The 126,998-nt window shown below is 41.8% G+C and overlaps 10 protein-coding genes across 10 annotated transcripts; 7 read left to right on the forward strand and 3 right to left on the reverse strand.

The window, feature by feature from the left end:
* Nucleotides 1–6,977: 6,977 nt before the first annotated feature.
* Nucleotides 6,978–13,608, reverse strand: bin2a (bridging integrator 2a). Its single transcript, XM_046396510.1, has 13 exons — nt 13,013–13,608; nt 10,907–11,014; nt 10,730–10,810; nt 10,425–10,479; nt 10,241–10,335; nt 9,955–10,050; nt 9,698–9,805; nt 9,504–9,589; nt 9,339–9,414; nt 9,186–9,268; nt 8,210–8,810; nt 8,044–8,114; nt 6,978–7,930 (listed from the first exon to the last, which is right to left on the reverse strand). Exons 2-12 carry the CDS (start codon nt 10,988–10,990, stop codon nt 8,061–8,063), a joined length of 1,419 nt encoding a protein of 472 aa, XP_046252466.1. The 5' UTR covers nt 10,991–11,014; nt 13,013–13,608; the 3' UTR covers nt 6,978–7,930; nt 8,044–8,060.
* Nucleotides 11,750–14,643, forward strand: si:ch211-210c8.6. The gene is made up of 5 exons (XM_046396511.1): nt 11,750–11,970; nt 13,269–13,374; nt 13,601–13,707; nt 13,910–14,082; nt 14,183–14,643. The coding sequence occupies exons 1-5, from the start codon at nt 11,814–11,816 to the stop codon at nt 14,459–14,461; spliced, it is 822 nt and encodes a 273-aa protein (XP_046252467.1). The 5' UTR covers nt 11,750–11,813; the 3' UTR covers nt 14,462–14,643.
* A 756-nt stretch (nt 14,644–15,399) lies between these two features.
* racgap1 (Rac GTPase activating protein 1) lies at nt 15,400–23,151 on the reverse strand. Its single transcript, XM_046396509.1, has 17 exons — nt 22,977–23,151; nt 22,477–22,587; nt 22,159–22,361; nt 21,897–22,039; nt 21,444–21,513; nt 21,268–21,321; nt 21,096–21,173; nt 20,764–20,881; nt 20,419–20,561; nt 19,886–20,050; nt 19,675–19,770; nt 18,775–18,973; nt 18,290–18,395; nt 17,804–17,936; nt 17,019–17,145; nt 16,816–16,915; nt 15,400–16,524 (listed from the first exon to the last, which is right to left on the reverse strand). The coding sequence occupies exons 2-17, from the start codon at nt 22,559–22,561 to the stop codon at nt 16,449–16,451; spliced, it is 1,896 nt and encodes a 631-aa protein (XP_046252465.1). The 5' UTR covers nt 22,562–22,587; nt 22,977–23,151; the 3' UTR covers nt 15,400–16,448.
* A 4,063-nt stretch (nt 23,152–27,214) lies between these two features.
* Nucleotides 27,215–45,958, forward strand: LOC124063960 (inactive dipeptidyl peptidase 10). The gene is made up of 25 exons (XM_046398128.1): nt 27,215–27,220; nt 29,833–29,947; nt 30,519–30,614; nt 30,807–30,901; nt 31,623–31,694; nt 35,672–35,724; nt 36,332–36,413; nt 36,896–37,016; nt 37,154–37,308; nt 37,749–37,846; nt 38,027–38,150; nt 38,556–38,597; nt 38,684–38,788; nt 39,373–39,464; nt 40,312–40,359; nt 41,768–41,886; nt 41,989–42,036; nt 42,330–42,428; nt 42,762–42,828; nt 42,985–43,179; nt 43,279–43,333; nt 43,428–43,527; nt 43,642–43,700; nt 44,049–44,121; nt 44,238–45,958. Exons 1-25 carry the CDS (start codon nt 27,215–27,217, stop codon nt 44,453–44,455), a joined length of 2,337 nt encoding a protein of 778 aa, XP_046254084.1. The 3' UTR covers nt 44,456–45,958.
* Nucleotides 45,959–46,335: 377 nt separating this feature from the next.
* On the forward strand, nt 46,336–56,981 carry cs (citrate synthase). The gene is made up of 11 exons (XM_046396333.1): nt 46,336–46,499; nt 49,153–49,203; nt 49,516–49,623; nt 50,324–50,389; nt 50,728–50,859; nt 51,677–51,865; nt 52,141–52,340; nt 52,993–53,122; nt 54,109–54,210; nt 54,534–54,743; nt 54,847–56,981. The coding sequence occupies exons 1-11, from the start codon at nt 46,449–46,451 to the stop codon at nt 55,015–55,017; spliced, it is 1,410 nt and encodes a 469-aa protein (XP_046252289.1). The 5' UTR covers nt 46,336–46,448; the 3' UTR covers nt 55,018–56,981.
* Nucleotides 56,644–63,650, reverse strand: coq10a (coenzyme Q10A). The gene is made up of 5 exons (XM_046396334.1): nt 62,988–63,650; nt 61,568–61,717; nt 61,280–61,472; nt 60,948–61,049; nt 56,644–60,161 (listed from the first exon to the last, which is right to left on the reverse strand). Exons 1-5 carry the CDS (start codon nt 63,122–63,124, stop codon nt 59,994–59,996), a joined length of 750 nt encoding a protein of 249 aa, XP_046252290.1. The 5' UTR covers nt 63,125–63,650; the 3' UTR covers nt 56,644–59,993.
* Nucleotides 63,651–64,127: 477 nt separating this feature from the next.
* Nucleotides 64,128–84,312, forward strand: ankrd52a (ankyrin repeat domain 52a). Its single transcript, XM_046395730.1, has 28 exons — nt 64,128–64,354; nt 64,920–65,003; nt 65,125–65,203; nt 65,972–66,042; nt 66,226–66,426; nt 66,523–66,610; nt 66,844–66,986; nt 67,073–67,285; nt 68,384–68,462; nt 68,561–68,675; nt 69,196–69,278; nt 69,381–69,498; nt 69,603–69,671; nt 69,800–69,940; nt 70,363–70,425; nt 70,612–70,723; nt 71,102–71,173; nt 71,280–71,481; nt 71,587–71,674; nt 71,819–71,936; nt 72,328–72,547; nt 72,645–72,732; nt 72,872–72,955; nt 73,187–73,332; nt 73,493–73,575; nt 73,785–73,867; nt 74,200–74,291; nt 74,405–84,312. Exons 1-28 carry the CDS (start codon nt 64,328–64,330, stop codon nt 74,674–74,676), a joined length of 3,234 nt encoding a protein of 1,077 aa, XP_046251686.1. The 5' UTR covers nt 64,128–64,327; the 3' UTR covers nt 74,677–84,312.
* Nucleotides 84,313–84,860: 548 nt separating this feature from the next.
* On the forward strand, nt 84,861–89,562 carry rnf41 (ring finger protein 41). The gene is made up of 7 exons (XM_046395731.1): nt 84,861–85,014; nt 85,906–86,011; nt 86,115–86,230; nt 86,319–86,590; nt 86,823–86,958; nt 87,799–87,902; nt 87,999–89,562. The coding sequence occupies exons 3-7, from the start codon at nt 86,141–86,143 to the stop codon at nt 88,351–88,353; spliced, it is 957 nt and encodes a 318-aa protein (XP_046251687.1). The 5' UTR covers nt 84,861–85,014; nt 85,906–86,011; nt 86,115–86,140; the 3' UTR covers nt 88,354–89,562.
* Nucleotides 89,563–91,767: 2,205 nt separating this feature from the next.
* Nucleotides 91,768–108,186, forward strand: dgkaa (diacylglycerol kinase, alpha a). The gene is made up of 24 exons (XM_046396277.1): nt 91,768–91,989; nt 98,513–98,616; nt 98,918–98,994; nt 100,250–100,379; nt 100,573–100,647; nt 100,734–100,783; nt 100,959–101,033; nt 101,572–101,688; nt 102,660–102,777; nt 102,906–102,994; nt 103,113–103,232; nt 103,484–103,582; nt 103,796–103,882; nt 104,015–104,088; nt 104,171–104,245; nt 104,383–104,468; nt 104,575–104,664; nt 104,831–104,991; nt 105,084–105,148; nt 105,446–105,536; nt 105,688–105,874; nt 106,707–106,824; nt 107,046–107,106; nt 107,217–108,186. The coding sequence occupies exons 2-24, from the start codon at nt 98,541–98,543 to the stop codon at nt 107,295–107,297; spliced, it is 2,202 nt and encodes a 733-aa protein (XP_046252233.1). The 5' UTR covers nt 91,768–91,989; nt 98,513–98,540; the 3' UTR covers nt 107,298–108,186.
* A 1,493-nt stretch (nt 108,187–109,679) lies between these two features.
* tamalin (trafficking regulator and scaffold protein tamalin) lies at nt 109,680–119,502 on the forward strand. The gene is made up of 8 exons (XM_046396278.1): nt 109,680–110,059; nt 112,159–112,211; nt 113,285–113,339; nt 114,927–115,029; nt 116,143–116,236; nt 117,370–117,436; nt 118,161–118,227; nt 118,563–119,502. Exons 1-8 carry the CDS (start codon nt 109,862–109,864, stop codon nt 119,045–119,047), a joined length of 1,122 nt encoding a protein of 373 aa, XP_046252234.1. The 5' UTR covers nt 109,680–109,861; the 3' UTR covers nt 119,048–119,502.
* Nucleotides 119,503–126,998: the final 7,496 nt, after the last annotated feature.

Raw genomic sequence — 126,998 nt, forward strand, 5'->3', positions numbered from 1 at the left:
ATTTTTTCATTTGGAGATTGTGATCTGAGATAACATCTGGGTTTGGGTTTATTATGTTGAGATTTTTCCACTGTATGGACAAAAGTATTAGGACACCTGACCGTTACACCAAAGGGTACTTTAATGATGTTGCATTCTAAATACACAGACAGCTTTGCAGCTATCACAGCTTCCACTCTTCTGGGAAGACTTTACACAAGATGTTGGAAGGTTTTTGTGGAAATATTTTTAACTGACGTTGGACCAAAAGACCTGGCTCGCAATCTCTGTTCCAGTTCATCCCAAAGGTGTTGGATGGGGTTGAGGTCAGAACTCTGTGTGGGCCAGTCAAGTTCTTCCACACCAAACTCATCCAACCATGTCTTTATGGAGCTTTGCTTTGTGCACTGGGGCACAGTCATGCTGGAATGGAAAAGAACCTTCCCCAAACTGTTGCCACAAAGTTGGAAGCATAGCATTGTCCAAAATGTCTTGGTATGCTGAAGCTGGAAGTCAGGGGCCAAGCCCAAACCCTGAAAATATGCATACCACACCTGAATTCGATTATAAAGAGGTGTGTCTGAATACTTTTGTCTATATAGTGTAGCTGAATGTTGGCTTATCCTGGCTGGACCACATCATGGGTAACTGACTGAGCAGATGCTTTTACTTGCTTAGCTTTCATGGCGATATCACTATTTATTTATTTTTGTGAGAACTATCGTTATTTTGGTGTAACAGGTATCAGATATGGATCTGTCATCGAGCATTTCACTGAGTTACCAGTTTATTGTGTAAAAAGATGTGCACGTGTAAGTATGTGAAACACTAGGTGCTGGACAGAGGGACAAGGTTGAAAAAAATACAAAAACCAGAGTCCAAATACATCAATGAACATTTATTACCTGATGTGACATTTTGGGCCCAAGCTCTTCTTCACACAGTTTGAGCATGAGCATAGCATTTCAAAGGACAGTGAGCACCACCGTAAGCTGTCAAGCTGTACGCTAACATCAGTCCAAAAACAAGTTTTATTGTCTTCCATATTTACCTCAAACAGGGAAGTCATCAGTAACCGTGTCTAGCAAAAACCAGGTACAACCGAAACAATAATGTTTAGCTGTCCAGAATTTTAAGAAGGCTGCCATTGTTTCTGACCAGCTTATAAAAGAATTGCATAGATAAACAATTTAAAAAGCAAATCAATAGAAGATGCATCTCATCCAAGGTTTGTTTGCGGACAAATACAGTATGAACGAATGAAATAACATTACAAATACTAAAAGAGAAAAACGGAAACATGGCTAATAAATAGTGTCGCAGACAAGCTAAGTTTCCAGTTTGATTGTCACCAAATATTCACTGATCACATAGCTGCGGGATTTTAAAATCCCACCAGCTGTTTCACGCCCAGCTCGGCTAATCTGAACGCACCTGTCGTCTTGTCACCTGCTCCTCATCCATCAACATTCAATCTTACTGTAACAATCTTATCTTTGGTATTGCTTCTGCTCCTCTGCGTTTTCCACAAGGTTCTCCTCCACCCACGTGTGCGCCAAGTAGCGGCCTTCCCTCAAAACACGAATACAGTTTTCCACAGACACCTCCCACCCCCTCTTTTCTTAAGCCCCACTCGTTCCCTGTAAGTCTTCGCTGGGTTCATATGAAGTATTCCTTCTTTTCGCTCGTAGCCTGGTTGCTGTAGTCCTCGTCGGGGTCTTCTCCTGGAGCCAGCTCCCCCGTCGTCCTGTAGTCTCCTTTATTGTGGCAGAGATAGCGGTAGAGCAGGACAGCCAAAGCAACTACCGTCAACAGGATGAGAACAATAACCACTGGGAGGAAAAAAAATAAGGCAAAATATGTTTGTTTGGTTTTTCACATAAAAAAGAATGAGACATTTTGATTTCACAGCAGTCACAAAAAAGTGCAGAATAAAGTGCGAGCTCTTACCTGCAACAACTGCAGAGTCTGAACTTGCGGGGGCTGCTGTTGTTACCACTGAAGGAAGTAAATAAAAAAATAAGTTTTTTTTTTCCTAAACACTGGTGTCAGGTAACATATTGTTCAACTGTACAGTATCTGAGAGGAAGTAAACTGTGCCATGTTTCACAACTGTGTGGGACCAGTTTGTTTGCCAGTAGTAGAAAAAATAAAAAATGTAGGAGTTACCGTGAATCATGGTGGTGTCTGCTTGCGTGGGAAGTGATGTTAAAAGTCCTGTGTGTGTTGCTGAACAAAACACAAGCAAGACTTGTGTTGATAAAACAGCACAAAATATAAAGCTATGATATCAGGATACTTGTTGGTAGCAAATCCGCTTCAGAGCGAATACACTGGTAGGAAAATATAAAGCGTACTCACTCATTGTCACGTTTGTGTCTGCATATGAGGAAGATGTTATCAGAGGCTCCGTGTCTGAATCGGCAAGATAAAAAAAGCATGTTAAATATGCTGCACGGCTCTATGTTCAGTACACACTCTGCTGGAGTCTTGTGTAACCACATAGCTGCTGGCCCAGGAGGGAATATTAGGTGTTGTGACACATTAATCTGATTATTAACAGCCGGGACCGAAACCAACCTGTCGACCTTATTTATTTCTGAATCCTCTGCGGGGTAATGACTTAATCAGAGAACATACCACTGGTAGAGGGAAAAACTGAGATCTTGAGTAAAAGCAGCAATGCTACACTATAAAAAAAACACTCCATTACAAGCAGCAGCCCTGCATTTTACACTTTTACAAAAGTACAAGTAGGAAAGTGTTGTCAGCAATAGAGCAGTGACGATTAGCTGATCAAATAAATCAACAGGAAATGTGTCTTTTACTATTCTCAGTGAAAATTTTAAGCTAAAATGGCTCTCAAAAGTGAGATCAAATATGTTGGTCAGAAATTATTACAAATATGTTTCATTTTTATATATATTTGTATTTTGTTGTCCCACAAAACAGGATATTTGATGTCAATCTGGGTTCTAGCACAGCGTAATGATGACATTTTTATTGTATTTTTATTGTTTTCTTCTGTTTTATAGACCAAATAATTAAATGAGAAAGTAGTATGAAGTAATAATAGGTGGCAGAATGAGTGTTTTATTGTTTTCATTACGGATTCATGTATTTTTGCATCGGGCACTGGTAGAGTTAACTTTAAATATTTTACATAAATGGGTCATTTATAACAACACACTATATTTTATATGACTACCAACTGTTCTGTACTAATTTTTCAACTAATCGATTAGTCTTTAAAACAGCCAATAAATAAAATGAAACATATCCATTTCAGTACCCTAAAGCACAAGGTGATGTGTGGAAGACTAAGAAAAGAATGTGATGGATGCCATGAAATTAAAATATAGTTTTTCTCTATGTGCAGCACTCCAGTGAATGGACATATTGTTTACTGTAAACAAAACACTGTTTTTTTTAAATAACTAAGTTGCAAGAATGTGTTATAATAGTGCCAGGAAAAAGCTGAAAGACATTTTCCAATACAACAAATAAGCATTTTATGAAAACTGATGAAAGGTGGACTTACTATTCATGGTTGATGGTGGCTGACTCACCGGCTAATGCAGGCCTGCCGGTGAGAAACACACGAACATCAGTAAACAAACCCACATTTCTCACCGACATTTCCGCAATCACGTTTCCTAACCAAGGCCTTAATGTTCAGGGCAGGCTTTAACGTTACTAAACCGCACAACACCTTTCCCACCACTGCTGCCCCGCTGACTTTCTTTGTTCTCTTAGTGAACTCCTGAGCCAGAACTCTTCATGGAAACAAAAACTCCTCCACCGTCATTAAGTTAGCTAGCTAGCACCACCGAGGGAAAGAAACGAAGAAGAAGAAGACCGCGTCTGGGCTAAACTTTCAGGTGAAGTCTGAGTGACTGTCACACACTTAACCTTAACAATCAGACATTGTTCATCACAGCTGTTGTGTGAGCTTACCTGGGCGCAGGGGAGCGTGTCGCAAACCAAGCTGTGCTAAAAAAAAATAAAATAAAATAAAAACTATTTCCCAAGTTAGTCTGGGGCGAGGAAAACGAGCGGACGCTGCTAGCTTAAAGTTTGAAACTGAAGCTAGTGAAGTATGCGAGACTCTTGAGGCGTCTGAAACTGCGTCCGTGAAACACAGTAAGCAGACATCTACTTTTTCCTCCCAGCACTCGTGAGTCATGCAGCGCACGCTCTCGATTTCCGCCCCTCCCTTTCCCCCCGGTCTAGGCGTCAAAGATTGTCTATCAGCTGGAAGTACCACTCCCCAGTTAAAAATGTGGAACAGCTGCAAGGTTTTACTCGTGCTGACGCTTTAAAATCTTTTTTCTTGTACGTCAAGACTACAAATTAATTAAATGAAATGATTGAGAAAATGAATAAATCACGATTTATTCATTTTCTCAATCATTTGGTCTGTAAAATAGTTTTTAAAAAAATTCCCTATTGCTTGTTTAATCTCACTAATTGTCCAAAATCCCACAAATCTTAAGTCATTTTAGTTAATGCTAGAGACGGGCGAATTCAAATATTCACATGAGCTCGAACTAATGAATATTTAGCATTTTAGATTTAAAAAAAAAATGATGAAACCATTATTTTGATTAATCATTTTGGTTTGGTTCATTGCACTTTATTGAGAAGTTAATATCTTGAAAATCACATTCTTCTTCTAAAAATTAAGTTGTATTAAAACTGACCCTAAGTACAGAAGCCGAGAATGGCCATGTAGGCACAATTGTTCTTTCAGTGTGTCATGTCAGTTATTACAGTATGTCGGGGTAACAAAGCTTGTTTTCTTGTAATAAGAACATAATTTATCTTATTTATCTAATTTATCCACAGGAACTTTTGATGGGCTTATCCCATTTGTTGCAAGAATGTTTTCTTTCGTGATTTGTAATGAGGGCATTTACATCATGGCTGACAGTGTTTGTTATGCCATGTGTAAAGATGTAACAGATTTAATAAGCAGCTGAGAATGCTTTAATGCTGTAGATTGTGTCGATTCAGGCCAGAATGAAGCAGCAGGCTTACATACAGTACATCAGCCTAATGACTGTTCAGAAGGCTACAGCCAAAAGAACTAGATAGATAGATAGATAGATAGATAGATACTTTATTGATCCCAAGGGATCACTGCTATAGAGAAAACCAGCACAGTCCGATGCGTTGATCAATACTGGGCACTGAGCGATCTGACTTTTTCAGCCTTTATCAGCTGCTGCAGCTGTCGAGGCGCCGTCAGTGCATACTGCCCCAGCACTGCTGATCTCTGATAACCATTAGCACTAAGTGATAAGCAGAAATAGCCTTTTGTTTTCTCGTGATAACGGGGCGATTGTGTTGTTAGAATGACAAAATGAGCTTCGTTATTTTGAGATAACTGCATTAAAAAATTATTTGACCACTGGCCTTTCTTGTCTCCTGTACATAATGACTAAAGAGTGACACATTTTTTAAAAAAATTAAAAAATAAAAGAAAAGTTTGGTCAAAGTGTGTGCAGCAGAGGCTTAAATACTGACTTGTAGTTCCCAGTTTAGATCAAGCATTCAGTTTAATCAAAGCAACTTGAAGGCATCTTTCATTTTGTTGGCTTCCTGCGTGGATGGATAATGTAACTGCAGCAAAGTTATTGGACACACAACTATGAAATGCCTGGATATGCGGTATACACTGACATTGCCCAAACATAACATGATGCAGCCCTCTTCACTTTCTGTTTCTAAAAAATATTTTCAAGTCAGTGACAGTTTATAAAAGAAAAGGATTCAAGTTTCACATTCAAGTTTGCTTAAACCTGCAATGTTTTCTTGAATGCTGTCATTTAAAATGTCTGTAGGTTCCTCTTGTGCTTTACTTTTGTCAAAGCTCACATTTCATAGAGCTGTGGATACTTCACTGTCACCTATAAAATCAAAAAGTTTAGTAATTAGTGTCTGTGTTCCCATTTTGATTATCACAATAACAAGCCTTGTAGTTACAGCTGAGTAAGGGAGAGACATTGACACAACACATTTCTGGAGGCTCACATGTAATGCCATAAGCAAACACACCTTTCCTGTAATGAAGGACCTTTTTGGGGTGGGTTGGTGCGGGGGTCCTTTTCATTCGTTCTTCATCCTATACTGCTTATTCCTCAGGATTGTAACTGACTACGGGCGAGAGGCGGGGTTCACCCTGGACTGGTCGCCAGTCAATCGCAGGGCCGACACACAAAGACAGAGAACCACACACTCACACCTAGGGGCAATACAGAGTAGCCAGTTAACCTAATGTGCATGTTTTTGGGACTGTGGGAGGAGTCCCAGAGAAAACCCACGCGGGGAGAACATGCAAACTCCACACAGAAGGGCCCAGGCCGGGATTTGAACCTGGAACCCTCTTGCTATGAGGTGACAGTGCTAACCACTGCACCACCGTGCATGTATAAGTGTTGAAAATGAATTACCAAGACCCTTAGCTTTTTTATGAAGTTGTGCTGGGCTTATACTGATTTTATCTGAGAAATCTGTTCCGAGTGAGGGCTCATTGTTTTTGGGCCTATCATTGTAAACCTCCAATGGCTGAGAAGCAGCCACAGCTATTGACACAATATTTTGAGTTAAATGTTTGGTTAAAATACCCACCAAACTTGACTGCACAGCTGTGGGAATGAATAGTGTAATGGTAAATTATTCAAACTAAACAAAGTGATGCCAAAATAAACAAAGTGATATTGTTTTAGCCACCTGTGGCAGAAGGTCATGGAGGGCAGCCAGGATCCCGGTGTTGATTTTTAGCCCTGCTCTCTGGCTCCTGTATAGGCTAAAAGGAAATGAGAAGTGGGAAGTAGGCCCAGTGGTTAAAGGTGGCTCTCACTACAATGAGGAGGGAGGAAATGGACGCTGGGTAACAACCCTACATGCTCTAAATGGTTTCCAGCCCCACCAGAAACTTTCTTCTTATCAAAGACTGATACACAAATGGATGCGTAATTTAAAACCACGCCTACAGTGTTTTCCTGGTGGGTTGGTGCTATGATTATGGGATGGGAGAAAACAGTTTAATTTTAAGATCTTCACAGTCTTTTTTATATTTCTACACGTGTGTATGTTTCTTCTGCTGTGTTTTTATTTTATTTTTTTTTACCTTTTTTTAATGATTTTTCCAGCACTTGTACTTGCTGTCATGTTTTTAGTTTTTATTCATTTCTTTGTGTGTTTTTTTATGTCTATCCGTCGCATTAGACTGCCTTTTTGGATGTCTGTGAACGAAATGATGAAAAGTACAACTGAAAAAACATTTTTATTATTATTATTATTGTAGACTCCATTCTTCCATCCTTAAACAAATAATTAAAATCAAGCAAATTAGCGTAAACGTGACCCAAAAACGTATTCAGAATTACACAATGAAGTATCTTCTTAGTGAACATCCAATTAACAAATTCCACTAACAGATTTGAGAGTGAAAAAGATGAGACATACCTACATTTATTTCAAACTAAAACAGAAGTTGAAAAAAGTGAATCCCTAAATGTCTTTAAAAACAAAAGGAAATAAAATCAAATTTTAAAACTTGTGTGCAGTTCACTCGTTTGGTCTGTGGCAACACGAGAGCAGAGTTTAGCTCCACTGCAGTAGTCAACCAGACTGTTTTCACTGGGAACATTTTCTCATAATGTAAAGTGCATTAACGTTTGCTAACATTTGGCAGATAAGATAACTAATCTGATTTTAATCTGAATCTGTGGGGTAACAGTATAACAGATGAAACATGGCTTTACCCTTCAGCTTTGCTTTGACTGCATACCGTACATACAACTGATTTCAATACAAGATAAATAAGGAAACTAACACCAACAAGTAAATGCACACTACATCATGGGACCACAGTTGGACACTTCAGGGTCTCCACATTCTTTTCTCCTGTGCAGCTGTTGTCTTCAGTCTTCTCTGTGTTTCTCTGTTGAAATCAACCGAGGACAGACACAGATTTGTGAAAAGCTCAGTTGGACACAGAGACAAAACAGAAAGTAACGAGAAGATTGATGTGCAAGGAAAACATACAAGCCTTACATTAAAGTCTCAATACTTTAAACCATTGTGCTTTTTGAGTCCACAGATGTCTGGTTTTCCACAGGAGTTTCCTAGATGGCACACAAAGATCAGAGGACAGTCATGTATGGCAGAAAACAACAGTAAGCACACAAAGTGGGACTGTGCTGCTAATCAAATGACAGACCTTGTGATGGATGCTCAGGTCCTTCAGCCCAGAAACTTCACCATTCTCCAGTCCGTTTGGTTTCGGAGGTTTGAGGTCTACTGAGCCGTCTTCTCCGTCCTCTTCGATGCGCAGCGGGCTGTCATCTGCTGCAGACAGCTGGAGATCCAAGCTCTCAGAATCACAGGAGTCGTTCAGTTCAGAGCTGCTGTCACTTGGAGGAGCTTTGTCACCGTCTCCCTTATGATCAGACTCTGCAGGAAGCTTAGGCTCAGACCCCTCTTCCTCCACATCCTTCTTCTCTTCCACCTGATTCCTGTCTTCTCCCAAATCTTTTCCAGCCGTCCCCGCCGCAGCGTCTCCTTCATAGGTTGAACTGTGGATCTCGCTGTGGCTCGATCCTGTGTCCAGGTCCTCAGAGGTGGGGCTCTCCAGGACAGACGACTGCGAGGAGACTGTGCGGGAGCTGCCCTCCCTGGACAGAGTGCTGTGGCGAGGCTTCTCTGGGGACCTGAAACTAAACCTCTGGCCAGCTTTAGGACTATAGCTCCTGTGAAACTCAGAAAAACTGGCTTTCCAGGCCTTAGGGGACATCAGAGTCCGTCTCTTCAGGGAGCCATACCTGAAATATTTTTCAAGAGTAACATCAGATAGGGAGCTAGAAACTTAATTGAATTTGTTGGTTTTATCCCAAAACAGAGATATCAGTTTATTAAAATGATTAATCCCAAAATGATAGAAGGTTTGTCAGAGAGCAGCACTCTTTTTCAGTACCGCATCCATGACAGTGAGTGAGGAAAATATAACAAACAATATACCGGTAGTTAATACTGGAGCTCTGGTAGCATCAGTACCTTAGGATTAGGCTGTCAGGACATTTTTCAATTTAGGTTTTGTGATCTATAAAATTTAGCAGAACTGTCATGAGCAGATGATATCATTTTGTGGCTCTCATTTCTTTTGAGCTGCTGACCATTAAAACAAATGAAAAACCTACCGCTGCATTCCCTTGACAGCGAACATCTTGTCGGGATGCTGAGCCTGCAGCTCCTTTATCACATTCTGTAGGTCTTGATTGAGCTGAAAGAAGAGAGGACGGCTCAACATATATTGCATGCCAGCTGACTTAAGATGCTCAGCCACCACATACCGTGCTCATTTCCTTATAGAAGATGACTCGTAAGTTTGATACAGCTGAGAAGACTGAAACGTAGCATCCAATACGGCTAAAAATGAAAAATATCAACATCATGTAAAAACTGTGCAAAGGCCCTCACGTATTACATGACACTAATAAGAAAATAGTCTGTCAAACCTGTCATAAAGTGCAGGCAGCTCCTCTTTTAGTTCGTTGTTGATGCCTTGATAGACCCTTTTGGCAGCATTCATCTCTTCTTCTGCCTGCATTGTGAAATATTGAACTCATCTCAAAGCTCATTTAAGAACAAATGCAGGCTGTAATACACAGTAAAAAAGAAAAAAAAAGCTATTTATGTCATTATTAATCACCTTCTGTATCTTGACATCATCTCTCTTCTTAGCAGCCTGCAGTGCCTCCAGGTGGTGAAGGGAAGAGTCGTAGTCGACCAGTTTTCTTCCCCTTTTGCCTATTTTCTCCTACAGATTGAATATGTGTTATGATATATGGTGTGTGCATGTGCGTGTGTGTGTGAACTACTTGTGTGTCTTTGTAGGTTTTTGTGCGTTTTGTACTCAGGCCTTTTGTCTGTCTGTGTATTCTGTTTGCTTGTTTCTTCTTGTCTTACCCTGACGTCTGGGAACTGGCTCACATAGGTCTCCATGGTGCGTACGGCCTGGTCTAATAGCTTCACCTCGTAGTCATTCCACAGGAGGTCTTCCCCCTTATTAAAAGGCGCAGCATAAAAATTGCATTAATTATGTATAAGGAGAGGGAGGGGGAAAGGGTTTCGGTCCCCCGGCAATGTGTGAATCTTGCTGCTTTTGTACTTTCACAACAAAAAGAATGTGCTACAGTGGAGCTGTAGCAGCTCAGGGTTTTGGGGTTTTTTTACCACCGATGATCGCACCGACCTCTACAATGGCTCCCAAATCTTCCTCTGCAGCCCAGTCAGTTTCATAAGAATCAAACAGAGACTGTGAAAGGCGTCTTGAAGCTTCACGCATGTCTGCAAAAGGCAGAATCGTCTACATGAGACCTGCAGAGGACAGAAACCTATTGTTTTTCTCCGAGTTAAAAAACAAAAACCATTCTTACCTCTCACTGCGTTAATGTAGTTCCTCAGGTCCTTGTATATTCGGTTCCCATCAGCCTGCAAATAGGCAAGAAGTTTGAATGAATGGTAACCTGGAGATTTATTACTTTTATGATGTCTGATTCACTGAGTATATTCAATAAATCATCCCAGTGTTTACATACAATCAAGACAGTGGTGGGAGTTTATCTCAAACTTAAGAATTCAAGCATTTAAACCTATTTTATTGTCCACAATAAACACAACAAAAAGGAAATGGATGCTTAGTTCTCATTAACCAGGGGGGGGGTGGTGGTGGGAGGATTACCTGCTGGTCATTATACTGTCTGAGACAGTTTTCAAATTGATCATCTCTGCTCTCCACGGTCTTTCCCAGCTTTTGAAGTACCTGCAGAAACATCGCATACCTCAAAGCAACAGCAACTAAATGGTAACAAGTTTTTTCTCTTGCTAATGTGGGAAACAAAAACATGCACACCCTTACCTTCTCTTTGCCTCTGCTCAGTCGTCTTTGGACTTTTTTGGTAAAGTCACCAGAGCTGCCTTTGGGACTCGTGCTCTCAGCCATACTTTGTCCTGACTGTGTTTGTTCCTGATGAAGAAGGGAAGGAAAGGACACATTAAAACAATGTCTCAAGACTATGGAGCGTTTGGACGTCTCTCAGCAGTAATGCAAGAAGTACACAGATATTTGTCTCAGTGTGTGTAAAAGTCATGCACTCAAAGGTTCACAAAATATACTTAAAGTTAAAGTACAACAAAGTATTATTGTAGCTGGTGGAGATGAAGTTATACTTTGTATATTTAGCAATATCCTTTATCGAGTCATGTTTTATGAATTGCCACAGGAGGAGTCAGAAGTCACACACATTTAATGTTGGTTTTTGGACTTTTCATTAAATCATGTGATGATATTATGTATCGTAGACACTGAAATCCCTAAATTCCTTGCTGGCATGCATTGAGGAACGTCGTTCTTACGCTGCCGGACTATTTGGCGATGAATTTTTTCACAAAGTGGTGAACCTCTCTCATCCTTGCTTGTGGGCGACAAGCCTGTTGAGGACACCCAATCATGATGCTGTCACCTGGTGCCAGTTTACCTGTCCAGCCTTCCACAACTTTCCCAGTCTTTTCAAACGTGTTGCAGCCATCAAATTCAGAATGAGTATGCAAAAAGCAATAAAGTTTCGTCTGAAGATGAAATATTTTTATTCACTTTCTGTATGTATTTCTGGCCTTGTCCTGTTGCAACAAGTGGATTTTTGTAATTTGTTAGAAACTACGATACCCAGCGTGCCATGCGGTCAAGCCACGCCCAGGTGTAGTATGGCAGCTGTGAACTTTAACCATATTGTTGCTACTTCTTCGGGTGTAGGAGGAGTGGCCCCATGACAAACTATCAGATTTCTGTGCAGCTCGCCGACCTGCAGGACCTGATCATGGGGAGCACTTTGATCAAATGTGCCGCCACGGACGTGGGCATCCAGTGGGCCGGCTGGGCTCTGGCTGCAGCCTTCAAAACCGAGAAGTTTTATGATTTGGCAGGTAAAGTGGAAAACCGACGAACGTTTCCCTTCGCGGGTATTGATTTGCGGGCCATGATGTGCTGACTGTTTTTCTTTTTATTTCCCAGCCTGACTTGTTATTCACCACAATTAATTGGAGTAAACTCGACAGAAAATCGAAAGTCACATTTAAGTGGGGAAAAACAGAATGTAGAAGGACTACTTATCCATAATTCAACTGTTATTTAATTTGAAAATAGCGTGCTTTTATACGCCGCACTCTTGTTCAACTGTCATTCTTATAAAACCGGTGTTATCTAAAAGAGCTTTGTTGTGAAACGAGCAGAGCTCCTCCTTCAGCTTAGGAAGCGGCGCACAGATCCAATCAGCTTAAGCCAATGGGCCCGAGTCAGCAGGGGCGCACCGAGGAATCCCGGGACCCTCTTTTTAAACGTGAAAGGGGGCTTTTTGTGGGCCCCAATCAAGAGTTAACACAACCTGTGCTGCTTCCCAGTAACAAAGTTTTTCCTCCGTGGAGGAAAATTACTGTATTTTCTGGTTCTATTCATTTTTTATTACTGTTTCCTAGCACCGAAACAATTAATAATTGATTAAGTAGTGGACAGTAACTGCAACTATTTTGATAGTATATGTTATGCATGCATGCATGCATGTATGTATGTTTAAGCCAGTATGACCTGCCATTCCCCAGTTCCATCTACGTAACTGTGAGAGCTTTCAGCTTTTGCTTTTGTAAACTTGATATCTTTGAGTTTTGGACCAAAAAAAAGCAATGGTTGGGTGTCACCCTGGGCAGGTGATCAACATTTTTCACCATTTGTTTAGAATATTAAATCATATTAAAATAATCATTAGTATAATGTTTAGTTGCAGCCCTGGTAATCTCACTTTTTACCCAGTCGGACTGAGTTTTAATAAAGTGATTTACGTTTGGGATTAAGCATTAAAAGTTAAGCATACAACCGAAGATAAAGTCAAAGAAAGAATTCAAATTATCAGGTGCCTGCAGGCTTCAATGAAATCATCAAGTCATTTGTTATATGTAGAACAGTGCATCTTACCTGTCAACACCAGTGTCTGATTTCTTTAAAATTTCACAAATGAAACACCTTGACACTTCTTTTTACTTGTCCTCTTCTGGTTCTCCCCTGTGCGCTGTGCTTCTGGATATTTTACCCTTGAACTTTGGAACCAATTGTCTACAGTATCCTGGGTAAAAGATTTATTGGACACGCCTTACCCTGGAACAACTAGAGCCACCCGCCTTATCCATATCCCAACCACCCTGAGTGTATAGCCTCTCTCTCTTCTTACCAGGATCTGGCACATTTATACTACTTGCCCACCTGAGTCGGATCTGGGGAGGAGCCAGTCACGTCCGTCAGAAGGTGCAGACTGGGTTGGTGACAACATGGGGAGTCAGGTAAGTATGGCAGCATGGATCCCCATTGTTATAAACTCAGTGTGTAGTTGAGCAAAACTCCCACAGAGGAATGAAGATTATATCCCCTGGCTTTCAAACCAGCAGAGTTTATGGAGGGTCCTTGGCAAGGTCAGAAGAGGAACTGATGAATGTGGAACCTTAAAGTCAGGTTAATGAATAATGCTCCAGTTAATGTGAATGGATGTTAACTGTGCTCTCCCTGCAGGCTGGGCACATTCCTCTTCATGCGGATCTTGAAGGAAGGTCATGATCGCAGGTTCAACAATGTCAGAGACAGCCCAGGGACTTTCTTTGTATATTGGACAATTCAAGGTACTCGGAAGCGATGTAAATGCCTTCCTCTCATTGCCGTAGTCCTTGACCAGCTCAGCACTAAACTTAAGGGAGGGTCGCGTTGTATAAATCACTGTCTAGTTTTAGCCCTTTGTATATGTATTTATTCTACATAGGAGCTCTTGGTTACAGTAAGTTAGATGTGTGGTTGGAAATGATTAATTTTTCCTGTTTCTCTCAGCTGTGTGGATATTTATGACCCTCCTGCCCACCCTCATGCTGAACAGTGAGAAGCGAGATGTGCCTCTAGGAACGAGGGACTATATTGGCTGGACTGTATGGGGCCTTGGCTTTGCTGCTGAGGCTATTGCTGACCAGCAGAAATGGCTTTTCAAGCGTGACCCAGATAATGCTGTAAGTTAACAGACGTCACGTTATGCAACCCTGAACTGCATTAATGCCCCGTTTGCTGAATGTAATAACTGTGTTGTCCAAATTGCTTTTGTGCCTCCAGGGGAAGTTCATCCAGAGTGGACTATGGGCCTACAGCAGACACCCAAACTACTTTGGAGAGATCCTGCAGTGGGCGGGTCTCTGGCTCTCGGCCTCGTCGGTGATGAAGGGTCCCCAGTACTTGAGCGTGGTGTCGCCCCTCTTCGTCTGGTTCTTGTTACGTTATGTCAGTGGCATCCCCATCCTGGAGAAGCAGGCCATGAAGAAGTGGGGGACTGACCCCACCTTCCAGGCCTACATTAAGAACACTCCCCTTCTCTGGCCGTGGCCCAAATTTTGATGTTACATGTCTGTTGTTTGAATGTTGCCTCAAATGTTGTACCAGTTAATTGCTTCCACACAAAGAACAAAATACACATTCAAGTCAACTTCTGAGAAGAATACTTTGAAAGGACTGTGTAGTTATAGTATTTTTCTGTCACTTTTATACTCACCATGTAAAATAAATTCCAGTTCATCATTCCTAGTCTTTATGTAAGATCTTTGACATGATTCTGAGCAAGAACATCTGCACCAGAGACACTGAAGCTTTCAATGTGCTTCACCAAAAGCCATGTCCAGCAATTAATGATACCTTATTGATTCCAAAGGAAAATTTGAAATTATCTGAAATCAACAATCTGACATTCATTCCCACTTTACTCAGTGATTGGCCAGTTGTGTGGAGCTGAGAAAGAACTTTACTCTCAATTTTACCCACCCCCACCCCTTTTTTCTTGTCACTTCATATGCACAAAGGGTACTTTCACCCCACCTTCAAATGTGAACTGTTCAGAACAGCTATTAACTTTTCAGCCTACCTTAAATCACCCTATAACTCTTACAGTGCTATCCTCAACAACCCTTTGTGGCAGTTTACGACTCCTTCACACAACAACTAGGTGCACTGGTGACCGAGATATGACCTCAGCTGTACTCAAGGTGTGAACTAAATCTACAGAAGTTAAATGCCTAGCACTGCCATCAGTCGGATTAGAAGAGATTTGAATACAAAATAAAAAAATGTAAAAAAATAATGAAAAACCAGTCTGGCTGCCTTTGTATTTCCAGATCTGTTTTTAGGTTATAAATTACAAAACGATACAGTGCAGAGGTCAAAGCAGAACCGACTACGACAGGACGTTTAATTATGCGTTAATCTGGATCATAGATTCTCATAACATTAATATTCAAGAAGCTAGAAAACAGCATTAAACAAAGAAGACAAGACATTTTTGCAAAGGTTAGAAATGTATTTTATAAGTTACATGAATTTCAGTTTGTGTATTTGTGTACAGAAGTTGTCCTAAAAGTTTAACAATGCCACAGCAACTGAACTGGCCAATCGCACAAAGTAATTACCATTTGCATCAGATTTCTCATAAGTCACCTCCCACAGAACAAACATTACACAGAGCAATAAACACTGGAGCAAAAAATGATCAGACAAAGATTACAACCCATCACAAATCAGTGAACAATGTTCTACTGGCAGTGCAGGATCTACCGGAAAACACAACAGCACTAAAGATTCTCAAAAAGAATCGTCCACTTTTTCAAGTGATTAATGCCAGTCACCAAAAGCGTCACACTCAGTCATGTTTGCAAGTGACGACTGAGAAGATCTGGCCAATGAGAAAGATGGGATCTGAGGTCTTAGCACCACTGTCTGTAGTTACAGTAGGAAAAAGACAGGACAGTGTGAGAGCTTAACATTTACTGCACAATTCACTGGGGGATGAAGACAATCAAAACTTGATAGAAATGAAATACAAACACTGAAACTAAAAAATAATGTCACACATCCAATTACATCCTAGAATGAAATGCCTAAGAATCAGTTTTTTCAACCTCTGAGTGACACATGAGCTGAAAAACTGCCAAAAGAAATGATTAAAACACAATAGCAGGTCACTATAAAACTGCATATTCCTGTACAAATGTTCACCTAGGCACACTTTTTTTTTTAATATGAAGGAGTAAATATGCAGCACATTTTCATGTGTTACGAGGTGAATGAGAAGGTTTTGTTAAACAGACAAGTGTGCATAGATAGAAAAACCTACCATTTGATTACAAAAATAATCATTTTACAAACACATAAAAATAATCAAAATACAACTCTAACCATGGTGAAATATTAAAACGATAATACGTAAGAAGACTTAAGATGGAGCAATTTGTAGCTAATATCAAAGCAGTACCATGTTATGTGTTAAGCACAAAATGCAAAAATGTATTGGCTGTTACTGCAGTATTAGCAAAAGGTTAAATTTAGCTGCTTTGGATTATTTGAGGAGTGGCGAAGCAAAGAATTTTCCTTGGCGAGAAAAGTCGACCACGGATTTGCTCTTGCTTCCAAATCTGCAACAAAAGAGTGTGCATAATGACATTTAGTGGAATTAGGAGTCAAAGTCAATAAAGCAGAGTCCACTGAAGGATAATGAGATACTGTACAGAAGATTAACTTCTATGAAAGACGCGCAAATGAAATCAGCTTTTCTTTAAAATCGGACTGAAATATACTCATAGCTCTCCTGAACATTTGAATCAGCAGCACGCAGCACTCACTCTAGAGGCAATTAATCACGAGTTCATCGATTGTAAAAACAGATTTAAAGCAGTGCAGGCGGAGGACGGTGCTTGTGTGTTTACCTGGGTGTCAAGGTGGACTTCATGCGCTGAGACAAGGAGCTGGAGGAGGGGGTTTTATTGAGCTGGTGCTCCGGAGTGGTCAGAGGTCCCAGCATACTCACTGCAACAGCACAAACATTAAGATGAAACATCAAATAGCAAAGAGCTGTGCCGACACTCATAAACGCTGCCCGGGCTAAACGCAAAGTTTAGAAAGCTCGTACTTCTCTCGGGGGTGGCATAGCAGTTTGCGTTCTCGATGATCAGGTGATTCAAGTTCGGCTGCTCATTTCCTGCCATCACAAACTGGCCCCAGTAATCTGCAGGCAGAGCCAACAGGCGCTCCACGACCTGAACAGACAAGAATTAGTAAAAGTGCAAAAGATCGGGGTACATATTTCACCACGTTGCCTCATCCTATCCCAGCAGTGCCGAGCCGGTTATGTAGATGCCTCGGGCGAGACAGCAGGGAATTTGAAAAAAGTCTATGGTATTCTTTGAAGTGCACTGTTATTATTTAGTATGTAACTTTTTTTGTGGTTTCCATATGTTTTAGTAGGTTGGTCTCTCATACTATTCTAGAGTTAGAAAATTAATATAAAATATAGGATGGCTTTCATTGTGAAGCAGCCACAGGAAATGCAATAAAATGATAACCATCAGAAATGCATCTGCAAGCAAACGACACAGCAATTTTTGGCCTCGTTTGATAGTAAATCAGCTTGAAATATTGCATGTGAAGGAGCGAGGGAGTGCAGCCACAGCGAGCTGTTAGATGAAGAGCTGCAGGCGACAGGCTGCACGTACACATCAGAAAAGGTTATTCACCCGCTTCTTTATCAAAACAACACAAGCTCACTGCTCCTCCGTTTTATTTCTGACAAAGTTGCTGCTCAACAAGTTTGCTGCCCCCAGAAAGAAACACTTACTGTTACCACCGGTTACTTTATATAACAAAACATTGAAGAAACATAACATGCTGTAAACCTGATGAATTGTTCAGGCCTACCTTAGGCTGTCGTTTGGTGTCCTGTAGGATTGTCATAGGGTCAGGGTTGGCAACTGCATGGCCCACAATAGTCGGACCAAACACTCGAGCCAGATTACTGATGTCCATCCGAGTGTCCACACTGCCAGCAACTCTAAAAATGTTTATGAGACTGAATTATGTCTCTATATATGTGAAATATCATATAACACTGTTTAAAAGTATATTTCTCCTTAAATAAACTGAAAATCAGTAAATGTGGTACACTTGAGGTCTGAGCACATGTTTGCCTTAAGCAATTTAATTCAATTAAATTTAGAAGATACAGCAAAATTCAAAAACATAAGTTACAGAGAGACTTCCGTGAATATCAGCAAATCCCAACACTGAATTTGTAGCAGGGATATACAAAGCATTAAAGTCAATGCTTTTTAATCAGCTACACTGGGATATGCAAAACCAAAACAGGAATACTGGTAACATATTTAGAAGAGAGTGGCTTCTCACCTCTGAAGATGCAGGACTAAGAATGCCAGCGTGTCTCTGTTTGGCTGTGGCAGGTCACTGATGGTTTGGTACATCAGAGCTATGCTGTTGTCGTCGTCTGAAACCTCTGAAAGGGAACAAAGAAAACAGTTTTGTCAGCAGAGAGCGAGAAATGGGAGCTTGAGTGGATTTATTGACAGGCTGAAAAGAAAATGCATTTAGCTCCAGTGACAAATAAATACTAGAGAAACAAAGTGAGAGTTCCAGGCAATCTCCCGCCTGCAGTTTCCATCACTGCTCAGCACAAATTGCAAAGACAACATAGAAACATGTATTTAACAAGACAGTTAAACTAAGAGGTTGCCCAAACTTTCAATACCTACCATAAATTGCTTTTATTTAGTGTGCCATTAGTTTTCTCTCTATTTTTGTTTTTTAATTGGAGCCATCCACATTTTAAAACAGCTACCAACCACACAGGCATCATGTTCCAGTCGCAGACATACCGGCTGCCTCCATGAAAGGACGGTTGAGGCCAAAGGTGAGCAGAGGCTCCTTGAGGTTCCTCAGGAAGTCCTTGAGGAGGCCAGTGATGGCGTGGATATCGTCCACCTTGCTGAGCACGGGAACAGTTTTGCCTCGGAGAAACTTCTCCTTCAACTCCTTCACCGTGCGATCAGCGCCGGACAGACGGTACAGTCCAGCCTGAGAGGGAAGAAATGCAGATACTTATCATTTACCATTTAATTTTCTTCAGTGATCTCCTGCATGTAACTCCCTGTAAAACCACAACTTATTGTGGTTATATTTATATTTGTGTACAAATTAAACAAGATGTGTGTTATTTACAGAGATGTGGTGGTGATAAATGGTGTAACTGTAGACAGAGCTAGGCTAGTTAGCCCTGTCTTTATGCTAAGTTAATTGTCTGCTGGCTCTCGCTTCATATTTGTAAACTTGTGGGATTTTTTTTGTGTCAAAAAATTAATTCAAGTCCAACCTTTAGCTAGATAGAGATAGATAGATAGATAGATAGATAGAGAGAGAGAGAGAGAGAGAGAGAGAGAGAGAGACAGAGAGAGAGAGAGTGAGTGAGAGATAGAGATAGAGAGAGAGAAACCCCTAAAATTTTCTCTGCTGATGTTTAAAGCTGAAGGATGACATTAATGCCCTCAGGCTTCAGGAGATAAAGAAAGTGAAATAGGATCAAAACAGAAAACAAAAAGAAGGAAGGGACAGCAGGACAGTCAGAGAAATCTATAGATTTGGAGGCCTTCCAAAGTCCAAAAACTCAGGAACAGATTGTAAAATCTTAGTTGCAGCTCTGTCTCAGTTTAAGGGAAACACAACTACTGGGATACAACGCTTTGCCACCTTTCATATTTCTGCAGGAAAACACCACCCACCTCATGCAGGCCCCTTTGCTCGATCTCGCTGATACAGTGGACTACAAGAGACGGAATCATGGGCGCTGTGTCAGGGACATAGTCTGCAAGCACACCCTGTAAACATGTGAGACATGAAGTGAACTGTTAGCACCCTGATAACTGGAAAACTGCATCCGTGTACCTGCACATCAACAGAGGAGTCAGTAATGAAAAATGTTCTCACACACACCTCCCCGATTTTGACCGGTGTGCCACACAGGTTGGGGATGCACGGCAGAGGGCAACGCTCGCGACATTCGGGGTGCGAGACCACCCTGCAGTCGCGGCACTTCAGTGAAATCTTGCCAAACTTGATCCTCTTTCCGCAGGGTACGCACGATTCAGGCTTAATGACCTATAAAGAACATTCAACTTGAGGATTTGGGAAGATGGTCAAAACTGTGGCTCAGCAGTTACATAAATGTTCAGCTAAACCAAGAATCGACACTTTGTTTATGGCAGTGCATAAATAGGGCCGCCCTACATGAGGAGCAAAAGTCTTCCAATATAAAAGAAAAAAGTTTCATAACAGAAAAAAAACATAGAAATAGATGACATACAAGGAAACTTCAGTGCCAAGACTGATGAACTTAATGGTCTAATAGCAAAAAAAACATTAAGTTGAAGACAACAGACCTGCCCTTCAATCCTCCCCCCAAAATGCTTTTCTAGCCAGATTAATTCACTTTGCAATTCTCTCACAGAAACTCTTTTCACTCTTACAGTTTTGGAGACAAACTCATGATGACGGACACCCCCTTGGCTCTGCGGTGTGCTGGGTTGCATTTTCATCTCCCCCTCAGGGTTGCCAGGCTGCTTGAAGACATCCTCAGACTTGACAGATTCAGAGTCCCAGTCCATGGCAGCTGAACGGGAGATACCAGCATGTCACACAGCATTCTCCAGTTATGAAAAAATATTCTGTCAAACCACTGCTAATGCGTACTCAGACTCAATAACAGGCAGTCTCTTTGAAATTATGTTTTGATTTTTTTTATTTTGAATGCATCACAATAGGGCCCAGTGTACCACCCACGGTCTAATACTGCACCGTAACAAAAGTCTTACCAGTCTTTCTCCTGCTGCGAGTCCAGTAAGGCACAGTCTCAATGGTGGAAACTGCCTCAACAGGTCCTCCATTCACTGGGACTGTCACGGTGGTCTTTGTCACGAGGGTCTCATTTCCCTGTTCAAATAGATTAAAAAGAAAACTTTCAGAGCAGCAACATACACCAAACTAAGTCGTACGAGTTGGTCACACGCTTGCAATAATGTCACCAGCTTTGGTTCACTTATTTTTATTGTTTATATATGAAGACATCGTGGTCATGTGTAATATCAACACATAGACTAGTAATGAAAAGGCAGCAATGGTATCCAGACTTGAGCGAAAACCCTACCGCCTCTGAAGTTCTGCCTGTTGATCGAGACCGCTTGGCAGTGAGTGGAGGACCATCAACGTGATTTCTCGAGGAGCGCTGAAACCAAGATGGCAGACATGAGATCCACACCTCCACCTGAACGTGGAGTCCTTTGTCCAAAGACCATAAGGTGCACATGTACTTAACTTACCCGTTTTTCTCGCTTCTTCAGCCGCACCGTCCTCACGGTGGAGGAGTCCCAGTCCTGTCATGGATCAAATACACCAGCAGAAGATTTCAAAATTGAACAGGAGATGCAGACATGCAGATTTTACTGCATGTGATGTTAATTTAACTCTACATTAGACTGAAAAGGTAAGCACTTACAAGTGAGTCATCAGTTTTGTCATAGCTGATATCTGACAAGATGGAAGCAGACTCATCTATCGTCGTCAGTCTGTCAGGAGGGACAGAATGTGTTAAACCACTCAGAAGCATTTTCCATATAAAGAATTTATTAACATTTTCTTTCATCCAGAACATTTTTTTCCAAACTGTGTTATTTGTCATCTCATCCTTTAGAAAAACCTAAATAGCAAGTAAACTTCTGAGGTGCATTCATGCGATAAATAGATTGAAATGGGAATGGATGTGGAAATTTACTTCCACAAGTCAGCTTGTGAATACAATTCTGGATTACATCAAGTGTGAGATGTTCCCCACATGCAAATGAAGCCCCACCTCCCCCCCTAAGAAACTCTGCATGGTCAGGAACCAGAACTATAAATGAACTATAAAACATGTCTATACTATAAATCGCTGCATGCATGACTTTATTACCTTCGGCTGGTATTCAGGTTGGCTGCTGCCTGCGAGTTTGTGCTCAGGAAGGCCAAAGCTGAGCGCTGCTCTGCACTCAGCTGGATGCTGTTTGTGGATGCCTCACTGGTCAAGAGGTCCCGGATCAACTGAATCTGACGGTCCTGTATTATAGAAATGCAAGCAGAGCACAGCTGAGAAACTCCTTGAACCAGATAAAATAACAGTGGATGAAAATAAAAAATACATCCACAAACAAGGGTCTACATTTGCCCTAACATACCAGCTTCTCACAGTCAGCCTCAGCCTTTTGTCTGCGCCGGATCTCCACGTCTACCTGGTTGCGGGCATGTTTCAGTTTGACTTCCAAGGCTCCCCTCTCCGTCTCTGTTTTGGTGAGGGCCTCTTTGCAGGATCCCAGTTCCTGCTCAGTCCATAGCCATTTACGACGACATTCATCAAAGTTTTGTGCCATCTGGATGAAGTCTGGGAAACAGGATGCACATGCAGTAAACATGTGACATGCATCTGTACAGGACACTACGGAATACAGTGTCTCAAATGTTAATAAAGATAACGCCAAGAACCATAAACTACTCACTGGGTTCAATGTTCTCATTGAGGAGGTCAACTTGCATCCTCAGCTTATCATATAAGCTCTGGAGGCTCAGCACAGCCGTCTCCATTGTGTTATGTTCTATACCAAGACACCCTTAAAATAGATACAGCGATAAATTACATTTAACTCATACGATAAGAGCGACTGAAGACACCTGGTAAACAATAAATCCGCATATCCCTACGTTTAATGGAAAAGACAAGAATGCATAAAAATATCCATTAGCCCCGTTATAACCACAAACTCGCCTAAACGTCTAGGTTAACGTTGTCCTTCATTTGTCACATCGTTTGGTTCATCTTCTGGCTAGTTACTACAACTGCATGGAAACTCACTAACTTACACTCTACAGTCTATTTAGTCAACTCAACTGTATGACTGAAAAAAATAACATGGCGGTTGCGACAGGTCTGGCTTTAGATCCAAACGTTAACTTCTGTTACTCCCAAGCTAGCAAATATTACCGGGCAACAGTTACCTACCGTTTCAGTAGCGAAAGAAGACAGCAAAAACCTTGCGGTGATGTTTAGCGCTGTGCTTTTTTCCCCTTTACTTTCTTTAGAGAGCAGTTTGTCGTATCTTTGTCCACATCCTTCCGCAGCCACACAGCTGCAATGAGCGCCTAGCATTTCAAATTTCGCCGCTAGCCAATGAGGGAAGAACACCCCGCTGGTGTCAGGACAGAGGGAAGAAAGCAACTTCCGAGTAGGGTTTTTCAAAATAAAACAATCCTAACGGTTGGCGGTCGTTTCAGTGGCTACAGCACGGGTACACACAGGCAGAAACCTGAATGAAATACGAACGATAAACGTGCGCTTAAAATTATATTGTTACTAATGCTAACAATCAAAGAAACAAACAAATACGGAGCCAAAATCGGCACACAAGGAGAAGAAAAGGGTTAAACTTCCGGTCACGACTTTCAAAATAAATACTGCAAAAGGAAGTTTTTTTTAGGAGTGTGTAAGCTAAATGGAAAAATAACGGCTACGGAGAGCCTGTGAGGTAGTACATGAAGTTTAACCGACAACGTCCGCGTTCTACGGCTGGGGGATATTAAGGTGTCTTGCATCTGAAGGAGAGCTTGGAATGAACATCAGAAACCTTTATTTATCACCAGCTACACTACTTTTGATTTTGACCAAGTCATTCACCCCAGTTATTTTCTTTTAAAGGGGTTCTTTCGTAATTATTCAGCAATTTTATAATACATGGAGAAGTATGGTGTAAAATGTCCCCAGCATGTCTCGAAGGTCCTTTGAAACTGTAGCATTGCTATAAGAAGTATAACTGCATTATAACGTGCACAGCTAGATGATGAGTTTACAATTATTGTGAAGCAATAGAACTAATTATATCAGTACTCAATCATAGCAACAAAAAACATACAGAAACTAGGGATAATAATTAATTATGGATAATTATTAATTCACTCCGTTTTGAATGCTGAAACAACTGAAGCCGCCTGGTAAAGCTATATGCCCATCCTCCTGTCATGATTAATGTTGAGTCAATCGATATAAGCACATTGGAAATAGGAGAATGAATGGGAGAGGAAAAAGGGAGAGAGGGAGGGAGGAAGGGAGGGAGGGAGAGAGCACCAGCCTGCTGAGGACAAACTTGAAAGGAGCAGAGCATGCAGAAAAAGCTCCGCAAGACAACAGTGCAGCTGCTGCTCGGCGGGTTTTGAAGCTACGAGAGGCAGCACAGCTTCTTGGGGATTACAATGATTGCCACAACTCAACAAAACATGACCACGGAGCTGGTATGTGTGTGTTTTTATGTTTCTTTTTAAAAAAAAATATATATAAATATATACTTAGTTTTCCTCAGATTCACATCAGTGAGTGAGCGTGTGTTTATGTGTGGTCCATATGAGGAGACTGTGTGAGTCCTGTGGTGTGCAGTGGGGGAATTCCTCATGTATGACCACAGTACGATGACTATCGATTAGTGCTACAGCCATTTCGCTCATTCACTTTTTTTTCCTGCCCCCCTGTCAATATTCATCCCCTGGACATGCTTGGCTCCGTGCACTGCGGTGCAGGCTGGTAATGGTAACACGACGTCCACTCATAGTGTCTTTCTGTCCCATGCAGACTTTTATGGCACAATATCTGCAGTGTAATGTTAAGATGTAAGACTTTGTCCCAGCAGTCTGTCCCCTCCAGCTTGGACCTGCACAGTGACAAAGGGGCTCCAACCTTCAGCCCGCAATGTGTGATTGATTATCCCTCTGCTGTGTAGGTGTGTTGTCAATGAGCAAAAACTATGAACCAACATGTTTTTTCCTCACGCTGTTAACACATGGCACATGAAATATTCTGAACGCTCACACATTCTACTGTAAGGTCAGCTCCAGAGTGACTTTTTCTGGTTCATTTAAAAGCCTCTGTTTATCCGTGAGAGCCGAGTTATGAGTTTCTAAAATATATTACAATTGTGTTATGCTCTAGGTAGGCCAATTCATGCCTTTGATGACTCAAAGCATATTAAATTGTTTTAGAGTTTTGAATACTGTAAATGTTTGCACGGGATTACTCATCACACTTGTTTTACACTTTAATTTCAATGGGATTTGCATGACTAATATCTGCGCAAAACTAATATGCATTGTCTCCTTCTTTGAATAAAACTTTCTCATGCTGCATCGGCTGCCGTCCAAAAAATTTTGGGTGATTCTGTTTCTCTACAGTGCAGTGCAACTATGCAAACCCCTGCCAAGTCAACTAATTAACAGGACTCATCAAACTGTCGCCTTTCGCAGAAAAGAGCTCCAATCATGAGATCATTAGTACACAGAAAATGCTATAGAGCGAGGAGCAGTTACATTATTAGTTCAATCATGCCTAATTGGTGTGATATGAACATAGTGATGTCTGACTTTAAATGATGCACCAACCTTTACTTCTTGTTCTTGTGATCACGCTTGCTATAATGTGATCAAACCTGTCTGTGGTGTCTGTGTAATAATCCTGCAGCATTATTGTCTCCTTGAGCGGGCCACACAAGGCTGATAGATATAGATAATCCATTACCTGTAAATGTCGCAACATCTCTTGTCACGGTCTCCAGTCAATGGCTGTAAAGCAATTAATGAGGCAAGCCTGAGTTACGGATTGTCTGCTGGTGAGAAGATTCAATTGAACTGGGGGGGTAATGTGGGTTGATAATATTAGACACCATGATACCATCATACCATCATGATACAGTCGGAGCAAAGAGTATCCAGGAGTCCATCACATGCTTTTTGTTGTATCCACATAAGAAAGCAATATCTCAATTTTGTGACAGAAAAAACAGAATGATTTGATTCTGGCTCAGTTAATCTCTGGAAAATGGCAGAGATTATATATAGATAATATATAAATAATTAGTTTTTTGAAAGGCAGTATTGTTTTCTCAGTTCATGATGACTGATGCTGTGGCGTTATGACACAGTGAATTCCTGTGGTGTATACCCTGAGCATGTTATTTGCTGATAGAGTATTTCTGTCTATGCCTGGTGAAAAATGACAAAATGTTCTTTCTAATATTTTACTGGAACTCTATATCATGTCACCCCGCAGCTCTCCTGCATGTGTTTTACTGCTGTTGTTCGTTTCCTAAGGCAGGAACTCGGTCACCGTGAGTGGATGGACATGCTGAGGAAAAGCTCCCTCTCATGCAGGACCCTTTTGTACACTCATTTTCTTATGCGTGATGGGGAGCATGAAAAGAATAAGACAGTAGGACAGCCTTGCAGCAGTGGAGGCTAAAGCAGCATGTCTTTCATTTCGCAAACACTTGTGCTGCATTGTCTGGCAATAGCCTCGAGGGCAAAAAATCTGCCCAGTTAGTCCCATATGGTGTCTGCACCACCTACTGTTTTTTTTTTTTTTTAAGATAAGAAACTCAAAGGGAGAAATTGTGGCGCTCTGGGTAGAAGCACTGAAATTCCTCTGTGTGTGATGAAAGATAGCCTAGATATGAATCAATACTGGGCTGTAGTATCTCATTACTGCTGCAGGTTGGTTACCATGTATTACAACCACACTAAAGTTACAGGCTGCCCTAACGACGACCTTCATTTTAAATGAGGCAGTGAGAGATATTGACAGGGTAATACATGCGTGGGTTACTTGCTAATCTACAGCTTTCCCTTGTGAGCAATGACAATGAATCTTTAAAATCAGGATCATATAGTTTCTACTGAATGCTGTTCTGTCATGGAATCCCCCCCTCTTCTGTGGTGGTGGTTATTTCACTGATGTCTCTGCCAGTGTCATGTGCGTAATAAACACCATTGCCTGGTGTCAAAACGGGGTTTAGATGTATGCAAATCCAGAACCAGAATCCCGAAACAGTCTGCACTGGTTCCCTCATTCCTCCGAGTGTAATTTATTGTCAGATTCTCCGTGCCTCAAAGACACAGAAGATGGAGTTAAGGAGGTCTCCTGAGCCTAATTTATGAATTCTTAGCACCGCCTGGGTTCTGCGCAACCTAGTTGTGCTGCGTGCTGCACAGAGTGAGTAACTGTGTTTAGTGTGGCTTGCTTTTTTAGAGTACAAACTCAATCAATACAGTTGCAATTGTTTGATTTTGTGTACTGTGCCCTGAGATTAAGGAGCCAGTTAGCTGGAATCTCTCTGTGTGCACTTTCACAAACGGTTCCAGTCTGATAAGTATGATTCTTAGCTTGAGATGGTGGAAAGGTCAGAAAAGGTCTTGGTGTTCCACATGGAGGTACCATACAGGAGGACTCAGCAGAGGGCATCTATCTAAAAGCCTCCTTTTAGGCTGTATTCCTGCTATTAATTGTTTCCCTCTGGACCTGGTACAACTGTGTACCTTATTGATTCTCTCATTTGGTTGACTGAAAATCTCCGAGCTCTGCTGGAAAACGTAAGAGCTCTCTCTTCTCTAATGCAATTCTGCAGAGTCTGCCAAAAAAAAAAACAACACCTCTCAGGGGGATCCCCTCAGGAGAGTTATTCATAAACATGAAGACCGTTGGTTAGCATTTTCGCACCCTTTGGTGTTTGACTGACGCCTCATCTGGGCTTCCTCTCCAACTCCTATGGGATCACACAGTCTGAATAAAATTGATGGCCCACTTAGAAGGTTTATGTGTGATTCATTTTTGATCCAGCTCAGCAGAAAGCCTGTTCCGTGATGTATTTGCTTGTCCACGAGGGTGCACACAGACAGAAATGAGTTCGGTCCATCACACAGCGGAACTCCTCATCTGTTCACCGGTGCCAGCAGTTTGTGCTGCATTCAATTCCCTTGTGCATTGTGACCAGCAGCCAGTCAACACCAGTGGTGTTACCACTGTTGACTCCGGGGATTCTGCTCATCACATCTGTGCCTCATTTACAAAGGCGACAAAACTCCCCATTTGCCCAAATGTGGGATTCTCTCTGTCTGTCTCAATAACGATACAACCTTAATTATATGGTCTTGTGTCTGGACTCAGGGGAATGATAGGAGAATGTGCATCCCATTAGGAGGATGTTTCAGCTCTCACGTTGCACACAGTAATTAGAGGGAGGACTTGGAAATGAAAACACTGTGTGATGGATTCAGTCAAGTGGAGGAATTTAATTTAAAATGTCCATTTCTACTGTGAGCTCCCAATCTTCACTGTAAAGCTTCATAATATGTAGGTATGGTACTTATAGACTGGAATTTTATACAACTTATACCCAGTTTGTTACGTTAAGGAGGTGCAGTCTTCAGTTTTATAACAGTTCGGTTAAAGAGAAAGTGCTGAAGATGCAGTATTATCCAATACTGACTGTATAGCCCCAAAGCCTTCATGGACACTGTAGGTTTATTTATCTGATGGAAGGATAATAGTGGTTCACTGAGATATTGTGTGCCAAGAGGGCAGGAGAAAGAGATAAAACAGTATGTAAGAAAGGCCAGTAGATACAGAGTCTGGGACATCAGTCACCTAGGTCTGGCCTGCACTGAGAGTTCAAACATCACTAAAAAGTTGTCTCTGCAGACGCAACCGGTAGTGGTTTTAATTTGAACACGTTATGATGCTGTAGCCAAAGAGATCTATTAAAAATGAGACCTTGGCAGGAGTTCTGTGCTGGCAACCAGCCAAGATAACGCTTGTGTGTTCTTCCATTCATCTCAGGTACAAGAAAACCTGCTTCCTTACAATAAGAGGAAAAAACCTACAAAATAAACTGCTTAAAGATAATGAAAAAAAGTGTGTATTGAGGGTTTTTATTTCAACGAGTAAGTGCTTCTGGTTCAGCTGTACTGACCTTCTATCAGTTCCTGCAGAATTCACTGTGTCTCACATTTTGAACCCAGCTATATAAATATATTGTCGGTTTTCAGCATTTCAGCACACCACGTGGCAGGGGCAGATGGTCAGTGGACGTAAAAGAAATGTATGTTTGTGGAGAGGAAGTGCTGGGTGGGCACTGACTCAGGGACGGCTGGTGTCTCCCAGGGAGCACAGAGGAGTTGACCGGCGTGCTGTGTAGATGCCCTCTTTTGGTTGCCCGCCTGCCCACGCCCTGGAGGAAAGGGATCGGGACAGGCGAGGCTGAAAGGTTTAAGCGATGGGGGTGGCCAGCCATAAAGAAGGCTGAATTTTATAGCCGTTCTATGATTGAGCTCTCACACTCCAGCAGTCATGTGGCTCCAGCAGTGCCAGCCACTCATTATGTAGGAGTGGAGCGCAGCTTGGGAATGGCATGCAATTGTGTTTAATTGTGACTGATAACTGATGCCGGCTCATTCCATCAGTTCCCCCTGATTGCATACAGAGGGTATACAAGGACTTGAGCATAAACTTGAAGTTTTGCTCTCTTGGTAACTGAAGCTTTATCTATAAAATTTTCACTATATTGATATACAGTCCCACCTACCTCCCCGTGTTGTTATTTCCTCATTAAGCTGTTGAATAAGTCCCAATCCACCAAAAGAGATGAATTAGGTAAGATTTTTTTTATAACAGCACACTGGAATTTCTGGCACCACTCATTTAATGGTAACTTCACCCATGCCCTCTCTGTTTTAATGAATTACGTGACCCATCAGGCTCATAATGGGTAAAATGAGGCAATGGTAAAACAAAATGATGGTGTGGCCAAAACCGGTCTCTCAATGCAGCAATTTTATTCAGTTCTCTAGTGGAAAATTAGTGTCATTTGGAAGGTCTTTGTGATGCTGGTGACTCGTCTCAATTCCCCTGAGGCTTACTGCACTAATATGCCTGTTGGGAAGAAATTTCTGTGAGACTATGGAAATGAAGCAGCACTAATGTCCTCCTGCTAGGCTGTGCTTGTGTTTGTTTGTGAGTATGTGTGTGTTTGCTGTTTTTATGTCAGGACCTGGGGAGTTCAGACGGTCCACCGCGGAACTGGAAGGGCATAGGAATTGCCATGGTGGTGATCCTGGCTGTTATGTCTCTGGTTATTCTCTCCGTCGTCCTCCTCACACCTGGTAAGAAGAGCTGTTTGGAAGAGTAAACAACAAAGCAAAGAGAGGAGAAATAATGTGAGAAATTAAAGGAGTGGTTTGACTTTTTGGGAAGTCCTTCTATCAGCACCTCTAAAGTCCACTAATTAATGTTATGTCCAAATTTCATTATTCTCTTATTTTTAGTTTTATCTGTACAAACACCACATTGTAGGCTGATTTTAGTGTCGTGGACCATAGATATTCTATCTGTTTCCCTCCTCTGTTTGCCTCCAGTCTTTATGCTAAGCTAAGCTAAATTGTTGCTCGCTGTAGCCTTATATTGAATACACAGCTGTAACAGTGCTATCCATTAGTATTATCTAACTCACTCCCAGAAAGTGAATAAGCATATTTTCCAAGGAGTCTTCTGTATTTTTTACATACACACTTACAGTATTTTTTCAAATGCTGCAAATGTGTATAACAAACAGAGACATTTAACATGGCCGAAGCCAAAATATAGACAAGGCTCAAATACACAAAGGCTTTGCTTTTACACAAACAGTACATATTTCTTGATGAACTAATTAACTCTGTCTCTTTGCTTCTGAAGATGAATCTCACTTGTTACTCCGTTCCCATCTCACTATGGAGGATCTTGAGAGTGAAGAGTTCAAGGTTCATGACCCCTGTGTGGCATGGTTGAGTGGTAAGGATCAGTGGTGTGTCTCACAAACAAACTGACCGACAAAGTGCTCGTGACAGCATAAAACCACTTTAATGATCTCACCTGAAACGGAGCCGTTGGTTTGCAGACCTTGCAATGCTCTCTGCCTCTGTGGATTCAAATTGTCACTAATAACACAGGATCCTCTTCCCTGAACTGTCTTAACCTTTTCAGAAAGCGAACTGGCCCTCCGCACCAGAGAAGGGCACGTCCTATCGCTCAGCCTCAACAGCAATCTAACTACGACTCTCCTGGACAACAGCTCCCTGGTGAGTTATAGCAACACAGCTTATGAGGAGAGAGGACAGATTTCAGTATTGATTTGCTCATAACCACAGACAGCTGGACAAATTGACCAGCCAACAGAGAGGGAATGCTTCCAGATTGATAGAGAGAAGGAGAGGGAGAGAGATGCTGTACAGCCCCACTGTTTCACATCCCACAGTTGAGACCAGAAAAAGATCTGGCAGAGTGACAGTATCCGCTCATTTCCCCCCAATCTGGCTGCTCTGTGAGCCCTCAACATGCGCCTTCAAAGAGAATCTTCCAAGCAAGGGTATCATTTTGAACACCGCCTCTGCACGACACTGACAGACTTATATGGGTCATCACCGAGGAGCTTAAAGCAGGGTTGTGTTGTCAGGTTGAGAAGAAGTCTCTCCTTGGTGTTGTGATATGGCTTTGTTATCTCCGCTGCTGTTGCTAGAAAAAGATATTTTCATGTACGAGCACCAAGGCGCACATGGGGTTTCCCTGAATATATTAATTGCTGAGGCAATTTTAGCAAAATATAAGTCAAACTTTGGGATTAAAATTAAAAAAGCATAACCTGGACCTGTTAAGAACCCATAAGGTCTTGGTACTTGGTTCTACATCATTTAACACTAGGCTGTATAACCCACTCATACTGTACATGGTGGAGCCAAATTGTTAAACAAACACCTTAGCAAATGGAAGCTGCTGCTGATGTGCTGATATTTTTCTCTACAGGACCTGACGACTTCTAAATTCCAAGTGTCTGCAGACAAGAGGTTTGTCCTCTTGGCTTATAACATTAGACCGGTAAGTTTTCTCTGAATGTCAAGCTGATTCGGTTTTATTCCAGAAAGTCCCGTCTGGCTTTGTACCCTTTGAAAACATTCAGGGCCATAAATTATCCACAGATATCAAAGACAAGCTGTTGCCTCTCACACACCTTCACACGTCTGACAGGCCATTGGGGGCTGTGAAACAACGACGGCATGCATCCTAATCAGAGCCCACAGGAAACAACAGAGGAGAGATGGACGAGAAGGGTTTTTGTGTGCGTGTGTGTGTGTGTGTGTGTGTGCGTGCCCTGATTCTGTTGCTGCAGTAGTCTTCATTTCTGTAACACCACCCGCCAAATGGCTGGGATAACATATGTGAGGTTGAATATTTAAACTGGCTGATGGTGGAAGGTGCAGGGGGTTGACGAAAGCTTAGGTGAGTGATCAGTGTGAAGTGGATGGCGGGGTGCGGAGGAGAGTACATCAAGGAGATGTGGAGGTAAAGTTGGAGCTGCAGTAATGAAATCGCCCCGCTCGTTCGGTGGGGAATTTTAATGAGAAGCTGACGAGAATCACAATCGCAGGTGGTTTCAGATAAGCGTTGGAGTCGATGCAAAACACAGATCTTTTGCGCCTCTGTTTAAGCACCACAGGGCGCAGCGCCTCCACATACACCCCCCCCTCTCCCCCCGCCACCACCATCACCACCAGCCATCTCACTCTGCAAATACCCGCACCACTAATAAATAGTTGAGCCATTCCTCAAAGGGCAGGCAAGTTGTGTAATGCGCAAGTAATCGGCGAGGGAAGTAAACAGAATTAGGATGAAATAGAAGCCCTCAGCACATTTTACCCACATTTTTATTAAAAATCGGAGAACAGCTATTGCCGCACTCTCGCACTCTCAATTCTCAGTCGCTCTATCTCTCTGGATTTCTTGAGAGATCTGCTTTTGCTTTAATCACTCCGTATCATATTTTCCATGTCTGTGTGTGTGTGTGTGTGTTTGGGGGTGTGTTATTGAGTATTTGAGTGTTTGTCACAAACACAGTGCATCCATTGTAACTGAATTATTGAGCAGTTAACACACATCCAATCAGTTCTCAGATATCTCTGGGGCTCAGATCTTCGCCCAGTTTGTGTGCTGCTTTGGCTGATCCATCCATTAGCATACTTCCTTTGATGTCAGCAGAAACTGTCTGTTCTCATCTGTATGCTCGGTGTGTATTCACACTCGAAGAAACCAGGGACGGTGGGCACGCCACCTGGAGTCATCTGTATGTTTAGAAATGGACATGTGTGTATTTGTACAGATGGTTATTCCTCTATTCTCCCCTTCTTTCTAGCTCCCTCCTTCTTTCTCCTGCTTCATCTTCCTCACTCTCACTCACTTTTTTTCTGTCTGTCTCTGGGGGTTGAGGGAGGGGGGCTGTGCTGACTGAAGCAGTTTGCGCCAGGCACCAGCTTTGCTGTTTGGAAGAGGAGCAGCTTGCTGCTGAGAGTGGCAGAGAACGACAGAGAAAAAACAGAGAGAGAGAGAGCAAGAGGGAGAGCCACATGCAATGGGGGGTTTGGGGGTTGGGTTAGACACTATTTGGCCTTAGATGCACTGCCCAGTTGAAATCAATCAGAATGGTTATCAAAGAATGGCAGAGATGCTAAAAGGAGAAAGCTGCAGAAGAGAGAAATGGATGAGCAGGCTGTGGGTAAAGTTAAAAGGCTTCTCTGGATTTTGTATGAGATCTGGAGGCTTTAGGGAGGGTTTTGTGCAGGGTGGGTGAAAATAAATGGATTTTGATAAGAGGGTATACATAGAAGTGAGTTAGGGATTTGGCCACAGAGGAACAAGAGAAAGCAGATTTCCTACAGGGAAATGTGATTCCTCAAAGCCTGTTTGAATTAAGCAGGCTTGTGTGCTAGAGGAGAACAGGAGAGAGAGAAGAATGATGGTGATCAGGTTTAGAGGAGATACAGGTTTCTGGGATTGATGAGCAGAGGCAAAGGGACCAGTACCTGCCAAGACAGTGCAGTTTAAGGACAAATAACACGCCAAGAGAGTCGTGTCTGCACTCTGCACCAAACACTGATGGTTGCTTTTATCAAAGGCAGTGCATTGTGGGACTGAGATGGAGAATGCTATTATCTCTAAAGTGTATCTTGGACTGTGCAACAGATCCCAGTATCTGTACTCAATCTGTGCTCATGCGAGGGGCGTTGTAATCTTGATGTTTCCTTTGTCACATTATCCCATGGCATCTTGTGAGTGTTTAATCTGTGCGCTGTTCCTTCACCCCCCGTACTGGCGATGTCGACAGGGGAGGGGGTGGGTAGTGGGGGTTGTAGGAGGATTTATGATACTTTACTGACAGCCACATTAGAATTCACTCTGCCTCTCGCAGACAGATGCTCTCACTCTCAACGTCTGTTTGTCACACAGACACACAATAACATACAGCCCCTGCCAGAAGCTTCATAATGTTAAATCATGAGCAGAATCTCTGTGTTCCTTAACAAATCATAAACAGCTGATTGAACATGGCGCTCATGGCAATGCTGCCCCCTTTGGTCCTGAAGCCTGAACTCAAGACCGGTCCTCATTGTGTGTCAAGGACCTGTCGACTCTGGCTGTCAGTCGCTGCCCCTCCCCTTTCTGCATCCTTTCCTCCCTTCCTGTCTTTGTTTCTTTCACTCTGTCTCCCTCCCACACTTTTTCCTTTAGCGTTTGACCAATTCATGCCTTCCTCTTCCTGCGCTTGCGGTTATTTTCTGTTGTAACACAGCTGTTTTCCTGTACACCCTGTTACCCCTCGTACTCAGACTTTACACCGCAACCAGATTTCAGTTTCATTTAGATAGCTTTAGAATTTATTTCCCCTCCTTTATCCCTGCTGCCCTACTCTTATGTCAGCATGCCCATGAATTCTAACAACAGACAAACAACACAGAGGAGAAATCCAATTTCACTGCTAAGTGTGCTGTATAGAGAATGTGACATTTAATTTCTTTAGGGACTGTTTTTCCAGGAGGCTCTGGCTTTCAGAGGCCAGAGGGCAAATGGCCTGCTTCCAACCCTTTTGCTTGAGGAAAAAAAGAATGGCACAAATCAATATATTACCTAGAATTCATCAGGTAATGTTGTGATCAATTGTGGTTAGCGCACACTTATTGATTCTGGTTCCTTAGTCTTCTTTAGCATGTTAATTTAATTAATCATCGAGCTTCTTGTGTCAGGGTTGGGACAGTTCGGAGTGGGGTTTCCAGCCACAATAGACCTCAGTGGGAAGCATATTAGCTGTAATGATGCTATTTAATAAGAATGTCTGTCTTAGCTTTCTACTTTTTCTTTTCACATTTCATGCCTTTTATGTTGCCTCTTGTATTCAGGCTTAAGGGTAACCATGATTCATATTCCTCTTTTTCAGACATGATCACAATAATCAAAATCAAAGTCAAGTCAAAGTTAACTTTATTTTTGGTTCTGCTATATATATTGGATGTATAGAGGACTGAAACTGAGTAGGACGAGGTCCCACCCAGATAATAATGATGTAAGATGGATGAAATGGCTGTTTAATGACTCAAATAAATTAAGTGGATAATATTAATATGTGGTTAGCCTGGTGACAAGTATTATATTATAATATTATCTATTGAAATGACCTTGTACAGATATTACAGTATACGGTATGAGACACTTGCTATTTTATTAAAACCGTTATTGATAAAATAATTTAGCTTCCATTTCCCTTTCTAATTTTGTAATGTAATGATGTGTTGCTGCCCTTTTATGAAAGCCATAAGCCACTCGATGCAGTGCTTTGCAGTGATTTCAGACGATATTAGAGAATGCAAACACAACTTCCTGGCCTCAGCAGTGTCCTTCAAAACTTCTGTTTCATTTGCATTTAACTTTCTTTATACATGTGTATGGCCGTATGAGCACTAAAATATATGTATATTGTCATCTAAGTGCGGCACACCTGTGTGCATGATATCCTCTACCTCTTTCAGGTGTTCTCTCAGTCCTTCACAGCCTCCTATGCTATCTACAATGTGGCTAATGGGTAGGTGGAATCATGAATGCTAATGCATGGGCTGCACTGGGCATGAGTGTTACCAATGCAAGCAGACCTGCGGATTGAAAAACTTTCCCCAGAGTATGTCTCATCAAATCAGAGCCTCATGTTTCTGTCAGACATGCATTCATTCGTCCGTATTCTTTCCAGGTTCCATGTTCCAGCGTAAGGTTTGTACCGTACTTCAGATTTCACTGCCTGAGATCCATATTCAGCATCATATCAGTGGACAAACTCAGTGGTAGCTTTGGATGTGCCCTGGAACTTCTGAGAAATGGTTCTGAAAAGGATTTCAGGAGGACGTGCAGTACAGATCTTTGCCTGAGTATGCCTTGGAGGAAAATGTTTGCCTGCCCTGAGGAACAAAATAAGTGCTCCTGGAAAATATGGAAAAAGAAGTGTTGCACTCTTGCATGAACCAATCCCCGTTCTCTGTTTTGTTTTCCTTCACTGCATCTTGCTCTTTTGCCTTCACAGTACAATATCTCTCTCAACCAAAGCTCAAGGCCAGGGCATGGATGGACCTCAGAGGGATTTAAAGAGGACACTCGTCCCCAACGGAGAGCTTATGTCTGAGCTTTTGTGTGTGTTTCAGGGATCTGCTGGAGCTTAGCCCCCCAGAGAGGGAGAAGGCAGTGCTACAATATGCTTCCTGGGGTCCGCAAGGGAACCAGCTGGTAAGCCGGATGCTTACCCATTTTCTATCATCGCTGTGTTGCCTTTATCATCTGCACCAACTATACCTGTGAAAAGAAGATTAGACACTCTATAATAACACAGCCTGTGCATGAACGGAGCATAATTTTCATAAGGATAACATCAGTGGCATCACGTCTTTGTCATTATGAGATGAACCCCAGCTTAGAGGTTACTGCAGTGACTGTGTTGCTATAATGGGGTTGTTTTACACTCATAATATAATTCATCTACCTTCCCTGTAATATAATTGGCTTTTGCTGTGATGTCGGTGCTCATCTGCAGCATATTAACTGGCAAGTAAAGATGCATTGGCTCTCACTTGTGTGTGTACGTGCTAGCCAATGATTCATTCACTCTTGGATGGCAGCCGACGCTCAATTCAGGCAGCCAGAGATGACGCCTGCAGCCATACTGTCTTTGATAACGGACTGGCACTGTCTGTCTCTGCTGCTCATGCCAGGCCTATGTGTTCGACGGAGATATCTACTACAAACAGAGTGTGACCAGCAAACCTTTGCGTCTCACAACCACTGATCAGGAGCAGAACATAGTGAACGGGCTCTCTGACTGGACTTATGAAGGTGGGATGCATTCCAGCTTCACCAGAAATGTTTCAATTGCAAACTACAAAGCGAAAAGCCAAGCTGACAACAATAATGAGCAACAGGTGTATGGCTTTGAATTTGACAGTAACAACTTCCACTGTCTTTTGAAACAGAGGAAGTGCTCTTGACATACGTTGCCCACTGGTGGTCTATGGACGGGGCTCGGCTGGCGTACCTAACCATCAACAACTCTGCCACACCTGTGATGGAAATACCTCATTTCTTAGGAGGTCTCTACCCGTCCAATGTAATCTTCCCCTACCCAAAGGTAAAAAAAAATGTATTCAAAAAGGACTAAAGTCTCCAGCCACACCACCAGCTCTCTGATGCTCTGATTTGAATGTGTTCACATGCTAACATTTGCATAATAATGCAAAAGAATTGACATTAGTTTTGGTATTAAACCAAAGTTTTGGACATGTTAAAAGACCAGATGATGGCACAAGATGACAAGCTAATGGATCGGCAACGTTATTATAGTTCAACCAAAAAGGGAACATGAATGTCTGTTTTAAATGTCATGGCAATCCATCCACTAGTAGAGATATTTCACTCACCAGTTAACATAATTATCACGTGTGTCACTTATGTTAACATAAGTGAAAGTTTGACCGTCTAATGGAGCTGGCAGTAAAGTCACAGGAGCACATAAGTTAATGAGCACATGAGTTAATTTGACAATTCTTTTTCCTTTTTTTGTGCTCACAGGCTGGCTCAAGTATCCCATCAGTCAGCCTGCTTGTGGTGAATCTATATGGTCCAGCTCACACTCTGGAGATGATGCCTCCTGACTCCCTCAGGGCCAGGTAGTACATCTTTGTGACCGTAAAGACAGAATAGACTTCAAGAAGAAGAAGACTTCAGACATCACCTGTCAGAAAAGATTACACAACCACTTTCCTCTCCACTTCACTGCATTTTCCCCCTTCCTTTGCATCACTTTCCAAACATTTCCCTGTGTATCATTTTCTGCATCGCCACTTCAGAGACAGCTACATCTCCATGGTGACTTGGATCAGCAGCACCCGCCTGGCGGTTCGTTGGCTGAATCGTGTCCAGAACCAATCAGTGCTCTGTGTGTGTGAGGCCACCACAGGGGCATGCTCAGAGGTGAGTGGTCATCAGTCGTTCCACATTAGTAATCCAAACAGCCCCGGCTACGATATACAGCTCTAATAGAATTTTTGCTTCCCTTACTCTGTGTTGGGAGTCAGGATTGATTTCCTTAAGCTCTCAAATGTCCACTGGCTGGATTAATTTTTAAGGTCATTTTCTGCATGAGAAGAATTTTCAGTAATGTACTGCAGTATTTTATTGCTTGTTTCCTTTTTGTAAATCCTCACAGATTCCAGTTACCCATTGTCAGTGTTTATTGTTGCTGTATTTAACAATTAATACACTTAAGAAGCTTAATTTATGCTGTGCTACTTAAATGAGCTTTGGAAGTCGATGTGGGTGCATTGTAAATGGCGTGACTAATAAACCTCTGTATGCTGTGTGATTTTAAATCAATAGAAACATAAAATGACCATGGACATAATGCAGAACCAACGGCAGGTGTGTATTGCTCATGTTTCATAAAGTCTGTTGACGCCTATTTGTCACTTTCGTCTTCATGTTGACTCGATACTCTCCTTCAACAGGACGTGCCGTTGTTTTCAGCAGACGGCTCTGTGTTTTATACAATCCTGCCAGCAAAACAGGGCGCCCGTGGAGAATTTCACCACATCGCCAGTCTGTCGGCCCAGGTCAGTTAATTTTCACTCCCTCGTGTTGTCCTTGAATAATTTCGGACAGAACTGGTCATTAATATTTAAGCATGGGTCACAGAGACCAGCGTGACTGCACAGATGCTTAAGTCTTGTTTGTTTACAATGTCCTCCTTTATTATAATTGAAGCTTATTATTACTGTTTTCTCCCCATCTACTTAAACAGTCATTCCACTCATTAATAGTTTAATAGTGCTTTGCCCTTTACATTACTGAAGGAATTCATTGCAGTTTGTTTCACTTTAACAAGCTATTCATCCTCAGCAGGGCAATTAAAAAATGTGTTTAATGATGCTTTTTTTGGAAACATTTTCTGTACAGAGGGGATTGACATTGTGGTTCTTTTTTTTCCTTAATTCTTTATAAAGAATTAAAGGCATTTGGCCTTTAAAAGGTTTTTTATAGCAGACTATTAGTGGCTTAGGATCAAATACAAAGTTTTCTCTCCTGTATGCTCAACCCCAGTGTCAAGATAGTTAGCTGTAGTGCTGCAGCTATTTTTATTCTGTATATCTGCCTACTGCTACATTCCTCTTCATCTCTGCTTCTCTGTGTGATGCAGCCTGCCATCCCCTCCGTCCCCCCTCGCTTCTTGACATCAGGGAGCTGGGACGTCACCTTGCTCTGCACCCTAGACGAGAAGGCTGGAAAAATGTATGTGAGAGTCACACTGTGTCGGGCCAAGTTGAATCACCCTTCAGTGCCTTTAACAGCTCGCAGCTCCTTGCTATTAATGTACAAGTGTCAAGGGGTATAGAGCAGAACAGTGGGCATCATTAAAATGATCATTTCTCGCTGTAAACTGAGAGAAAATTCGAGGCATGTCGGCTGTCGGACAGCAAATTGATTCGCTAGGTCAGATTCTGGGTGAATGGTACACCTAAGACTGTGCATTTAAAGATAAATAGAAGAGCCATTTTAACGCGTAGCATTGATCTTGGTTAAAAGGGCAAATGAAATGGCTTTGACCCTGACTATGCTTGTGGCAATGTGTTGCCACTGAAGAGGACAACGTATTGTTTACAGTTGACCAGAGTGGATCATTGCTTAAATCTGTCTTTATCCTGCTGGGGGCAGAAACCCCTCATGGACTGATTGACTCTGTGAGGTGTGAGCATCACAGAGAATCGAGGAAGGTCAATTGTAGATCTCGTTGTTTGTTTACAGTGAATCCAGGGGTTGGTGCTGCTCTTTGCCTCAGAGCGAGTCATTCTGTCTCATAAGTGTCTTTTTCTATTAATGTACAACACAGAAGTGGGCAGCATACTGTAGTCTACATTGACTCCTCAGATGTTTTAAATAATCATTAATGTTGCTTTGCAAATTAAATGTCATTTACTGATTTCATTACCATGCTGATTTATGTAAATAAGTGTAGATAGATTTTTGCCATGAATAATTGATATCCTGAATAATGTGAAGATATCCAAATGTGATCTACAATTCTTCGGCAGTGATGAGTGATTTTCTGCGTCTATGGTTGAATTTGTCCCCTCATCAGCTATTTCCTGAGCACAGAGGAATCCAGACAGAGCAGACACCTTTACAGGTGAGCATGACCTTAACCAAAAACAGATTCTCTACACTGCTACAAACACAAACAATATTGATAATATCCCAAAAATACAACGTCTTGTGAACTGGTTGCTCGTTGAGTTTTCGTTTTAGATTCATTTTTGAGAGCTGCTTCTCATTGAGTGCAAGTTTATTCTAAATACTCGTAATGTCTGGGTTAGCATGGAACTATGCTAGCACATAGCTATGCATGTAGCATATCTTGCTAACGTAAAATTAGAGTCTACAGTGAAATAATTGTTTGATATGATCATTTTTACCATAAAATATGGCCCAATGTACCTTCGTATTTTCACTATCCATTGTCATTCAGTTACTATTCAATCGGAAATTGTTGAAATGATGATAATTGGTCCGATTCCCTACATATATATGATTTGCCTGTAACACAGCAGTAAGACATTTGAGGTTCCCACTCAAAACATGAAGTCAGAGGAAAATGGCCACCTTGTGAATAGGGTCTGCAAGGCCGGTGCAGGAAGCAGGTGTATCGTGTAGATGGTGTGTCCTGTAAATCAGCAGGTGGACCTACATGTATGTGAACTGTATGGTTTCCAATTTAACAGACTTATTTTAATGTGTGCCTGTCTGATAATTAACACTAAACATAGTTGCTGAGTCTGATTAGAATGGCGCTACTTTTGCTGGATTTCTTTCTTTCATTTTATTCAAAACCACAAAGCTAACAGCGACAAAACAGGCGGGATTACCAAAGTCATTAGGGTTCATCGTCTGGGAACCAGTGCAACCTCTCAGTTCGGACCAAAGTGGTGAACTGACTAACCAGCATTGCCATTGCTGCTGCCACTCAGCAAACTTGGCTAAAAAAGCATTCAGAAGAGTTACCGCACTGATGATATGTGAATCCTTATTCTTGTGTGCCGGAGAAGCTCGAGGCCAAGAGTGGAATTGAGACATTAATAACAGTAAAAGAAAACACTCAGTGGACGAGGACCTTCTGTGCTGCCAAGTCACTGAGACATATGCTCTCCTCTGTGAAAAACATGTTCCTTCATCAGCCTCCTAGGTTTTATATCTTTTTGTGAGCTTATAGCTTTTGGCTTCACAATATTATGGAGGAGAGCCAATGACTTGCTTAAACGTGGTCAGTGATTAATAATGTATGAAGCAGTGGGGAGCAGAGGGGCATTTAGAGACTCGACACCACATAACAAAGTGATTTGTATAGCAGCTTTTATGTCTTGCCTTATTGAACTCTATTTGTTTCTGAAAAGTCAACTGGCTGAATAGTTTGTCTCAAGACACTGACACTTTTCCTTAATGTCCTAGGAATCAATTGACCCTCTCCTGGAGCAAATCAAACCACCACCATTCTTATTATTCTCTAGTGTGGTCAATAACCCCTTTCTCTTGTTTCCAAGTGTGGTCCTGGATGGGGTGTTTCAGCGCCGGTGCATCTCCTGTGACCTCATAGATGGATGTCGCTTCTTTAAAGCTGAATTCAGCCCCAATCAAACCCATTTCACTCTCTACTGCTTAGGTAAGACACACTCACTCACACACACTCACTCGCAAGGAATATGGAAGATTTCCGCTGCTCAGACAGTTTGTTTATAATGTTGTCTTTTGTAAAATTCCCCAGGCCCAGGAATCCCTAAAGTGACAGTTCACAGTACAAAGGACCCCTCCAGTGAGTGTTACATCTGCTTGTCTGTGTAATAGTATAATCACACACACACACACACGCAGCACATACTCACATGCAGGCTGCCTGCAGTTCCCAGCAACAACCTGCAGGAGATGGCATATTCATGCGCACCAGAATATAGATTCATTGATTTCATGCTTGTGAACACTGCCCTCTGTCTGTGGCTCTCAGTTCAGCTCTCAGTTCTCAGTTGGCCCACAACCTGAGGGGCTACTGTGTCTGTCTTGATGTTTAGGATTAAAAAATCTTTCACACTGGTGTTTGATCTCCTGTAGAATATGTCGTCTTGGAGGATAACAGCCCTCTATCTAAAGCTCTGGAGGACAAGAGGCTTCCTGAGACCCTGTTCAGGACAATCCCAGCAGACAACCATGGTACGAAAGCAAAATATTTGTCAAACCATTAAATGTGTCTATATTTTGTGGCTGAGATGGCAGACATTGGCCGCAAAAACAGTTATTAGCAAACAGGCTAGGTTAAGCAGTAAGAATGGAGAACTGGCTGCAAGTATCTCAGCCTAGAAAGCACAGAAATAGTTAAACAGTGTTGTATCACCAGGTATCTATTCTTTACGGCAGTGGTTGTGCATGTTTGTTCATGTTTTAAGATTTAGGGTGACTTTAATGTGCTTCAGATATTAGAGCGTATTTCAGACAGCAGTTCTAACGTGACAATGGACAGTTGACTTTGTTCAACCCTTTTTTCAGATCTACACCTGAAATTATCTCTACCTCAGGGTTATGAGGCCAACCTGCACCCTCTCCTCATCATTGTGTAAGTTTTATTGAACAAGCTTGCTAAATTACAGCGAACGGCTATTTTGTGTTACCTGTTTTGCAAGTCATGACCCCCCCCCCCCCCTTTTCCTTGTTCCTCCACACATGAGAACAGTCACAGTTTTTAGCTGATCCTGTTCATCTTGTTGCTCAGGGATGGCGTTCCAGGCAGTCAGTCAGTGACAGAGGAATTTGCCCTCGACTGGCCTCAGGTCCTCTCCGGCACACATAACGTGGCCTTGGCCTGGGTGGATGGTAGGAGTGGGGTTGGCCGTGGACAGAAGACCACCGCTGTAGATGCACGCAAGCTTGGCTCACTTCGAGTCAAAGATTATCTGGGAGTTGTAGAGTCAGTACAGTTATGCAACAACATAAGGCTATATAATGGACATGTTAGAATGATTCCTGTGAATTAGTAAACTAATGGGATTTTATGATATCTCCACAGGTTGTTGATGCAACTGCCTTACATTGATGACCGTCGGATGGTTCTCTATGGGAAGGTTGTCGGGTTGTTTAAATTTGGAATGTCAGTACAGCTAGCAAAGCTATCATATGCTTTGTTTGTTCAAGCACTTTTTCTGTCTCTCCCTTCAGGCATTTGGTGGTTATTTAACTCTCAAGATGTTAGCTACAACAGATAAACTGTTTCAGTGCACGGCTGCTGTGGCACCGATAACTGACTTCAGGCTTTATAGTGAGTTGAGATCATGTCATTAGTCTTTTAAACCATGAGGCCCCGGAAATAGTTATAATCAGAGACACAGTCCATTATCTGAATTATTGTACTTCATGTTTCACTATTCCACAGGTGCAGCTTTCTCAGAGAGGTATCTAGGCCTTCCAGCAAAGGAGGAGCATGCTTACTCGGTGAGGCTACGAAGCTGCTTGCTATACAGGTGTAAATGGCTTTGATGAGTTAAAAATGATAATGGTGGTAGATATACACGCAGATGCAAGTTTATAAGCCCAAAATAATGCAATCTAACCAGCAGCCCATCAATAAATCCAACGTCCATGATGGTTTAAATGGCTCCTGTTTTTATTTCTTGTTTTATGTTAGTGATGTGTTGATTCAGTTGATTTAATCAACATTTCCCTAAAGCAGCTTCAGCTAAAACTGAGCAATTAAACTTTTATGAAGGTGGAATTTATTATTTAATATGTTGTGTTAGACTACTTTATTTTCAGCTACGTATATCTGTCATATCTTTCCAGACTGCCTCTTTGCTGGAGGAGGTTAATAAGCTGAAAGATGAGAACTTCCTTATTCTACATGGAACTGCAGATGGTGAGACTTTGTTCAACTTCATACTGAGTTTATGAGTTTATTTTTGCTTTTATTTTTTCACCTCTAATTTCAATATATGTATGTGTGTGTGTGTGTGTGTGTGTTCTTGGCCAAAGCGAGGGTGCACTTCCAGCACAGCGCTGAGCTCCTGAGCCGACTGGTGAAGGTGGAAGCCAACTACTCCCTACAGCTGTACCCAGATGAGGGCCACATCCTGAGAGATCCACGCAGCATCCAGCACTTCCAGCGGACAGTGGTGAACTACCTCCAAACCTGCTTGAAGCACAGCATTCTCCTAGATCCTATAGAGGATGACGAGGAAGATGATGACTGAGCCCAGAGCCCCCTGCCTTCTTCTTGAAGGACTCTCCCAGGACTGTGTGCCATCTTATGCATTACGTTGAAGTTGGATTACCAGATAAAAGAGCACAGGAGTGGGGACCAAGCACATCTGATCACCTCCTACAACTTCTAGAAAAATTGATGTATGGTATACCTTGTTGCACACAATTATTTCTGCTGTTATATTGTATGTTTGAGGCCCTGTTTGTTTACAGAACTCTCTTGAGATGATGTGGACTAAAAGGCTACTGATTCTGCCAAAAGTTTACAAAGATTTTAAAACATGCATGTCATAATGGCTGCATGATGTGGGTTAGTTTACATTGCATCTTCTTTTGCAGGTCTAAATCTCACCCATCAGGGTTAAAAGTGCAAAATCTGCCAACAGCTGGGAGCACACTAAAAGACTTAAAAAATCCTTATTGATGATATAAGAAAACTGCATTAAAATGCCTGAGGTTTTGCTTACAGACTTCAGAATAAATGAGCTCAGACTAGGGGATCATATTCAGATAAATGCAAATTCCTGGTCACAACAATTTAAAGACTTGGGACAGCTCTAAACGAAGAGACTTGAATTTTGACCTGTAAGACAACAAATTGGCCTTACTGACCTGGACAGACTCCTCAAGATCTTTAAGATTTGTTATTTTAGGTCTTTTGTACAGTGTGTTCCCAACTTACATAAAGTTATATGAAGCATATGGATCATTCTAAATGTGCCAAATACATTTTGTGGACTTTATCCACTGGTTTTATTAGCGTTAGTTGCATTGTGTGATTAAGAATGAGTATGCAACCAAGACTATTTATTCAAGAATGACTGCAAGAACGTCTGTAGGTCTGTCTATGTACTGTATTTGGAGGAATAGTTTCTGTTTTGATACATCTTGGCATTTGAATCATTCCTTGTGTATTGCAGAATTTAATTATTTCTTTGGACAAACTGCTGAGCCATTATATTATCATCCAAAAGGGTAGTGGACAGTGGGCTTGACCATCAGACTACCAACTAAATCATACTGGTAAACTGCATGCAGTTGGTTTAGAAATTAATGCCCTTGACTATAAACAACTGACTACTCCTTTTTTTCAACAGATCCTGACAATAAAGTTTGAACTTTTTGTTTTACAGCAAAAATCTACATTTACTGTGTTCTACTGCTTTTGCTTATTCATTAGTCATCAAGGGTATAGTCTAACAAAGTCACTTTAATGGATAATTATGATTATGAAAGGAAAATGACCTATCAGTAAATACTGACTTTGATCTCTGCAAAATCACTGCTGCAGCATTCACATAAAATCCTTATCTGCTATTACTGTTGTAAATGACTACAAAGATCATGGCCACTGATATTAGTTTTTTAAAAGCAGGTCTGAAAGAAATCCATTTATAGTGTCTGCCAACACTTGCTGATTGTGTCTTGTCTTCATTTCAATGTCCCTCATTCATCTTGATATCACATTTTGATAAAGTGTAAGCCTCAGCCCATTTTACTGGAAACACATGCAAGATGTCCTTTAACTGCACCCGTGAAGAGGGCACACGTGTATTTAAACCTAGTAAATAAAAATAAATGTAGAGGAAAATCCATGTTAGATTATCCAGACAAGGGAAAGTTAGAATTCATCCACCGTTATCTACATCGTCAGTCATTTCTGCTCCAATTGAATAAAATAGTGGAGAGATTTTACACAGCTTGTTCTTGAACGGATCCTGATCTTCAGTTGTCGTCACAATCAGCGTGTGGGTCTGTATCCAATCAGCATACATCCATCGGCCCTCCAGCCAATGAAATGCATATACGACATTATACCGAGCCAGCCAATCGTCCAATCAGCATCACTGCTACTTGAGGGCCAGAATCCCTCTTCAACCTTCTGCCTTCTGGAGGGGCACCTTCAACCAACTCCGCGGTGCACTGGCAGCGGCTTCCTTAGTTTTAAAGAATAAGTGGAAATACCTCTTTTACATAGACACTATGTCCTTTCTGACGGTCAGCAGGCTAGCACCAAAACTGCTCAATTCAAAGGTAAGACAGCTAGTAACGGCATTGATGCCACTTTATCAAAACTGTGGACCTTACCGTGGAAGCTAACTTTAGGTTAGCCGGCTAACGACGTAATGGCAAGCTAGTTAACGCTTGCTAGCTTAGCATTCTGAACCAAATGCTATTGATCAAGAGCATGACAATTAATTGCTAAAACAGTGTAAAATGTTTTAAGAGTAATCTTTATTGCTTGCTTATTTAATATATGAATCGTGAAACCTGTTAGTGGTACTGTTTGTGAACTTGTGTCTTCCTAGCTAACGTTAGCATAGGAAACGTTGCTCTTTTTGTTGGCCTTGGTATTGTCACCGCCTGGACATGTTCTTTAACCAATAGTAATACACCTTGTTAACTCGGTTTTACGGTGGGAACTCGCATGTCTCGTTTTTTTTCGTTATGAGTAAAACGCACATATTTTGCTTTGTTACATACATGTTCTTTAAAACTCAGCTTCAAATTTGTGTTTCTTCACTACCTAGGTTGACCTTCACTTTACGGTTTCATCCAAATGTCTAATGTCCCCTCATTTGATGAACTCCTGAAACTATTTTGTATGCTGTTCAGAATTTAAAAGTTATAACACTGTGGAAACAAGTGTTTTGTGTGTGTGTTTTTCTGTGTATTCAGATACCTAACGTCAGTTTTCAATATGTAATTCCTGTTAGCAGATCTTAACATTTTGGTGTGCGATTGAAAGTGGGGATTGCTTAATAGGTAACCTAGTGTGTCTTAATTTCACCACCTGGTTTAGTTTTTTTTGGCCACATCGACTGTCAGTGATGAAGTAAGTTCCCCTCTGCTGACTGCAATCTTCCAATGACTGTAATCTACTGTGTTACTCCACTGACCTCTTAGCCCAGACTACTCACTCTTCATGACCCTCACATTGTGTCGTCTACTACAGAAGAATTTTTAATAACCTACAAGCCCCCCCTCGAACAAGTCATCAGTGACAAAATGGTTTCCTCCCTTGAACTCTGTACAGACTGGGACGGGGGGACGAGGGAGGGGGGTATTGTGTCCCTGACTGTTATCAGTATTGTAATTGGGAGTCTGTAGGGTTAACCTGTGTCACTTTCACCCTTTTCTCTCTTATCATGTGTATCTTTACCTTTTTGCGGTTTCATTCTTTGATCCAAGAGATATTTCCCCAGAGCTATGACTGAAACTCACATGATAGAGGACAAAGACAAAATACATGTGATGGTCTCATAATAGTTTCTTGCTTAAGGCAATTTAAAGTTTTAAGAAGAGAAAGTTGACTTTCATGTATCTTTTAGATTTTTTTTGTGGTCAAACCTTGAAATGCCAAAAATACTACTGCTACCGCTTGAGAATGAGAAGAATGAAAATTTTGATTAAACAAATGTGTAATATATTTTTTTTCCTCATGGTTCAGAGATTGATTAATGCAGTAGCAGTTACACTAACAGATACACACTACACACTAACAGATTTGAGAGATGTGTGTTTCCTTCCTTTTCTTTGATAAATTATTAAAATGTTTAGTCAGTCATAAATCAATTATTTCATGTAATTTTTTTTAACCACATTCTTGGTGTTAACTCTATACCATATTGTCCAGTATAGTTACTTTTCTTCCAGATAGGAAGCTGGGTTGTGACTGAGTGAAACTGAGGCTCTATATTTAAGACCCTGAGCTGTTACATAATCTCTCAGCTGTGTAGAGTGTGTGTGTGGTGATGCAAGAGCCTACCTTTTGTTTCATTGAGCCTTGTTGGTCCTTTATCCACCCTCACCAGTTGGATTATGGGTAGGGTATCCCATTGGGAACAGAGCCAGCTGTCCACTGTCCCCCGCACTCCTCTCCATTGACAGTTTTAATGAACTGCCAAGAGGAGTCTTGTTTCAGCGGTGAGCAGTAGGCTCAACTTCTCACTACTGTCACTGAGCTTCCAACAGGATTACCAGCCTCCAAACACTTTAATAATCAGGGCTAGTAGTTTTTTAATCTCTCCTACATCTCCTAGTCTTGTCTTGGTTTCATTGCAGGGTTTAAAACCCAAGAACTATTAATTATAGGGAAATGTCTGTCAGTGTAATGTGTGTGTGTTTTGTTTTTTTTCCTTTTCTATTATATTGAATATTTGTCAACCTCCTGTGACTGGTTAGGCTTACTCAACCAATATTTAATTGGTTTGAGTACAGAATGGAAAAATAAAGCCTTGAATGTATCAATAGATTTCTTCAGTTGAAGTAGCCCTCACCGGTATTTGCTTAATGCAGCTATTTGTAATGACCTACTCTGTCAAGTTATACCGAGGGGAGAAATTAAATGCTTGTCAATTTAAGTAAGGAAGTATGGATAAATAATTTAGATTCTTGAGTACGTGCTAGTACTTTGCCAATCGTGTACTGCAGGTTAAAAACCTGGGGCCTAACTGTAATGCCAAGCACAGCAAAATGTTTTGGTCTGCAGATGTTTTCTGACTACTCGGGGGGGTACTTAAGGATGATTGACCATCAACAAACGCCCTGCAGTTCTCTGTGACCCAAAGCTAACAGGAAGTCATTCAGTGTACAAAATATTTTGAGATGCTGCTGTGTCCTTAAGTTTTTCATTCTGGTTTGTGGTTGTGCCATAAATGATCAGTCTATTTTGTCTTTGTTATAGAATGCCACCTACTTCCTCGTGGCTGCTAGAAATGCCAGCGCGTCATCAACAGTAAGCAAACTGTACACCCCAATGTTGTCTGCTTGCTTCATACTGAAAGTTTGAAGCAGTGGTAATCTGTGTGGAACATTTGAAAAAGTCACCGGGTTTGGCTGTGTGTTATCACAACTATTAATAGAACATGCTGACCGTTGTGGATCTACAGATCAATTTCTTTCATAAAATGTTTACATAGAGTCTGTTTAATTAACCGCAGTTCACTTTGGAGAAATGTGTTGTAATTTAAGACATGATGTCTGATCAAGGGCATGACTGACCTTAAATGGTTTTTTTGTTTGTTTGTTTGTTTTTTTTTTTTTACAGAGTCTGAAGGATGTTCTGGCAGACCTTATCCCTAAAGAGCAGACCAGGATCAAGAACTTTAAACAACAGTATGGCAAAACCAACATAGGGCAGGTTACTGTTGATATGGTGAGTGAGTGAACGGTGGATCAGAGTAAAATGAGAAACAAAGCTACTATATTAATTTCGGGCGCAGCATGTAGACCTTCAACCTTGATTTAGACGAGGCACATTGGCTTCACCTAATCCACACAGGCCTGCCTAGCCGTATTTCCTGTGTCCGGTATCACTGTCCGGTCGTCTCCCTCTGAGGTGACAATATGAGACTGCTGCGTTTCTTGCCAGCTGAGACTTTTTTATAGCTGAGTCACCCATTGCGCTTCTGTAAACTGCCGACTCGTGCAACCAGTTCAACAACCATGTCATCACCCGCACATTTTTGACCACTGGCTAGTTGCCATAGGAACTCTTAGGCCCTAACATGGACCTGTTTCAATAGCATTCAGTTGTGATCTTTCTACGTTATGTAATTCTATTTAATATCGATATTCAAGTGCATTATCTTGTTCCACTGCATGATATTGCTAAGCATTTAATAGGATTTAGGTTATTTCTTCCAATCTTTCTTAAAGACTTAAAGTAATGTAGCTTCCATAAGTCCTTAAGATAACCAGAAATTGGCTTCAGTCAGTAGATTTTGACTTTAAAGGTCCCTGTATTAGAAAACGGTTGTCATTTCAAACACTCAACTTTATATATTGTGTTAACAAGGCAGTTTTTAGTATATAATGTCTTTCTTTGTCTTTCTTGCTTGTGTTTTCATCCACAGGTCTATGGAGGTATGAGGGGGATGAAGGGTCTGGTGTATGAGACCTCTGTGTTGGATCCTGATGAGGTCAGTATGCCTCAAAAGTGGCACAAAATATTACGATTGTTAAAGTGGTTTTATTAAGTGGTTTAATTCAAACACCCCTGGCCTTTCAGAGACTAACCTGCGTCAAAAGGCACTTACCCTGATTGCTTTCTTAATGAAGCTGAGAGCTTTTAGTGCCAGAATGGGATTATGGTTGTATATCTTGTTATAAGGCCACCGCACAAAATAAGATATTGAATCATTCACTGGTAGAGCTGTAGTTCATATTGGCAGATTCACAACACACGTCAGGGGGCACTTCAGGATAGCTTTGAATGTGCATATTCACGTTTGCATCCCTTCGCCTCTCCTTTATCCAGGGCATTCGTTTTAGGGGCTACAGCATTCCAGAGTGTCAGAAGTTGCTGCCTAAAGCTCCAGGAGGTGAGGAGCCGCTGCCCGAGGGCCTCTTCTGGCTGCTGGTCACAGGACAGGTGCCCACTGAGGAACAGGTGAGTGGGGGAGAATCACTGGAGCCTCAAATATATGTGTCCAGTTGAGTTCTAATAAGGAAGGACTGTGCAACTGCTCAGTCTTTCCAGCCATCTGTGCTGGTATCTCAGGCACTGCTTGTCATATTTTGACAGAATCTCCCCACACTGTTTCAGCATTTTATCAAAATGAAATATTCCTGCAGAATAATAAATGTATATGAATGTGACGTGTTTGCTTCTGCTCGGTTCAAAGAGGAACAGTATGAGGGCTGACATGATTACTGTTGCCACAAGAAGGTTATAATCACAAGGTGTCTGGCGGCAGACATGTTGGATATGACTTGTGAGTTCTGACCGACTCTAGAACACCAGCTAAGATAAACCTAGAGATCGTTATATAACTGGGAAAAAAAGGGTAATCTGTACCTTCTTTATATAGGTGTTTCATTGCTGCGAGATAGCTCCTTGAAGAGAGATATGAGGATAACATTACTGATAAGCCTTCTCCTTTAAGCTGACTGCAGCATTTCACTGAAGGAATAGCTTTTACTGCTTTACCCTTTACCCTTCATTGATATAATTAATGAGAATGCATCTGCTATTGAGTCAGCTAAGGAGGATAAGTTGGATTGGATCTTTTTTTTTTTTTCCTCCCTAACAATAACTTTTCATTGTACTTGTGAAATGACCAGCCCCTTGGCACTGTGGTTTTACATTGTATTTGGTGGGAGAGTAAAGTTATGACTAAATCTGTGTTTGTGAATCTCATGTAGAAACGGCAGAAAAGAGAGTATTTCGGGCCACCCGCTTACATTTTGTGGTTTGGTTCCTCCAGGTGAACTGGGTGTCCAAAGAGTGGGCGAAGAGAGCAGCGCTTCCCTCACATGTCGTTACTATGCTGGATAATTTCCCCACAAACCTGCACCCCATGTCTCAGTTCAGTGCAGCCATCACTGCTCTGAACAGTGAGAGCAGCTTCGCACGGGCCTACTCTGAGGGAGTCCACAAGTCCAAGTACTGGGAGGTGAGTTTACATCTGCACACATGGAAATCTCCTCTTCAACCGGGCTTGTAGGATGAAATTATTTTAAGTGAACTCTCTTGACTACTAGATGGATTGCTGTTGAATGTGGTACAGACATTCATGGCCATAAGATGAGTCCATTTTGTATCATTTCGGCAAAGTTGTTTTCTGTTATATAAGGAGCATTTCAGCTCCACAGACCTGCTCGTGTCACTGTAGACTTCTGGCCTCGTTTCATGAACTCTTTCCAAATTCTTTTACAATTGTTCTCATAGTTTGTGTACGAGGACTCCATGGACTTGATTGCCAAGCTCCCCTGCATTGCTGCAAAGATCTACCGCAACCTGTATCGTGAAGGCAGCAGCATCGGTGCGATCGACTCCAACCTGGACTGGTCCCACAACTTCACCAACATGCTGGGCTACACTGATTCCCAGTTCACTGAGCTCATGAGGCTCTACCTCACCATCCACAGGTACAATTTGAAACACGGCTGTGGAATTATAAACTAGTCTTGATTTTTGAGTCAAAGTCATGCAGTTTTAATGTAAATTAAATGTCAAGCTTGAAGCAAAACTCTGAAATGAAGAACTGGCCACCACTTGAAGCAGTGGATCTTTTTGTGTGCCTAAGGACTGAGATAATATTGATTTTACTGATGGCTTTCATCATAAAAAAAGGATCAAAGAGATAACACTGTTGAAATGCAAGCACATCTTTTAACATGCAACAAATGCAGTTATTTCTGTGGTGCCACAGTTCTGCTGTCCTGACCCGACTGCTACCCACAGTAATTTAAAAAGTTACGATTATTAAATACTGGATGGTACTGTGTTACGCAACCTGTTTGTTTAGGCATCAAACTGGTACACCAAGCAGAACATGTGCAGTCAAAATTGCTCATCATCAGAGTAAAGGCACAGCTGTGCTGTAAGTCCTCACTGATGGATATGTTTCACATTTAAACTGCACGTGGAAGAAGGAACAGATGTACTTTAAAGACACAAACGACATGTAAATGGCCACATTTCAGTCAGCAACTGGACAAACATGGTCTGTCACTCCATGCTGAGAAATGGTGAATGCCAACATGTTTTGATTTGTACTTATTTTTGTAACATTAACAGTGACCATGAAGGAGGCAATGTGAGCGCCCACACCAGCCACTTGGTGGGCAGTGCCCTGTCTGACCCCTACCTGTCCTTCAGTGCTGCCATGAATGGTCTGGCTGGTCCTCTACATGGCCTGGCCAATCAGGTTTGTACCAAGCAAAGCATTATTTTCACTTTTGTTGACTTCAAAGGTTGGTTTAAGGCTTTGTTTACTCCTCAAGTAGTCTGCCAATAGGCTTTTTTTTTTTTAAAATAGAAGACATTTTGACATGTCACAGTAGGCAAAGCACGGAGAAAATAAATTTCATTATGCCTGAATTCCATTTAGCTACTTCAGTTTCAGGATCCTGGCATTGTGCATGCTGTCACACTGTCATGGCTTACTGGGACTCTTGAACAGAATGCTTTTGTGCGTGTCTTACCATGACAAGTCGAAATGTCTGCTGTCGGGGAAAAAAAAAACCTTGGAACAATTTCATGCCAGGTCTTTTCCCACAGCTGGCAGTTCAGGATTTAGCTTTTAGTTTCTCCTCACTGTGGTGGCACATGTCAACACGGCAGGTAAATGAAAGGAAGAAAATGATAACAGAAAATGAAAATAATGACACAAAGCAACAAAGCGTTTCCAATTGTCACACAGACGACCTCGGTGTTCAATTGTTAAATTTATTTTGGAGTTGAATAACTGTTTATCTCCAAGTTTTGTTTGCCAGTTTGCCTCACAAGTTCACCTCAAGTCCGTCCAAGTTGTAGAAGTTCCCAGTTCCACCTTCAATAAGTTTTATCATCTATTTAATTATTAGCTAAGCAGCTGATGTGTGATTTAGCTGCCTATTTTACACAGGCTGAGCCAGTCCCATTAATAAGGGTTCAAGATTATGCTTTTGGCTCTCATTTAATTCCTAGTTTGCTCACCTACTGTTGATTTTGACGTATTGCCAGTTATATAGTCAAATGACTCTGGGCTTCTGTTTTAAACATGATGCAGACACCTAGAATTCCCAAAGCTTATGCAGAGGAGGGTTTATATTAGCTTCTGCTACTCTAACCTGCTTTGTTTTTTTACTGTTCACACTGTTTTGAAGTTTTGCAGTTATAACTCTGTATTTTTGTTTTGTTTACATGTCACAGGAGGTGCTGGTGTGGCTGACAGCCCTGCAAAAGGAGTTGGGTGGAGAGGTGTCTGATGAGAAGATGAGGGACTACATCTGGAACACACTTAAGTCTGGAAGGGTAAACACACACCACTTCCGCATCCAATTCTGCCATCCTGCCACTGTTTTGTTTTTGTTTGTTTTTTTAAATGGTGTTGCTCCTCAATGAACAGATCCATTTTTGTCACAAGGACTCTTTGGCATCCATAGATTGCACCGTTTAAAGCAATTTTTATAGACTTCAGTCTGTTCTTAATAACTTGAGTGTTCTTCCTAGCTTATGAGTTTTTATATGAACACCTAATTGTTTTTAAGACACTTTAGAAAGATTACAAGTTGCAGGAGTAGCAAGATCCTGGCACAGTTCAAATGTTGAGAAGATACTGTCTTCTCACTTCATAGGTTGTGCCAGGCTATGGCCACGCTGTCCTCAGGAAGACCGACCCACGTTACACCTGCCAGCGTGAGTTTGCCCTGAAGCACCTGCCCAACGACCCCATGTTCAAGCTGGTTGCCCAGCTTTACAAGATTGTTCCCAATGTGCTCCTGGAGCAGGGTAAGGCCAAGAACCCCTGGCCCAATGTTGATGCCCACAGTGGAGTTCTGTTGCAGGTAAGACACGTGCTGGCTTTTGATCAAAGATTTGTTCTTCTGTGTTAGCAAATACAGTTCCTGACATTGCCCTTATCTGCTCCCTCCCCTACAATCTGTGCAGTACTATGGAATGACTGAAATGAATTACTACACTGTGCTTTTCGGCGTGTCCCGAGCCCTCGGTGTGCTGGCTCAGCTGGTGTGGAGTAGAGCCCTGGGATTCCCGCTGGAGCGCCCCAAGTCCATGAGCACAGATGGACTGATGACACTGGTGGGAGCCAAGTCGGGCTGAAGAACCATGCAAAGGGAGCTGGGGGTTAAGTGTGAAGGGTGGGAGGAGGTGGAAATATCAAAATGCAGACACAACTTGACCCCCTGCCATTTCCACCCCCAGGGATTCTATGGGATTCAAAGAGACAGTATGCTTTTAATGTCATTTCACAGAAAAAGGGGCTTTTTAAATTAACACATTGTCAGTGTTAAAGTGTGTGTTTAGTTGATCATTTTCAAGTTTTCTCACCATGCTTCCATATTTGAAACGTGAGGGGTGAAAACGTCAGACACACATACTTGCAACCCAACTTAGTCTCTAACTAACTATCTTTAGAAGTCTGCCAGCATCGTAAAGATTTTCCCCTGTGCAGTGCCTGCGTGTTTGTCATTGGGCGTTGAGTCTGAACTTTGAATAGGCAGCGACATTCAAAGGGAATTGTCTTAGTGAATTAAACTGAATTTGTATTTAAAGATCTAAAGTTAAATACCTGACTCAATCTTTGCTGCTTTTTGGCTAATGCGGTGATTTGTTTTAGAGGATATCCCCAAGCAAAAGACCTTTCTTTCCCAATTACGACTCTCAGCTTAGTTTCCTCTATGCAAGGTTCCCAGATATCATCCCTCTGTCTGTCCATGCTTTTCACTCCCATTTATGAACACTCCAGTTTAGAAAAAAGGTCCTCACAAGCAGTTCAAGATATACTTTCAAAAAAAAGTAAGTTAAAAGTTACTGCCCCTTTAAATCTTTGGTCTCCCCTTTTGCTCCAACTTGTAGTTTTTTCTTTTTAATGATGACCCGTATTCCCTCTATGATCAAAATAACCGTCTTGTCTAAATAGAATTTTTTTTGTTTGTTTGTTAGCATCCTCTACTATTTTTGAGTCTCTCTGCTCAAAGGCTCTGAATGGTAGAGAATCCAGAATAATGTACAGTAAATAGTAACGATAAGGATTCGAGTTAAGGGTGTTGCAATTGGCTGCCTGTAGTAAATCCTTAAGAGCAAGCTTGAATAAAACGGGATGGGTGGGGTGGGGAGGGGGCTTTGTATTTGTTGAAGTCCTGTCTTATTTGAGTGTACGTTTGTTAATTTACCCCCACAGGAGAGCGCTTTAAACATCAACTACTCCAAAATGAGCACTTGCTTGATTGGATTTCCTAATTTGTAGCAGTAGAACCCTCCCAGGTTGATTGTGTCCCTTTTAGTTTTTTTTTTCCTCTTTTTTGATGTTGAAAATGTATGAAACTATAATCTCGGGGTTCTCATTTTGTGGTTTTATTTATACTTTGTGTACATAGGTATATATATGTATAGCTTGAATGTATGAGCTCAGTGCGATCACTTGCTTGTAATAACCACAATGATTACCATAGTTTATCAACAGCGTAGTATTGTCCAGTCCAGGCTCACTGTAGTGTTCGGTCCCACTGGCCACTGTGAAATTACGACAACAAACGAACAAAAAAAAAAAAAAAAACAAAAAACAAACTGCAGCTACCTTACCTTGTGTATATACACTATTTCTCGCTTAGCTGGTGCTGTTTTTCAGGTGTCTCACTTGAACATTTCAAGCTTGCTCTTAAGCTCTGGGTTTGTCAACACTCCATTTTTGTGTAGTTGAAGCGCTTGCGTCTTTTTCTTTCTTTCTTCTTCTTCTTCAAACTACTCTCACCATGTCAGGCAGTAGTTCACCCAGCTGTTTGAATCTCCCTGCTCTGCTTCCACCTTCCTTCTGGCTTTATCAGGCGTGTTTGTGTTTCATTGTAGTGTTTTTCCATGTGGTGGCTCAAGAGACGTAGTTATTTTGATCGTAGAGGAGCGTGAAGGTTGTACATGATAACTGGGAGAATCCGTTGCAGATGGATTCGTCAAGAGAAACGCTTGGGGGATGGAGCTGGATGGGTCAAAAAGGGCAAGAAAAGCTGGAAGAGTGGATATTGGAAAACCTAACAAAAAAAATGAAAATAAAGGTTTTTATTAACTTTCTTTGTCTCGTTTTGTTGTTGTATTTCTAAGTGACAGGCTAAGGTGAACACACAACCAGGGAAGAGCAAGGTCATCCACTCAGTTGATTCCTCTCTGGCTTTTATGAGAATTCCTGTCATGTCTGTAATGTGAGGATGACATCTCGACCTAGAAAAACACTTCTGCTCTGTTAATGTGCCTCTTTTATTGAGACATGCATGCAGCAGTAACACCTTTACCTCTCAAATTTGAACCTGTCATTATTTGGTCGAGTATCTTCCTCTGTGACACGATAGGTGTGTTTTATGTAATAAATACAGCTGAGAAGATGATGAAGATCCAAATAGCCACCTCTCTTATGTGCTGTTATTAATAACTGGCCCACATACCATCACCCCACTCTGGTTACTCTGGTTTCTCTGGTCCCTCTGTCACTGTATCCACCCTGTCCTTCCTTTGCCTGCATGCATTTGCTGCGACAAAGTTATGCAATGCAGAGGAACCTCATTTCCATGCCTTACTCAGTAAACTCCATCTAAATGTATTTGATGTGAAAATGGTTTGTGGCCAAATCACAGAACAGCTACAGAGAGAAATCAAGATTTTTCAAATTTCAAATGACCAAAAACTGCACACAAAGACAGAAATCCCACCTGCTTTTTTTATTTAAATAAAACTTTGAAACACACCCATACTATTTACAAATATGTTTTCGTTTGCATGGCAAAAGTGATTGCGAATGTAATGTCAATGGATTCTGTTCAGTCGTATACATGGTTAGCTAAAACCGTTAGAGCAGGGGTCATTCATACACCTGCAGTTTGAGGATGTGCAAATACACCGTGAGGATGGAGGGCTGAGGTGATTATTTACTTTAATACTCTTTAAATGTTCCTTGGATTTATATGATCATCTCTTAAAATAGTTTTTCAACGCCTTTGACTCAGAGTATTGGCACCTACAATAACAAAACTTAGAATAAAATTCAATCTGTACGCAGCATGCTGAAAATAAAACGCGTCAGATCGAAAGAGGAAAAAAAAAAGGGTGGAGACGCATTCCGACATGATGCATCATTACTGACAATATGAACAACATGGCAGAGCAGACACCTAATATGGTACAATATATAATTGTAACACTTGGTATTTTCAATAAGCTTTTAACAAGTTAGGCTGATTTTTTTCTTCAAATGTAAATGATTCACAGACCAATTTCAATTCAACATTCTTCATGTACTGATGATTAATTATCCCTTCATTTCCAATCATCTTACCAACAGAGAAAATCACTCAAATCAACTTTGAAGCCCAAAAAATCCTGCTTAAAAATACTCCCTTTTATTGGAGACTTGAGGCTTGGAGCATGCAGACATAAATGAACTGCCTCTTATGAGGAAGGTTTAAATGAATGACTTCTTCCACTGACCTTTGGCAACTTCAACATACATATATAGGTACTTACAATACAACATCTGACTTTGTGAGCCCTTTATCATGGAATTAAGCCACGGGCTATTAGATATGAAATGTAAACCCCAACTAAATGTAGTCATATCTGAACAATGCAACACGTTAACACCGAAAAATAATGTTGACTGTATTTGTCTCTTTGCCGATCACATTCATGCAACAGAATCTTTACAAATAAAAACTGAAATATCCAAACCAAAGCATTGAAGACAAGGACATTGACAAATAGCTGATAATGTGGCATTCTACAGACAAGAAGTACATTTTATACTCACAATGTATATGACAGGAGGAGTAACATCCTCCTGATGACCTTCAGAAGATGGACCATAAAATACAAAAAGCAGAGGAGGGAAACTTCGACACATCCTGTTACAAATAGCTTGTTGTCATTGAGATTATTATAACTGTGAGTGATCAGCAATCATTGGAAATGCTTTCAGAAACACCATTTAATTTAAGTCTGTAAAACCAAACTGACATTTTTGTTGCCGTTTATAGTATTTCACAGTATTCTCCAGCTGGTCCAAGGATTAGTTCAGGTGCTCTTTGTGTGCATAGTTAAGATTTTCCCACCTCTGTGTATCCCATGATTGCCACTAGTGCTGAGCTGCAAAATAAGGCATTATTAAAATTGGCAGGCCAAGTGTCAATGTCCAAAAAATGAAATTCGCACAGCACAGCAACAGCCAGATTAAAGCGAAATTTCCCAAACCTCAAAGCAAACTGAGGGCGCAGTTAACTAAAATGACCTTTTTCCCTTTGCAGACTTCAATGATGTCACAACATACGACGACGACTCTCGTCGTTCCGACATGGCACATTTTATCTGAACCCCAATAACACAGTAAAATGTGCATATAACAAAAAAAAGGGGAAAAAAAGAATGAAATGAACTGTTTTGCACTAATTTCACTACTATATTTCAAACAATATATTAAAACTTCAATCTGAAATAAATGATAAAAGTAAAGGCAAAGAATAAGCTTTCCTAATACCGTATATTCAGCTGTTTCAAGTGCTGCAGTGAGCTGAAAACTGGACACACTCTGACTCCATAAAGTGTCAGCATGTGTCAAGTAACCTTCAGGTCACCGTAAAATATAAGACTTGATCCCAGATAAGGTTAAAAGTTTGTGCCTTTTATTAAATAAAAGGGTGTTCAGTGTCACTGTGCTGTTTGTCAAAAATAAAAGTCGACTCTCTACCACTGATAGTGTGAGGTTGCAATGATTTACTGTTTTGTTTACATGAATACAGCTTTTAACTGTCATGGAGGAAGAGCAATGGTGGAATCCTGCTAAACACGGATCCCTTAACTGGAGGTAGACAGACGTAACACAAGGAGGAAGGGATAAGCAAGCATTTGTTGTGGCAGGGCTTCCAACATAGTGCTTACAAGAGTTGTACATCTAACATCTTCATCAGCCGTGATGGCTCTGCAGCGGTGGAGACATGAAGTGACGGGCGACTAAGCAGCATCATGCAGGTCCATGTGGATAAAGGGAATAAAGGTTGGTATGGTTTAAGGCCAGATGAGGACAAACAGGCGTCTGATGATCACGTCTGATGCACCTCGTGAAACATCAGCTCTCGCGGGATACGAGTCTCTGGGCCGTAGAGCTTACAGGCTCGCCGCTCAAACGCAGCAACATTCTGCTTAACAACCTCATCGAAGAACATGGTGGCTAACTGGGAGTGCAGCAAAGAGCGGAATTCAAAGGATATCTGGTAAAGGCACAAAAATGGTATTCTCTTTAGTATGTGGCAGAGAGAGCGGATGAGTCATAAAACATGTCAACAATGGATTGGTTTGAGTAGGATAAGTGAAATATTTTGGAAAATAGAATTTCTCATTATGGGATAGAAGACAGGATTGATATCGCTCTCATGTCTGTACCATAACTACAAGTTACAACAGGCAGACAGTTAACTTAGCTGAGCATAAAGAGTGGAAATGGGCAGCCTGGCTATATCTATAAAAGATAAGCTAACTGTCTGCAGGCTGTTACTTTGAGAATGGCATTGAGCTTCTTATCTAACTCTGTGAAAGAAAGCCAAGTGCTTCTCATCCACTGCATGAGAGAAAATCTCAGGAACATCGAAGTATCTGCGTGTTATTCTTTAGCAGGGAGGGTGTTTAACAAGACTGTCAGAACAACCAGTTTGTGTTCATTCCTGTAGTCTTTTTTTTGTCTAAAACTGAAAGATACTGCATGAAAACACTTCTGACAAAGCACTTTTTTTCTGTCCAAGTTTGTTTTCAAGTATGTAATGGGTTCAAAGTGGCCAATTTCACAGACTTCAAAACTCTTCAAGGATAAAGACTAACAGGCTGGTTTGATAATTGTGTGTCCAAATCACCCCCATGTGTTAAAGGGCAGCCATTTCAATTCATTTGGTCGAGTATCGAGTATATTCATTCATTTTTTTGGGACATTCCAGGAGTGTCTCCTCCACTGTGAGGGGTTCAACATTCGATAAATCAACAAGGACAAGCTGCAGGGTACTTACAGAAAAGTCTACCGTACAGGTACGAGGGTAACCAGGAATACCAGGACTGAAGCGCCAAATCGTCTCCAGGTGATTGAACAGCTTACCATCTGTACACACTGCCTAAAAAGAGAAATTCTGCCATTATAAAAGGGAATTTTGCCCAGTGGGTGCTTGCGGACATCATAAACATTACTCACTATAAATAAAATCTGCATTAGTGTCTCTTATTGAAATCAAAGCAGTATAAAAAACAATTGCCATCCACAGATGTTACATTAAACAGATCGGATATAACTCCATCCACAGGACTGACAGAATCGGTCAAGAATCATCAAGTTAATTTCACTTACTTTAACTAGATGAGGCCGGACGCTAGTGATCATAGATGTGTATCTCTCCACCACTGGAGGGAATCCAACTTCAAGCTGGGCTTTGGAGTGGCCTGCTCTTTTCATGATGTACTGGGACTTCTTACACCAGGGTACAAAGTTCTTGTACTCGTCAACGTTGGCCACCACATCATACATTTCCTGCATGGAAAACCTATGACAGCAAGCATTGCAAGGTTAAGGACTTAAAAAAAACAAAACAAAACATGTGAGAGACAAAGTTATAACTTGATCAAACTGGAAAATTACCCAAGTATCCTACGCTCGGAGTACTCCTTCCTTTTGTTGGTGAGACTGATGAAGTTTCTGCTTTGGGGAACAGTTGTCATTGTGTCCCAGTCCTGAAGACAAAGTACTCTTGGAGTTCTTGTCATCAAAATGCCACAGGATGACAAGTGTCTGAAAGGTAAGAGGAATCGTCCTGTAAGCAACATTCTGGAAAGAGTGCGACCTGTCACAGGCACAGTCCACAACAAAAAAAGGCTCACTACACTGCAGGTTCCAGCCACCAAAGTCAAACACTAACACAAAGAACAGTGGACCAGGATGTAATGGAAGGTCTCTGTGTTGTGAGTGTGCTGGTACGTTCCGAGTTTGACATTTGTGCAAATACAGTCATTTAGGCTTACTGCATCACTTGGCAATGTGTTTTCTAGCAGGTAACCTGCAGAAGCAGAGCAATTAGTAGTGACTAACACGTGTTTAGAAAAGTGCATCATTAATCAGGTTGGTAGGTGTTGATACTACAATTACTGATATTGCAGGGCAAGGTTGTGCTAACAATCTCATTTTAAATCACCTTTAACTGCTTTTTCAGGAGCCTTCTGGCAATGGCTGTTGCTGATGTATGTACAGACTGTGTTCACTGTCATCACATACACTATATGGACAAAAGTACTGGGGCACCTGACAGTTACACCAACAAGGTCTTTAATGACATTGTGGTCTCAACACAGACAGTTTTGCAACTATAACAGCTTCCACTCTTCTGGGAAGGCTTTCCACAGGATTTGGGATTTTTTCCTGGGGGAATTCTTGCCCATTTGTGCAGTAAAACATTGTGAGGTCAAACACTGATGTTGGGCGAAAAGGCCTGGTTCACAATTTCCATTCCAGTTCATCCCAAAGGTGTTGGATGGGGTTGAGGTCAGGGCTCTGTGTGGGCCAGTTAAGATCTTCCACACCAAACTCATCCAACCATGTCTTTATGCAGCTTTGCTTTGTGCACTGGGGCACAGTGCACAAGTGTTGCCACAAAGTTGGAAGCATAGCATTGTCCAAAATGAAGATTGAAGATTTCCCTTCACTGGAAGTAAGGGGCCAAGCCCAACCTCTGGATAGCAGCACCATCCCAATAGCTTTGTCTATATAGTGTATACAACTCTACCAGTATGATAATGAAAGATATAAGAACATCCCTACTCAATACACATAAACACATGGTTAATATCAGCTGAAAAGCTTTAACAAGCAATATATTAATTGACTGACTGATACATGAACAGCTTTTGCTTTGAGAAGGAACATGTCAGTATTACATCTGCCAGGTTAAAATAAAACTGTAGTGTTAAGTAAATGACAAATATTAATACCCTGATAAAGCACGCTTGTAACAATTTTAGCTCTTTATTGAAGGACCAGCTGTGTGTCCTCGTAATGACAGGCTCACCTGATGTCTTGTCGCAGGCGTCCTCTTGAAACTGGTGCTCGACATGAGCGAGGGGAGCCCATAGTGGCAATCTGTAGAAAGTCACTGAATGTCCGCACACCCATGGGTAACCTCCGGGCACCGGCCGTGGCTGCCATCAAACCAGCCACTCGGTTCAAGGAAAGGAGATCCTGCGTATGAAAGGCTGAGCCCTGGGGTCTGGTCCAAGACCGGGCAGAGGGACTCAATGTTCCAGTCCGAACACCCGGCTTCAGTGCGGGTATTTGGTTCACACGTAGCGTTAGTTAATTCGGACTTCGTCAGAATAACTAACATTCGCTGGCTAGTTTGCTGTCGTCACTTCACCTGCGTCTCCTGCCGCTTTTTTGTGCTGTCACCGTAGCCAACGTCAGTTACGTTAGTCAACTGCTAACGTTAGCTAACGCGGCTAGCAAGGTTTCATAACGAGCCCGACCAAACGCGACGTATTGCCGCGTTCCTCTGTTTATTCAGCAGCACTCACATCACTACACGTCTTCTAGTCCTGGACTTGCTACAAAGTTCAGTTATTTCGGCCACGTTTGGTTTTCAGTGTCACCAAATACAGCAAAGCTGCGGACGACCTTCCGCGACTAAGCAAAACGCCGGTGGGACAAACTGCTCCTTTCTTCTGCTAATTGGCCCTCGGTTTAGCCGAACGGCTCTGCGGTGAAATGCTGCCCCCTATTGTGTTGGAGGCTAAAGGCTGTTTTTATTTCTCTTTTATTTGATCATTTTAAGATATAAAAGCTAACAAAAGCTGGTTGTTTGAATTAATCTAGAATATTTATTTTAACGTAAATATATAATGTGGAAACCGATTTTCTATTCTCCTTTAAGGACAATAATTGCATGATTCGCATCGTAACTTTGACTTGGAAAATAATGTCTTAATTTGTGTAACAGACAGATATACATTTATATACATTTAAGATATACATTTACAGACCTACATTTCAATAATATTTTTCTCTGTAGTTTGCAATTAGCGATGAGAACTGCTAATGAAAACCACTGCTCGCTTCACCCATTCAGTTTGTCCCTCTCGGTTTAAATGCTGTACCGTTTTCTTCCACGCGGTGGCACCATTTCACCCTAGGAGGCGAAAACAGACCGCCACGCCTGTAGGCGGACCAGCACAGTCGTAGCCTGTATCGTCAGACCAGACATAGGATACAGACAACAACAGTGACAGATCAAGACCGCATTTCTGTTTGCAACCTGCTATGGGTGTAGTCTGAAAAGTGGATACAGTAGCGCACCGCAGTATACCTCGAAGTTTTATCCTCATGAAGGAGCTCCGTCCTGGCTGAGTTTGGGAGATGGGAGTACTCAACATTGCAGACCAGGTAGGCTGAAAGAGCCCGCTCCGTGTTTGTGCTCTGGCGCAGTCTATTTGCTGGGAAGGACCTGCTTTTGTGCGCAACATCTTCAGTCGTATTCTCTTAACGATTTGTTTCCCTTTTGGCTTATTGGTTGTGCATGTTTACTGAAATGAATGTTACAAGTAAGATGTTATAATCCCTCGTGATTAGCTTTGCGCGACATTCACACGCTAACGTACGTTGATGCAGGTCTTGTCTGGGCCCTGCTCTGGGTCGGGGCCAGCTCTGTAGCAGAATTAGCCAGTTAGAGCTGTTAGGCTAGCTGACGTACGATCATTGAGACAAGGGCCTGTAGGCCTCAGCCAGGGCTCAGTGTATTTGCTGAAAGAAACAAGATTCGAAGTAAACGCACTTACCGTACATTTAGCATAATTATAATTCACAGTTTCACGGTATAGTTAGCTACTATAACCAACAAAAAATATCTTGCTCATTGTGTGATGGACGTATCCGAACTGTCGCACCGGATCAACGTAATTGCATGCATCGCTATTATAGCAGTAAGTTAGCAGGTATTTCTGTATTGCAGCCTCCTCTGGTCCAGGCCATCTTCAATCGTAATGCTGAAGAAGTTCAACTACTATTGCACAAAAAGGAGGATGTCAATGCACTGGTATGTATGATATACACAAAGTTACACTGCTATATGGGTTCGTTTCATGAAGTACTTGTTCCCCGCAATATCCGTTAACTGTGAAAATCAAACGTCATTTTCCCCTCGGTTGGTCCCACAGGACCAAGAGCGCCGTACGCCACTTCATGCTGCTGCCTGTGTGGGTGACGTCCATATAATGGACCTCCTCATTGAATCAGGTGAGTGAACTGCATACATTTCTGATACACTATAACGACAAAAGGATTGGGACTCCCGATAATTACACAAACAATGACTTTAACGGCATTACATTCTAAATACGTAGGCAGCTTTGCAGCTACATCAGCTTCCACTCTTCTGGAAAGACTTTCCACAAGATTTTCCTGGGGGAATTTTTGCCCATTTGTACAGTAGAGAATTTGTGAGGTTAAACACTGATGTTGGACCAAAAGGCCTGACTCACAATCTCTTTTCCAGTTCATCCCAAAGGTGTTGGATGGGGTTGAGGTCAGGGCTCAGTGTGGGCCAGTCAAGTTCTTCCACACCAAACTCATCCAACCATGTCTTTATGGAGCTTTGCTTTGTGCACTGAGGCTCAGTCATGCTGGAATAGAAAAGGGCTTTCAACAAACTGTTGCCACAAAGTTGGAAGCATAGCATTGTCCAAAATGTCTTGGTATGCTGAAGCATTGAGCATTATTTCCCTTCACTGGAAGTCAGGGGCCAAGCCCAACCTCTGAAAAACAGCCCCGTACCACACCTGAATTCAGTGATAAAGAGATGTGTCCCAATATTTTGTCTGCGTAGAGTATTGGCTATGAATTTGGACTCGTATGTGTTGAGTGAAATGTGGTGCACACTTAATCCTGCACCCCCCTGTTGTCAAGTCACTGTGCAGCTTTTTACTCTTCTCACCTCCAACATCCCTGTGACCCCTGAGAAATGGTTGATGTTGGTTTTGTGCTTGTTCTTCTTTTGTCTGCCAGGTGCCACTGTAAATGCTAAAGACCACGTATGGTTGACCCCGTTGCACAGGGCGGCTGCTTCCAGGAATGAAGTAAGTAATAAACTCATTTCCTTTTGCCATTAAAAACAGTCTAATTATCTCTCAGTGAGATGACTTCATCCCGTTAATTCTGTTATGTAATTATAGAACTGCAGCAGACATGCTGTGCTGACTGGAGGAAACCACAGATATGATATATGCTTTAAGCTCTTGTTGTTACTCCCTTCTGCTTAGAGGGCAGTGGGTCTGCTGCTGAGGCGTGGAGCAGAGGCAAACGCACGAGACAAGTTCTGGCAGACTCCGCTGCATGTGGCGGCTGCCAACCGTGCCACACGTTGCGCAGAGGCTCTGCTGACCCAGCTGAGCAGCCTGAACATGGCAGATCGCACGGGCAGAACTGCCCTGCACCATGCTGCTCAGAGTGGGTTCCAGGAGGTAAGGTCTTAGTTATTACCCTCCCTTCTAGGGGCTTCATTAAATTATGGGAAATTAAGAGTGGTTATTCTGCAATTTTATTCATTGCTATTATAGATGGTGAAGCTGCTGCTGAACAAAGGGGCCAACCTGAGTGCCATCGATAAAAAGGAGAGGCAGCCTATCCATTGTGCTGCTTACTTGGGTAAGCAAGTTTTACTTTCTGGCCAGTGCTGCTCTGCACATATTTTCATTGTTAAGATGAGCTGCCATAACAGGGCCAAGTCCTTGTATTACAGTCTTGTGAAACCACTTATGAACATAGTGATGGTGTTTATTGTCATTGCATAGTCACTTATACAGTGAAATTGAAATTTGTCCACTTTACTCAGTATTTGTGGTCAGTATTGCGCTAAAACTCTTGTTTGTTCCCCTTAGGGCATGTGGAGGTTGTGAAGTTGCTGGTGTCCCGTAGTGCAGACAAGAGCTGCAAGGATAAGCAGGGCTACACACCTCTCCATGCAGCTGCTGCAAGTGGTCACATCGAAATTGTAAAGTACCTACTGAGGATGGGGGCAGAAGTGAGTGATTTGACGTTAACGGGAATCCTCCCTTTCAGGCTCTAGATACAGTCTGATGTGGTGTCACATTTGTGTTTTACTGTTAGATCGATGAGCCCAATGGCTTTGGAAACACTCCGCTCCATGTGGCTTGCTACATGGGACAGGAGGCAGTGGCTACCGAGCTGGTGAACCACGGAGCTAATGTTAACCAGCCCAATAAGTGCGGCTACACCCCTTTGCACCTGGCCGCTGTCTCCACCAACGGTGCCCTCTGTCTGGAGTTGCTGGTCAACAATGGGGCAGATGTCAACCAGCAGGTATGAAATGTGCTGCAGAATCATAAATAGAAACGACTGTGCTTTATTTGTTCCAGTTATTAGTATTAGTGATCATCATAAATTCTTATATGGTCAGCTCCTCTAAAAGTGCAGATGATCGTAGAATACATTTTCTTCTTGTTTGGTCGGGCTGTTATCAACCCCAGCTGCTGTCTGAGGGTGAGTTAGCCAATGTTTTGAGGCTTCTGGTGTAGTCGGCGGATATCCTTCCTCTTCTGTGCTTTGCTCGTTGTTAACAACCTGTTTAACAGCTCGAGTCACAAGAATGGAGTTGGAGTTGAGAGGCGACGTCTGTGACCGAATTGTTTTAACAAATGGTTAAGTTTAACATAGGTGTTAGATGATGGGTGATGCCATCGCATTCTGCCTCTTTTGGTCTCCATGTCGACTGTTCACCTGCTTGCAGCCAAAGCCTACTCCAGCGTGTCTGGTCAATACTGCTGGAACTAGAAATGGAAATCAGAATGCTTCTGAAGCAAAAATCCTGTTGATGTTTCATTCAAATGCATTATTAAATATAAAGGTCAAATAAACACAATTTGATTTTCTTCTTTTACACTAAATCTAAAACTAGATATTAAAAAACAGTGTGTTTGGGTTGTAGCTATAGGCTTAATGATTGAATCAACATATGAAGGAGGTTATTGAGAAGGAGCAAAGATTGAGCTTCTGTGTTTACTTCACATGCTGCCAGAAATTACAGTATTGCCAGAGCATGTGTGAAAAGGGAGTGCATGAGGATAGTCAAGACCTTTATGCTGCTTCTCAGTTTGGATTATATTGTCCAAGAATAAACAGAATTCAGAATATGAGAGGCAGTGGTGCCTGTTTACTGTAAAGTTAGGCCTGTCACTTCAAGTTTATATTAACAGCAAACAGTCAAAACTGCTTATCTGCTGCCACCTTCAGAAACATTGCTTAGAGAATAAATGTAAAGGATTAAGGTGGAGATGCTGAGTTGTCAAACCGACTTTGTTCACTGTGGTTGTAGCAGTTTTCTGGAGCTTTCTCAAAGTCTGATAACTGAATTTTGATTCCGTTATAAATGAAATGAATAAAAATAACTTCCCTCCCCAGAGCAAAGAAGGGAAGAGCCCCCTGCACATGGCAGCCATTCATGGACGCTTCACACGCTCTCAGATCCTCATCCAAAATGGTAACGGTGACCGATCCGTCAGACTGATCTGTTAGTGCTGGCTTTTCGCTGCTCTTCGTGGGTATTTGATTCACTCCATCTTCTCTCCTTTCCGTCAGGTGGGGAAATTGATTGCGTGGATAAGTATGGCAATACTCCTCTCCACGTTGCTGCTAAGTACGGCCATGAACTGCTGATCAGCACTCTGATGACCAACGGAGCAGACACGGCCAGGTATTGCTGATTAATGTAGTTGTGCCAGTAGATTGTAAAAACACAGCAAAAAACAAATTTTAATTGCAAAAAAAAAAAACCACACTTTGATGTGTGAATATGCAAATTAGACACGTTTCCATCAACTGGTGTGGGTGAATAAATCCAGTTGTTTGCCAAATGCTATTAAACCCCACTGCAAAGGAGAAGAAGGAGCAAAAGAAGCCAATTCATATCATCTGTGAGGATTAATTTGGGAATGGGAATCTTAACAGGAATAACGGGAAAAACACCACCTCACCACGCTCTCTTCTCATCCCCATTTTCTGTGCAGAAAAAGCTGGTCAGTCATGCCTGTTAAATATTGGCTGCGTCAGGTGTTTCCATCTTATTTAGGCATCTTGATTCTTTCTTTTTGCAAAATCATTTTTACACCATTGAATTTTTTAGTTTCCCCCTTTCACTGCGTGCACTGATTTTTATCAAATTTCTGATGCAGTACTTCAAAATGTGTATAAAAATGCTTTGATTGCATTTGCAGACGTGGGATCCATGGAATGTTCCCCTTGCACTTAGCTGTGCTGTACGGGTTTTCAGACTGTTGTCGCAAGTTACTCTCCTCAGGTTCGTTCCATACCTGTGTGCACTTGGATTAATTTCACTATCTAAGCTTATATACACTTGGACATACCTGTTACCGCCATCTGTTTGTTCATTACCCTACAGGTCAGCTGTATAGTATAGTTTCATCTATGAGTAAGGAGCACGTACTATCGGCTGGGTTTGACATAAACACCCCTGACAACTTTGGGAGGACCTGTCTACACGCTGCTGCCTCTGGAGGGTAAGACGCAATGTCTGTTTTGTCACTGGAATATTAAAGTATGTCAAAGATATTCTGGTATCAGAAGTCATCTGTTTAATTCCTGTCGCCATCCTTCCTTGCAGAAATGTTGAATGTCTGAACTTGCTCTTAAGTAGCGGTACCGACTTGAATAAGAGAGACATAATGGGAAGGTGAGTTTCCTGTCATCTTTCTTAGATGTCTTTTTAATTTGCTGCTAATTTTAACTGATGCTGTAACAGTGATTAAAGTGCTCAGTTTGTATGACTGTATTCTCTCTCTCCCTGCATCCTGCCCACAGGACACCGTTGCACTATGCGGCTGCTAATGGGAGGTACCAGTGCACTGTGACCCTGGTGAGCGCTGGCGCTGAGGTCAACGAGCCTGATCAGACAGGCTGTACTCCCCTGCACTACTCTGCCGCCTCTCAAGCCTTCAGCAGGTTAGAAAACTCGTCTCTGTCTGAAACACCAAAGCAGCACAGGCCCCCAAAGTCTGTTCAAGTACGGCAGACTGTTATGTTAAACACAGGTGGATTAGAAAAATCACAAACGGTTAATGAGCCAAAATATTTTTCAAAGAGTTCCTAGGCTATATTTCTGTGTTTTTCTGTATTTCTCAGCTTTCTGTATTTTTGATCAATAGTCATTCTTGTTCAGTATAAGCAGCTTACAGTTTACTTTTATGTAAATATACAGAATATTTGGGTTCATAGTCAAATTACATTAACTTCTGAGCATCAACAATTTTTAGATTGTTAGTATAACTAAACAACTCACTGAGGAATGTGCAGTTTTTCAATGATGCGTGTTATACCGACCCATAGAAAGTTTATTGAAGCAAAGCAATTATTGATCTTTTCAGAGTTGATCGTCATTTTTCTGGGAACCATCAGAACGATGAGGACGAGGCAAAGGAGTCGTACTTGTGAGTTCTTCTCTTTTGCTCTCCTTCATCTGAACATGTCTTAATGCAATTAAATCTTCACATCCACGGACACAAAGTTTGCTTATGGGAAAAAAAATGCGTCCAAAGGCCCCTGTTATCAGTGCTGCTATTTTTTATCCTCTGCCTAAAATGTATGTTCTCGTTGTTGTTGTTTTTTAATACCAGCTGCTTGGAGCATCTTTTGGACAATGGTGCTGATCCATCGATGGTCAACTCAAAGGGTTACAGTGCTGTTCACTATGCAGCTTACCATGGCAACAAACAGAACCTGGAGTTGGTGAGTCTGAGTGTGTTTAATCTGAATTCACATTAATCATTCATATGTCACAAATATGACACATAACCCCGACACAGATTCCACCCAAGCCGATAACATAACTGTGGACTATAGTGTGTGCAATACTTACAGAACTTTCAAATTTAACACATTTATCCATTTATTCTGTCCTTTAGTGAAAAATGTTAAGTAGCAAGCAGTAGCAGTAATTAAGTGTCCTTTAGCCAAAAATGATTATTTAATAGGTTTGTTTCTGCAGGTTGTGTTTGTTGAAAAAATGCTTGTTATAGGCTTGATATTAATGTGTGTAGTCCTGAATATGTGTACTTCTTTTGAAGTAAAAATAATTGAACCCACTGATGTGGTTTGTTTTCTTAGCTCCTGGAGATGTCTTTTAATGCACTAGGAGACATAGAGAGCAGTATTCCAGTCAGTCCACTGCATCTTGCTGTAAGTGTTCCACATTAAACCCGCCCTCTGGGTCGACACCGACTGTAATCACCCTCTTAATGTCAGGTCGATGCAAAGTTGTGACTGCCTTCCTCTGCCCCTTCAGGCTGATAAGGGCCACTGGCAGGCGCTGCGTGTGCTGACAGAGACTGCAGCTTATGTGGATATGCAGGACGCTGCAGGCCGTTCTGTGCTCTACTTGGCTGCCCAGAAAGGCTACACCCGATGTGTGGAGGTGCTGTTGGCTCAGGGGGCCTCCTGTCTCCTCAATGACAACCGCTGCATGTGGACTCCAATTCATGTTGCAGGTATGCTGCTCTCTGCTGGGATGATAACATTGTTGCTGATAGTTACCACCGTGAACAGTCAGTTTTATCTTATTCCTTCTCTTGTACTTTGTTTTTTCATACTAGCTGCCAATGGTCACACAGACTGCCTGCGCATGATGATTGATTATGGAGAGGAGGGGGATCTCATCAACATTGCAGACAAATTTGGCCAGTGAGTTGGTTTTTTTTTGTTTTTTTTGAAAATATTGGCTTCAGTTGGTTTATTCAGCTTTCAAGAACAGGTTAATGCCTGAAGCTTATTTGGCCAGTAATCAGTGAAAAAGCACATCTCTCTTGTCACCTCTACCCTCTTCAGGACGCCTCTGATGCTAGCTGTTCTGGGAGGTCACACTGACTGTGTCCACTTCCTGCTGGAGAAGGGAGCCTTGCCAGATGCTAAGGACAAAAGGGGCAGCACAGCTTTGCACAGAGGGGTAGGTCAAAAAGCTGGGTGCATCCAGCATAGCGTGCTTTAAATACAGTGCAAGTGACAACACAAAAAGTGTTTCAACTTATTTTTCACTACCAGATAAAGTAGTGTAGACAATATAGTTAAATGAGGACTCATTTAAAAATTCTGCCTGATATATTTAAGCTGCATCCAACAGCACTGGTAATTTCTCCTGTCTGTAAAAGACTGAACCATCATTCTTATCTTAAATTCAGAAATTCCTGTACAGGAAAGTAGCCTCAATTTAAGCCGCTGTGATCCCAGAATTGATCTGTCCTCAATGTAAATTCAATGTGACTGTGGTCTTTCTCACTTTGTACTGTTGATTTTATGGATAGAGATTGTCTCATCACTTCTTGCTGGTGTTTGTTCAGGCGGTTTTGGGTCATGATGACTGTGTGACAGCCCTGCTGGAGCACAAAGCTTCTGCACTTTGTCGGGACGCCCAGGGTAGCACACCGCTGCACTACGCTGCATCCAGAGGCCATACAGAGATCCTGGCTAGTGTGATGCAGGCCGCCATGGCAACAGACCCACAAGATAAACTGCTGGACAACAAACAATACACCCCATTACACTGGGCTGCTTACAAAGGTTTGCTCAGTTTGAACAACTGGAAATGGCTAATCCCCAAACCTGCGGTTAATCGCTGTAACATCTGTTGTTTATAATGATGTTTATTTTTTGTCAGGGCATGAAGACTGTTTGGAGGTTTTACTTGAATTTAAAACATTTAACCATGAAGAGGGAAATCCTTTCACCCCCCTGCACTGTGCTCTGTGAGTATTGACTTGGAATATTCCCTTGTCCTGTATCTTACTGTGTCAAAACCAATTACTTGTAATCTGGGGGGAAAAATACATGTTTATTGTTTTGGTTAAAATCATTATTTCAGTAACCCAGTTGTTTTGCTTGTAGGATAAATGGCCACAGCGGTGCTGCAGAGAGGCTGCTGGAATCTGCTGGGGTCCACATGATTAACACCAGAGATGCCAAAGGAAGGTGAGGCTGCAGAACAAAAGACTTAACTAGTTTCTGTGGAAAGAGCTCCAATTGAGAAAGAAAGTATGTAGCACAGATCCTAAAGAAATAGCATATTAAGCTAATATCAAATTTGTTTCTCATCATTGTAGAATTAGTAGTAGACTGAACCCGGTCTTTCTAGCCACAGGCCCACAGCCCTAACACTAATCATACAGTAAGTAGAAGCGCCATCTCTGTCTGTGCCTGTAGGACCCCACTGCATGCTGCTGCATTTGCGGAGGATGTTGCAGGACTTCAGCTGGTGCTTCGCCATGGGGCAGAGATCAATACAGTGGACAAAAGTGGGCGCTCTGCTCTGATGGTAGCCGCTGACAAGGGACACAGTGGCACCGTGGGTACGTCTTTGACCTGGTATTCCCGTGGGATTTTTAAGAGCTAGTTGTTTTCTCAAGGGTACATAGCTGTTGGATACAGGCTTGAATAGGTCTCCTGTGACTATAATTATCCAATCAGGACATCTGTAGTTGCAGGAAATAAATGTTTTTGTGTTCCCAGCCATCCTCCTTCACCGGGCCAAGGCTGACCTGACACTGCTGGATGAAAACAGGAACACTGCCCTGCACCTGGCCTGCAGCAAGGTACTCATCAAAATTATCCACAAGATCCCCAAGTCAGAGCATTAGAAAAAGAAATCTGAGAACTTGGGCGAGAACAATTTCTCTTTGATTAGCTATGTTTGTTCGCGTGAGTGTAATGAGGTATGTTTTCTTTGATTTCAAAGCAGGTAGCAGCGATACAGAGAAGCTCTGCATTTTCTTTCTTTATCTTTTTTTTTTCCCCCCCTCAGGCTCATGAGATGTGTGCCCTGCTGATTCTGGGGGAGATCCACAGTCCAACACTCATAAACGCCACCAACAGCGCTCTGCAAATGTGAGAAGCTAGTAACATTTTGTCAAAGAACAGAGTTTATTGAGATTTACTGTGAATAACTGAGCCGACATATCCAATAGCCTTGGCATACAGTATGGACCATGTTTGTCTAGGTTTTGTTTTTAGTAATTTTACTGATTCCCCTGTGATAGTTGTGTTGTGTATGACTTGGTTTTGCACCAATCCTTTTTCATTCACAGTCATAAAACTCTGCATTATTGTTTTACATATGGCCGTCAGTCTGAGACTGTATGGGGTTTTCTGCTCACGTTTTAGCTGATGAAAAGCACATCTCCCAGTCGTTTCTTACAGTCTCCCTTGTTCTCCACCAGGCCCCTCCATCTGGCAGCACGTAACGGCCTGGCTACGGTGGTGCAGGCACTGTTGAGTAGAGGAGCCACGGTGCTGGCTGTGGATGAGGAAGGTGAGGCCTTTTCACACGTTGTCAGCCATTTCGGTTCATCCGCTCTGATTTACAGATACAGTTGTAAGATCAAGTCGTTTGCTTGCACTGATGTGAATCTGTCTGTCCATCAGGCCACACCCCAGCCCTGGCCTGTGCTCCCAACAAGGATGTGGCTGACTGCCTGGCTCTGATCCTCTCTACCATGAAGCCTTTCCCCCAGCGGGACCCTTCCTCCTGCTCCTGCTCCTCTCCCACCGTCTCCCAATCCCCGGGTCTCAACTTGCTGAAGCACTGCGGCATCACCGCCACCTGCGCCCCCCTGCCCAGCAATGGCCTCCACAATGGCTACGTCAAAGATCGTCACGGTGCACCGGTTGGCCTGGACGGGTGTCTGTCTGAGTGAGGTCTGGTGCCCCCCTCAGTCAGCTGCTATCACCATCATCACCACTGGGGGAGGGGGGGACTGGGGGGGGCTCCCTTTAACATGGCCCTGAGGACCAGGAGAGCACCCACCCTCATGTCTGTTCTGTGTATGTACGTGTTTGTGTGTCTGTGTGTGCGTGAGTGTTTGGTCTTCTCTTGAGGTGCAGTCAAACCTAATATGCAATTAGATCCCATTCCTCCATCTCCTAGTAGTGCTTAATATATAGAGGCGTTATTGCTCTACAAGGTCACTCAAATGAAGTGTGGCATCCAAAACAAACACTAGCAATCTGGCCATCTCTAAACCATTTAACCCTTTAAAACCACATTGACATAATTATATAACTGACATCTAAGAGCATGGATATTGCTGTAACCTCGACTGTCTTACTATTCATATCATTCAATAGAAAAGTCATATCATGTTTAATGATTTGTGGTGACCTTGTAGAGGAACGCAGAGCCTTCCCAAAAGAACGATCAAAGAATTTCTTTGTTTGTTTTTTGATTATTTTTTTTCCTTTCTTTTTTTTTTTTTTGTTTTTGTTTTTTTTATTGTCCGTTAGCTTAGATTTTTATGAAGGAACCACACAAGGGAAAATCTAAATTTTGCTTAAGAGTGCAATGCTTGTGTACTACAGTACAATCTGAAAAATTTGGAAAAGGGTCACAATGATGTTAATTCCATAGTGTACTTTAAATGTACGGCCTAGAATTGTTTGGCATTTTAAGATAATTTGGTAATGCTGCTGAATACGTTAGCACGTCTCCTTCCAAAGGAGAGCCATGCTCGGGTCAGCATTGTAACATCGGTTTGTTCTTAATGCTGACTTCATGTTTTAAAGATGCTAAATAAGTGTTTGTTAAGCTAGAATGTTTCTAAGCATATAACTTATGACCAAAGTTGATCAACACTATTATGGCTATAAATTATTTATTTGAGATGAACTGTACTGTATAGAGAAAGACAATAGATCTTGATATACCTCGTCAACTCGTTTAGCAGCTGCTTCATCTTCACCCAGGGTCCGTAGGCCTAACGTTCTCTTTTTGTAGGACTAGAGAACTACTGTAAGATAGTGACTGACTGAGGCCTTGTTTATTTCTAGATGAAGGCTTTACTAGTAATATCTGCCAACAACACCTCATCAAAGCATCATATATCTGAGCACATAAGTGAACAAGCCATTTCAATTAAGTTCCCATCTCTTAAACAGTGTTTTTTGGAAAAGACTTCATTGAATTGAATTCAATTTGAATGGCCTAATTATCGAAAGAGAGCAATCAGTTTTGGTTTTTAGGCACTCATGATGTTTTTTCTTTGTGTTTTTGAAGTTGAACTGGCCATCGGCATTGCAGTTTTAACAAGCTTTCACTAAAGGAATTTTTCTCGGAGCTGGCGAACTAGTCTTAAACATCTGATAGCTCATATCTCAACTCCTCGGTGGTCAATTCCGATCAATTTGAACCGATAAAGAGTGTTGTCTGCTATTTTTATTGGGCAGTTTTCAAGCAATATTTTCTTTTGGCCTTTTTGTTTTAATGTTCTTGAATAGACAATCACTGTCACAAGGGCTTTTGTTTCCCTGGAATGTGTTTAATTTTTCATTTTTTTTCTGTTTCTCTTTATTATTTCATGAAAAGTTACCTAAAGACTAAACGAATGGCTTTGTTTGTGCCGGGCATTTTACTGTCAGTGTCAACACAAATGCACTGGATTGCCTTTACGGCGTCTCATGAAATGCCTTTTGACCCATGCCTTCCGTAACGCATCATTTCATTTGGATTGCTTAACGGCAGAGTATGATTAGCCTTGAGATCTTTCCACCCATTTGATAGCGACAGCATTGAACCACGTAGTATCCAGTGGAAAATGAATTTGCTTGGCATATTTGATATGTTCCAGCATTATCAGTGACCAGGGAGTTGATATCCCTTATAGAAGCAAATAGGGCTAAGAGGAAAAGGAGAGGGATCTTAGCTTAGGCCAATACCTGTTGTTTAGATTTCAGGAATAGCAGAAATCCAAATATGTGCTTTTTCTTCTTCTTTTTGTTTTGTTTGTTTTTTTTGGGGTTTTTTTGTTTTGTTTTGTTTTGTTTTTGGTGTTCATTTTGTTGTCTCCTCATCCCATTTCTGGTACTAAGCATACTAAAGATGATTGTATTGGACCACTAGAGCTGTTTGTGACGTTTAGATGTTATCTTTATGCTATTTTGTCATTTTTACTTTTTTAGACCATCTGCTGGTGGTTAAATTACACTGAGTCAGATTGTTTTCATTGGTGTGATAACTTCATATCCACTGGTAATGAAGTGGCACAATTGCACACATTAGATGACTGGATGAGAGATGAGGACCTAGATCAGGCTGTGTCGTTAAATACCCCTGCGAAAAGTCTTTAATGTATTTTTGCTTCATTTACTAAAAGACCATTTCGGAGCAGTAATCACTCAGTAATTGACCTCCATAACTGATTACCATAACTGACTGAATTGGTGACTCCCCCCAGCTTTTGTTCTATTGCGCAATTTATAATTTCTAGGAGAGCAGTTGTATTATTAATATTAGGAATAGGTACATAATTTTTTGTAATCTCAGGATCTGTGCTGAAGCAGCAGGCAGAATTTATTAATCCAATCAGATCGCAGCAGGATGATTATGTCTACATTATTTGATGGGATGTTCTGTAATTTAATTCTTTTTTAACCCTAATCCCACAGCACTTAATTAGATAGTCGAGCACGCACTTTAGTACATTCAGGTTCTAAGTGTGCAAAATAGAGCAGATGTAATGTATGTACTTATGTTTACATGCATGTGTGTTGCTGCTGAGTACAGGAAGGAAGAGTTTCTAAAGACAAGCAAAGGCTGCAACACAATTGTACTCAAACAATGCATTATTTAAAAAAAAAAAAAAAAAAAAAAAGCAAACAAAAAAAACATGTGCACTGTCTCTAAGTACTTCTTGACAGTGTCCACTGCCCACTGACTTTTTTTTTTTTTTTTTTTGTTATCTGTTTCTGGGCAACCGACCCAAAAAAGTGACAAGATTACATTACCCAGCCTGCTGTTAATACTACAGACTCTGGCCTAAGTCACTCGGTCAGTCCAGTGAAACAGACACCTCAGGCTGGCTCCGCAAAATACTCCACATGCTCTCTCTGTCCCTCTGTAGGTGCTGTCTGTTTGGGCAGGGATTGTTTTCTCTTGTGATGTCTTTATCTGACCAGTAAATGGAGCCATCGCCCCTGCAGCTGTACAAGTTGCAACTGAATCCTTGTGTTGTATCACAGTATTCTTATACATGCTTTTTTTTTTTTTAATTTGCATATACCAGTGCTAACTGAGTGATTGTGCATGAAGCTAGCTCACAATTTTGGTTTAGTAACAGTTAACAAGTGGCGCATATACAATATATATATCTGGAGTCAGAAATGGAAAGCAATGAAAGGTCCAATTGTAGCAATAGAGAGTGTGTGTAATCGTGTGCAGCACAGATATTGCACTGCCATCCATTTAGGCCAATTCAGTAAATCATAGCATAAATGCCAATGGAAGATTTAAATGCGGGTTAGATGTTATAACCTTTGGTCGCAAATAAGGCCTGTTTGCCAAAACGTGTCGAGAGGGGAAACACCTCTTAGTAAAGCAGCAATGGATTTATGCATATGTTCAAGCAGTTTACAGTCTGACCATCAAATCTGAGCCATGAATTTTTTGACTGAAATGAATGTAGGGTCAGTTTAGAGCAGGGCAATTAGCTTTCTCCCGACTTTAAACTGTTGCTCTTCATTTGTCTTGCGTAGATATGATTATACAGGTAGCATGTAATAACCTAATTCTCTACATATTATACAGTATGTGTTGTAGTCTTCCTGCATTGAGGGTCTGGATAGGTTTTTTTTTTCCCCCTTGGCATTATTGTTGGAGTGTAGACCTGCTGTTGTGTAATATCGCTCTTCTTTCTCTATACATTTGTGTGGAGTGTAGCCTACAAGGTAAACAGAGGACAAGAGTTCAGATGAATTTTAACATTCATGTTCATCCATTCCATTGAGATTGCCTTACAGTACAGTAAAACAAGACGGACAAAAAGGTCTGCAGAAGCAAACTCGTAAATAGCCTATATTTGACAGAAATGCACCTAAGCTACACCCATTTAGTGCCATAGAAACCTTTATTTGCCTTTAGACATAAATCATACTTATTGGTCAGTAACTTATTCAGAAGTAGGCAGGATTATTATTATTTTTTTTTTTTTTTTTGGAGCTGCATGATTTTTCACCAATTATATTAGTCAAGGAAAAACTATATAAATATTTGCATGGGATATTAGTACTTAAATGCAAGTATTCTGTTAAAATTGGTGTTGGTAGAGTCTATTGTATAATTGGACATTTTTGAAGAATATAGTTAGTCCCTTTGGTATTGGCAAAGCAGTCCCTAGGTTGTGTGTTTATATAACAAGATGGTTTATAATGTGTGTTACCAGGAAAAAAAACAAAAACATTTTTGATGTCCACAGAAAGCATGGTATATACAGTATAGAATTGATTTGCCTCTATGGATGTCTTGGTTCTTACTTGAAGTAAATGGCAAATTTCAATTCAACACTCTGATCCACTGTTGAGCCTTTTGCCTTAAAATCTGAATAAGGAAACGGCACCTGGCAGTACCTGATAAGTTGCATCACCTGTAGAGTTATGCTACTTGGTTGGATTGCTTAAAAAAAAAAAAGAATTTTTGGCTAATTTTGGTCTTACAGACATCCTTGGGTGTCGAGAAGCACACAAATCAATTGAGGTAGCACATAGCTCGAGGTTGCCATGGTGCAGAGATTGTTTCTGAGAGGTTAGGATATCGCCATATTTGCCACTGTGAATGAATGAATTCAGAATTCACTCGTAAACAATCAGCTTTGGCCTCGCTGTCATCCAGAGCCAAAGGACACTGGGGATGAAAGTGGTGTACCTCGCAAAATATTGATGGAAAGGAAATTCTTATGACAAAATGCTTGTACAGCTATGCTAACAAAGAGTTAAAATCTTGTGATCCATTTTGTTGTGGGTAGTGTAATTCTGCTTAAACCAGCCTAAATCAGAGATGTATCTATGCGGAAGTGTTAGATTAGTGTCGGCAGATGTCTCATGTTTTTCTACCTTACAAAGGGGCAGCCAACTGCACCTTGTACTTTTTATTGGACCTGCAGTTTTACCTCATCAGTGATATTTTGTGTGATGACGCTGACATTTATCCTCTGTGATTTCTTCTCGATTTTCCTGATGCCAGTCGTGTAGATTTCTCTCTTGTAGTTTGTGTGGGTGTGTGTGAGAGAGAGAGAGTGAGTGACTTTTCAATATACGCGTGTCAAACCTGAACATGCACAAGTCCCTTTTTTTTTTTAAGAACAGAAAAGCGTAGTTAACCATGTTTCTCTTCATTACAACCAACAGACGAGTCGATTTTCTGGCGCAGGTCTTATAGGGCGATGGGTCTAGTCTTATTTAAGGTGGGAGATGAAGGTAGCTATGAAACTTTACCTCTGTAAGTCAAAACAATACAGTTTTACTGTATGACTAATGCTAGTTTGACCGCCTTCCCTGCCTGGTTATTCATTTCCCCCCACCAATAGGACCTGTGTAATATCGAGCACAGTGGTGGCATGGTGCCTTTTATTTGTTACTACCGAAAGGTACGGTCTTCCATTTGTATTTCCCAGAAGCCTTATGATGGGAAAAAGAAAATACATTGAACGTACAAGACTTCGCTAAATAGGCTCACATTGATTATTTCAACCCTGTGTGATCTGAGTTCTAAGAAAAATGCCTGAAAAACTTCTGTATTAGTCTGGATTTCATGATGCATTTCCAGTGACTGAGTGCTCCCTTTGGGTGGCAGAATAAATTGCACATTACTGATACGATTTTAGGGCACATCAAACTTTGAATGGATGGGGATCAATAGTACGAAAGCACAAATCCAAAGAAGGCATCGCTGGGCTCAGTTAGCTCTCCCAACACCAAGGAGTGAAGGAGCCTATAGACCAAATTGAGGCAAAGATGAAAGGAAAAAAACATCTGACGACTCCTCTTAAGTACAGAACACATGAGGTTTGATTGTCAGTAACACATCAACTGTAGAAAGACCATTGTCTACGACTTCAGAGCTTCTTCTGATTGTTCTCCTCAACAGCTTTGGCATCCGTTGACCATCAGTAACTTCACAATATAAACCCAAGTTGTGAAATGATGCGGTACCTTCGTTCAAGATCAAGTTTAGGCAAACTGTTTGTTGTGACTGTGTTGCAAATTGATTGTAGAGATTGTTTTGTGTTATTTAGGGTAGACTGACTACAAGTAGGTTTGCAGTAGTAGCTGTGTGCCGTGTTAATAACAGTGTGATCATACTATAGAATTGACGTGACATTTGTTGTCTTACCACGACATTGAGGCATGAATCATCTTCTCTCAAGCTGACCTCGTTTGAAATAGACAAAAGATAAAAGTGCAATAACCTTTTGTTTATTATTGTTTCCTCAGTTGGAAAAAAAATATTTAATATGCCCTTTTTTTGTTAACACCAAAAGTCACTCATCTGTAGCAAATAAAGGATTTCAGTTGGTCCTCTTGTTTGTGTTCAGAGAGGTGGCATTTGATAGTGGAGTGTTTGATATTCCATTCTTAAAACTGTGATTGATGTCCAACTTTAAAAGCTGCCTGCTCAGAGAAAGGACTGTGCACAAGTTGACCCATAAGAGTTGAGTAGGTGCTTTTTGTTTTCCTTCTTCTTGTGGATGGACTTAGATGGTATTGTAGGTTTGGACTTCTGGTTTGTAGCCAGTAGACATGTTCATTTGCATGTGTAGATGTGTATATGCATCCTCTTCCTTCTTGAATGACACGTTTTCTCAAAAATATTTAGACCTGCTGTCAGTGATGTATGCGGATAAAAGGAAATATAAAATGCCTTATATTTGTTTTTCGATATTAAGCATTAAGGGTTCTTGCGTGTCCCTCCCTTTTCAGCGTGTAGCCTAAAGCTTGTACAGTTAAGAAACTCTTGAGATTTATATCTACTGTATAGCCTATGTGTTTTCAGAATTTGTTACTCGGAGGTCCTGTGATTGTGGTTTTAGAGAAACATTCCCCTTGAAAGTGCCGTTTGTTTTCACCAGCAGAGGATGTGTCTTGGGGGGGAAAATGTATTTACACGAAGGAAAACAAATGTTCAGAACACTTTGCAGTGTTTACTTTGGAACCTGTTGAACTGAATGACACAAAGTATTTGTGCAGGTGAAATAAGGCAGCAATCTTCTCACGGAGCACCTTATCGTCTTGCTCCTTCTGTGAGCCCACGATGGAAGTAGTCTCACATCAAACTTGATTACTCTAAAGCAGAGCCATATCAGAGAATTTGCCCATTAGGAGCCCCCTTGAATGTGCTATTAGGAATAGCCTACTGTAGGAAAGGATGTATAATGCATGTTCTGTGACATTTTTAGTAGTGGTAGTCCCTTTGATGTCTTTTGTTTTTAGTCCGCTTCACTGTAGATGTTCCCACCTCATTTCAACTCGCAAGCTATTAACAATCCTCTCACAACTGGACTTGAAGCAGGCTTTGATCTGCTGCGGAGGCAGCCTTAATTCATTGCAGATTTTAAAAAATGATAGATAATGGGTTGCCTGTTTTACTTTGAGTGGCTTATTTGGGGAAATATAAAGGAGCCCTTGTCATGAAGGGGAAGGACTCTGAATCAGGGCATGTGATGAGTTACAATCAAATAATTTCACAGTGCACCTTCACAAAAAAATTAAAAAGTTTAAAAAAAAAAACAAACAAAAAAAAAAAACAGTTGGCTCGTCCATCCGACATTCCAAAGTTGATTTCAGTTTCCACAGTCCTGTCCCGCTGATTGAGGGAATCGTTTATGCTTTGCTGGTGAATGAAGTAGGCATGTGTGTCGATGACAGGGTTCCCTATTTAGCCTAACGCTGATTACCTCATTTATAAATCTGCAAATCTACTACTCTACTGTGTGTAAAGGAGTCAGTGCCATCACCAGCAGCGTGGTCTCTCGACCTGTGATGACAAGAGGACCAATGAAGTTACTCTGTTGAAATTAGCAAATTTAGAACATGACTGGTCTGGAAACATTAGGGTTAAGATGCTCTTCAAATTTTTTTGTAAGGCACAATGGGCCTCCAAGATTTCTTCAGTTAGTAAATCACCACAGCTGCTACACCAGTCTGCATCTGGAGTTATCAGGAAAGCGGCAGATACAATACTTAGGTTTTTGTGGGATGTTTTAATTTGGTGGTCAAATGATATTGCACATAATTTTACAAAGAAAAGGTGAAAATCTACCAATTCATTTGTTAAGCATTGCTCCTTAAATGCTGACTGGAATAGCAACTGTTGGCACTAGCATGGTTCAAGAGGTTGAGCCGAAGCCTGGCGCATCTCACTATTATTTAAGTGAACGATCATGTTAGCATCACTTGCTGTTTTTCAGTAGCATTTCTCCTACCTCCTTGTTTTGCAGCCTTGAGCATTGTTTGTCTCTCCACCTGTTCTGACTTAAAAAAAAAAAATCTATTGACAGTACGGGAATACAGATTTATCATAAGCAATGGTAGTTATACATTAAAAGTGTGCTTGATTGTGCTGTATGTGTATATGTCTGTTTGACGTTGGAAAAAAAAATATTTATGAGAAGCATTTATACGACAAAATACCACTGGAATGTGAAGCCAGACAATGTTATGATGCAGATTATGATGATAGTCTATCCCCTTTAACATTCAGTGGTGAATGGTCAGACGACTCATCTTCCTGAAAATAAATAACCATGCATTGGCTTTTATTAACACCATCTATTTCTTTGGTTTCCTCTTGTCCATATACTTCCCTGTTTAGACTAATATACATTATTTCAACGTTTACAGCTTCATTATGGGTCAGCCATCTATTGCCCTGCAGTTATAATGATACCACAGGTCACAGATAGTAAGATAGTAAGGTGGATTTGTAATTCTGTATGAGGGCGAGTTTGAGCCCTTCGAGCCGTATGCCTTCGAATCCATCTGTCCGCTCCCAACCAAATTCTGCTAGATAGGCGTCTGTCTCCACACTGCCCCGACATTTTACATTCAGTTTGACTACAAGGGGTACAGGACAAGGTGAAAGGTTTGAGGTTTTCTGACCAGGGCCCCCTATCTACCCACTGCCCCTTGCGCCCACCCACATGCCTAATCCAGGACAAGACCAGTCCCACCCCCTGTCACCCACCCACTGTTTCACCTAAACCTCAAGCCATTCATTTTTTTGTTTTGTTTTTTCAACAATGCAATCCTGAAAGCACTTTGCCTTGTTATTCCTTTGTGTGAACATGTGAATGATAATTTGTTACAAAAATGTTAAATATGTAAAAGATCATTCACTGTTTTGGAAAAACCTGCATCTGTCTTTCTGACGTTAAAAGAAAAAAAAAAAACAATTTAGTGACATTAAACCTGAATCTATTTTATAAAATGTTTGCTGCAGCCAATTGGTCTTGTCATTCAGTATTGTGGCTTAGGGTTGTTTGTGTTCAATAAAGTGCTATTGCTAAATATTTCCTGAGTCTGGGATTATTTCTTGAAAAACAATTATGTTTCAGGTCATATAAGTCTCATAGTCGTGTTGTATACTGAAAAGGTGAATCTCCATTTCATTGTGAATTGTCACAACTGAAGAGTTTGGGGTTTTTTTTGCTGGAAAATGCAATCACACTGGTAGTGAGTGATGACTCATGTTCACAGTGTGCTTCTCCTGTTTAACCGTTTTTCCACTTGACATGCAGTGTGTTTTCTGCTTGCAGGCTGCTGTTCATTTATTCCCTGTTTACATTGTAATGTATGCGCGTGGCTAACAGAGCGACAGCAGTTGTACGCTGGAATTCTATAGATGAATACAGAAAATGCACAGTTTCAGAAATTCAGATCTAAATTAACTCGACATTTCATCCAGATACCCACACGTAGTTATGGAATTCTACTAGTGTTCATTTGAATTTAGATATTTAAGCAAATTAATAGTAGTGCAATACGTTTTATTATCATAAAACATTGAATATTTTGTAAGGATAGGTAGGGAGATAAGAAACGAACCAATCAAAAGCTGGTGTTTTACGTCATGACGTCCCCACCCGCTTGCGTATCGACGACACAGAAGTGTAGGATGTAGCACAGGACGTGGCTAGCGAGCTACTAGTTACTGTAGGACGTCCGAAAATACACAAATACCGTGATTAAGATCTGTTTTAATACATGTTCAAGTAAGTATATCAGACAGTAATAATGTTTTCTTCGAATGTGCCTTATTGTAAACAGCCATTTGTCTGTGTAGTTTGACCAGACTGAGGTCTGTCTGTTTAGCTGGATGGCTAATATCCAAAGGAAACCAACGGTATCGTAGACGCTACCAGCGCTAACCAGTTAGTGTTAGCCACATTTAATTCCTGAGTAGAATGCTATACTGACATCTGAACGCAAGCATTGGGTAATTTATTCATGGTGACCCCAGTCATCCCATTACTAACCCTGATGCACGGCGTTTTGGTGTGATGTTGACAGCGTAGTAGGATTTAACACGTAGCTAGCGTTAGCATGGAGAGTTAGCTTGTTTTCAGGACATGAGTGCGATGGGAGGTAGATCTGTAAATCGCCTACAGACCGGTATGTGCTGCTTTAACCGAAATTAGGTCAACTACCAGTCAGCTGGGGCGACAGGATGCTCTCCCTACATGTTGGAGCTCGGCTGGTGCATTTTCACATATCGAAGATAATGCTTAAAAACCACATAACGGATTAGGGACGTCGCCTTTGGGTTCTCGGATGTGAATGGTATATGGTTGTGTGCTCAGATCTCTTGAGTCATTGTGATTTTATAATGATTTAAGGATAATGCAAAATATGTTTATTAAACAGCAATATTACAAGTTTATAGAGACATCCTCAAGAGTGTAGTTTGTGTCTGATTATGACGAGGAGGGTTTCGAAAATCACTGATTTCTCGGCCATTTAAATATCTCTTTAAATAAGCTGCACTGATGCTGTATTTCTCATACGGGGTCATATTACATAGCATAACTTGGCTCGATGTAGTCATTAACTACCCAGTGGTCTTCTGAAAATGAAATAACTAGAGTGAATAATCATCTTTGCAGGAAGGGTCTGTGTCTCTTTCACCAGACAGATTATTTCAGCCAGATATGATGCATCAGTGCCACATCAAGAGCTGAATGGAAGCATTTGAGGCCTTTTGTGAGTGAGGTAGGCTGAAAGTATTTGTATGTATGTGTGAAATATCTACAGCCATATATTGATGCATTTGATTTGTCTGAACAGCTCGTTTTCTCGGTTGTTTGTTGCTCAGGAGGTTGTGGGTCCCAGTAATGTACCATGGGGTACGACGTGACGAGGTTCCAAGGGGAGGTGGATGAAGACCTGCTGTGCCCTATATGTAGTGGAGTCCTCGAAGAACCAGTACAGGCAAGTCTCTGTCTGAAAGATTACCCACCCTTAACTATATCAATGTTTTTTACATTTTTTGGACTCCGTATGCTTATTCTCATTTTAGGCTCCACACTGCGAGCATGCCTTCTGCAATGCTTGTATAACACAGTGGTTTGCGCAACAGCAGATCTGCCCAGTTGACCGCACTGTAGTAACGCTAGCTCACCTCCGCCCTGTTCCCCGCATCATGCGCAACATGCTGTCCAAGCTTCAGATCAGCTGTGATAATGCTGGTTTTGGCTGTACAGCCACGCTGCGGCTGGACCAGCTGCAGTCACACCTCAAGGACTGTGAGCACAACCCCAAAAGGCCTGTCAACTGTGAGGACGGATGTGGGTGAGTGCCTTCCATTTGGCAGAGAATGTGCGCTGCCCATTAGAACCAGTGCCTAAGTTCACAGGTGTCAAGTGACGTGTCCCTAATCAGAACACAACAAATAACCAAAATTAATAATAATAATCACCATTAAATATTTCTGCTCTCAGGTATTTATATTTATGATTTGCAAAAATGTATGTTCCGTTCTCTGTGTGATATGGTATTAAACCCTCTGTTTTGTCTCTTGCAGGCTTGAGATGCCCAAAGATGAGCTGCCCAACCATAACTGCATCAAACACTTGCGGAGCGTCGTCCAGCAACAACAGACAAAGATTTCAGAGCTGGAGAAAACTGTGGCAGAGCATAAACACCAGTTGGGAGAACAAGTAAGAACATTTACCTGTTCGTTGTGAGCCTAGGCCTGAATAAAGTTGTTTACAAATGCCTGTGGAACAGGTTTAGAAATTGCCAAGGGCATATTTCCTTTTATCTATTTATTTATTTTCCTTTTATTTACAATTTTATGGGTTTTTTTCTTCTTTTTTTTTTTTAACTGAAAAGTTACCATAACTCACTTTAATTTAGTTGCTAAAACACGTTTGAGGATCTGAGTTCATTCCATATCAAAACATTTGAGTACAGACAAATTATGAGAATTATGTTGTTGAATGTTTGCCTGGCAGAATGATATGTCTTTGTGGTACAGGATTGCCATGCATACGTGTCTCCTTATATGCTTTGTGATTTGCGTATGTCCTGTTTGTGTTCTGTATTCTGTACTGCATTGTTTCTGTGATATACGTGTTTTGTTTGAAGAGTGGTATTGATTAGTTAAAGTGGATAAAATCTTTATTGTAATGTGTCGCGTCATATTTAAATTTGCTTTTTAATTTTTAGCACCTCAGTTGAATACAATCAAGTATTTAAAGTCTAATTCTTCGTGTGTTGTTTTACATATATGCAGCCATAATTCACTGATATGAGAGTTTTATCATGATGCAGTTGAAGAAGAGGAAGGAGGATATTTATATATAAAATTAAGATGGAGCCCTACAAGGCACTGCTGTTACAATATATGAATATATATACGCCTAATAACTAGACCAGAATCTGATAAAGCTGGTAACAACATATCTTACATCCTGATTCATCGGGCTTTTATAAATATGAACTCCTGTTTAGCTTCAAGAGATTTTGTGAAATCACAAGATGCTTTTAATTTCCAGAAACGGGACATTCAGCTGCTAAAAGCCTACATGAGAGCAATCCGCAGTGCTAACCCTAACCTGCAAAACCTCGAGGAGAGCATCGAGTACAATGAGATCTTGGAGTAAGTGAAATTTAATCTTCTCTAATATCTGCTTTGTCAGGAGGCTGCATTTCGGTCCCTAATTTCCGTGTGGTTTTCACTTTATCTTACCTTCAGGTGGGTGAACTCCATGCAGCCTGCCAGAGTGACACGCTGGGGTGGTATGATCTCCACTCCTGACGCCGTGCTCCAGGCAGTCATTAAACGCTCCCTCATCGACAGCGGCTGTCCTCTCTCAATTGTGAACGACCTGATCGAGAACGCCCATGAGCGTAACTGGCCGCAGGGACTGGCCACGCTGGAGACACGGCAGATGAACAGGCGCTACTATGAGAACTACGTTGCCAAGCGTATCCCTGGCAAGCAAGCAGTGGTGGTGATGGCCTGTGAGAATCAGCATATGGGGGAGGATATGATCCTGGAGCCCGGCCTGGTCATGATCTTTGCGCACGGAGTGGAGGAAATCTTATAACTATACAGCTAGCTGAGCTGATCCAGAGACAAGTGGGGACGTTTTGCTTGGGGGTTTGCTGTGACGAGTAAGTTTTCACTCCTCACTGGAGTGAAACCTTCTAAATACATCTGGCTAATTTAAAATAAAATCTTTATAGAGCCTCACTCCTAAGCTTGATACCTATGCCTTAAAGTAAGGACAAGTATATTGCGAACCTGTCAAATAGAAACTTAATCTGACTGATATCTAAGATGAAAGGTGAGATGTGATGTTTACAAGGTTTGTATTTGGTGCATTATATGATCTGATTGTTCTGATCCATGTCCTAATATAGTAATAAGCTTGAACCCCCATTTAATGTCCTCAGTTGTATAAATGCTTGTAAATACAAATACTATATTGAATTATAAATGTCATTCTCTTATTCCTCTCACTGTAATTAGATTGTGACTTTTGTTTTATCTGCGTTCTGTTTTGTCAGCCTGTGTTACTGTCTGCAGGGACGCTGACTCGGAAGATTTTTCGCGCGCTTGCTTTAGTATTTAGTTTCCTGTGAATATTTCACAAGACATTGTGCTTCTCAGTTTAGATTGTCTAAACCTTTTGTGCCATTTGTTTTATTTATTGTGTTGCCTTTTACACAAACATGCTTGAAGATGTTACCATTTGATGTATGGAAATCTGCCTTTTTCAGTGCATTTGAAGTTTATTGCAGGAAGAATATTGATTTTGTGTTTTCTTTGTTGCCTGAGTTGTATATAGTATAGTCTGAATGTTGGGCCCAGTTGGGTCCAAAGTGTTTAAATCTGGGGTTTAACATTTGGGATTGAACTATGTATAACAAGTTTTATTTGACAAATCATAATGGCTCACTTGATATGTCTTTTTCTGATCATTGAAACATAAATATCAGTCTTCTCAATCTTCACAATTTGCAAACATCTGTTCACTGACATTTCACTAAAAACTGTAGCTAGGAGATTGTAAAAATACATGTAAAGTCAGTTTTGGCTTTGGCGAGGTAAAATGTTTCACCGTTAGTCACTTATTGCTGTAATAAGACAAACAAGACTTCAGACATCCACCACACAAGCCCACAGTGCAGTAAACAGCTGAGTTTGGATTGTGCCCTTTATTATTTTCCCTGTTAATGTTTTTATTTGTTTGTGTCTTTGTCCATGTACTGTGTTGTACAGACAAGAAAGTAATAAAAAATGTCAAACTTCATCCCAAAAGAATGTACTTTCTCATTGGGATAGCATGATTTTATATTTAGCGTTTTAATTAGGAAAAAAAAAATGCAGTTCCTTATTTTACCACACCATGTCATCAGAGATCTGCAGGGTGGTACACTTCTTAAGGGCACATCGGCTTAATACATTTTGTAAAAACTTTAGTCTAGAAAAAAATAATTGCAGCTTTTATGAAACCAGGGCAGCAGGGAGGAGATGTGGGATGGGAAATGTCGCTCATCCAGGTTATGAAAATGTAGAGGAAAGTTTAACCGCAGTACTCTGAGGGAGGAAGGTCTGACTGCTCTGACCTGACTCACCCTCATTTTCTCTGTCTAACTCAGACACCCACATGCTTTCCATGTCTGTTATCCTCTCTTTGCCAGCCTCGTCTTCATTGTGGAGCCTAATCCCTCACCATTGTGGTCACTGGAATGTGAAATCATGTGCTTTACCAAATACTGTGGCTCTGTTATTGCCCACACACTTTATAACCTGACGAGGTTGGTTGCTACAAGCTAAGCAAGATGCTATGTATACGTCAGAATATGTTTTAGTGGTCTTAAAACCTTTTTGTAAGCAACACAGTTGTTTACAATGTGTGGCACAATTATGTATAAAGTGGTGGAGGAAGTATTCAGATCCATTAGATGAAAGTAGCACCAAATGTACAGCACAAATACTTGAGGTCTTCCTGTGGTGAAGGAAGTATTTGGCTCACTTAGTAAAAAACACTCCTTTAGAAGTAACAATCCTGCACTGAATATGTTATTATGCAAAATATTTTGGCATACTTACAGTATCAAAAGGAAAACTACTAAACGGAAGAATATGGGTCACTAGTATAGTTAATCATTAATGTGCAATTGCCATTTTACTCTTGTCCAGGTGGAATTTATTTTAAATTCTCCCTAGAATATATATATATATACATATATACGTATATATATATATATACGTATATATGGGGGCGGCTTGTGATAGGAGGGTCACCGGTTCAATTCCCCCACCGGACGGGCAGGAAAAATTTGGGTGTGGTGGAGTGATTAATGCGAAAAATGCTCCCACCCCTCCATTAGCCGGCTGATGTGGCTGATGTGCCCTTGAGCAAGGCACTTAACCCTCCAATATGCTCCCCGGACGCTTGATGCTGCCCACTGCTCCTGTGTGTGTTTCACTGCATGTAATTTGCCGGGTGTTGCATGTGTGTGTTCAACTAAGGATGGGTCAAATGCAGAAGATGAATTCAGTGTGTGTATGTAAAAATATATATACTGTCAATGAAGCTGATCCTTCTTCTTCTAAATCTTCTTTTAGTTGAATGTTTGAATTTCACTGAGAAGGATTATACGTGTGTGGAGTTTGACACTAGAAGTCTCTTTTCACATTCATCTGTTGAAGTGTCAAGTCTCTTTGTACTGATAGAAAGTCCAATTTCAAGAGGCGGAGCCTACGAGCATGATTTGTGACATCACAAATAGTGTGGCGGTCGATCCTGGTTCGATATTCAGCTCACACAAATGTGATGTGGAAACTTGATCCCTGCAGTGCACACACACCAAGGACGGACTTTACAGTTAAGTAAAGTAAAGGCCACTTTTGCTCAGCACCTTTAATGAGAGAGGAGGGTAGGTAGCTTGAACATAGCTTTTATGACACATTAGCAGTTGTCTCCGGGGTGAAAACATGAAAACCATTAAATTAACAATTTAACTTCGCTGAATGGACAGCTACTGCTTCTCCTCCTATAAGATTTTATTGATATTAAAGTTTATTTTTCAATAAGCTGTGTAGCATAGTGTAGTGGTGTCATATTTTATTAGCATGTGGCAAATTAGCCTAGCATGACTAGCCTAGCATGTATGATATAAGTGGATGAACTTATGGTTTTATACATGTTATGTATAATACAGTCGTGTACAAACTAATTCTTTTTTTTTTTAAACTGATTTACTTAAGCTATAACTTAGCTGTCATTTCACCAAATAGGCCTAACATGTCACTTTAAGGCTCGGTGTGATCAATGTTAGCGGCGCTGCTGCTACAGCTAATAGGCTGTCTAAAGCATTACTCACAAACAAAAAGCCACCGATATAGTGTGTATTACATTGCTTGCTTTTAGGAGAGCACAGTGATATTTCTCCCCGTTACAGCTGCATTATAACTTCGCAGATGGATGCACGCCGGTGTGACGGGCGTGCTGACAGAGAGGGGGCAGAGCCGCCGAGGCGGTGCTTGACAGGAGAGATCCGCACCCACAGTCTGTGCTCTGCACTTCGCCGCTTCCACACCGCCGTGCTGCTCCCTCGCCGCAAAGTTAACGGCCACTTTGCTTCGCAGCTGAAAGCAGGATTTCGACCGGCTGCTGACGTGCATCGCGACGATTTTCACTGAAAACCAACAACGGAGCGGCTACGGAAAGGTAAACGACTGTCTAACACAAACAAGTCCGGACTCTGCGTATTAATAAATGAACTTTGAGTGCAGCTCTGAGGTGCAGATAAACGACAGTCAAACACGGAGCGATAATTTTAGCATGTTGTTTGTGCTGTCGAGTATTTAACGGCGGTGCATCTGGAAGTGGACGCCTTCCAGCGCTCTGTTTGTTTTGTTTTTTGAAGAGAAAGTCGTGTGTTAATAACAGAGTAATTCAGTCAGTCGAACAACAACCAGCAGGGCAGACCCACTGCAATTCATTCACCGTCCGCTGCCTTCTTCTTAAACCTCATAACCATGCATTATTTCAGTTCCCTTTGCAGTGCCGTGGCTGTTAATGTCAGACTTCTTAGGTTACCCACGGGACAGCCCTCCTCTTATTATGTTTAGAAAATTGAGCAATTCATCTGTCAGAGTTGAAAGAACATTCAGGGCCGTTTGGTGTATTTCACTGAGAATCTGCTGCAAAGAACCCCACTGTGTTTTATTTATTTTTATTAACATATGTTACAGCTTCAATTTATCTGAGTGACCCCCCCCCATCTGAGATGGCAGGATTTGGTGCCATGCCAGCAGGGACAGTGAAACTTTAAACAAAACTGACATAAAACACCACGCAGGGTTTTTCACCGTGTTTTTATCTTTTCTGAAACTGCTGCTGTGTCGTCTTCTTCTTTCTTTCTTTCTTTCTTTCTTTTTGTATTTTTTTTTTTACCCGAAGCCCCACTTCCACTGTCATTTGACTGCAATGCAACTGCAATGTTCAAGCCCTCACGCTGACTGGAATAAAACTAAAGCTACAGGAAAGTCTTGACTCTTAGTCAGGTCTGTGTTGTTGTTTTTTTTCGTTTTTTGCCTAAGCTGCTTTATTTGCAGGCGGCACTTTTGTGGCGTAGCCGAGTGCTCATTCGGGAGCAGGTTATTTCAAAGCGGGGCAGCCTCAGTGGTGTTCATCTGTTTGTAGCTGCAGGAGAGTTTTCATGCACAGGCAATCAATACTGTTGTCAGGTCAGTTGTCCCGTTGTTAATGTTTACATCAGAAGACAGAGGCTGTAAATAGACTAGAACTGAGCCTGTTTTGCGATGTGTGTTTTCTGATTATAAATGTTAGCACTTGCTCTGTATTGTAGATCAGAGAACTGGAATAAATGCCATTTTTTTAACAGGTGATTTCGCTTCTCTGAACTTGCTTCTCTGATTTCGCTTCAAGTTGAATCCTCTCTTTGGCCTTCACTTCCTTCATTATGTCATCACCCTGCGTCTGCTTGAATGGTTTATTCACGGCTATGATTTTTCACATTTTTAGCTTTCACAAAAGTCAGTATTTTATTATCACATCATAGACGTGATTAGAATTTGCTTTGGTGCAGCTGAAGTCTCAAACGCTGTAACTTATTGCATCACGCCGTCCTCTTAGCGAGGCTCAGCCATGCATATTTAGAAGGTGATTCACCTGTGTAATCAAATGTATTTTAGTTCTTTCTGAAGATACCGAATCCCTCATTTACTGACAGAATACTACATGATTTGCATTTCTGATTGAATCATTGAAAAATGCGACATTTAATGTTTCATTTTCAGTTGTAGATAAATCTGTGGGCGAACCAGTCGAGACTCCCTGAAACGTGCAAGCACATATACGAAAGAAATGAGGTTGTTTGTTTCACAAGTCTGGGCAGGTTTGAATTTTTTTTCTTCTGCAATGGTGCTGTGCTTTTCTACAAGGCTGCCTCCACAAAAATTGCTATTATGTAAGTCACATTCAAGTCTGAACTCTGAGTGATGGGCAGTCCTCACTTTGATGCCGGGGAGAGCGAGCAAAGCCTCGCCTACATTTTCCAAGAGATCTGTGATTCATGCTGTGGTGAATGTCTTTTGGTTTTCTGCCTTTTTTTTTTGTCTCATTTTCAGTCCATGTTTGTTGTGTTCTCGTATCTCTGCTAACTGGCACCTGCTGCAGTTTGCCATACAACAGCAGACCAGGAGATGCTCAGCTACGATCTGGCCATTAATTTAGACCCTCCTTTTTTTGCACGATTTCAGTTTCATTCAGTTGATAGTCTTACACCATGTTTAGTATTGCAACATGTCAGCACACTATACATGACAATACAGTGTGTTCTGTACTGAACATACAAACATATAAAACAACCAGAGGAAGTAGTGGTTACAGACTGCAGCTCTAGAAATACATAAATGTGAAGAAGTGACTTTTTCTCTGATAGGTCCACTAAGTAAGTCAAATATTACTGCTGGTTTGTGACTTATGGCTGAGCCTGCAAAGTGACCCCTTGAGCAAACAGTCCATTTATAGTAAGGAGTATTCCCCTGTTCACGCAATGAGTCACAGTAGCATCTACATGTAGAATGTAATTTAGAGCCCTGCCTCTGGTTTTAAAAGCCAAATGAGGTTCATTGTGTGGGAGGAGGTGGAGCTGCAGGGGGAAGACTCTCAGCTACTGACTGGGCTCCCCCCTACCCTGAGCCGGCTGCCTCCCCCTCTGTCTGTGCCTCCCCCTACCTGTTAGTCACCCGTGGCAGCGCTCTGACGGAGAGCAGCTGATGGAGGGAAACACTTTCCATAGCAACCAAGCATGTCCGTCCTCCCTCTTCTGTTAACCTTATGCAATCAGCATGTACTTTAGTGAAGAGAACTGTTGTAGTTTCGGGAGCAAAACAAAAGCCCAACGTTAGATTTAGACTTCACTCTCTGTTCAGAGAACCTACGCAGTGTTTTCCAACCACAGAATGACAGAGTTAGTGGCTTGCACCTTGCAAGTGTTGCAAAACAGCAGATTTCCTTGACACAAGGCGTGGGCGATATGACAGCTTGCACAAACAGTGGCCTGCATGGAAAAAGGTCATCCCCGAGTGTACCTTGAAATCATTCTCGTAAAGAGCGTGCTGCGTGGTTGTTGACGCATCGAGACAATAAGCATGCGCAATTAATCGCATGGCATGTGTGAAGGAAAATTCCAACTGAACCGTCCACTCCAAGCTTTCCAGTTATTTCACTGTGTGAATTTTTATAAAGCTGATTTTTTTGGGTGTTTTTCAGTTGGGCAAAGTAAAGGCTCGTGTCGCGCTCTAAACAGACGGTTTTTCAGAGGTTTACGGGGGAGTAGATGTCTCTTTCACGAGCTGTTGCTACTTGAAGAACCACTTTAACATTTAAATAGTTCTTTACCTCCTTTAAAAAAACACTAGCGGTCCCACATATGCCCAGGTGGCTGAAGCTCTCGTGCACTGCGGCTCAGAACACGTGCTGCATCATTTATACTGTACTGATTATATGCACCAACATTTTGCTCAAATGGAATTATACTTTGGACTGTAAGTCAGGATGAATGATGGCTCCTGGTGGCCTAGATTTAAATCTTTCTAATGTCTACTCAACAGGGTCTTTAGCACATAAATATTTTTATAAAGCAAAGTAAACAGTTCCCTCATAAAACATCAACCATTTGTAATTGAGAGTCAGACTAGAAGCAGTTACTCACATGGTCTTTAATAAGTTTTAACAAGCCTCAGACATTCCTCAAACCTCCTGAAATATTTACACTTGCTCCAATAAGCTCATTTAGACGGAGTCATAGATGTTTTTTCCAAACATCGTCCCATGTGTGTCGAGAAACTGACTGGGTATATTAATAAAATATTCTCCTAAGTGCAGGGAATGCCTGTCCCTGTCCTCCATGTTCTGACTGGACCTGATTCCCACTCTGCATCATCCATGCAAATCATTATCTAATCAGGAAGTGAGGGATCAGATTACTCAGTTAGGCCTGAGATCTCGCTGAACCAGACACTGATGATGATGACACTCAGTTGGTGAGGACACGAAATAGACACGATGCTGCACATGACATCACGCTGCTTTGGAAGGAATAAAAACAGGAAAGGAAACACAACACACAGGCGACATCCAAAGCGAGACGTGTGTTTTATGCCTATTTTTGGTTTATTTATTTAAGAGACAGTGTTTGAAGATGGAATCAGGAGCGTATTTTTAGAATAATCAGGTGGTCAGCAGCAGATGGCTTTTCATGATTCCTTCAGGTTTCACTTTGTATAAACAGAACTGCGAGGCAAAGCTGCTGACCTTTTTAAGGAATTAAGTGAGGACAGTGGGAACCTTTCAGAGAGTCCAAAGACAGCAAATGGATCCAAATCACGTGTAAAGAGTGGGTGTTATTCCAGATTATCATTCATGTACTGTCACTTCTCTGATTTGCTGTTCAGTGCAGGCAGCCGTCAGTAATACATGCACTCTGATGTGTGAACACACCTGTGGACAAGTGTGAGCAACACATTTACAGTGTCGTCCTATCCACGAGCCCGGACTGAAAATCACCACCGTTTTCTGTTTGCTTTGGTTTTGTATTTGTGTGATCGATGATGAAATGGTGTTGTTCGGTGTATTTATACTTTTGCATTTTTAGCTCCTTCCCCTTGTATTTCATCAATCAAGCTGTTAAATGTGGAATTAACAGAATTTCTCCTGGATATTTAAGTGCTCATCGTTACTACAGATTGTTCTCCAAGGCATGCTGTAGGGTTCCTCATTCTGAATGTACCTTTCCTTTCCGTCGCCATTCGTTTTTGTGCAGCACTGAAATCAATTAGCAAGTGATTAAACTTTCGTGACTTGTGCGCTGAGTAGCGAAAAGACTCTTAAAGAGTGGTTATTGTTTTCGAAGATCCATTATTTTTGGATTGTAATGCAAGTGAAGTGCAGATTGATTCTCCTCTGCATTAATACTAATGTGACTGATACTAATGCAGTTCGCTGTGATGGATTACACAACTCAGATGAATTTCAGGATGAATACAGTTTAAAACATCTGAAACTACAGTATGTAATGGTAAAATATTCTGCAGTTTTATTGGCTAAATTGTGCAAAGACACTACAACTCTTTTTGTGGTGGACTGTTTTTCTTCATCTTGTTTGTTTGCTTTTTTATTTGTTTGTTTTAGTGACAAGACGGTGGAGCTGTTATGGTTACCTTTGGCTCGTTTATCATCTGTTTAACTATCAGTGGGCTCATAATTTTCAAAATAAACATCGTGCTTCATCGAAGGAGACTTGAAACTAGTGACTGAGGACATAAACCCATTAGGAAACAGTTTACTGAGGTAATAAACCAAGTGAGAAGTAGGATTGTTTTCTCATAAGTTAACATACAGTTGGCTTCGTTTTTGCAACCAGTGAAACTGACTCAGTAATGTCAGTTACACAGTAATATGTATGTAAAGTTTACTAACATTAGTCAACATTAGCCTAATTAGTGCCTAATTTGTAAATAAAAAAAAAGAAAAAAATGAAAAATAAAGAAAGGGATGCATTAATGAATCAGAAAAGCATGCGTGCTGTTTCCTGTAACAGGAAAGATCCCCTTTCTTGGTTAACATAAGTACTTAACATATTGATTATCAACTGCATTAGACATTCTATAAATACTCGATTGATCTATTCCTATATTTCTTTGTTAACATTTTATTAGCATGCATCCGCAACAGCAACATTAAAACGGATGTCAGAATGGCAAATACCCCCACCTGCCCCATTAACTTGTTCCTCCCCTTTCTTCAATGAATAATGAACAATACATTTGTTTGGTCATTCCTCATTGGGGAATCTCCTTCTATTAAGTTTTTAACAGCATATTTGCTTCTGATGTTGACGTGTTCATTACAAAACCCAACAGGTTTTCATTCAGACTTAATGCGTCTCACTTAGAACAACGTGGTCAGTGATAACCTTGATAACAGCCTGCTTTTCTGTGTCAGATTGAAATTTCAACACCACTTTCAGCCTTGTTTGACATTTAGCGCTCTTCCTTTTGTTTGGCGGGGAGGTCCCTTGGCAGACAGATTTTTTTTACCTCTACACAATATTTTATTGTTTATCTCTGCATTTTATTTTACTTCCTTGTACTCTTTTGTGCTGAACAAAACCAGACAATCCTTACATATGGTTTTTCATAAATCAGACATGGACCAGTGAGTGTGTGGAAAGAGACAAAGGGTCATGGGTAGCTTTAACCTCACGTAATTTCAAAAAGACTTTTGACCCAGTTTTGAAAGGTTAATCACATGATGTGAGAGATGTAAACTAAATACAACACATTGTACAAGTTTAGCAATGTAGCTCCATTTTAGAGCATCATACAAAGAGAAACCGGTGCTTATATATAAAAGACTATTATAATAATTCATTGTGTTAACCAGAAGAGAAAAACATATTCTCATATGTTAACTCTGCGGATGTTCTGCACGGTTCTAAATATTCTCCTGCCGTCTCTCACTTGCTTTAGCTTCACTCAGACTTGTTAAGTGTAATTCTCCCTGTCTACAATCAGGGCTGGATTTGTACAGTATGAGATGGAAGATGCTATCTTTTGCTTGCAGCCATGCTTTTATGTTTTACAAAGAGGCAGGCTACTGTGCACCCACCTTCTCTTTTCTCTCCGTCTATGTCTCACTGTTTTCTCTCGCCTGTGCACAGGCAGGCAGTTAGTGCAGAAGCAGGCATCATGTCCACCCCCACAAACCCAGAGGTGAAGGAACTGAGCCCCGTCGACTTTATCCAGCTACAGCAGTACATTGAATGTGAGTACAGACAGGCGGGCGGGCGGGCTGGCAGGCAGCTTTCTCAGTGCTTAACACCCCCCCTCCACTTCCACTTCCACCCACACACACTCATTTACACTCGCTCATGGTTTCTCATATCTAGAGGAGGTAGCAGTCTGCCACAGTATGTTTTTATCACAAATAAAACATGCATATCTTTTGTTTTCTTCCAGACAAATCTATCCTTAATCATATGTGCACTTGATATTTCTGAAACGTGGAGTAATATGTGAACCCTCACATGTGTGTCCCTGTGTAACCTGTGTGTTTTTGCCTCCAGACTGCAGCTTGAAGGTGAAAGACGTGCTGAGGGAATTTGATGCAGATGGCAGTCTGGCCCGGCACAGACACGGAGAGGTGAGGGGACAACGTGTCCTGCTGTTCCCCATCAGGTCCACTCTCCCAGAACTCACCCACAGTGATGCCAGCCATGAGGCACCAAACTGAACCGAATCATAGATCTCAATGGCGCAATTTAGTGAGAAAATAACATTTGATGTATGTATAATTGTCAGCTATTAATTGTCCTACGCTGATTAATTAGATTCAGATCCATCGATCATGTTGACTAAGCTGTCCATGAGAAATATCTTCAGTGCACTCAAGCGAGGTTGCAAATGTAAATTACCTCCTTAGTTTTGCCCACGCATGCAAGGCCTTGCAAAACAGTGTGCTGGCTGCCCTCATGCAGTGTAAACTCAAATGTGATTGAAAAAGATCTTTCCAGTACTGTACATCAGTGGCTGACACCGCCAGGCAATTTGTGCAGGGAACAAGTGCCATAACGTCTAATGGATAATTTGGTTGCATACAGTTTAATGACAAATTTGAGGGAAATGTTGTTTGTTTAATGGGAGAAAATACAAATACTGCCATAACGTAGTGGTTAATGGCTCTTAAAGTTCACAGAGTAATTTGTTATAAATGTTGCTGTGTGCAGAATAATGATGCAGTTTCCTTAGCATCACTCTCGTTTGCCCTTTTTCTTTTCTTTTTGTGATCTGGAAGTCTTACAGTGACATTATTTATTACTGGGGCAGGTCTGCAGGGTATCAACCAGGGAAATGGAATAATGTCAACAAGAAATGGGTTTGTGGTTCACCATTATCTAGAGACTATTGGTTGTTAGCCCTGCAGCGTATTACCATGTGAGAAAGACAGATACCAGGCCACACAGATGGACTGAAATCTTTAATCAGGAGCTTTATTTTTAAAGGGCATTGTCAAGTGAAAACCTCCGACTACCCCTTTATCTATCCATCAGTGTTGTTGTTTTCTGAAGCATTGAAGCATTATTGTTTGTGAGAAACATCTTGGGCTGTTGAAAGCCTCTCTGCCCACACCAGATCACTCACATGGCTCTGGAGCTCTCAGTGAGGTTGTTCTATTAAGGGGACAAATGTTGGAGACAACATTTTCTCACAGTGGAAACAATTTGATCTCGATCCTCCCTCTTACTTTTAGAAGAGATGAATTTGACAAAATGCAGAAGTTAACATGCACAGCACACACACACACACACACACACACACACAAGGTTAAAACATGTAATTTTACTTGTCACAAAACCACCATAAACATTTTCTCTTCCATTCATCTTTGTTTTTCCCAGTGCATCAATGAAGAAGGCTTTCGTCTCTTCCTGAAGACTTATTTGGAAGTGGAGGACATCCCTGTGGATCTTTGCCAGCGACTCTTTCGCTCCTTCCAAAACTCTGAACCCACCCAGGAAGACAGTGCCAGTGAGATTACACACCACATATTAACACAACTCACTGCCTCCGCACTACTTAGCAGCAGGCCCTTATCAATTTACGCCATGGCCTATTTGGCATGAAGTCATTCATCACCACATGCCTGTGAGGTGCCGTTTGTACAGAAATGGTGACTAGACTGTTCACAACCACCCCTGTCTCTCCTCCATCTCTCCTGTAGAGGAGGTCTTTCTGAAGGATGTTTCATGTTACTTCTCTCTGCTGGAGGACGGTCAGCCCAGGGACAAGCTCGAGTGTGAGTCCTTAGTTTCTTTTACGCACAAAGTAATAAAGTTTTGACTTGATCCAGCACTTCCACTTTCATTTCCCCTCTCTCTTCAGTCGCTTTCAAGCTGTATGACAGAGATGGCAACGGAGTCCTTGACAGCTCTGTAAGTTGTTGAGAAAATCATTTTGGTTCTAGAAAAGCAAAAGAAAAAATGCAGTTTAGTTGTGGATCCTGCTTATTCAGTTCAAGGTTGAATACCACCTTGATCACATTTAATCTAAAGCACTGCATCATATCAGCCACACCACTCTAAAGCCTTTTTTTTACTTCTCAAACAGGAAGTGGATAGGATTATTGCTCAGATGATGCACGCTGCAGAATACCTCGGATGGGATGTGTCAGAGCTGAGGCCAGTAAGTCCTAGAACTCTGACATGAAAAGTCTGTCAAACAAAATAGTTTGTACATGCAATATTCTACTGCAGGGGACCCCAACCCCCAGGCCGTGGCCCGGTACCGGTCCGTGGGTCATTTGGTATCGGGTCGCATAGAACGAATAAGTAACTTGCGTTGTTTCCATTTTATTGATTATCTGAGTCTGGACGATGTTTTATTTTGAAAAATGACCAGATTCTCACCGTTACATCCGTCTATGACTCACTCTTGACTCATGTCAAGACGCTTGTCTTGGTCTGATATTAAACCGGTCCATGGGGACTGCTGTTCTACCGTGCAGATAGATTCATTTGTTTGCGCAATAAATCTATTACCTCATCACATACAGTATATGGAAACACTTGTTACTCATTTGCTAGGCTTCGTAAAATAATAACCCTTTCTGTTTCTTTGAGATCAACAAATTCCCATGCATGAGTTGTTTCAGAAAACAAATGACCTTTTCAGTGATGCATGTGTTGATTGGATAATAATAATAAAATGTCAATTCGCTCAGGTTCTGAAGGAGATGATGACAGCAATTGATGCTGACAGCAGCGGCACGGTGTCCTTGGACGAGTGGGTGGAAGGAGGCATGAACAACGTTCCCTTGCTGGTCTTGCTGGGTCTGAAGGTGCTTTTAAAGCAGAATGCCCCTCTATTATATGTTGTAAAATCCGAGTCTCGGATGCATTTCATTTTTACAGCAGGTATCTCACAAATTGGTAAAGCCTACTTTTACTGCTCTTGTGAAACCCTGGCCTTGCGTGCCTCTCTGTCCTTCACACACACACACCCCCCCACCCCCGTCTGTAAGGCCTTTTTGTCGACTCAGTGTTAAAGGGTGTGGTAATGTCATCTCCTCTCATGCAAGCTCTGCACCGTCAGAGTGCTTTAGTGTTTTCCATTTACTCTGCACAATCTGTGCCCACATTAAACAAAGAGCTTTCATGAAATGGCTATCTGAAGTCTGCTGTGCTACACTTGACTGAAAAATTGAATCATTTTAATATGGGGCGTATACGTAAAAATGTTTGTCTCACATCAAGATTAGATCACTTTTTGTAATGGGTGTTGTTTAATATATTGCCAGGAGTGTAAAAGCTACGTACTTTTAGTCTGTGTGTCTGCCTGATGAAAAGCCATGAACTGGACTCTGTCACTGGGTTTGGCCTCTACAACAATGTTAGGGACTTCCCCCTCAGGCTATTTCTAGCACCAGTGGACATTTGAAGCCTGGGGTGCATGAATTCAGCCCCCTCACTGTTGCTATGTTCTGCTCCCTGGGCTGCCTGCTTTACCTCGTGCAGTAAGTGATAGGCTGATGCATCATGTCAGAAAAAAATGGTGTAATCTGCATAAGAGCGGCGGTCTCTCTGTAAACAGATTGAGAGAAGCCCTATAATCTTGTGTTTGAGATTATAGTCCATGAATATCCAGGGTGCTACAATGTATGTCATAAGTGAGTTTGAAAAGCAGCTGTGAAATGCACGTCTTTCCCACAGTGTAAGGGTTTGTGTAGTTTGAACCAATTTGTTTAAGTTTGCACATGTTCTTCTCTTTTTTGCTTTGTTATCCTTCAATGATTTCTGCTGCAACAACCAGATGACCCAAAAGGACGGTCAGCACCTTTGGAGGATGAAACATTTCAACAAGCCTGTTTACTGCAACGTTTGTCAGAGCATGCTGCTCGGTCTGAGGAAGCAGGGCCTGTGCTGCACCTGTGAGTACCTGAACTCACCAGAAGAGGGCGACACCACAGAGACATTGATCATCTGTCATGCTTGAATCTGACAGTATGATTTAATGTAAACATCATATGACACCTGGGTTATGTGTTCTGTTGTGCAGGTTGCAGATACACGGTGCATGGCCGCTGCGCTAACAGGAACCCGGCTCCCTGCACCAGGACGTATGTGAAGTCAAAAAAAGAAACGGGGGTATGCCAATGTCTCCACGACAACATTTACAGCGACTCTCAGTCTACATTAGTCATTATCCTGAGTGTGTGTCTGAGTGCTCTTGTGTGGACATTAAAATGTTTATCTCACATTTCAGGTTCCAGCGCACGACTGGGTGAGTGGGAACTGCGACTCTAGGAAGTGTGATAAATGCCAGAAGAAGATCAAGAGCCTCCAAGGCTTAACGGGCAAACACTGCGTGTGGTGCCACACGATCGTGAGTGTGATTTTAGTGTGTCACTGATTTCTGGGAATAAGCCGCTATGCAGTTCGTGAGCAGTGAGGAGAAAATGTGTATTTGGGCTCTAATAGCCTAATTGTAGGCTATAATGTGTTGGCTTCAGATTCAGTCTGGAGAGGCTTTCTTCGCTGTTCTGTCTCTTTCCATTTTTTGCAGTCAGCTGTCATCACTCCTCTGCTGGGAGTTTATGTAATGTGTCTGTTTTTGTGTGGTTTTTTTTTGTACAGCGTCATGATGAATGTGCAGACCAAGAGCCAACAGAGTGTACCTGTGGGCTGCTCAGAGACCATATCCTGCCTCCATGGGCAATATATCCTGTTATAAAGGTACAGAAATATCCTCTGGCACATCTCAAGTCTCATGTACAGTGCAAACAGTGCCTGTCACAGCAACGCAGAACATAACATCCACCCAGGGCTGGATGTTGTTGATAAGCCCTTCCTCACCTGTGTGGCATTTTGACTGAGAGATTGTACAGATTTTTCTTTTGCATTTTTTTCATGTTTATTCACACTGTGCCTCTGTTTTGGTCCCTTAAGGAGAGACCAAACAATGTGAAGAATGGCAGCTCAGGCACAACAGATGACAGTGAGCTCAATACTACTCCTGATGGACAAGTGCTCCAGGTATTATTCTCCCAAACAAGCCCTTTTATCAGTCCTGAATATTTACAGAACGGGCCATAAGTACATCGATCAGTGTGTGTGTGTGTGTGTTTCTTTCCATCTGTTCAGTAAGATTTGAATATCATTCAACAGATCAGCCCTGTGCCAAACACCCATCCTCTGCTCGTGTTTGTCAACCCTAAAAGTGGCGGCAAGCAGGGAGAAAGGTGAGTGTCAAGAGGAAGAAGATTATGAGGAAGTAGGTGTCTAATATGTGCATGTTGTTTAGCCTGGTTTTATGTGTTTCAGAGTCCTGCATAAATTTCAGTATTTACTGAATCCACGGCAGGTATACAACCTTTCAAATGGTGGACCTGGACCAGGGTGAGTAACTGACACAACAGATTACAGTCGGTGTGAAATGGAACTAGATTTTATTAACACTTACACCTTAATGTGTCTCAGAGTCCTGAATACTGTGTCATGTGCTGCTGCTATGTTTCCCATCCTCCTCCTTTCAGATTGAGCTTCTTCAGAAATCTGCAGGATTACAGGATCCTGGTGTGCGGGGGAGACGGAACGGTTGGCTGGATTTTAGATGCAATAGGTGAGATTGTGTTATTAAGCACTCTAAAAGGCACGCGTCAGTTTCCACGCTCTGAGCATCTGGTGAAAATTGTGACACACGTCCGTTTTCCTTCTCTTGCGATCAGACAAAGCCAATCTGCTGGTACAGCCACCTGTCGCAGTGCTTCCTCTGGGCACAGGAAATGACCTTGCACGATGTCTGCGATGGGGAGGAGGTGAGAAATGAACTGGAGCATTTCCTTACAGCTGAAGTAGTTTGCTGTGTGTGTTTGTTTGTATGTGCTTCAGCAAAAGAGAAGTCCTCCACTCACTTTGTTCTGTTATTTGTGTGCATGAAGGCACTGAGTCACCTTGGGGTTCGTGTTTGCTGCCTTTTTGAAGGTTATGATGGTGAGGATCTGAGTCGTATTCTGAAAGACATCGAGGGCAGCTCTCGGGTGCTGATGGACCGCTGGAGTGTGCAGGTCATCACGGATGAGAATCAGGAGAAAGGCGACCCGGTGCCTTATGAAATCATCAACAACTATTTTTCCATCGGCGTTGTAAGTGTCTCAGAAACATATCACACAGGACGGAGTGTTTATTTTTCAGTTTTATGTTTTGGTCGTTTGGTTCATTGTGTGTGTGTTGACAGGATGCCTCCATTGCCCACCGCTTTCACACAATGAGGGAGAAACATCCCCAGAAATTCAACAGCAGGTACCACACATACCACACATCATCAGCAAACAGCAAATCCCCACTCACGGTAATAGCAAACAGTAAAGTTTTAAAATGCTCTGCTGTTCAGTAGCAGAGCAGAGCTGCTTGTCGTCAGTTTTACTTTTATTTTTCCTGTTTCCAGTAACGGATTTTTGAAAGTCGAAAAAAAAAAAACGAATGCAGGTGGCGACAGCAGATGTGTGGCAGAGCCGTCTGTGCTGAAAGCAGAAAATGTTCTGTGAAAATGAAATATCATTTAAACCTGCAAAAACACGCACCGTTTTGTGACTGCAGAATGAAGAACAAGCTGTGGTATTTCGAATTTGCCACTTCAGAAACCATCTCTGCTTCCTGCAAGAAACTGAGCGAAAGTCTAACAATCGAGGTGAGAACCCAGCATCAGCTTTACCTGCACTGCGAGTTTGGATTTGGTATTTTGTCTTTGAAACTGTTTCTGTAGTGTGAAAAAAACTGTTAGCACAAGCAGACAGCGCACTGATGCTTTACGCTGTCTCTGACACCTGTTTCCTCTTCAGTGCTGCGGTACTCCACTGGATCTCAGCAGCCTGTCTTTAGAGGGGATTGCCGTCCTAAACATTCCCAGCATGCACGGTGGCTCCAACCTATGGGGTGAGACCAAAAAAGGGGACGCCAAGGGACTAACGAGTCAGGAAGAGCCGGAGGTGATCATTGACCCAGAAACCCTCAAAGTGACCTCCCAAGGTATTTTATCTTGTCCTCAACTCTGGTAAATAGTGACTTTAGACCAGAGTGCATGTGAGATGATCAGATATCCAAACAATGATCACATGCTATTGTGTAATTTAAAAAGGTTCACTTGTAGTGATGAACTCTACACTTCCCTTCAGCCATATGAAGCCTTTTAACTTCTTCCAGCTCATTGTTTTTGTTTTACAGATCACAAACTACACCCTCACCTATTAAAAATAAATCTATTGAATGCCGCCTGTCCAGCAACAAAACAGAGCAGAAGTCTGTGTGAATATTGGACTCACATTAGTCAGATGGATGCAAACAGGACCCATAATAAATGCTTATGTTGCCCTGCGCCTGCTGGGTGTGTAAATAAGCATCCGTTTGCTAAAATGCTTGCCTAAACAACTTTATAAGCTGATAATATTATTAGATGTTTTCTGCTTCATCTGCTGCTCTCTGGTCAAGTCAAAGGCTCTCATTGGCCAGATCTGACGAGACCACATGAGGCCACATGAGGGCAGCAGAAACAAGTTGCAAACACAACACTGACGTTTCAGACACGGAGAAACATTAGCGTTCACTAGTAGTCATGTTTGTGTCCACCTCGCTAATATTCACTCTTTTAGCTTTGTTTTTGGTCTCCACCAACTCCTGAGGGAAATATCCAGTTCTGCTGCCAATTGCTCTAAATGTTCAGCAGCTTGTCTGTTTGGCTTTTGGTGCTGGGCAGGAATTGTTCAGTGGGCTTATCGGCGATTGGAAACAATGTTCGCTCTGCCATAGTCATGACATCCCGCAGCTTTTAAAAAATATTTACACTTTGCCGCATTCTTGCCAGATCTCAGTGACCGTCGATTAGAGGTGGTCGGCCTCGAAGGAGCCATGGAGATGGGACAGATATACACGGGCCTCAAGAGCGCCGTGAGGCTCGCGAAGACATCACAAATCACCATCAGGTGAGAAACAGCCTCACAGACATGTTGGGTCTTGTCAGGCTTTGGGCTCTGGAGAATGGCTTGTAGTTGACTTTGATCACCAGCTAAGGATGATACTTAGCTGGCTCTTTATATAACAATAATTACCTGTGCTGGCTTTCCTTTTGGTATTCTAATTACACATTAGGGCCATTGATTTTGCTACCTGATGCACTGTTGATCCCCCTCTACTTTACCCCCAGGACAAAGAAAGCATTACCAATGCAGATAGATGGAGAGCCATGGATGCAGCCTCCCTGCACGGTAAATACAGCACATATGCAGGTTCTCTCAGCAATAAAATGAGTGGACGTGTTTTGATTCGATTATATTGTAATTTACTGGAGATCTCTCGTTTTATGTTTCCCTTTCAGATTCACATCACACATAAGAATCAAGCCAGTATGTTGATGGCTCCACAGGCCAAATCATCTGGCTTCTTCAACTACAAATAAAACTGCTAGCCGTTTATTGTACATAGAGGACTGACACTTTTATGCATGTATGAATTCAAACTGTATGGTGAGATATGTTTGCATCGTGGCAAAAATGATTTAGACCAAATTTACTCTGCGTTTTTATGAATACTCAACACTCTCGTTGCCTCTGTCTCAATGCTTCACAGTTAGTGGGTTTGTTGCTCTGTAGGAACTTAAAGCCAGGTTAAAGTAAAGTGACTATCATGCTAAAAGAAGAATATTCAGCTTCATGTGCCTTTTAAAATCTGTTCTCCGTGATTATGGCTTAAGTAGAGGACATGCAGAGCGCTGTGTAGGCATGCAGTTTGGACATAAACCATTTGCGTAGTATCGCTGCTTTATCGTGGCTGTAAAGATGCTGTGAAAGCCAGATGTGCACTCGTCAATTTGGAACCAAAAGAGAGGAAGGACAGATGAGATTACATTTCAGAATGTGGATGAAGTTATTTGATATTTTTTTCATGTATTTCAGGAGATACTTGAAAGCATTTTGGGGAACAGTAGTGGTACAATCATTGCCATAAGGGCTGCATATTGATCCAGCCAGCCTATTCTGCTGTTCAGGTCTGTGTGTGTGTGTGTGTGTGTGTGTGTATGTGTATGTGTGTGGGTGCGCGAGCGTGTGTGAGGGCAGAAAGTCTTTTGCTGTACTCGTTTAGTGCAGAAAGATGACAGATATTCACTTCTAACTTATGAGTTGAGATGAATTTGATTTGAAATGATCCGTTCAGACCAGTTCAGACAAATGTAGTTCTTATTTAAATGCTTTATCAGTCATATCAATTCTGTGTATCTTGAAGATGTTAATGTAATATGCCTGAAATAATACACTGTGTAAAGATTTTAATAAATCATCTGGACTTCAGTGTTGGGTATAATTTCTTATACTTTCTTCTTCTTAACATATAGATAAACTTGTCCATTATGAGGTAGGTTATTTTTTTCCACCACAAGGGGGTGCCATTCACTTTTTAGTCCTTCGTCACAAAATGATCACTTCCACTGACTCAAAATAATTATTTTCTCCCCCACGTTTAGACTTAACTTGTAATTTCACAGCCTAATCTCTTTTTCTGTTACAGACAGGATCTGTGCTTAGAATAAACAGTAGTTTGTTCTGCTTGGTATTACCCCCCTGACTCTTTGTGAGAGGTTGATCTGCCAGCAACAAATGCTGCCTTAAAATACTGTTGGACAAATCATGACTGACGACTTGATTGCATACTGTATGTTTGGAAACTTTGCCAACAGCTGCTCATCAGATTGATTCAAACAACTGTTTGCATAAAAGAAGAAACTCCCAATTTAAAGAAGTATGTCACACGTGTCATATGACCGCACAGTGAAGCGTGTAAAGAAAAGCATCAACGATCAGGAGATGTTTTAAGACATTAAAGACACTCTGAGTAATTATTTTTGGTCTTTTCAACTGTAAAATAAAAGTACAATAAACTGAAATTCTTAACGTTACATCCACTCCTACACACCAATGAAAAATCCTGAATTACACATTTTAACTCCTAAGTCCATTCTCACTGGATGTGTCTAGGAAATTTAAAACTTCGGTGTCACACTGTGTGTAAATTACATATTAAACCACTATGGCTTTCAACAGATGTCACAAAAGCCTGTTCATAAGTACACATGTTGAAGTGAGATTTAAGGTGAGCACAGAGAAACTTTTCTTCTTTAGCAGATCAATATAAAAAAACAGCCCCAAACTCTGCACAGCGAAGACACAAAACTCATTTTTTGACTTGAGGGGGACTGAAAACTAAAAACATTTCACTAGAATTTTAAATCAGACCCTGCTGATGATGTGATGAAAGTTATGGAGCTTATGTTACACCGGCAAAAATGAGAATAATTAGTGGCTGCAGGAAGGACAAACTTCTTTTGGGTTAATAACATTCGAGTATTTCTACTGCAAAGTAGTCCATACATAGAACTATTCACTGAACTTGGGCAGGTTAAATTTATTTATTTGTGTTCCATTATAAAAGTTTTACATCTGAAACTATTCGTGCTAAGTGGATCCATCAGTTGGTCTTGAAAGTGTAAAAGAACTAATGAAAAATATCCTAAGTATTAAGTTTCGGTCTTCAAATATTTCGTTGTGTTTTTCGACTGATACCTTTTGCTTGACTAAAACGATTAAAACGACTAATCATTTATCTAAACAGCTGCCGGTTAGTTTTTCCTCTTCTTGAGTCCGCTGCTGAGCCCTAAAACAAAAACCACACCTTTCTTTGCTGCTCCAGAACAAAAACAATTGCAGCTCCTCGTGTTCACCTCCCACCGTCCGAGGTGCACTTGAAGGCAGCACGAGGGATTCACGTCAACGTCGCGGTTGGCACTCATTCGTGTCCCTTCATAACAAAGTCCCCGCCTCCGCAGTTTATTCAGAAGAAACGCTCACAAGTCGGCAGTTCCCTCCACGTTGAGGCTCGCGTGTTTTCTCGGCTGCTTTCACAGGACAACACAACAGTTCACTGAAACTTCTCTCACAACTTGTTCCTCTCCTCGTTTCTGAGCTCGACATGACGTTCAGGAGGCTGAAGAAGGTGAACTCCAGCGGGCCAGAGATTGGACCCGCATCTCAAGACAACGACATTTATTTCCCCTCGTCAAAGTCAGACAGCTGCAGGACTATGGACTTACCGAGCAACTCCTCGGATGTTTACAACTACAAGACTTTGGCTTATTCTGGTGGGACGCTGCCCAGAAACTTGAAAAAGGTAAGGAGACCAAAACGGAGTGAAAAGCTTCATTTCTTTTCTTGTGTTCTCATTCATTGAGTCTTTTATTTTGACGTTTTGAAGGCACATTTTTGAGTGATGCTGCGCTCTTAAGTTATTCTGTTCGAATGCTTTAACTTTTTAAATTTCAGTTGTTCATTTAAGACAGATTTGCTTAATATCAAGTGGTCCCCCCTAATCACTTATATCCAGTCCCTCTTCTGGTTTTGGACCACTTTTTATTCACTTTCAGTGTTTTTCCTGCCAGGAGGAGAATACACTTTTGTCATTATGGCTATACAAACAATCCTTTGACTTTGTGTCAGCTCACCTAAAAGTAAATATCTCTGGGTCTAAGGGATGCAGTCGACTCACATTTGTATCTCATCAGTTTATCTGGTGACCTTCCAAGCTGGAAGCTGTCCACAGGGTATCTGCAGAGGGCATCTCGCAGTAGCCCCGTCCAGGGCCAAGTGTGGACCACCCAGACACTGCATCTGTGCTGTGTCAGGTACACCAGGGCCCCATACAGTACATCATAGGTGTCAAGTCAAACAGTCAAAACTCCTTTTCTGAAACACATCACCTCCTTCTTTAGGGTGATTGTGAGTTTTAATGTGATTTACATTTAGGAAAGTTTCTTTAAAGTTCCTTGTATCATTACCACATGCTTAGATATACAACAGCTGGTACGAGGTAAAAAGACTTCAGCTCAACTACAAGTCATGTAGTTGTTGAAAGACCAAAACCATAAAGTCGGACAACTTTGACTGTCTGATGGCAAATTTGTCGTTTGGACACTGATATCTATGACCTGGAATTGCATCAAAAGTACAAACTGTGTGCTGGATTGAAACATTGCAGTATTAGTCAGAGATGAAACACTTAAAACAGCCTGACTTGTGTTGATAAATGTTGAATGCTATTTATTCATTCATAATGGTTGTTCTGACTCTCTACATGCTTCAAAATAAGAGCACATTTAAGACAGCTTCATTCAACTTCATCAAAGCACACATTTTAACCTGATGACAACAAGTTTGCCTGGATTAGTTAGTTCAATAACTGAAGCACAGGGACCAGGACTGACCGCCTCCTTTTCTGAAGGTCCACAGTGACACCAGCTATAGCTGCTGTTGCATAATAACAAAAGTTGTCACGGCTAATGGGTCAGTTGACACATCTTCCTTGGCTGCTGTGTCTCTCATAAACTGAGCAACTTCCTGTGGAGTTTCTGACAAAAGTGGACACTGTTAGTTTAAAACAGACATGTGGACTGTTACCCGCAAACCTACAGACATGTACATATACAAATGTGTAGTAGTTGGAGTGGGTGGCTACAACAGTACATTGTGCACACGCAGGCCAGAGGGCTCAGCCACCCCCGTCAGTCTCTGCATTTGGGAATAAATGCATTCATTGAGACGGGAGCGGGACAATTCTGTAAGTGTTGGGACATAAAGAAAGCAACATTTTACTACCCAGAGAGGCTGCGGCACAAAGCAGCCTTTCATAGGGGCAGCATTTGAATGTGATGGAGAACGTGTAAGTGATTCAGGGGAGCCTTTTGGACAGATGCCTTCCTTATTTACACAGTCAGGTAGTGTCGGGTTCTGACCTGCTGCTGACTTGGATTTTCACTCAGTGCAGCGTTGTGGCAGTTATTCCAGCCTGGTGCTCACCGTTGTCTCTTATTTGTTTCTGTCATAGGCAGGAACTTGTGCTCAAAATGATCTGTCATTTCAGATAGTTTAACAGTACCTGAGGGCAGCTAATTTTGTGTGAAATTAAGGCTAAATTTAGGTGAGGTTCTCCTCTGATGTTGAAGTAAACAAAAAGCAGTCGGACACGCATTTCTGGTTTCAGTGCTGAGGTTTTCATTTTGGCATAGTGGCTCAGTGGCTTAAGCACACAAACACACCGCACAGTGCGCATGTGAGGCTTCGTGACTCGCTGGACTGGTTGACGCACTGATGTGTACAGTAGGTTTGTCAGGGAAATCTTGTCAGGGGGTGGGGAGATCCTCATGAGTAATCTTGCATTACCTTCAAGCAGGTGCCTGACACACTTCATGTCTTTGTTTCGTTTTCTCCTCGCAGGGTGGCGGGCTGCAGAAGTGGAAACCCCTAACGCAGTCACCAGAACCACAAAGGTACAGTCCCCCATTACAGTTCACTGGCATTTACCCGTCACTTTTCCCATCTTTACACTAGTGTCCTCATGACAACACCTTCCTCCCAAAGTGATCACAAATGCACAGCTTGGTCTCACAGCGAAAGGTCCTCAGTTAAACTGTAACGATGTCCGTCGTCACGTTGTTATTGTGCGTGATGTTGTTCGGGGTGGTCATGAATTTTCATGTATTTTGCCGCCCCTGCATGACAGACGCTGCGCTGGCGTCCCTCGGTTCAGCAGGCTGTTGTACTGTATGTGAAGCTGTGACGTGCAGACGCTGCCGGACACAGAAGACGCTCTGTGCAGGCAGCAGAGACATCTTGTTATGCAGTTGAGATAAGGACACACATGGAGGAGAGGAATCCACAGTTGGATGTAAACATCTTGTTGACATCTTTGTAAACGATTCCTTTAATATCATCATTCACGTTAACCCAAAACCTGATTCGTATACTCTACCAACTGTTTACAGGATTTAGGCAGCACTAATGCACTGGTGTACACTTTGAATTCCGTTTTGATACTGTGAGCTTTTAGACTTTCGGGATGATTTCATAAGCAAACACATTACTTCTTCTCTCAAATCACCTTGTGGTTATTTTTTGGTTTCCCATCACAGTGTCAGAAAGGCCAGGATGACACCTTCACACGACTTGTTTTGTCCAACCAGCAGGTCAAAACTAAAAAAAATGTTAAGTTCACGATGATATAAAAACAGGAAATTTGAGAAACTGACGAAAAAAGAAGCCTAAAACGACTGATCAGTGATAGCAGAGGTTGCTGATTAAATGACTAATTGTTTCAGCTCTTCATTGATTACACTTGCGTGCTTTTTCACCTTTCGGTTTTACTGCATCACGAGGTAAACACGTCATAATTTAAGGCTTACAAGTATTTGTCATCTGGTGTCCCGTATTTTGGCTTTTTTTTTCCCTTGAGAAACAATTAAATGTTTAATTGATTGAGTCTCAAATCCCCCAGCTCACATTAATTTCACAGGAAGACTCATTTGATTTGAATAAATAATAAAATCTCTTTCTTTTTTTCCAGGAAGGTGGTGGTCTTGGAGAAAAAGGAAGAGGAGGCGTTTGGTTTCGAGATCCAGGTAAGAGGATTAACAGCAATATATTGAAGCCGAGGGGGGTTAACCTCTCAAGGTCCATTTAACAGGATTTCCCTGATCGTGCACATCGCTGTCAACTGATGATGACACTTTAGCGACTAAAACATCTCATCCTGTAAATCTGTTAATCTGAACATTTGCCTGTGGGGCTGCGGGGATGAAAGGTCACGTGTGGTTCAGATAACATCGTTGATGTTAGTCCCATGACTTGAGTTCAAAGGAGATGTTATTTTTCTCTCCCAGCGTTTATTTTAAGCCGTGCGGTTTGCTCACACGCTTCCCATGGAATACCTGCAGCTCAGCGGGCAGACGCTTCACACTTTTGACCCCAGTGTCTCTCTGATGTCTCTCGCCGTCCTCACGTCGCCCTGAGGCGCTGCCTCACAGTGTCGCCTCTAGTCCCGCAGACCTCATTCGTTTTCTGACGTGGTTAAGTGTTGCTATACTTTAATGTGGATGCTGTAATGCTTTTTTTGGCCAGTTTAAGTTTCTGAAAGTACTTCATTGAGGGGGGAAAAAACATATTGTTCTATTTCTGGTTTCGATGGAGGTTTCCGCCCTTCCTGCCTGCCTGTGGCCAGAAGGAAGTGAGATCATGACAGTTTAGTTTGAGACACACACACGCACACACACAGATGAGTTTCGGAGTCTTACATGTCCTGGTGGTTTTATTCCTTCAGTCCTTGTTTTTTTCATGTGGCGATGAGGACCCAGCATGTAAATGTGATATTTGCATTTCGACGGTATTTGCATGGCTACGTGTTTATCTTTCAGGCGGCTGAGAAGGAAGCTCACAGTGAGCCAGCAGCAAACACAGACCGGCAGATCTGAATCGATACAAAATTTCCATAAGAGACACTCAAATCCAAGTTGGGCTCACGTTTTAATGGCAGCACTTGACTGCAACATTTGGAAAGTTTGAGAACTTGCGTGTTATTGTACCGGACAGTCTTGTTGTCTATTGACCTGTTTGTTGAGGCAGTCACTGAGTTTCAGCATGCTGACTGACTGGTATTTGTGTGACAAAAGGAAGTTCCTGTTGCCTGGTGACCTCCTGCTGCGATGCTGCAGCAAGTCAAACAAGGACGGTCATGCAAATGAATGTGGAAGTTAACAAAAGCTGTTGCCAGGCCAACAGCGTCTTGGGTTCATAACAAGGTGCTGGTGATGTTTTGTTAGCTCACATCACATGTTCATTAATCTGCTCTTTGTTGATGGTTTTTATGGCAACCTGACTCCAACTTCCAGTTGGCAGTGAAAGTACTTAAAACCATACTGATCTGTTGCTGTGAAGCCATTTCAGTAAAGTTGATGGGAAGATAAAATCCACCCTCGTCTGCTCTGAGCTGAAACACATTCAAACGTTCAGTTTAAGATAATATGATGTTAGATGACAGATGATAGTGTCTGCCAGCCATCTCTGTTTGATCGGACAAGAGAAGGTCTTTGCATGCCTTTGCACCTTCAGTGTTACAATGTGCTTTTCCTGCTTCATCCAGCAAGGCTCTGTAAGAAAGAAGTAATTCTAAATCTTTTTTGGTCTCACTCTGATTGTCCTGTCTCTTTCAGACTTATGGCCTGCACCACCAAGACCAGAACTCTGTGGAGATGTGCACGTTTGTGTGCAAGGTGCATGACGACAGCCCGGCTCAGCAAGCAGGACTCCGAGTTGGTGAGTTTATGTTTGTGTTTTTCTTTTAGCTGTATCGAAACCTGAAATAGCCTGGAAAACATCCATAATAGACAGGAGAGGAAGTGATGGAAATGTCGGAAGGTTTCAGTTCAGCTTGTCCTCTTTTGTGTTTGCCAGCTGACATTCATGTACCGTACGTCAACAAAAGCACTCGTGTGTTTCTGCCGGCTGTTTAGGGAAGCACAAACATGACTGTGTGCCGACTCATTTTCCAGACAACAAACAACGAAGTGAGCAGCTATTTCGGCTGACAAGTATTTGCCAGCTCCTCTCACCAATGTGCCAGATAGAGTAAAGCAAAGGCAACCTCTTAAATGCCAGTTTTGAAAGGAAGTGTTATTTGTGTTTGCCAAACACGACTCGTTTCCTTTTGGATCCTTTTTCTATTTACGAAATTCCTCACAGATAAAGACCATGAGCAATTCTGTTCTTAATGGGTTAATTGAATGAAATATTTGTCAAACTGAGATGAGAAGAAGAAGCTCTGTGCTAAAGAGCACTGCAGCAGTCGTTCCAAATTGTCTTTGGTTTTAAACTCGTGACCATTCGGTCATAAGCTGGCAGCGTTTGTCTCCATCAGCGGCTCCAAAAAAAGGAAGAAGGAAGGTGAATCTCCGCTCTGCCGCCTCCTTTCCTCATCCACCCTTCATGCGTATGTCACTTCAGTTTCACTTCCTACATTCCTCGCATGCTCGGTCTATTGTTCCCCGAGTCTTGCTGCGAACGCAGTGACTTCATCGCATGAAGCGGATTAAGCGGTGGTTTTTGAAAGAGGAAAACAGGCTTTGTGCTGAAGCCTCACAAAGGCTGCTGTCACGCACAAAACATCTGATAAGTGCAGAGTCTGAAGAGGAACGGTGTGACTTGCAGATAGATAAACTTCTACGGCTTTCTGCTCTTGCCACGAGTGCACACACACGACCTTCCACATTTGTGTTGCACATGTGTCGCGGCCTCATTTAGAATCAAACAAGCCTCAATTGACTGCAGCTTGCAGCAATCGAAGCTGCGTTGGATTGAAGTGCATCCTGGCCTCATGGCTGCTGGTTAACACACATTGGTTTTTGTGTGTGTGTGTGTGTGTGTGTGCAGGGGACACCATCACAAGCGTGAACGAGGCCACCGTAGAGGGATTTCGCCACAAGGAGATCGTTCAGCTCATCAGGGCCTGCGGGAACACAATCAGGTACACGGACTCACAGAAAACTAATTTAATTCATTGATGAAGATATTGTTAAAGATATTATTCAGCACGATAAATGGAGTAAGTTTCCCAAAATTCATTAATGGACAATTTGTTCACTTTACATTGGGAAGGAAATGTTTAGACTTCCAAAGAGGGTAATGACATTAAAAGTTTAATTGAGCAAGACTTGTTGCTTTTTTGGCACTTTATTGGATAAAAGCTGGAAGGAAATAAAGATGTTACCTGACCTCAGATCACCGAGAGGGTGGTTTAAACACGGAGATAATGATGCCCATTCCTGGAAGGCATTCGTAGTCTTGCCATTTGTTCACATGAAAAGTGACAGAAAAAGCCATGAACTGAACATCTCAGCTCTGTCTGCACAGCTGACCAGCCACAGTGTAGTGTGCTGTCGGTATGAGTGTCAGAGTGTCAGTTTTGGAAAGTTACAGAAATGTCAGATACGGAAAGGCGTAGAGGGAGAGGGAGGGGGTTCAGAAGCTGTTCGACCATCTGACATGCACTTTAAAGTTTAAAAAATGTTCTTTACTCACACATTTTTTGAGATTAAAACAAGCTGGAGTGTCTTGAACGTCGCTGTCGGCACTTGAAATCTGGCAGTTGAGTGTGGGTGTTTAATCTGAACCACACACTCTTCCTCATCCTCCTCCTCCTCCTCCTCCTCCACTCATAAAAGATTAAAAGGACAATTAGCGAGGCCCCGTACCATAAGCTTTCAGAGCTGCTGCAGGAGAAGTGAGGTGAACCACACCAGAGTGCCAGTGCAAACCCAGATTTTATAGACAGACTTCATCAGGTTTTACATACAGCTCCTGCCTGTGTAAACTGTTAAAGTGAAAACGAGCCCTATAAGCTGGTCACCCACTCATGTGATTCAAAGGATTTACCACACTGAAAAGTCTTGAGTGGAAAGTGTATATGTTCACTATCCTTCCCCCTCTCTTGTAAACCGTTTGACACCAGACTCCTTCTCGCCTCAGTCTTATGAAAAGAGCCTTTCATACGGTGCAGCTTGGTTTTAGAAGTGCCGTTTTCTGCCCTTGTAGTTTTTATAAGTGTTTCCTGTTACGCTTATTAATTCTGTTGCCCTCTGGCTTTACCCTGGCACGCAGGCTGGAGACGCTTTACAGCGACTCGATCCGAAAAGCGGAGCTGGAAGCGCGGCTGCAGTATCTGAAGGTGAGTTGGTCTTTTTCTGCGTGTCTGCTGCAGTTTTTCGCCGTTTGTCGGCAGTGAATCAGTCGGATTGGTGTGCAACCCCCTCCCCACAGCCTCAGCCTCTCTCTCTCACACACACACACATTACGTTACATGCCTGACATAGACACCACCCCCTCCCCTCCCTCCACACCTGTCTCCCCGGCAGCAGCACCTGTTGCATCAGCAGTTTCTCCCGCAGGCTTGCTGCTCGCTGCAGACATTCCTGACTCTTGGCTGTGAAAAAGCTGCCTGTGAGGTGACTCGAGTGAGCGCGGTTTTCCCCTAAGATTACAGCAGCTGTCCTGCTCTAATCCACGAGTGTGTGAGAGCTGCAAACACACACCCTCCCTGAGAAACTAATCCAACGTTTTAAAGATTAACGTGCATTTGACGTGCTCGAGATGGTAGATGATGTTGGTAGATGATGATCTGTTACTAATTATGATGTTGACTGGATTCACAATAATGATATGTCAGCTTCCTCTTTTAGTTTTAGCCTGTTATTTGTTGGTACATTGAGAATACTTTAGTTGTGTGTTGCCTTTAAAAATTATATAAGTGAAGTTCACATGTCATGTCTTTGTAGCAGTGTTTTTAAACTGTGAAGCTGTGTTAGCTCAAATCCCTTTTCATTCGCTGTTCCACAAACTGTTTGTCATGGTTTTTCTTGACACAATCATTTATTATCATCTTTGTTTTGCAGCAAACTCTTCATGAAAAATGGGATGAGTATCGGTCGTTGATGGTGCAGGAGCAGAGGCTGGTTCATGGTAGGTTGTCTCTTGGATTATCTTGTTAATTCAACTTGCTTTATTTCATCTGAATAATCCACTGAGCGTCAACACTGCTTTTCTGTTTCACTGCTGAGTGACAACACATGCTTGTTTGTAAAAAAAACCAAAATACTAAAACGTATCAAACTGACTGGATATCCAGTCTTGTAATCATCCATTTTGTTTCATAGGATTCATAGCAGACATAAACATACAAACAAAAAGTTTCCCCGAAACTAGTCCTAGTTTGAGTGGTTTTCTGCACGTTCGTGTGTTCACGGGTACAACTGTGCTTGTAGTCCAGTATCCTAACGTTGCCCCGTCTCCTGTAGGCATAGTGATGAGTGATGCTGCAGTGTACGAGTCCCTGGAGTCGGCAGGCGTGTACGGCAGCCTCGGCACTCCCAGCCCCGCCGCTCAGAGAGCCCTCCGCTGCAGCGGCAGCACCAGCAGCAGCGCCAGCTTTCTCAGCACGGCCACCGAGGACGACCCGCTCTACCAGACCTGCCTGTACCAGGCGGACGGAAGCGTGGACTCGGAGAACAACAGCACAGACAAAAAGAAAGAGCCACAGAGGCAGCAACGTCTGCGACCGGCCAGCGAGCTCTTCACGACGGCCAAGACGCAACTGACCCGCAGCGCCAGCACGCGCAGCTACATGAGGGGAAGCTCCTCGTCGTCGTCCACGTCGGGAGACAAGCAGGGAGGGTTCAACTCGCTGCATAGGAAGCCCAAGCAGAAAAGCTTCCGCAGGCGCCTCCTCAAATTCATCCCGGGCTTGAACCGACCGCTGGAGGAGGAGGAGAGCAAACTGTGAGCAGCTTCACAGAGACCAGACCCAAAGACTTAAAGCACCAGTGACTGTCAAACTAAACTGCCAAAGAAAAATGTGCAAGCAGCCCCAAAGAGTGAAGAGACAGAGACCAAAAATGACCCACAGTTGCACCTCCCCGTGTTGGAATGGGTAGACCAAGTTCTGTGGCCCTCAGTGTTTCAAAGCTGTACATAAGTTTTGTTTCCAATTGTCTTGTTTTTTTAAGTTATTTATTTATTTTAACACGTCAGGTTTATGTACAGAATGAAGGATTTTCCCATTTTTACTGCATGCACCCACTTGTATTTTGAAAGCTGAATGAGACCCCTTACGACTGTGACTGTGCAACACGACATTCTGTAAGTTTGATTTCTACTTAAGAGGATTCAGATAGATCCTGTTTTATTTTTTGTTCGCCCGAGTTACGGTTCCTAAAAATAAAAAATACGGCATTTTCAGATTATATGCTCATTATTTTGTGCCGAACTTGCAAGAAACGCTACGCTGTTCCACAAACCACAACTGTTTGTGGGAAATGTAGCTGCCAAACTTGGATTAGTGCTCAGACCTCGAGTGTACACACAATCTGTTTGTAATTTCCCAGCGGGAGATGTGTCCTACTCCATGTGATACTTTTAAATATAGTAAGTCTTTATAGTTCCACAACTCTTTCCCCGCTTGAGAATGTTATCACACGAGTTTAAGAGGTTAGTGTGCGGTTTTGTCTGGTTTGAGGCTTTGTGAGGCACAAGGTATCCAGAAAGAAGGCTGTTGTATTGGCCATGACACAGATTATTGTTGGGAGCATGATGAGGAATGTGCAGAGAAAGGCATGACCCAGAATTCCAAACACAACCACTTTCTTTCAGCTCCTGCAGGCGAATGCTGATTCCTCTTCCTCCACGCTCCCATATTCCCATGGCGGCTTCAGTTGTCCAAGAGCTGACTGGGTGTGTGTGTGTTTGGGCGGGGGTCGATCAGAGTCTTTTCATTCCTGGCTCCCAGCTGACCCATGAGGTCATGGTGGTCACTCTCTCTACTGGCTCTGCGGTGCTGATCCCTTTTGTCCTCTGCCGCTCATTCACAGATACGTCAGGAGTGCTGATGATTGCGAGCGATGGCATGTGGCCATGTGTTAGAGCCGAGACTTCTTCATGCCCTCCTCTGACTCTTGCGAGCACATTAAGGACAAGCAGGGTGGGGTGGTGGGGGCTCAAGGGGTTTGTTATGCAAGCTTGCCGGTGCTTGAAACGTGGATTCAGAATGAATGGTCTAAATGCCTAATGAGGGGATAATGACTCAGGTTAGTGGTACACTAAAAACAAAGTGTGAAAGAGTCATTTATCAGAGACAGAGAAGCCAAACAAGGAGGGTGCATTTGGGTGCATACTCAGCAATTAACCCAGTGGGAGGTTAGTAGGGTGGAGACTAGTCAATAACACAGTTGCGAATGTTTGGATGTCACCCCGCTGCTAAAACACCACTGTTGGTTTAAAGACTGTGGTGAAATTCTTTTGTTCGTGCAGCAGTATGTGTGAGCACGATCTGCAGACAGGCCGCTTCTTAGGCTGTTTTTCTGCTATTTCCATTAGAATTAACTTCTTAAGTCGTCGTCTAAGATGTTGTGGTGAAGTATGAGACACGAAAAGCCGGAATCAGTCGCCAAAAACTGCAAAATGAGTTCTCAAAACTCTGACATGACATACTGGTGTCTGAAAACAAGATACTGCACCAATAAACTCCTCCACATTGCACCTTGTCTGAGTTGACTTAGCTGCAAATAATTATTATCGTTATGGATGAATCTGCCAAGTTTACCTGATTAACTGGTTTGAAACAAAACCACAAGTTGATGACTACAAGTTTGAAAAAGCAAACTTATTTTTGTGTTGAAATCTTTGAATTTGCAACAAGAAATGTCACTTTATGGGAACAGTCTGGCCTCAGGGGCCTCTTGAAGCCTCTGCCCTTTGCCTCCCAGGGCCTCTGGCCGGTTGGTCCAACTGTTACCAGTGTAATGTCTGCCTTTACTCTGCAGTGATTATAGTGTAGAACGTACCTTGTACCTTAGCGAACAAATATAAACGGATCATTCTCCATTAGAAACAAGGTTTAGAACGCGAGCAGAGGACTTTCAGCTTGTCGTGTAACAAACAAAGAAACAGAAATCATTTAAATATGAGTGCATTTGAAGTTTTCCTCACTGAACTGACAGTCACACAGTTGTCAGTACATTGTATAAGCATTGGTCCGGTCTTGTTATGGCCTGTTAGCCATGAGAAATGAACTTTGAAAAGAGGAAGCAGGGGCTTGTCGGAAAAAGCTAAGGGTCTGTGGTGAAACGGTTCAGAATAGAGTGCTATTTCTTAAGCACGGTGTGCGTCACAGCTTCAGATGTACTGTTAATGCCCCTGGTCATATTAATGGACGAGTGCAGACGTTCTGGTTGGTTTAAAAAAAAGCAGAAGCAGTTGGATGTTTGTGCTCAAAATGTGCAAAAAAAGACCGCAGACAAAACCTTGAATCCTGGTCTCACGCAAGAAGCCGGCCTGTTTGAAGCAGAAATATCTCTCAAAAGGGAAGCGTTTGGTGTCATAAAGCGTGGGTGGCCTGTGTGGCATTTTGGATTGGTGTCTGTCGTGTCTGATATATGGATAGGAGCCTGGGCTGCCAGTCAAGACACAGGATGTGGTTTACAAAGCCACCATAAAGATAAGAGAATGTAACCGACTGCAAGTTTAAATAAAAGTCAGCATCGTATGATTATCTCCATATTTGTCCATCAGTGTGTGTGTTTAACAAAAACGGAGAACAGACAGCGTGCAATAAAATAAGCAAGCCCCACACTGGACACCTGCCTCGAGAGACGACAGGTGTGGATTTAAGAATTCAGGGTCAAAAGTTACAAATAAAAACTCTCCTCTACTTGTAAAATGTCCACCAAAAAAGTGAGTCTATCACATATGGCTAATAAAAGGAAACAAAACTGTCCAGTGTGATGTTATTGGTTCTGGTTTACTGCAACAATGAGAAGCTGTCTCCCTCAACAGCTCCAGTATCTGAATAACTTGAATAAATGCAAATTGAAGAGCGCTCTTCACAACCTGCTTCTGCGATGAAGGATCTGCATTTGTTTCACCAGCAGCAGCAGTGTCTCTTTGTGACTTTAACAGCCTCTTTCCCGAAGCTGCTGCTCATAATTTCCACCCAACAGCTTGTTAAAGGACAGCTCAGTGGTACAGTCAGAGCTTGTCATTCAGGAACTGTGCTGCTTTGTATTTTACCAACCCCTAGACACAGTCCATAAAAAGTTTTCCAGTAGCTCCGCAGGTCTAACACATCCAAAAACACATTTTAGCTTAGAGTGGTGCTTGATTATTAGGATCCAAAAATAGCAGCTTGCGTATGAGTGCTTCAAGGCCCAGAAAACATGTTTTTTTCAAGAAGCTTCTTGTTATGAGAAATGTGATCACAAATCTTACATAAATCATCGCGTATTGGGGATTTTATTCTATTACTTTTCTGCACAGATTGAAGTGAGGTCAAAGTGAGCAACATTCAAATGAAAATCTGTGTTGTTTATTTGCAAATGTTGTCAGGTACGATCAGTGATATCTGATTAAATTATGCTCATGCAGCCCTGATGCAGCAGATAAGCTGAGCGTTGAACTCTGAACATGCTAAGGATGTTTTTCTTCCCAACTTAAACTTTGAATGTTAGCCACTGATATTTAATATCATAGAGAAATACAAGTTTTCAGGGGGGGATCCAACATGCATCTGTCTGCAAAACAAAACCAGTCATAGTAGGTTATTGCACAGGGGGACTTTAATGTTGGAAATTTGTCATGTTTTTCTGGCTTGCATCAAAGGGCTGCTGAGGTCGTCAAAACTACTGGAATGAGAAATAAAAACATATCTGACAGAAACTCGTTGAGCAAAGACTGGAAAAAGGCAGCACTGAAAATCCACCCATCTATCCAGTTTCTATACCACTTATCCATCAGGGTGGCAGGGAGCTGGAAGCTATGCATCAAAAATGAATTGTGATATGTTCGACTGTTCTGGAAACTACGGGTTTTAATGGGACATTCCACTTTTCTTTTTTAAAGATCAGTTTACTTGTCATGATGACTTCTGCAAAGTTTATGAAAACACTCATTGTGTCTTGTCTTCTGTGGCCCTGAAGGGTGCTTTTCCAAGCCTCAGAAAATAACTCCAATGATCTCACCCGTGTTAGCTTGAATTATTAGGTGTCCCAGAAATACCCTGCTTCACATTTTTTGATAGAATTTGGGTGTGGATTTTGTGTGCCAGATATGATGCATAAAGGGGTGCACGATGGAAGACGTAGGACTGAAGGATTCTGGAGTTATGATTGGTCTCTTGCATCAAATCTGAGTTCTCTTTCTTTTGTGAGTCTGTCGAGCTAATCAAAGTGGCTGCAATGTCCCTTGAAAGTATACTTGGGAAAAGCAGTTTAAATGGGATTTTACTAAATAAATCTTTCATTATAAAGCAGAGCTGTTTGTTAATTCTCCTGATGAAAGGAAAGTCACTTCAGGAGCTAATACACTGAAGTCCTACGACTCAGGGCTGACCAAATTAGTATCAGTTTTGTCAGTGTTTGCTAGCTGAGCCGGTCAACAGAAACAACATCTGATTGTCCGCAGGAATAAATGAACACCATGTTCAGTTACTGAAGCAACACTTCCTGTTCTTGGCCTAGCCATGTGGCTATCTGTAGTCTCAAAGTAAGACCCTAAATGACTTCACACTCCCACCCCCACTCACACACACATATTGATTTCCCCTTTAAGTGAGTGACAGGTGTAAAAAGTCTGCGTCACTGAATATGCTTTTGTTTCCCATCGCTGCTCAGATGTCAGACAGTCGTGAGTTTTTAGCTATAGAGCCTTCACAGGAAACAGAGCAGCTGCATGTGGCTAATCTCAAGATAAATTCAGCGGTGAACGAATGAATCATTTGTTTTCTGATTCTGTTTTTATATATTAGCTGCTAGTAAAACCATCTTGGAGCAGTGCATCATGTGCTTATTCTAAATACAGCACACATGTGACCATCCTCCTTACAGAAGCATCAATAAGCAAATGTGGAATAAATCTGAAGAACTTTAAGATTAAATCTAGAGGAGACGTAATTATTTACAGGTTATTCTCTCAATTTAGGGTATCTGAGACGGGTTTCCTCAGGATGTGAAATGTGTACACAGTGTGTGTAGCCCACAGATGGTGTACAGACCTGACTGAACGTTCAGATAAGTTCCTTTTTTCATAATGGTTTTATGACGTTTGAGAACACAAAGTCAGATAAGGAACCAACTGTCATATTTCTGACACCCCCCCAACACACACACACACACACACACACACACACACACACACACACACACACACACACACATACACACACACAGAGGCAAGGGAGAGAGAAGAAATATGATCAGCCCTGAAAATGTTATGACTTCTTTTAGACTAAGAGAACAGTGTTCAGATTAGGTCTACCAATTAGCTGCTGTCTATTTGCCTATCTATTTATCTATCTATCTATCTATCTATCTAGATAGATAGATAGATAGATAGATAGCAGTAATGCTAGGCTAATTTCAGTCTGACAGCAGGCAGTTCTTACGTTACGTATGTTGTTCTTATGCTAATATAATAATTTGATACTTTCTGATTCTGAATAAAATATATATTTAACACATTTAATCATTATCATCATTTAATCATCATGTAAATCAGTGTGGGGTGGTTGAGTAATAATGTTTAACACAACTGATTAGTGGAGGGGGGGTCAACAATGAGAATTTTGAATGTGAAATTCGGAGATATTTGTGTTGATGGAAATAGTGCCCGAAAAATAAATAAATTACACCAGACTTCACTTTTGATCCAACATGCGTCTAAGGGTTAAGAACTGAAATGCTGTTATATAAAAGCTCTGACAGATGTTAGTGTGATGGCAGAGTGTTCACAAAAGACAGAGAAAGTCCTCAAACACAATGGCAGGAAGTGTCATGGGGTTATCTTTAGTCATTGTGCGTTTGAAGGTTTTTCCCAGCAACTGTAACAGCCAAATATTTCAGTTAGAATATTAACCAAAGTCTAATCATTTTTATTAGTAAAATAAAGCCCCAGATTTTGTAGCCATTACAGTCCAGAGCAACGTACAGACCTGTAGATATCCACACGTGGGCTGAAAGAAAGCGAATGGCGACAGTATCTCTTCCTGTCTCCAAAGACAGGAAGTGGTGTGGATCAGGCTGTTCTGACGTCTTTTTCTTTCTTTTTTTTTCCTGGGCACTTCTGAACAAATACAACCATCACGTCCACACTGACTGAACAGGACAGCAGAGTACGGCATATTGTCCTGATCTGCCGGAGCAAATGATATCAGCATGCCGGTCTGAGAGCTCAGGCGTTTGGGTTTCAGGATTGCTGTAAGCTGTGGAGTTTGTCCAAGAGGAGAGAGGATGTTGACTCACCGGGTGTTTTCTTTTTTTTCAACAGCCTGCTCCAGGAAAACAGGGAGAATGGAGCCCAGAGATACTGTACCACATGCCCCCAAAACGTCATGATCGTAATCGCCCAAAATTCTCTGTTTCTGAGAAGATGACACAATGCTTTTGATTGACGATAACTGACAGGAAAGTCACAAACAGGCCCCTCTTGACCTTGAAATTGATACAAGGTGTGCTTTGAAATCACTCTGAGTATGCATAAAGCTCAATAGTATATTTTATTTATATGGTGCGTGGGTACATAGACAGCAGGTGATTTAATCTGATGTTCAAAATATTCTCTCTCTGCCTGCACACACTCCACCTCAGAGTCTTTCACTCTCAATCTAAGAAGGTAGAACTGACTCATCTGTGGTGATGATGACCCACACACACACTTCATATTGAGTTTTTTGTTTTTTCTTGGTTTTTTTTGAGGGGGAAGGTGACACTTGAATGACGACTATGAAAAAAGAGACTAGATGAGTTGTGATATCGTATTGCAAAGTGTAGAAAGAAAGGAGGAAGTTTGAGCGTCTGTCTAGTCACTTTGTGGTTTCCCTGCTGCTGCTGCTGCTGCTGCTGCTTCGTTGTTCTTTTCCCATTTGGTGATAGATCCTATGATAACTACATCTCACAGTCCGTTTCTTTGTTTACTCAACAGGTCAAATTTTAGGGCAAAGGTTATTGTTAAAATTTAAAGAAATCTTGTTTTGTTAAGCCTTTTAACACCTATAGACCTCTAATTTTCAAATGACTCACTGTGTCATCACTGGCTTCCTTCTGAGCAGTTCGTTGGGCCAAATTAGCACCGAAACACATAGTGAGCGTACTCTGCATGCTGATGAGACCAGGGAATTTACTGTCATTTGAAAAGAGACCAAGCATAAGAACACTGGGACAAAGTTATTATCCATTTCCAGCTGAATGGCAGCTGTGGTTGCAACAGCTGACATTTCTCTTCCACCCTCTACAAGTTTCTTTAAGCCCTGTCTAATACTAACAATCTAAGCTTTGTATTATTTAGGGATTTCACTTGCATCAATGCAATCATCAATACACACTGAAACTCTTTAGAAAGTCCCCCTGCTTGCTCCTGAACAACTGGCTCCTGACCTTGAACAGGTCCAGGAAACTTTGAGACAATAACACCGCTATTTCATCCGTGGACTGTATCTGGAAAAACAAGAGGAAATTCATTGAAGAAAAAAAGGTTTCAAATGAAAAGGGGCCAAAGGCAGCCAAGGGCCAATATGTGTGAGTCACTGATGGCGACAGTCCCAGGCCTGGAGAGGAATCAAAACAAAAGCACCAGCAGCCCACCGCGGCAGCCATTCAGGCCCGTGAGTAGATGCTGGTTATGGGGAGCTCCTCGAGGTGTCCAGGACTGCCTGGTAGGATGAAGTGTTGGGGCCTCATGAAATGCTTCCT

This window comes from Scatophagus argus, chromosome 8 (genome assembly GCF_020382885.2).
Source record: "Scatophagus argus isolate fScaArg1 chromosome 8, fScaArg1.pri, whole genome shotgun sequence".
NCBI lineage: Eukaryota > Metazoa > Chordata > Actinopteri > Scatophagidae > Scatophagus > Scatophagus argus.

Bases quoted from the DNA above. Each gene is read 5' to 3' on its own strand.
- bin2a (XM_046396510.1), bottom strand. From the start codon at position 10,990: ATGGCTGAGAGCACGAGTCCCAAAGGCAGCTCTGGTGACTTTACCAAA. The intron at 10,480-10,729 runs GTAATCCTCCCA...GCCTATTTGCAG, and splicing joins GACAGTATAATGACCAGCAG to GCTGATGGGAACCGAATATA. The intron at 10,051-10,240 runs GTCGGTGCGATC...CCTTTTAATAAG, and splicing joins ATTTGGGAGCCATTGTAGAG to GGGGAAGACCTCCTGTGGAA.
- si:ch211-210c8.6 (XM_046396511.1), top strand. From the start codon at position 11,814: ATGACAAACTATCAGATTTCTGTGCAGCTCGCCGACCTGCAGGACCTG. The intron at 13,708-13,909 runs GTACTCGGAAGC...TGTTTCTCTCAG, and splicing joins TGTATATTGGACAATTCAAG to CTGTGTGGATATTTATGACC. The intron at 14,083-14,182 runs GTAAGTTAACAG...TTGTGCCTCCAG, and splicing joins AGCGTGACCCAGATAATGCT to GGGAAGTTCATCCAGAGTGG.
- ankrd52a (XM_046395730.1), top strand. From the start codon at position 64,328: ATGGGAGTACTCAACATTGCAGACCAG. The intron at 65,204-65,971 runs GTGAGTGAACTG...TTTGTCTGCCAG, and splicing joins GGACCTCCTCATTGAATCAG to GTGCCACTGTAAATGCTAAA. The intron at 72,548-72,644 runs GTTTGCTCAGTT...ATTTTTTGTCAG, and splicing joins ACACTGGGCTGCTTACAAAG to GGCATGAAGACTGTTTGGAG.
- tamalin (XM_046396278.1), top strand. From the start codon at position 109,862: ATGACGTTCAGGAGGCTGAAGAAGGTGAACTCCAGCGGGCCAGAGATT. The intron at 115,030-116,142 runs GTGAGTTTATGT...GTGTGTGTGCAG, and splicing joins GCAAGCAGGACTCCGAGTTG to GGGACACCATCACAAGCGTG. The intron at 116,237-117,369 runs GTACACGGACTC...CCTGGCACGCAG, and splicing joins GCCTGCGGGAACACAATCAG to GCTGGAGACGCTTTACAGCG.
- LOC124063960 (XM_046398128.1), top strand. The intron at 38,598-38,683 runs GTGTGTATTGCT...CTCCTTCAACAG, and splicing joins TAATGCAGAACCAACGGCAG to GACGTGCCGTTGTTTTCAGC. The intron at 42,429-42,761 runs GTACGAAAGCAA...CCCTTTTTTCAG, and splicing joins AATCCCAGCAGACAACCATG to ATCTACACCTGAAATTATCT.
- racgap1 (XM_046396509.1), bottom strand. From the start codon at position 22,561: ATGGAGACGGCTGTGCTGAGCCTCCAGAGCTTATATGATAAGCTGAGG. The intron at 17,937-18,289 runs GTGAGAAGCCAC...AAACATTTTTAG, and splicing joins TTAGTCCTGCATCTTCAGAG to AGTTGCTGGCAGTGTGGACA. The intron at 17,146-17,803 runs GTAGGCCTGAAC...TTGTCTGTTCAG, and splicing joins ACACCAAACGACAGCCTAAG to GTCGTGGAGCGCCTGTTGGC.
- cs (XM_046396333.1), top strand. From the start codon at position 46,449: ATGTCCTTTCTGACGGTCAGCAGGCTAGCACCAAAACTGCTCAATTCA. The intron at 49,624-50,323 runs GTGAGTGAGTGA...TTTCATCCACAG, and splicing joins GGCAGGTTACTGTTGATATG to GTCTATGGAGGTATGAGGGG. The intron at 54,744-54,846 runs GTAAGACACGTG...CAATCTGTGCAG, and splicing joins ACAGTGGAGTTCTGTTGCAG to TACTATGGAATGACTGAAAT.
- dgkaa (XM_046396277.1), top strand. From the start codon at position 98,541: ATGTCCACCCCCACAAACCCAGAGGTGAAGGAACTGAGCCCCGTCGAC. The intron at 102,778-102,905 runs GTGAGTACCTGA...TCTGTTGTGCAG, and splicing joins GCAGGGCCTGTGCTGCACCT to GTTGCAGATACACGGTGCAT. The intron at 105,149-105,445 runs GTACCACACATA...TTGTGACTGCAG, and splicing joins CCCCAGAAATTCAACAGCAG to AATGAAGAACAAGCTGTGGT.
- rnf41 (XM_046395731.1), top strand. From the start codon at position 86,141: ATGGGGTACGACGTGACGAGGTTCCAAGGGGAGGTGGATGAAGACCTG. The intron at 86,231-86,318 runs GCAAGTCTCTGT...TTCTCATTTTAG, and splicing joins TCCTCGAAGAACCAGTACAG to GCTCCACACTGCGAGCATGC. The intron at 86,591-86,822 runs GTGAGTGCCTTC...TGTCTCTTGCAG, and splicing joins AACTGTGAGGACGGATGTGG to GCTTGAGATGCCCAAAGATG.
- coq10a (XM_046396334.1), bottom strand. From the start codon at position 63,124: ATGGCAGCCACGGCCGGTGCCCGGAGGTTACCCATGGGTGTGCGGACA. The intron at 61,718-62,987 runs GTGAGCCTGTCA...CTTACCTTTCAG, and splicing joins CGCCTGCGACAAGACATCAG to ACACTTGTCATCCTGTGGCA. The intron at 61,050-61,279 runs GTAAGTGAAATT...TTCTCTTTTTAG, and splicing joins TCCGGCCTCATCTAGTTAAA to GCAGTGTGTACAGATGGTAA.